We start from the raw sequence: 144179 nt of genomic DNA, 5'->3' as shown, positions 1-144179 counted from the left end.
CGGTGGTGTTAGCGCTTAGAGGCACATGCATGTACATGTAGAACACACAACAGACATATTTCCCAGAGGATGTCTGTCTGGATTCTCTAACCAGAGAGAGGGTTTGTAGATTTGCCAACTGACAGGAGTATGAGTTGCAGCTCCCTCCTCGTCGTTCTCGCTCTCTACGTATGTTACCCTGTCTGTTTTGCTTGCAGGAGTATTGAAGGGTTTGGGGGTACACTATATATACAAAAGTATGTGGACACCCCTTCAAATTAGTGGATTCGGCTGTTTCAGCCACACCCGTTGCTGACAGGTGTATAAAATCGAGCACACAGCCATGCAATCTCCATAAACAAACATTGGTAGTAGAATGGCCTTACAATGACATTCTAGACGATTCTGTGCTCCCAACTTTGTGGCAACAGTTTGGTGTAGGCCCTTTCCTGTTTCAGCATGACAATGCCCCCGTGCACAAAGCGAGGTCCATACAGAAATGGTTTGTCGAGATCGGTGTGGAAGAACTTGACTGTCCTGCACAGAGCCCTGACCTCAACCCTATGAAACACCTTTGGGATGAATTGGAACGCCGACTGCGAGCCAGGCCTAATCACCCAACATCAGTGCCCACCTCACTAATGCTCTTGTGGCTGAATGGAAGCAAGTCCTCGCAGCAATGTTCTAACATCTAGTGGAAAGCCTTCCTAGAAGAGTGGAGGCTGTTATAGCAGCAAAGGGGGGACCAACTCCATATTAATCCCCATGATTTAGGAATTAGATGTTTGACGAGCAGGTGTCCACATACCTTTGGTCATGTAGTGTATATTAGAGTTAGGCCTATATCATGTCTAGGTTGTAAGCAGGATGGGCTTGAAATGGTTGAGCGTGGAGGCAAACCATGTCCTTCCATAGGACTGTTATCCGTTAGGGATAGTGATAGATCATCATGCTAACACGACAGGATTACTCAGGCTCTACTGATGTAATCGCAAAAAGAGAGACAAACACGAGGAGCTTCAAGGGCTGCAGCGGTTTTGGTGAGAAATGTTGACTCGGGTAAAGTCAGTAGTTTCCATTCTCCATGAGGAGGGATGGGAATCAGCACTGTGGAGTTTTACTCAAACCATGAGTCCTATCTCCATCAATCCTCCTCCTCCAAAGATCCACCAAGCCTCAGCCATGAAGTCATAGAAGGATTCTACAACTACAGCAGATGGGATGTTTTATTTTATTTTGGCTAACCCTAGCCCTTTTCCTAACCTTAACCTAATTATCCAAACCTGCTACGTTAATTATCCTAACCTGCTGCTTAAGTTCTCCTAACCTGCTATGAAAAGTCAATTTTGACAAAAACTGTAGACAATCTAGTCAAAACCGAGGAGGAGCGAGAATGTCGACAATGAACAGTGGCCATTTTTGTTCACCTGGCTGCTATAGCTTCTGGTGGTTGGAGTGTAGTAACACGTTTTGTTTATTTTTTTTGTTTAGGTATCAAGAGCTGGACTTGGCAAAGACCTTGAAGGAAAACCTGAAGTTCAAACTTGTGATTGAGTACCCGTCGCTACACATCGTTCTCAAGGACCGCTGCCATGACTACCCACTGAAAGGACCAGGTAATAACAAGCACACCAACCACACCTACAGTAAGTAGGCTGCAAGTAGGCAATCCATTATCCCTTCTAGAAAGTTTGAATGTAACATTTCGCTAAGAACAACCTCACCAAGGCTGGTGTTAGAGAGGGAGCAGAACTCTGACGTGATGAGTTGGTCCATCCTTACATTAACATGACATCTCCAGTTAGTTTGTTTCATTAGTCAGCAGTTAGTTTGTTTGATATAGTCCGAAAATGTTTTGCATGTCAGCAATCAGGTTTTCAAAGATGGTTTTCCTTTAATGTCAGATCATGTCCTGCAGTCTCCTGGTGACTCCCTTTATGACAACATGCTGCCCCAGAAGAAACGTGTGTTCTGTGTAATGGCACACACTCCAACACCCCAGAAAGAGGATCCGATATGATTCACGTAGGAACTGTTACAATTATGGATGGGGGTTAGGGTTAAGGCAGGAAGGGAGAGTGGCCAGAACGTTGGTCGTCCTACTTGATCTCATATTTCAAAACAAGTCTTACAGGAGGCTACGTCATACACAGACGCCAAGTTGAGGTAGTACATGCCTGGAGATGCCAATGTCAGGGACAGCAACGAAAACAAACAGTAGGTAGGCCTAATCAAATCACCACACTTGGCCTCAGTAACGGATGGATCCTTGAGGTCATTTTAGCTCTTGAGTGTGTTGCTAAGCTGTTGCACTGTAACTCTACTTGTACTGCTACTGAGATAGTCTCCACTACATTGAGAGAACAGCCTGTAGGAAGTGATGAAGGGTAATCGGACCCTGTGGTATGCTGTCTGTTTCTGATAAGGCCATGTTGCCAAGCTGTTACTCTGTAGTGTCAATTATAGTAACATTACTACTGAGTCACCACAACACAGAGAGAGGCCTGCATGAGGTGATAGCACATCGGACCCTGTGGCTGAACATCTGTGTACCGTATTTACAGAGGAGCTATCTAAACTTGTAGTAATCAAGATCGAATTAGAGCCCGGGGGGGTGCATTAATTTAAGTTAGTCTCACTCAAATATCATATTAACTGCAAACATTTCTCACCACCCTATGGCAAAATGTGTAAAATTGCAGGAAATTAGCTTTAAAACAGCAACTGCGGCCCGTCATGAGTTCAGATTTTTTTGTTTCCCCCACCCCCATCAAAGTTGCCCGTCTGTGGTGAGTGAATGACGGTCAGTCATGGTTCCTTTGGGTTGGGTCATGCCCTATGATAAGCCCCACTTCAAAAAAGTATATGTTCCTACTAGCACTGACTTTGCTGAGAACTACTTTATTGGGGGGAAATGTACTTACTATGACTTTGATGTCAAAGACTCCAGTCACCCAAGTCATAGACTGTTCTCTCTGCTACCGCACGGCAAGCGGTACCGGAGCGCCGAGTCTAGGTCCAAAAGGCTCCTTAACAGCTTCTACCCCCAAGCCATAAGACTGCTGAACAATTAATCAAATGGCCACCCGGACTATTTACATTGACACCCCCCCGCCCCCCTTTGTTTTTACACTGCTGCTACTCGCTGTCTATTATCTATGCATAGTCATTTTATCTACCTACATGTACAAATTACCTGTACTAACCGGTGCCCCCGCACATAGACTCGGTACCGGTACCCCCTGTATATAGCCTCGTTATTGTTATTTTCTATTGTATTTTTTTCTTTATTTGGTAAATATTTTCTTAGCTCTATTTTCTTAAAACTGCATTGTTGGTTAAGTGCTTGTAAGTAAGCATTTCACGGTAAGGTCTACCTACACCTGTTGTATGTGACAAAAAAAATTTTTTTTGATGTGGTTGTCTCCCCCAGCTATCTTAAGATGAATACACTAATTGTAAGATGGGCTCCCGAGTGGCGCAGCGGTCTAAGGCACTGCATCTCAGTGCTTGAGGCGTCACTACAGACCCCCTGGTTCGATTCCAGGCTGTATCACAACCGGCCGTGATTGAGAGTCCCATAGGGCGCCGCGCAATTGGCCCAGCGTCGTCCGGGTTTGGCCGGTGTAGGCCGTCATTGTAAATAAGAATTTGTTCTTAACTGACTTGCCTAGTTAAATAAAGATTAAATAAATAAAAAGATGCTCTGTATAAGATGGCTAAATGACTAAAATGTATAACACACAAGTCATCTCAGTTTCATAAGAGACACTTTGTCTAATGAGACAAGTCATAGACCCAGCCTCGTTGTTTCATTCTGTTCACATGCATGGGTAATAATCTTGTCAAATGTTCTAATCAATCTTCCGAAAATGATTACAGTGAAATAGGAGCTTTTGGTGATGGAGTATTTCTTCACATTGATATAACACTTTTACGCCCCCTGATTCCTCACCCCCTCCTGCAACATACGTCCGCCCTACTTTATTGCATAACTAATGGGCTGGCACGCCACCACGTTCAACTAAGTCCCGCTGAGCCAAATGATGCCGTCAGCTTAGCCAGACCCTGCCTGTGCTAATGTAGAAGTGTGTTTTTGTGTGTGTTGAGCATGGTGAGACTGCAGGGTGTAGGGCAGTGTGTGCGTGTGTGTACGCAGCATGGCAACTCCCACATCCCATTAACGATTGCCCCCCACCGCCCTTTCATTTCAGCGGAGGCTGTGTCGGCCCATGGCAGTCCCATGATGGAGGGGGCATGGCGGGGTAACGGTCGGAGGGAGGAGGGGGGGACAGAGGTCTCACAGCCCCAACTGGGGCCACCCCTCCTGGGGAGCTCTCCTGAGACTGATCCACCCAAGAAGAAAAGAGCCAAGAGAGAACCAGAGGAACTTGAGGATGGGGAGATTGGAGACGGTGACGATGATGTGGAAGCTGATAAGATGGTCAAAGAGATTGTTGTTGCCCATGGTGCTGATGATAATGGGGATGATGAGATGCCAGTTGATTGTTTCCATGGTGATTGCCAAGGTGAAGACAACCCAAATGATGGTAATAACCATGTTGAAACCGATTCTGGTGGTTGTTGTATTGGCGATCCATTAATTGCTGCTACTGAAGCAGTTGATGACAAAATCAAAGAGGGGATCCAGAGAGAGGGAGGGGATGAGCCAGAACCTGCAGTCTGTTAATCTCTTGAGCCATTTCCCAGTCAATAATGATAATAATATTCATATCGATCATGATGTTAATTATAATGACACTGGGGTTGATGTCAGTAACTATGACGTTAAAGAGCAGCATGTTAAAGATGCTAGTGATGATAAAATGACTGAAGAGTTGGAAGCAGAGGGAGAGTGAATCTTGGCATATGTTTTCTTTATGTAATCAAATGTGATGCAGTTGGACCTACTTATAAAAACGTATTTTTTGCATTGTTTCCTCATACAGTAGTGGTTATTTCAACAGCCAATGGGATTTTATCTGCCAATGATGTTAATTTGTTTTTTGTCATCCTTTTTATTAGATTTTGTACATTATCGATTGAAATGCTTTCTTAAATAAATAATGTAACATGAAGTCACTTTGTTTTTATTGACTGGGATATCAGACACCTTTTTGATTGTGTGGTACAGTAGCTACGAAGTCTAATGCATTTGTGACAAGTTTTGAAATGGTCACACTTTCACAGGATTCTGTCATACAAACTTGGTTAATTATTCAGTATAGTTGGTTAGACATCCCTCAGTTGGAGTGCTAGACAGCCAGCATCTGTCATCATGCCCTGTTCAGATTCATCTGTCTCAAAGGAGCTTCTTTCTAGGTGGTTAACAAGGTTTAACCTGACTTATTCCAGCAATTTCATAGTTGGCTACATTCATCTTCTCTCTACAGAATCATCTTGCTTGTTACGTAAGCTACCAACGCAACAAACTCATGTCTGTATTTTCTGTTAGAGGTTAATGGCGATCTAAAATGTAATAACCACACTACCTACCCTGCTGTATCCATATACTGAAGTACTTTTTGCCACCTCTGGAGTGGGTCTGCTGTGTATGTCTGTGCGTATACGTGTGTTTTAATCTGTTGTGTTTTATTGGGACAGCGTCAGCCAGTAATAATACATGAAAGTGTAGCTCTCCGATGGGAATTTGTGTGTATTGTCATAACCTCTCTTAACCGCTATGACAATGGTCAGATGTTGGAAGTGTGACTCATTTTCCACACCTCACGCATGGAGTCCTCGATCTCACAGACCATCTGTCTCGCTCTCATTTACCAGCCAGCCATTAAATAGTACTGCACCAGCCTGCCAAACCTAGTGGTGGTAGCAGCCATTACATAGTACTGCACCAGCCTGCCAGACCTAGTGGTGGTAGCAGCCATTACATAGTACTGCACCAGCCTGCCAGACCTAGTGGTGGTAGCAGCCATTACATAGTACTGCACCAGCCTGCCAGACCTAGTGGTGGTAGCCGCCATTACATAGTACTGCACCAGCCTGCCAGACCTAGTGGTGGTAGCCGCCATTACATAGTACTGCACCAGCCTGCCAGACCTAGTGGTGGTAGCCGCCATTACATAGTACTGCACCAGCCTGCCAGACCTAGTGGTGGTAGCCGCCATTACATAGTACTGCACCAGCCTGCCAGACCTAGTGGTGGTAGCCGCCATTACATAGTACTGCACCAGCCTGCCAAACCTAGTGGTGGTAGCCGCCATTACATAGTACTGCACCAGCCTGCCAGACCTAGTGGTGGTAGCCGCCATTACATAGTACTGCACCAGCCTGCCAGACCTAGTGGTGGTAGCCGCCATTACATAGTACTGCACCAGCCTGCCAGACCTAGTGGTGGTAGCCGCCATTACATAGTACTGCACCAGCCTGCCAAACCTAGTGGTGGTAGCAGCCATTACATAGTACTGCACCAGCCTGCCAGACCTAGTGGCGGTAGCAGCCATTACATAGTACTGCACCAGCCTGCCAAACCTAGTGGTGGTAGCAGCCATTACATAGTACTGCACCAGCCTGCCAGACCTAGTGGTGGTAGCCGCCATTACATAGTACTGCACCAGCCTGCCAGACCTAGTGGTGGTAGCCGCCATTACATAGTACTGCACCAGCCTGCCAAACCTAGTGGTGGTAGCAGCCATTACATAGTACTGCACCAGCCTGCCAGACCTAGTGGCGGTAGCAGCCATTACATAGTACTGCACCAGCCTGCCAGACCTAGTGGTGGTAGCCGCCATTACATAGTACTGCACCAGCCTGCCAGACCTAGTGGTGGTAGCCGCCATTACATAGTACTGCACCAGCCTGCCAGACCTAGTGGTGGTAGCCGCCATTACATAGTACTGCACCAGCCTGCCAGACCTAGTGGTGGTAGCCGCCATTACATAGTACTGCACCAGCCTGCCAGACCTAGTGGTGGTAGCCGCCATTACATAGTACTGCACCAGCCTGCCAGACCTAGTGGTGGTAGCCGTTTAAGTCCAAGGGTTGTCTACTGGCTTAAGATGTGAAGTGCTAGGCCTATTTCTGAAGGGAAACAAAGACGTAAAATAAAGCTGAGAGAAGTTGCCCAACATCCAGAATGTGCCCTCCACAGTTCAGCAAGGGGCATTGTGGGTTAGATGGAGAACGTAGAGACTGGTTGGTAATGTTTGTACTACACTGCATGCTGCTGAGAGTGTTGGTTTGGAAGTTCAAATTATATTTTATGCCCTTTTATTTAAGTCAAAAATACAACAAAATATATATACAGTGTGCGCGAATGTAGTAAGTTATGAAGGTAAGGCAATAAATTGGCCATAGTGCAAAACAGTTACAATTTCGTATTAACACTGGAATGATAGATGTGCAAGAGATGATGTGCAAATAGAGATACTGGGGTGCAAATTAGCAAAATAAATAACAACATGGGGATGAGGTAGTTGGGTGGGCTAATTACAGATGGGCTGTGTACAGGTGCAGTGATCGGTAAGCTGCTCTGACAACTGATGCTTAAAGTTAGTGAGGGAGATAAGAGTCTCCAGCTTCAGAGATTTTTGCAGTTCGTTCCAGTCATTGGCAGCAGAGAACTGGAAGGAATGGCGGCCAAAGGAGGTGTTGGCTTTGGGGATGACCAGTGAGATATACCTGCTGGAGCGCAGACTACGGGTGGGTGTTGCTATGGTGACCAGTGAGCTAAGATAAGACGGGGATTTGCCTAGCAGTGATTTATAGATGACCTGGAGCCAGTGGGTTTGGCGACAAATATGTAGTGAGGGCCAGCCAACAAGAGTGTACAGGTCACAATGGTGGGTAGTATATGGGGCTTTGGTGACAAAACGGATGGCACTGTGATAGACTACATCCAATTTGCTGAGTAGAGTGTTGGAGGCTATTTTGTAAATGACATCGCCGAAGTCAAGGATCGGTAGGATAGTCAGTTTTACGAGGGCATGTTTGGCAGCATGAGTGAAGGAGGCTTTGTTGCGAAATAGGAAGCCGATTCTAGATCTAACTTTGGATTGGAGATGCTTAATGTGAGTCTGGAAGGAGAGTTTACAGTCTAACCAGACACCAAGGTATTTGTAGTTGTCCACATACTCTAGGTCAGACCCGCCGAGAGTAGTGATTCTAGTCGGGTGGGCGGGTGCAAGCAGCGTTCGGTTGAAGAGCATGCATTTAGTTTTACTAGTGTTTAAGAGCAGTTGGAGGCTACGGAAGGAGTGTTGTATGGTGTTGAAGCTCGTTTGGAGGTTTGTTAACACAGTGTCCAATGAAGGGCCAGATGTATACAAAATGGTGTCGTCCGCATAGAGGTGGATCCGAGCGTCACCAGCAGCAAGAGCGACATCATTGATATACACAGAGAATAGATTCGGCCCGAGAATTGAACCCTGTGGCACCCCCATAGAGACTGCCAGAGGTCCAGACAACAGGCCCTCCGATTTGACACAGAACAGAGGATATCAGTGTTCTAGCTAGTTTAGGTTTTCACAACAACAACAAATGTGCCTTGCTAACCCACGTAAAGCAGTTTGAGTTTTCAATAACACTTTATTTGAATGGTACCTACATAACACACAAGCTATACATAACACATTTTTCACGTTCAACTGCTATTTTCTTGTGACCTTCTAGTCTAGATAAAGATATTACGTTTATATCGTAGCACATTCTCCACCCGCATCGCAGTAGTGGGTCCCTACCAAACTGGGACAACCATTGAGAAACCTTTTTTAAACATCTGTTATTCCTGCCCTTTTTGTGTTAGCCTGTGATAAACTACCTCCCACTGTGTTATAGAAGCTGGGTCTTAATTTTCTATCTCAATAAATCCCCTCAAAGAAACCCACACAAAAGCACTGCTTTTGTTTCTGTTTGCTGTTAAAAGTAAATATGTGCCATTTTTAGTCTGTTGGGAACACGAGAGGCATTTGAAAAAATTCCTCAGATCCAATTTCACTAAATTACCCCTGATATTTATGAAGTTGGATTTTGCAATTAATTAGGCTTGATTTGGTGGTTTGCTTTTAAACGGCACTGCGTGCGTAATTGTTTGTTTATGAGAGCAGCTTGGGGACCCAGATACTCTGCTGTGGCGTGGTTCCGTTTGGGGGAATGTGTGCAGAAGCACAGTGCAGCTGCTGTGGCAGGTACGGAGGCACGCGAAGGCTCCGTGGAGGAGAAGTCTGGTTTAGCTCCAGAAGAGTGTTGCGTGGAGAGGCGTGTTGCTGCCCTGGTGTTTGTGGGAGACAGCTTGTTGTAAACAATGCCAGTAGTGTCATACCATTTTCACACTGTTATGCTGACCCAAAACATACTGTTCTATTTTCTTTTCATATTCTTATTTTCAGTATAAAAAAATGCGGTAGATGTACAACCAGGCCAGTGCAGTACAGATCTACTCAGATTGGCTCAGCTCAGTAGTCTGAAAGTGCATAAATGACTGACAGCTGTGTCTCTTTCTTCCTGGTCTGTCTTCCCTTTGTGTCCTTGTTTGGTCTGTGTGAAGCAGATGTTTGCCGCCTCCATCTTAACTTAGTGTAAACAGACACCTCACAACCAGAGCAAACACATCAGGGTTAAGTGGTTGTTGCAGTCGTCATGGTTACACATCTAAGTTACTGGCAAGGAAGTTTCCTTGTTTACTGGCAGGAAGTGATGGTTCCCATACTGTTGGGATTTGCTTGGTTCTGTCTTGTGTTACTGGGATCTTTGTCATACTGAATTTAAATACACAAGGTCTGTTTTCTGTCCGTTAGTTACCCTCTTGTCTGTCTGTCTCCACTCTACTCAGTCTCTATGGATAAGTCAGTTATTTTTAGAAGACCTTGTGTGAGCTGAAGGCCCTGTGAGAGCTGAAGGCCCTGTGAGAGCTGAAGGCCCTGTGAGAGCTGAAGGCCCTGTGAGAGCTGAAGGCCCTGTGAGAGCTGAATGTTGAACATGGTTCTTCTTCAATGGATCAGCTTTAGGAGTTCTAAGTAAGGAGGGTTGATTTGTAGTAGCATACTTTGGCACTGAGGTTCTGCCTGATTAGCTGGACTAGAGGCCTGGTCTGATATTGCCTCATGGACTAGAGGCCTGGTCTGATATTGCCTCATGGACTAGAGGCCTGGTCTGATATTGCCTCATGGACTAGAGGCCTGTGTGTGTGTAGATGCGTGAGAGTGTATGTGTGTGTGTGTGCGCGTGTTTACTGTATTGCAGTAAGTCCGCACCAGAGCTAGCTGTGAGAGCCTAGAGCCTGGATCCTGAGGTCACTGTTCCCACTCATTACCCAGCGCGGAGAGGGAATGTTTGTTATAGGCGGAACCTACGTCACCCTCATGAATTCCATCGGAATCTCTGCAGAATTCCACAGCTATATCCATGATGACTGGCGCAGTTTGGGCCCACATCCGAGAATCACCAGAATCACCTTTTTTAGAACCAATGGCATTCACAGGCACAGGAGTTTTGAAATCATGCTAAGTCGCTGACACAAATCGCTTGTTCCATCTTGGTGTCTAAAGTTTCCTTTTGTTAGATTCAGCAACTCCTGCATTTGAAAGCTGAGAGTAAGAACTTGTCTCTCTCTGTCCAATGTCGCTCAGAGACGCCTATTGAGTTTGGTCCACAGACGTCAAAGCTGACTCTCCCATCAGTGCTCTCCCATCTCAACTTGTTTGAGCAAAGAAACATTATCCAGTCCTCAGCATCCCTGTGTGGAGAGGCCCAGCTGGGCTAACAGCCCTGCTAACAGCCCAACAGCCTGGGAGTGAATTTAGTCTAATTTTCCTTAAGCCCCTCTCATCAGTTATTCTTATGTAAGTGCAGATGGGGGATCTGAAGTTGTGTGTTTTCAGAGGGACTTGCGTCATCACTGGCATCTTTTAAAAAAAACATTTTAGTCATTTAGCAGACGCTCTTATCCAGAGCGACTTACAGTTAGTAAGTCTTCAGCCTGTGTGTTTGCGTGTGTGTGTCTGTTTGCGTGTGTGTGTGTTACTGAACAGTGTGTGTGTGTTACTGAACAGTGTGTGTGTGTTACTGAACAGTGTGTGTCTTACTGAACTGTGTGTGTGTTACTGTACTGTATGTCTTTGTAATTGACCCTGGTTGTGACAGAGAGAGGGTCCCTCTCCCTCTCAGGATTTGGCACAGGGACGCCCGTGACATCACTGGCTCTACTGCTTGTTAGGGGATACTACATAGAAACTGTGAACAGGCCCTAGCCTCGTATGACTTGTTAGGGGATACTACATAGAAACTGTGAACAGGCCCTAGCCTCGTATGACTTGTTAGGGGATACTACATAGAAACTGTGAACAGGCCCTAGCCTCGTATGACTTGTTAGGGGATACTACATAGAAACTGTGAACAGGCCCTAGCCTTGTATGACTTGTTAGGGGATACTACATAGAAACTGTGAACAGGCCCTAGCCTCGTATGACTTGTTAGGGGATACTACATACAAACTGTGAACAGGCCCTAGCCTTGTATGACTTGTTAGGGGATACTACATAGAAACTGTGAACAGGCCCTAGCCTTGTATGACTTGTTAGGGGATACTACATAGAAACTGTGAACAGGCCCTAGCCTTGTATGACTTGTTAGGGGATACTACATAGAAACTGTGAACAGGCCCTAGCCTCGTATGACTTGTTAGGGGATACTACATACAAACTGTGAACAGGCCCTAGCCTTGTATGACTTGTTAGGGGATACTACATAGAAACTGTGAACAGGCCCTAGCCTCGTATGACTTGTTAGGGGATACTACATACAAACTGTGAACAGGCCCTAGCCTCATGACAGGACAGGTCATTTGGTTACTACATCTAGATTAAGCACATTTTATTGCATGATAATACGTTGAATCTCCCAGGCAGTTAGCGTCATCGTGTAATTCATAACTCATTGAATAAAGGTTATGGCAGTTATGTTTTTTAGGTAGTGATGACCCGGTGAATATTTCATTAAATATCCTTCACAAAGTCCACATTGGTCCAGTGATGTAAACTCAGCAAAAAAAGAAACGTCCTCTCACTGTCAACTGCGTTTATTTGTATGAACATAAAAAGATTCAACAACTGAGACATAAACTGAACAAGTCCCACAGACATGTGACTAACATAAATTGAATAATGTGTCCCTGAACAAAGGGGGGGGTCAAAATCAAAAGTAACAGTCAGTATCTGGTGTGGCCACCAGCTGCATTAAGTACTGCAGTGCATCTCCACCTCATGGACTGCACCAGATTTGCCAGTTCTTGCTGTGAGATGTTACCCCACTCTTCCACCAAGGCACCTGCAAGTTCCCAGACATTTCTGGGGGGAATGGCCCTAGCCCTCACCCTCCGATCCAACAGGTCCCAGACGTGCTCAATGGGATTGAGATCCGGGCTCTTCGCTGGCCATGGCAGAACACTGACATTCCTGTCTTGCAGGAAATCACGCACAGAACGAGCAGTATGGCTGGTGGCATTGTCATGCTGGAGGGTCATGTCAGGATGAGCCTGCAGGAAGGGTACCACATGAGGGAGGAGAATGTCTTCCCTGTAACGCACAGCGTTGAGATTGCCTGCAATGACAACAAGCTCAGTCCGATGATGCTGTGACACACCACCCCAGACCATGACGGACCCTCCACCTCCAAATCGATTCCGCTCCCGACTACAGGCCTCGGTGTAACGCTCATTCGTTCGACGATAAACGCAAATCCGACCATCACCCCTGGTGAGACAAAACTACGACTAGTCAGTGAAGAGCACTTTTTGCCAGTCCTGTCTGGTCCAGCGACGGTGGGTTTGTGCCCATAGGCGACGTTGTTGCCGGTGATGTCTGGTGAGGACCTGCCTTACAACAGGCCTACAAGCCCTCAGTCCAGCCTCTCTCAGCCTATTGCGGACAGTCTGAGCACTGATGGAGGGATTGTGCGTTCCTGGTGTAACTCGGGCAGTTGTTGTTGCCATCCTGTACCTGTCCCGCAGGTGTGATGTTTGGATGTACCGATCCTGTGCAGGTGTTGTTACACGTGGTCTGCCACTGCGAGGACGATCAGCTGTACGTCCTGTCTCCCTGTAGCACTGTCTTAGACGTCTCACAGTATGGACATTGCAATTTATTGCCCTGGCCACATCTGCAGTCCTCATGCCTCCTTGTAGCATGCCTAAGGCACGTTCACACAGATGAGCAGGGACCCTGGGCATCTTTCTTTTGGTGTTTTTCAGAGTCAGTCAAAAGGCCTCTTTAGTGTCCTAAGTTTTCATAACTGTGACCTTAAATGCCTACCGTCTGTAAGCTGTTAGTGTCTTAACGACCGTTCCACAGATGCATGTTCATTAATTGTTTATGGTTCATTGAACAAGCATGGGAAACAGTGTTTAAACCCTTTACAATGAAGATCTGTGAAGTTATTTGGATTTGTACTAATTATCTTTGAAAGACAGGGTCCTGAAAAAGGGACATTTATTTTTTTTGCTGAGTTTGTTTTTCATGGGGAAGCATCAAGCCTTGCGTTAACTTAATATCACTGTAGACCAGTATAATGCACCTTGTATGTATGCACTGTGGAAGTCTCACTAGTGTGTTCCTACGACATTACAAAACACTTTGGATTAAAGTTATTCTATAGGGGACATCTTCTCTAATTCAGTTTACTGTCTGGTCTGTCTCCTTATGATCTGGCGTCTACACACCAGACACATTACAGCAGCTCAATGGTCTTAAACGTACTAAACATATTGGCTAAAGCCTTTTCCCCTCTCTCTCTATCTCCCTCCCTCCCTCATCCACCCAATTCCCCCATTACTCTCTCGCTCTCTCTCTTATTTCATAGCCCTCTTTAAACGGCCCTGCTCCTCTCCATCTGGTGTGAGAACGAACGCAGGCAGCATTATCACACTCCTGTGGCCGGGATGAAACAGACTGAGGCATTTATATCACTAATAAACTTGGCAACTTGTTAGGGTGTTGTCCAACACTGCCAGGATGCAGTCAGGACCTACTGGTACACCATCTCTTTCAATGACAGCCATGTCCCTAATTGATGCAAGTCAAATCTCAGACTGACCCGTGCATACAGCATGCTGGTTATGTTCCTGCTATACTGCTACAAGCCACCAGATGGCCCTGTTCTAGAGGAAATGAGTCTGTTTCTCCATTTGGTATACTCTAAATGGCTGTTTAAAACCCTCCGTGCCTCTCGCCCTTGGGTTCCCTATAACAGTGGATATTAACCTGAGGTAGTAGACAAGGGGGCCATTAAAGAGATGACATCAGTGCCTCAGCAGCTTCCAGAATGCTGTAATGCTCTAATTGCCGAGCCTCTCTCTGTCTGTCCATTCCCCATTAGCTTCTGGGGCCGCACTGCATTACGTAGTGGTTAACGAAGCCTCCATGCTAATGTCTTAGTCATATAAACACACTTTATGTTGAAGGAGTGAGGTAGTTGGTGAGTGATTTAATTTCAGGGGCGCCTGACGTGGTGTGGTGTGTGTTTGTGTGTCTGGGTGTAGGAGCATTTTAATGTTTTTGTGCTCTTTTGGTCCCCTTTTGGTCCCTTCTCTCACAACAATGTGGTCTCTGGGTCCAGTTCCTTGACTCTGTGTTCAGATAAAGTTGACTTACATTGACTGGTGAATGGATGGATCCCCTCTGCGGTGGCCGGTTGGTGTACATTAATGAGGAATGTTATGGATGACCTAAAAGGACTGCTCACATAACATTGATGTCATTACGTAACAAGCATCTAAGCTGCATTGTGTTGATAAGTGTGATTGCACTTTACAGGGTTTGAAATTATATTATCTTAAGTTCAGAAGGAGAAGAAAACTTCTTAAAGTATTTTGAATTGAAAATCTGATTAATAGAAATGGCCAAATACATCCTTAAGGTAAATCTCAAGAGGACTTATGTAGAGCTAATATTTATGTTAAACTTTCAGCTGCGGGCACAGTGTGTTGGGAAATGCGGCCTGACCATAACCGAGGGGGATGTGCCCTGCACCCGTTCTGCACCACCTCCTATTAAATACACACTATTAAGAGTCATTTCCACCAGGCTTGCAGGAAAGTAAAGTTCTGCATAGGTGCCCTGCGATTGCGGGCTAGGTTAGATGGGTTTTCTATGCCCTGTTTTGATATGATACACCTTCTGTGGGTGTCAGTGAGCACTTAGTGTTTGTGTATTTTTAGGACTGACTGCTTCCGTAACTTAAAGTGAACATGTTGCTCCACCGTTTCCAACATCTGCCGCCCATCAGGATGTCTGTCTGCTTTCTGAGCCACCGCTGCATTCCTGAGCCGTTCCCTTCCTCTACCTGGATAAAAAAAACTCTCTGTGTGCGTGCGTGCATGTGTATGTGTGTTTGCACTTGCACGCGTGTATGTGTGTGTCCTATCCTCAAGGCATAACACTCCTATGGCTTTAGAAGTTGCCCCTAAGCACTGGTCTACTCACCCCTATCCAAACCATAGGTGTTTGGCAACATCTGCATACATCCACCCTTTCAGCAGCTGCAGAAGAGGGCCTACTTCGAGGATTCTATAACTGAAAGAAAGGACAGCTATATCTCCACTACTACTACCTGTCCTACCCCTGCTAATATTAGCCTCCACACGTTTCAACCCGATGTCTGCTTTCCTAAGGCTGGGAAGCTGTATCCCACCTGGCTTTTCCAGACTGTTTATAGCACTAACCCCCCTGCAGCAAGCCTAGTGCCAGAGGGCCAAAGTTTCTATCCAACCACTGCAAATTAGGTCCATTTTTTGGGTTGTGTATAATGTGTGTCAAATACAATCATAGTCACATAGTCCCCTTTGAATTGCTACTTCTAATCCAAGACCATCGAGACTAGTACCACTTAAGGTTCTTGGCATAGCTCTGTGCTCATTGCTATGCTGGGATTTAATCGTTTTTTTTTTGTTCGAATTAGTCAAGGGCATGGCTTAGCCTGATATAGTGAACGCAAGCTACCTTGGCTTGCAGAGTTCTACAACGGCATTCCAATGCACAAAACAGTCTCAAGGCCTGGAAACTGTCTGCAGAGCTCTGTTAAATAAGAACAGATCAGCCCAGAACGATCACTCTGTTGGAGAAATAGTATGGGATTGTCCATGGTATAACTACTGGAGTTCCTCCACTATATATGGGGACTTTGTATGACCTCCCCTCTAGATGTGATTCTACATGTATGTTGTGTACTGATGTTAATTGTTTACTAATCCCAATGAATATGTTCAGCTTTAGTCAAAACAGTGTTGTTGGTAGCCCAACTTCAGTTTGATCAAAGAAGGAAACGAAGATAGTGTTTACATTTCATAAATACATCTGTTTTATTTTGTAACATATAAAATTAAATCATTTTTACTATTTATTCCAGTATGACACATAATATCCAAATAAAGTAGCTACAATTTTTGATAAATAATATTAATAACAATAATGAAAACATTCATTCATTTGACATGTTTCGCTTTGTCTTTCTTGATCAAGTTGGGAAGTTCCTTAGCTGCCACAAAACATGAACATGTATGGAACCAAGGTAATCACGGTAACATGTGGTGTCTTGGTTCATTAGGTTACAGGATCATGTTATATTGAATTAAATTACATATCTGCATATCCAAACAACATCCATACACACATGTCTAAAGTTTGTTTGGGTCATGTCTGGTTGGTACTTATCGGTCGAAAATATACACAATGAATTGATATCAACATATTAACATACATTCTCATTTACACATGTTAATTTACATTTTGCTCCATAACGAAGCTACTATGTTGCTCCAGTAGTATGAAGCGAATCTTAATTTAGAATGCTGATTCGGTCACAGCAGACAGTGCACTTCATAAAGTCCTCATGATGCAAGCCTATAATTCCTTGGGAATCTAGTTACAACAGGAAGTTGATAGTTCATTGGCGGTTGAGTTGGACCCCTGCGTTTAGATGGACTGCCATTGGCTGTCTGTCAATGTTGTTGTTTTGGGATCTCTCAGGGGTCGGTTCTCTGCACAATCAGATTTGATTTAGTCTCTGAACTTGTGGATGTCGTTGAAGAGTCTGTAGAAGGGGTAGGAGGCTTCGTTGGCATGTGGACAGTTGAAGGTGCACTTGCAGGACTCGATCATCATGATGTTCTTGTTGAAGGTCTCTCCGTCCTCACAGCGGAACTTGACCCGGATGGTGCGGGTCTGCTGGGGGGAGCAGCAGCGGCCGTCCACGCAAGATCCACAGTACTTGGACCTGTACTTCTTCAGGCTGGAGCAGCCGGCATAGGTGAACTTCTGAGCCTGGGTAGACTTCTTGGTTCTGCTGCACTTCTTTCCTTTCTGTTGGGGGAACAAGGGGAGAGAAACAGTCAGTCAAGAGTTTCCATAAACACGCTGAGCAGTGTTGGTTGGTTTTGTTGGATAGTATGCCATGTTTCAACATAGTAGTCTTGGTGGCTTGAGCTTACCTTAAGGCTGGAGTAGGGAGACTGGGTGCATGGCCGCACTTCACAGATGCGTGTCTCTTTGACCAGCTTGCACTCGCTGTTGTTGTTGGTGACTCTGGTGGAGATTCCTGTGCCACAGGTCTTGGAGCACTGGGACCAAGGCGTGGTCTGGACAATGCACTTCTGACTCTCAAACATGTGGCTCTCAGGCTGCACTCTGAAAGCTGTAAGGAGAAAAAGCAAAAAAACATTAGAAACTGGTCTAGTATGGGCTTCAACATTTGAGGCAAAGGAAAATGTCATTGTTGAAAGCTGAAATTCGAAATGGCTGCTGCTAGATAGAGGCTGCTTACCAGGTAGAGACTTGAGTCCTTCCTTGACGATGGCGATGAGCTCGTTCCTGTTGGTGAGGTCGCTCTCTGACTCGTCAGTCATGCTGTCTTTGCCAAACAGCTTGTCAATGATGTCAGTGTCCTTTCCGTTCTCACATACCCACTCCTCGCAGCACTGGCCTGCCACCTTGACCAGCCTTGGGTTGGCACACCCCAGGTTGGGCAGGGAGAGCTCCTGAGGGCACAGGGGGACGCAGCCCACAGCCCCATCGATGCATGTGCACTGGTGCTTGCAGTTAGGCTGAAAGCTCTCTCCGTTTTGGTAAATCCTGCTGTTGTATTCACAGGGTCTGCCCTCTGACTTAGCTGTGGAGGAGAAGAGAGGGGTAAATGGCTGTTATTCCACTGTTCAGTAGGCTAGTGTCTGCTATAGACATCACAGATCACATGCTGGCTGAGGCTGTCTGAGGGAGGCTTGGTTTAAACTGTACAAATTATTCAGAAGGCTAGGGCTGCCTGAGGAGAGGAACCACTGAGGGGGGATCACTTTCTTCCAGAGCAGGATGTTTGTACTTGAGAGTTTAGACTGAGGTGCTGAGTTACATTCCTTAGAGTTGAAATCACATGGTCCTCTTATTCTCTCAAGTAAAAATACCACTAGCTTCTCTTGCAACCATATTACTTTACCAAACTAGCATTATTCTGACCTAAGATCAGTTTACAGCATAGCAGGATTGGAAAGAGACACCTACCACGGCAGATGCCACGCATAGCACCGAAGCTGGCCCCAAAGTTGCACTCGAGTCCTTTGGTGTGGTCGCAAGGCTCTGTCAGACTGCAGTCCTCGTTGAGTTGTCTTGAGCAGACTTTGCAGCACCCGCAGCCATCTGCTACGAGGCTCACACCAGGCGCGCACCTGGGCATCTCCATTGGGCACTCACATACGGAGGGGCAGGAAGAGGAGGAAAGGACCTGGGCAGATAACAGAGTACGTTAATGATAGATACTTTGTAAGCAACATCTTAAAACAGCCACATGTTCAGGTTGTATTTACATAGCTTATTTAATATTTTCAAACAGTTCATATAGAACGATGTGATTGCGACAGGTTTCCAAAACAGTATGCTACATTGTATTCCCCAGACAATAAAGCATACATTTAGTATTCGTTCGGATCTATTCAAATTCATTAAAAAAATAATCATAGACAACTTTAAATTGAAATATTATTCAGAAAAAATTACTTACCATATTGAAGGTTCCAATTAATATCACGACGATGGAGAATATGAACATCTTTGCGTTTTTCTTTGTTGCGTAGCCTATTAAAATATATATATATATATATTACTTTGCTATTCCCTTTACGATATCTTGCTATAAGTCTTTGCAAGTGTATTTTTATCCTAAGTGTAGCGGTCAGTCGTCTCGTCTGTAGCGATTTGGTTTGTTTTCTTGTCTCTTTGGAGAGTAGAGGCTTAAGAGTTGCTCTAGCTCTGGTTGCAAGTTGCAGTCTGCTGAAGCAGAGTACCTCCCGTCTTTTATACTGTAGTGAAAACTGACGTCGTTGTTGGCTGACTGCTGAACTGTTCCAAAACTATGCGAGGAATGTTTCTTGGCGCGTTTTCCATCGAAGCTAAGCACCACCCTGTAACTTTTTTCAAAAATACATTTTCCCCTTGAACTGAACACATTTTTTCCCTTCGCCGTTTCCTGTCTCTACTATCCTCCTTTATCCTTTGCTTTGCTTTATTGGTTTTCTCACAAGTTCACAACTGTTATGTTATGAGCCAAGGGTTAGGGTACACATTTTCTTGAATTTAAAAGAAGTGGGATTAATTTATTTCAAAGCAGTTTGATCTGTTTGTTTCCACTTATTTTGACATCTCATTGAGAGATAATATTAAAAAGAAAAAGAAACAATAATGTAATATTGTCTTTTACATTTCTTATTCTTCCTTGTAGGTGTTTACTGTGTTATAACATGTGTATAGATTGTTTATATTATTCATTATTTTACAACCTCTTATTGCGGTCAGTTATGCAACAGTTGCCAAAGCTATTAAAAGGTATGAAATTGTCATGCTGTCACTGCTTCACCTCGTAAATTATACTGAATTTGTTGCGAGATTCGATTCTCATGATGAGAATCATTCTGTCAGGGAATTGTCTTATTATAGCCCCTATATCAATACATTACTCCCGCTATTCTAAATGTTCTGTAACTGTTCACAGTTTAGGAGTGAGACGTCCCGGAATTCGAAGATTCTGTGCGCGTTTGAGAGGATTGGGAGAAATAAAGTTTACGGCTTCTATTTTTGGCCTGCCCTCCCCTTCATTCTAAGCATTTCCAGATGCGAACCACACTTCAGACGTAACAATGTTGCCATATTTGGTATGGCAGAAGCCTACATTATTAACATATTTCTCCCTCTAGCCAACCACAAAGCATTCCTGACAGCTTAAAGGGTTGTTAAATATGTTCTTCATGCAGGAAATACCTTAGTATTCCTTATTGGGTTAATTTACTTTTTACGCAGTCTGTCCATCACGTTTTGAAAAAATAATCAACAGTGATCCAATATTCCACATACGATGTTGGTTTGGGGAGAAAATACCCAACTAGTTCATAGTCCTATTATTTGCGTCTCAAATAAATTACATTTAATCGAAATTTGAAATTCAGAGATTAGAAATAATTGCAAACAGGATTTGACCAAGACAACGAACGTGATGCTTGAAAAACAAATGCTTGAAAGACGGGGTTATTTGCAGCCAAAATAATGTTAATTGAATAGACAGTTAACCGGAGGACAATATGACAATAATACCCTATTGATAATATCCCTAAAGTTTTTTTTTTTTTACCGGTGAGTCGGAAATCGTTTTTTGAGTAACTTTATACCATTGACTTACATGACGTGATACTTACCGAGAGAGCGCTGAACAAATAACTGATTGAGAATGGTTGTCAAGACCACGGTTAAATCTCCCTCGGGTGAGTTTGTCTGTTTTACTTTACTAATCAGTTTGGTTTAAAATGTTGTGGATACACTATTGCTTTATCACTTTGTTCTTAAAGTATGTAAATGAATTGAAGTATCTTAATTGAGCCGTTGTCACCTTTCCATCTGATGTTGGAAGTTCGACGGCTTGACAATCATTATTTGGGTACCCACTATATGGATATTGAATATGCTGTATCTTGATGCTGCTTTATTTTTATTGTCAATTGTCTACATTTTCATACTTCCAGTTTAAGACACTAGATGGTGTTATGCTGTGGTTAACTTTGTTGGCATATTGTCAACATTTTCCTCATTGTCACTGTTTTCCTCATTGTTTGAATCCTTTTGAGGTGTCTGTGGGTACATCTAGTCATTCATCAAAAAGCTTGTGAATCTTCATCTATTAAACCAGACAGACATTTAAAGCTCATGAAATGTGACACTGGCATTATGTCACCACTTCAACAAGTGTCTGTCTATTTTGAGTGTCAGACTCCCAAAGTGGCACATGTGCCCATGTGAGTTTTGCTTATTCCGGTTGTTGTTGTGTGCACACTGCACATCTAGCCCTAAGTAATACTTATGTAGTCTGATTCAAATGATAGTGATGACGCTTGTTTCCCAAACATCAATTGACCCTTAATGTCAAATGTATCCTGTGCCTTCCTTCCATTCCAATATCCATTATGACCTCATCACTTAGTCCCTCTGTGGTGAGTTTGACCCCATGAGCTCAGTGAGATGCTTCTGATTATCATTGTTCTGTCCTGCTTCTTTCCCTGTTTCCTTTATCCCTTACAAGGGAATACTATGTTATAGGAAACAGTGCTGTCATTGTGCGCCATGGAACCATGGAATAACATCCCATAATGATATTCATTCCGTAATTACCCATTCTTTAAACATCGCCAGGCAACCAGGGCTGGACATGCGTGTCCATGTGTCTAATGGCAATCATCATATTTTCCACCCACCTCTTCCCCGACCCCTTTATGAGAAAGTGGCAGTGCAATGGCTCTGCTTTTTTTTTTTAATGTTATTCACTGCATCCCAGTCTATTGTCCTAGAGACCAGTGTAAAACAGAACAGGACCCAATATGATAGGCTGTTTGCCTGTTCAAACAAAGGATAACAATAACATATTTTTTAAACATATGTGTCATAACTGCGTTATGCAGTGGGCATTGTAGAAGCTTCCTCTCTATGTCAGCTCATGGAAGGAAGCTCAGTGAATTATGGGGTGTTCTTATGTACACACGAGTTAGCTCTTCTTCCATGGTAAAGTTTTTCTATTCCTGAGCCGGTTTTACCTACAGTCGTAACGGATGCTTTTTGTGTGTTCCTGCCTGCCAAAAGAAAGACGGTAATGGCATCTTAAAGAGGTGGAACCACTAACTCTACTGTAGCCCAATCCATTATAGCATGAAGAATGGCAATGATCTTTCTATGATTGTAGTATACTCTTGCAGTCTTTTTGAGCTATTAGAGGGCAACAGCCAGCAGACCAGGGGTTTAAACCAGCAACACTTGCTTTTATGCAAGCACACCACCTGTGCCATTAAGGCCCAGACCTTTTGGCAGAGGACAAATTAAAGGTTACCATAGCACTGCCATTGGAGACTTGGTTGCTCCCAAAATACATCTGTCTTTGCATGTGGAAATGTTGTATAATGCACCTTTAACAGAAAATCATCTTCCAGTGTAAAAACCATGGAAATTAAAGTAGGCATTGGTCTGAAGCCGAAAAATAAAGGAAATTCACATGAGCACTGCAATGCCTACTCCACCCATGCTCTACTAAGGTTTTCCAGCAGACAGTTTTGACCTACTACAGTAGCTATGTTGGTCTATTGTACTTCAAACTATGTGTAGGCAGGTTGCTTAGGATTCAAACCTTCTCAAACAGCCTAATTCATACTCTTCAGATGAATAATGGACTTTACAGTGTCCTGCTATTAAACAAAATATATCTTTATTTTTACTATTTTCTACATTGTAGAATAATAGTGAAGACATCAAAACTATGAAATAACACATATGGAATCATGTAGTAACCAAAAAAGTGTTAAACAAATCAAAATACATGTTATATTTGAGATTATTCAAATAGCCACCCTTTGCCTTGATGACAGCTTTGCACACTCTTGGCATTTTCTCAACCACCTTCACCTGGAATGCTTTTCTAACAGTCTTGAAGGAGTTCCCACATATGCTGAGCACTTGTTGGCTGCTTTTCCTTCAATCTGCGGTCCGACTCATCCCAAACCATCTTTAATTTGGTTGAGGTCGGGGGATTGTGAAGACCAGGTCATCTAATACAGCACTCCATCACTCTCCTTCTTGGTAAAATAGCCCTTACACAGCCTGGAGGTTTGTTGGGTCATTGTCCTGTTGAAAAACAAATGATAGTCCCACTAAGCCCAAACCAGATGGGATGGCGTATCGCTGCAGAATGCTGTAGTAGCCATGCTGGTTAAGTGTGCCTTGAATTCTAAATAAATCACAGACAGTGTCACCAGCAAACCACCCCCACACCATAACACCACCTCCTCCATACTTTACAGTGGGAAATACACATGCGGAGATCATCCGTTCACCCACAATGCGTCTCACAAAGACACGGCACTTGGAAGCAAAAATCTCCAATTTGGACTCCAGACCAAAGGACAAATTTCCACCGGTCTAATGTCCATTGCTCGTATTTCTTGGCCCAAGCAAGTCTCGTCTTATTATTGGTGTCCTTTAGTAGTGGTTTCTTTGCAGCAATTCGACCATGAAGGCCTGATTCACACAGTCTCCTCTGAACATTATTTACATAAGTATTCAGACCCTTTGCTATGAGACACTAAATTGAGGTCAGGTGCATCCTGTTTCCATTGATCATCCTTGAGATGTTTCTACAACTTGATTGGAGTCCACCTGTGGTAAATTAAATTGATTGGACATGGTTTGGAAAGGCACACACTGATCTAGATAAGGTCCCACAGTTGACAGTGCATGTAAGAACAAAAACCAAGCCATGAGGTCGAAGGAATTGTCTGTAGAGCTCCGAGACAGAATTGTGTCTACGCACAGATCTGGGGAAGGGTACCAAAACATTTCTGCAGCATTGAAGGTCGCCAAGAAGACAGTGGCCTCCATCATTCAGTTTGAAACCACCAAGACTCTTCTTAGAGCTGGCCGTCCGGCCAAACTCAGCAATCGGGGGAGAAGGGCCTTGGTCAGGGAGGTGACCAAGAACCCGATGGTTACTCTGACAGAGCTCTAGAGTTCCTCTGTGGAGATGGGAAAACGTCCAGAAGGACAACCATCTCTGCAGCACTCCACCAATCAGGCCTTTATGGTAGAGTGGCCAGACGAAAGCCACTCCTCAGTAAAAGGCACATGACAGCCCGCTTGGAGTTTGCCAAAAGGCGTCACGTCTGTTGGAAACTTGGCACCATCCCTACGGTGAAGCATGGTGGTGGCAGCATCATGCTATGGAGATGTTTTTCAGCAGCAGGGACTGGGAGACTAGTCAGGATCGAGGCAAAGGTGAACGGAGGAAAGAACAGAGAGCTCCTTGATGAAAACCTGCTCCAGAGCACTCAGGACCTCAGACTGGGGCGAAGTTTCACCTTCCAACAGGACAAGCACACAGCCAAGACAACGCAGGAGTGGCTTCAGGACAAGTCTCTGAATGTCCTTGAGTGGACCAGCCAGAACCCGGACTTGAACCCGATCGAACATCTCTGGAGAGACCTGAAAATAGCTGTGCAGCAACGCTCCCCATCCAACCTGACAGAGCTTGAGAGGATCTGCAGAGAAGAATGGGAGAAACTCCCCAAATACAGGTGTGCCAAGCTTGTAGCATCATACCCAAGAAGACTCGAGGCTGTAATCGCTGTCAAAGGTGCTTCAGCAAAGTACTGAGTATAGGGTCTGAATACTTATGTAAATGTGATATTTCCGTTTTTTTTAGTTTTATACATTTGCTGAAATGTATAAAAAACAGTTTTTGCTTTGTCATTATGGGGTATTGTGTGTAGATTGATGAGGGGGAAAAGTCAAGGGGTCTGAATACTTTCCGAAGGCACTGTATATACAAAAGTATGTGTGGATTCGGCTATTTCAGCCACAGCTGTTGCTGACAGGTGTATAAAATCGAGCACACACCCATGCAATCTCCATAGACAAACATTGGCAGTATAATGGCTTTACTGAAGAGCTCAGTGACTTTCAACGTGGCACCGTCATTGGATGCCACCTTTTCAACAAGTCAGTTCGTAAAATGTCTGCCCGGCTAGAGCTGCCCCGGTCAACTGTAAGTGCTGTTATTGTGAAGTGGAAATGTCTAGGAGCAACAACAGCTCAGCCGCGAAATAGTAGGCCACATAAGCTCACAGAACGGGACCGCCGAGTGCTGAAGCGTGTAGCGCGTAAAAATGGTCTGCCCTCGGTTGCAACACTCTCTACCGAGTTCCAAACTGCCTTTGGAAGTAACTTCAGCACATTAACTGTTTGTCTGGAGCTTCATGAAATGGGTTTCCATGGCCGAGTAGCCGCACACAAGCCTAAGATCACCATGCGCAATGCCAAGCGTTGGCTGGAGTGGTGTAAAGCTCGCCACCATTGGACTCTGGAGCAGTGGAAACGCGTTCTCTGGAATGATGAATCACGCTTCACCATCTGGCAGTCCAATAGACAAATCTGGGTTTGGTGGATGCCAGGAGAATGGCCGAATGCATAGTGCCATCTGTAAAGTTTGGTGGAGGAGGAATAATGGTCTGGGGCTGTTTTTCATGGTTCGGGCTAGGCCCCTTAGTTCCAGTGAAGGGAAATCTTAACGCTACAGCATACAATGACCTTCTAGACAATTCTGTGCTTCCAACTTTGTGGCAACAGTTTGGGGAAGGCCCTTTCCTGTTTCAGCCCCTGTGCATAAAGCGAGGTCAATACAAAAATGATTTGTTGAGATCGGTGTCAAAGAACTTGACTGGCCTGCAGAGCCATGACCTCAACCCCATCGAACACCTTTGGAATGAATTGGAACGCTGACTGCGAGCCAGGCCTAATCACCCAAAATCAGTGCCCGACCACACTAATGCTCTTGTGCCTGAATGGAAGCAAGTCCCCACAGCAATGTTCCAACATCTAGTGGAAAGCCTTCCCAGAAGAGTGGAGGCTGTTATAGCAGCAAACAGGGGACCAACTCCATATTAATACCCATGATTTTGGAATGAGATGTTCGTCGAGCAGGTGTCCACATACTTTTGGTAATGTAGTGTATGATCCCTTATTGTGACTTGTTAAATCCACTCCAGTCAGTGTAGATGAAGGGGAGGAGGCAGGTAAATGATTTTTATGCCTTGAGACAATTGAGACATGGATTGTGTTTGTGCCATTCAGAGGGTGGGGGGAGTGCAACGCAATATTAGGAAGGTGTTCCTAATGTTTGGTACACTCAGTGTATATTAATGGGCTGTATGTATTTTTAGATATAGGCCTATTGGAAATGTGTATTATTGTAGCGTCACCATCTTTATTGCAAAAAGAAATACAAATACACACAACTTTAAGCCCCATATTCATTTGACAGAGGTAATGAACTGCCCATTGATCCGCACAGCAATTGATAAAACAGGACCAAGTGTTTCTGAACTTATGTCAGTATTACACAGGTAATGGTTACAGAAATCAGGAATGGAGATGGGCTCTATAAGCCTCTATATATGAGTGACTGTGTCCAACAAAAAAAGTGTTATTACATTTAAAATGATCTCAATTACTTAAGTATTGCTAAAACAAAGGTTTAAGTAAATACAGGCAGGCACCACATTATTACAAGACAAAACAGCTTGCTCAATCAAGCATGATGGTATTGTAAGTATAAAAGCAACGCTTGCTTTCATATAATAATAAAAACCTTGAAAAGGTAGTGGAATGGGATTAGTGTGGTGTGTGAAGAATCCAATACTTTACCTTGTATGTGGTACAAATCACATTATTGTGGAAGCACCTCCTCAAAGAGTATGGATTAGGCTGTTTGAGAAGGTTTGAATCCTAAGAAACCTGCCCACACATAGTTTTGTGTTACTATTTTTCCTTTAGTTTATTTAGGACATTTTACTTACACCTATTGTATTCGGCGCATGTGACAAATAAAAATGGATTTGATTGTAATAGACCAACATAACAACTGTAGTAGGTCAAAGCTGTGTGCTGGAAAACCTTAGTAGAGCATTGGTGGAGTAGGCATTGCAGTGCTCATGAATTTCCTTTCTTTTTCGGCTTCAGACCAATGCCTATCCCACCAAAAACATTGTTTTTAGTTTTTAATAGTATCCAGAATTGTAAAAGGCCCCCAAAACAACATTTAGGGCTCCTTGCACCAAAGTTGTCCATTGAAACCAATAGAAGCAAAACTATTTTAGGCAGTGGGTATGTGAGATATATATATATACAATGGTAGGGTAAACACTGCACTACTGTACTACTGTTGTGTAAGAAGAATGGATCATTTACATCTGATTCAGTAGAAAGACTTGGCGCCTTTGCCATAACCTTAAGGTCATGTGCCACTGAAAACTACATAGTATCCCTATGTTAGCATGACTAGAGAGAGTAAAGGTTGGTATTTTTTTTGGGTTTAAATCAACAGCAGGTGGTGTATGGGGCGTCTCTGCCTTTCACTCATTTTTATGGCAGATCTCAGAGTCTGCGTCCCAAATGGTACCTTATTCCCTTTATAGTGCATACTTTTGACCAGAACCCTATGGGCCCTGGTCAAAAGTAGTGCACTATATAAGGAATAGGGTGCCATTTGGGATGTACACAGATTCTCAGAATGTACCAGGTATGCCGACGAGGGTTTTCCTTCAGTCTAACCCAAATACTTCAGAGAGAGAGAGAGAGATTTCTAGGGCAGACCATGCCAGACAGAGTCAGACATACACAATGTGGAATAGAGAAAAAATAAATGGGGGGCTGGGGGTTTGGACGGAGCAGGGAGTCCATTGACTGGCTACCCAGACTCCTTGCTCTGGCCAAACGCTACGCCACACCTACAGATGTTAGTTTCTTCTCTGCAATGAGTCATGATCTGTGTACCTCCCTGACCCTTCATCGAATACGAACATATTCAGGGCTGCCTGATTGGTCCAGAAACCGACAGGTTGGACCAGAGCCAGAAGACAAGTGGATAAAGCGGCAGTTTGAAAATTCGTCATTGGCTTTGATACTCTGATTGGTTAGAGACTTTGTTTTGTACAACGTCCATCGTCACCACAAAATACTTCAATGATGGCAGTCTCAGACTAAATGATGAAGCGAAAGTCAGCAGCGGAATAATTTAGTGTGAGTCGTCAGGCTAGGGAGTTCAGTCAGGATAATCGAATTGATCTGGAACAAGAAAAGACAGAAGGTATGTAAGAATGTGCTATGGGAAGTCTGGAGAAACATTCCATTCAATGCCGACCCCAGAGGCTTCCTTAGATGGCACCACAGGGAATAGGAATACCTTCATTGCCTGGTCTGCACACTCAGTACAGGGCAGATATATACAATACACTCCCTCATTCACTGGCCATAAGAAGCTGAAGAACTCTCAACTCTCCTTTCCCACCAGTCTCTTATGACTTATATTAAGACGACCAATATAAGAGAAATTAAATATGTGCTTTGTTCATATTTCAGTGTGGATGTGAAATCTGTTATTCCCATTCATTGTGAAAATAATATGCTGGTGGACGCTGACATTAGAAATTATTTTGAAATATGTGTTTTGTTCACTGTGAATATATGTTATTCCATTATTGCCGTACACTGTGATATGCTGGGGGACGCTGTGGTCTCAACACCATTAGGCAGTTGTATAGGAAAGTGATGTTTTTTTCCCAATGCAGCACCAGTGTGTCACCAGTGATTATGTTAATGTAAGCTCTAGTGTTATTTTTTGGTAACTTTGTTTCTGTATAGCTAGGGCTGACACTGAGGACTTGTGAAGAGTAGAATCAACAACCTCTGCATCATCAAGACAGTTCTTTGTGAGAAGGTGTTAATGGTGGAAGGTGTTAACCCATGTTTTAACAACTGAAAAGTACCAGTGGCTCCATGTCGGCCATGGCCCATTGAGTCTAAGCCTTTTGGGTAAAACACTGGGGTAAGGCCTTAGTGGAAATACACCATGGCTTGGAATAGCTTGTCAAAGAAGCACACTTTGTTCTGAGCAGTGGTGGAGGAGGAAGGGTTATTGTCACCCAGGGATAGGAAATTACTGTCATTAGTAGAGAGCTCAATGGTTTCATAACACCCATATAAATTCCTCTTACATGGAAAAATCACTGGAAAACGCAGTTTTCCAGCCTCTTTCTTTTGTTTTGCTTTGGCATTGACACCTGCTAAACTGGCAGGTAGGCCTATTGCAATAATATGCCAGAGATGACAGTGACCATAATATTTTATATCAACTTTGCAAAATATGGTTATGAAATGTACACATTCATATAGATTTGCTATTTGAATGAAACGACTGCGAAACACCCACGTGGCTGTAGCCTACATTTTAGTAACGGTTTGATTAATGATTATGCACTAGCCTTAACTGACATTATTTTACGTCTAGACATTGTAGTGATTTTGTAACCCGTTTGTTCGTCGATGATAAACGTTGTTAAAAAGTCACTTAGGGCCAGTCAGTGCGTCTCAACCTGCTTGTGCTGTTTACGAGCCACGTTGTCTGTCACATGTCCGGCTGTGCTGTGGCTTCACCAGGAATCGATACTGTAGCGGTTACATTCGTTCACCTCATGGTTTGTTAGTGCGCGTCATCAAACCGTTGTCTCTTGCTTGTTGCTTATTTGAGTTGAGATGTCAGTTTAGTAAATAAAAAAAGAACCAAAAGAAAAACAAACGAACAAAGCTTAATCAACAGAAAGACAACCACAACATTCGCTCTCTCATACATTTAGAATAGCCTACTGTTCGAGCTATTTGTTTGAGCAATTTGAGGGTAAAAACAATCAACGGAACATGGCTGGTGTGATGGCAGGTTTTGGTAACTTCACTCACGCCGTTGTTCGAGCTATCCCCTCATCCCTTGCCAAAGAGGCACTGAGGATGAACGTTTCGGACGTGGACCTGGAGAAAGCTCAGCGAGAACATGAGGTATACGTCGGGGTTCTGAAGCAGAAACTCGGGCTGGAGGTGATCGAACTCCCCGCCGACGAGTCGCTCCCGGACTGTGTGTTCGTGGAGGATGCTGCCGTGGTTTGCGGTGACACGGCTCTGATCACCAGACCCGGGGCAGAGAGCAGAAGGAAAGAGGTAAATAAAGTATCTATTTATTTTAGAAAAACATGTCTCTGTTGACCATGTGCTTATTTGGAGTATGGATCTATACGTATATGGTCTACTGTTGTCATCTTTGGTTCATAATGCATGGTATATGTATCACTGTCAGAGCGCCATTTCGAGATTGTATAGCTACAATGTAACGGTAGCCTACTATACAAAGAAAGGGATATGTGATTAGCCATCATCAGAACGGCAACGCCCTTGGAAAGACGACCAGATATGGTCACACAGTCACAGGAGGACCACTGTCCAACTGAAGTTTTAATTTATGTCTTGATTCCTGGCAGAACTCGATATTTGTCTGTTATAACAATATAGTACATGATGAGCATAGTTCACTAGCTACATGATGTATGTTGGAAAATGCGATTCTTAACAAAAAACTGTTTTCTAACATAACCTTTGATATGGGTAATACTGACAGCTGTCTAGTCAGATGTGAGCTGTCAACAGATATTAGGTTGTAGTCTGTGATTTCCTGTTTGCACACAGTACTAGAGCACATTCAGTAATGAGGAGGCATGTCATCATCTGATCTGTGAAAATAGATGCATTCATTGAAACAGTCATAATTCCTAGGCAGAGAACTCTTGCGTGCAGATTAGTGCAATGCATGTCAGTCCATTGAAAGCAAAAAGCCCTTTTTGCTCTTTTCCCCATAATAGTAGTATGCTATATGAGTATGTCCATATGATAAACTACATACTCTCACACCAATAAGTTATGCATGTACAAACAGCAGGCTATGGACAGGGAGGTTTTACTGCCTGTTTTACTGCCTGTTTACTTAATCGTGTACCCTAATAAAGAAGACTGTGTGAATATAAACAGACTAAATTTATTCACAGTATTTATGGGCTGCAGACTGACTGTGCGGTTCCATTTAGTCTGTGTGGTGGCAGCGTGTTTGACGGTCGGACGGGCTCTGTGAAAGCCCATGTCGTATCGCATCAGAGTCACCTCTGCTGGGCTCAGGGGCTGCTAATGGGCCCCGGCCACACCAGTGGGAGAGGTTATTGATCTGTAAACCTCCTGGTGATCATAATGGCTCTTGACATACAGGACATGTATTGGTCAAAGGTTTGGTCAGCAGGACTATTTTGGGTCTGACTAGTGTCTCCATGTAATGTGGTGTATTGCTGCATCAAATGGAAAAGGTATGGTTTACTTGGAGTTGTGATGATGTAACATTTACCATTCATGAAGTCTTTATGACCATGACATAAAGAGTCGTAATGCCCTACCAAGTCTAAGTATTACAGTTGGGCAGAAGACCTGGAATCGATACACGGTTGGTCACATTGGTGCCGTGACTTGGATCACACAGCTGCTGGGGGTTACTGAGGTTGTGAAGTCTAGCAGAGGTGGATCAGTGAACTATCCTCGTGTTAATAGAACTGAAGACTGGTGTTAGAGCCCAGGATTTAGTTCTGTGAGCTACAGTAATGTGCTTTTTAGTCGCACGGACAGCCCGGGTTGGATACGCGTGTGAAAAAGCTGTCCGATGCCTCGCACAAAAAAGGTGGTACTAATAAGACTGGATGGATTACAGTTACATTTATAAGGGTATAGTTAAACTTCAAATGCCATCCTCTCTAACCTGAGTTCGAAGAATCTATCGTTATCACACAACACATTTACTGTTTAAACCACAGGGTTATTTAACATGCCTCTACGGTCTTTCATGTGGATTCTCTTCCTGTCTTTCTAATGCCAAACAAACAGGCTGTTTTCTCTCTAATTGGCCCAGCCACTGTCTTCTGATCCCAGAATCCCAGAGGTAAATGAGTCCACCAGCAGCATCAGTAAGAAGCTTATATTATAGCCTATCGGTGTATGTGTGTGTGTGTGTCAACGTGGGCGCAGCATTCACTGGTTTAACCAAGCTTTATTGGCTGGGCCATGGGGAAGAAAGTACAGTCTTCTGATCCTTCTCTGTATCCCAGATCCTAGCCCTCTCAGCAAGTAATTTGTGACTGCCACTGCCAATATACTGTTTAGATGTACTTGACTTCCTATAGACTTTCGGTTTCTACCAGTTTCATCAGTAATAGGGATTTGGTCTAAAATTTGTTTGATAGATTAGTGCTCTGATGAGAAGACTGTAGAGATGGAGAGAGAATCTGACTGCTTGTTGCGTAAGCAATCCTTAAATGACCTAAGAAGAGAACTTACTGTTTGTTTTAGAAACAGACTGATGAGGACAAAGACCAGGGTTCCTCCAGTTCAGTCCAGAAAGATAATATCAGAATAAATCCTGGCCTCATGTAACCCAATGGTGGAATAAAGCCTGGCCTCATGTAACCCAATGGTGGAATAAATCCTGGCCTCATGTAACCCAATGGTGGAATAAATCCTGGCCTCATGTAACCCAATGGTGGAATAAATCCTGGCCTCATGTAACCCAATGGTGGAAGCTATTTCTACTGTATGCTCTTCACTTCAGAGGTTTAGATTAGCTTTACCAAGATTAAACCAGTGGACAATTGACAGAATGTATGATCTGGCTTATCCTTGTGAAGTCCAGAGACTTCTTCAACAAAGATAATTGAATTGTAAAATGGGTATATAAAACCCATTATGGTAGTCAATGTGAGATTAATAATCCAAATGTAATCCACTCAAAATAAGGATTAATGGTACCTTTATTCAGGTGTGAAGGTAGATTTAATTTCTTACCGGTACGGACTCCCTGTGTGCGCATGGTGATGCATGCAAACATGTTTTTATAGCCAATCATAGAATTACATATAGAATCCCTATTAATGTCATATGATCTCTGTGTATCTTAGTAGGCCTAGTAAAGATTAGTCTGATAACTTTTAACATGTATTACCTTTTAATGTAACACAAACACAACCAGTCATGATGTTTTTATCTGTTTGTTAAACAATCACATCAAAAAAGTGCTCCTGTATGCTACCCGCATACTTTTGTCCACTCACAAAATAATTTCAGCATCCAAACATTGCACATCTGTTGCAAAACACCTAAATGTGTATTGTTATGACATCCTGTTATTTTCATTAGGCCTACACTTGTAGCCTGAATTGTTGCATCCATTGCTCTCCACGGTGTCTCTGTATCAGCCACTCATCTCCACTTTAAGAAAATGTAAGAGCGTGTACCACACATTTTTCATGCGGCTGACATGCGGTAATGTTAAATAATGGTGTAATAGTCTATACTGTAGTTTCCTTGGCATTTTGTGTTAATTATTGTGATTTACCGGTACGGTGTAACCCCACTATTTATTTTGCCGGGACGCCGTACCGTACCACCTTACTTTCACCCCTGCCTTTAGTATATAAAGAAGTCACCTCCAAAAGGAAGATACGGTGTTTGTTTGGCAGAGTTCAGGATTTCTGATAACAGAAATTGACCTTTGGTTCCTAGCTGTTAATTCTGGTTAGTTATGAACTGGGTGGGTTCACTCAAGATTTATCATTTGGAACAAACCACGGGACATTCAGGTGGTACATTAAGTTACCAATACCAGGCCTGGGTCAAATGCATAGTAATCAAATCTGATTATTGAGATTAGCTTGGAGTTTGTACTTTTTGGGCTAGTACAATAGTTCCATTGCCAACTACATCAAGTGCAGCTCAAATATTTTGAAAGTGATTGACAGATACATTTGTCCAAGCAGGTAAAGGTATGCTGCAGGCAAAGTTTCCTCTCCCCATACAGCAATTATCACACTATCTTATCTGGTGCTCGTGCATAACTGTGGGGTTTACCCTTCAGTTGGTTTTGGCTATTGGTTACGCAATGGGAGTTGTGTTTGATATGGATTCCCACTGACTCTTCTCTCACGGGGTTGTTTGTCCTTGTGTGCCTGTCTGTGGGTAATAGAGCTGACGTGTGTGTATGACAGGCCAAGGGTTGTGTTGGTTTAATGTAGTCCCCTCTAACAAAGGGTTTCCCTTGTTCTGTGTTCCATGTGTTCTCAGCAACAGAAACGAAACATCACAAGCGTGACAGCGATTCCCTTTTAAAGCCTGTTTCATAAGTAAAGTTTGTTATGATTACTATGATGATGTCTGAAGAGCATAGCCTTCTATTAACAACTAAGTCAAGTTAGACTGCGTTTTTACTGTTTTTCAACCCATTCATTAAAACTTCAACGTTTGCACGCCAGAAGTTGTCACTGTGAACGTACTATAATCTCCTCACAAGTGTACCCATCCTGAATCTGATGGAGTAGAAAAAGTGCACAGCTCAAGGCCTCTGTGAGTTTGCAATATATTTCATATCAACTGTGAAGCACTATTCAGATGATATGTAGGGTCTGCAAGGCTGGGCCCTGACCAAACCCAGCCTAATTAAGAAGTCCTGTCTGAACCATTAGCTTTGGCAGCAGCAGCAGACATTGAGATAGATTTCTTGGTCGGGGGCCTTATCGATCGATATTGATGGATACTCTCAGTTAAGAGTGCATTAGGATTGTATTACTCATGTGGCTTTCAGACCTCAAGGAATAGTGTGAGTGTGCATGTGTACACTTGTGTGTGTGTGCGACCGAGCAAGAATGCTTGTGTCATGTGTGATTGTATATGTTTGTGTGTGTAGTTGAAACCTTCCATGTTGACATCAATGGCCTCATTAAAGGAGACGTCTTCCTTGGCTCTTATTGACTCTAGCATATTTAATATACATATTAGTACAAAAAACTGAAGTGACAGTTGAAGGTCAGGGAGGCAACAATTGCTAGAGAGAGCAGACATTAGCTATCAGCAAAACTGATCTACTCTTAATCAAACTCCAATCCCTTATCACTATAATAGGCCATGCCAAAAATATTACTAAATGAATAGTGTGTGATGCGGCTGTTGGCAGAATATCATTCAGAGAAGCTCTTATCTAGAGTAACACAGAGAACTTCTCAATTTCCTGTTTTAATGAGCTTATTAACTCAGTTTAGGAGAATAAAGACGAAAAAAGATTGAGGCTCAATTATCCAAACCTGGGATAGTTTAGGCTGAGCAGAGTTGTTTGGGTTTAGTGTTTTTGTACCTATAGCTCACTTTATCCTTTACCACATTGTCTTGTTCTTTCTTTCGTTCTTTTGTTCTTTCTTTCTTTCTTTCGTTCGTTCTTTCTTTCTTTCTTTCTTTCTTTCTTTCTTTCTTTCTTTCTTTCTTTCTTTCTTTCTTTCTTTCTTTCTTTCTTTCTTTCTTTCTTTCTTTCTTTCTTTCTTTCTTTCTTTCTTTCTTTCTTTCTTTCTTTCTTTCTTTCTTTCTTTCTTTCTTTCTTTCTTTCTTTCTTTCTTTCTCTCTCTCGTTCTTTCTCTCTCTGTCTAGCTCTCTTTCTTTCTTTCTCGCTCTCCATTCAGCTATAACTATGTCAGGTAAATAGTCCCCCCTCCCTCCAGGCTTCTTAAAGTGTTTATCTGCTCCCCTGATGCGGTCTGATGAGCCTGAGTCATCAATCACCTACTCTGCCCCAGCCAGAATACTGCACTCTGATGGTTATTGTTGCTGTCGCTCTGACAGTGAGGCTACGGCTCCTCACGTTTAAGGAGACAGAGAGGAGTCCACCCTCCCCTCCCCTAGCCCAACCCCCACCTCTTCAATCTTTATCTGCCATTATTCTCACTGGAGCGATCAGAGTTAATTTCAAAGCCTGTAAACACACTTCAGAGATGCTGCTTTCTGCTCTGCGATAGCTCCTTATGTGATGGCTGCCTGACCTGGCCTGCTTCACTGGTGAAGTTGCTCCATCCATGATTCTGTGTTTACCTTTCCTTAAAGGGATACTTAATGATTTTGGTATCTACTTCCCCAGAGTCCGATGAACTCGTGGATACCATTTTTATGTCTCTGCGTCCAGTATTAAGGAAGTTAGAGGTTGTTTTGTGTGCTAATGCTAACTAGCTTTAGCGCCATGACTGAAGTCATCGCGCGCTAGCAGATACCGAAGACTTCCAGTCATTGTGCTAACACTAGTTAGCAATTGTGCTAGCGCTAATTAGCAACTTCCTTCAAACTGCACGCAGAGACATAAAAATGGTATCCATGAGTTCATCTGCCTCATTGCCAAAATCTTGAAGTATCCCTTTAATACAGCTCATAACAAATAACTTAATAAGGCTAACCATGTGTGATTACTCACTCTGATAAGATTCATGGGATAGTTGTTATGGTGGATTTTCATCCTGTGATTTGTAACATATTGGGGCGATGTTACATGCTGTTGTTTATATAGCTGTTTATATAGCTTTGCTTCATATTCACCTAGTTCATAAATAGACACACATGTAGCCAGAGCCAGACAGTGACCTTTTAATAGCAGGTTAGTACCCATTTAATATTCAACTGAAAAGACCACAACAACCTCAGTCATAACACAGTCATAATACCACTGAGGTTGTACTTCAGGAAGAGGATGGATAGAGGAAGTCTGCCTGTTCTCCACACACACAATATCTAAGCCCACTTCTCCAGACCTAATATTTAGGCTCAGGAGCTCTTTATAGTTTATTTATCCCCACCCTGTCCTGCTTTCTTCCCCGGTCATCCCTCACAGCACCATTTACCCCGAGCCAGCCCCAGCTCCAGACAGCACAGAGGCCCTGTTTTGACTAGACAGGCTGCAGATGCGGATCTCCCGCTGCTCTCCAGTTTTATAAGACATCCTGTACGGAATCGACCTGGTTTCCTTCTGGGGGCCTTGACAACCGTGTCTGAAGGAGGGGGGACAGGAGGGGAAGGGGTAGGGCTGGCACAATTACTGTATAACCGTGTAACTGACGGTTATTAATGAAGAGGGGGGGCATTCGTCCGGGCAAATGGAACGTCCGGGCATTCGTGCGGTTGAGTCCGTTTCTGCGGTAACTAGAACTCTTAACAACGTGATGAAACTTTGGTGTTGTATTATGCAATCATTGACTTGAATGGGGATGCCTGTTCTATTCATTCTATTTCTATGGCAGCACATGCAGTCAGGAGCTGAGGAGAGGAGAAAATGTCTTAAAAATCATATCAAATCAAATTGTATTTGCCACATGCGCCGAATATAACAGGTAACCTTACAGTGAAATGTTTACTTACAAGCCCTTAACCAACAATGCAGTTTTAAGAAAAATAAGTAAAAAATAGATAAATATATATTTTTTAAATTAAATAAAAAATAATTAAAGAGCAGCAGTAAAATAATTAGCGAGGCTATATACAGGGGGTACCGGTACAGAGTCAATGTGCGGAGGCACAAATGGTTATTACGGTGACTACGGTTATTTGGCTGACCAATTACTGTCATCCAAAATTTCATGTCCATCACAGAGCTAGTGAGGGGGAGTGTCTTGAACCCAGCAGCTACAGTACATATGGGACAGGCAGGGTCAAGTTTTTCCCCAACTTACTGAAACATTCCTAATCCTACCAGTTTAACCTGCTGGGGTCTACACGGGTTTGGGTTGGAGAAGGTCTCTATTTTTTGTTTATCCATCTTTATTTCTGTCTTTCTCTGGCACATTGTCTTACTATCTCATATCTATCATCTATCTGTTCTCTCTCTCTCTCTGCCCTCTCTCTCTCTCTCTCAAACATTCACTCACTCACTCACTCACTCACTCACTCTCTCTCTCTCTCTCTCTCTCTCTCTCACTCTCTCTCTCTCTCTCTCTCTCTCTCTCTCTCTCTCTCTCTCTCTCTCTCTCTCTCTCTCTCTCTCTCTCTCTCTCTCTCTCTCTCTCTCTCTCTCTCTCTCTCTCTCTCTCTCTCTCTCTCTCTCTCTCTCTCTCTCTCTCTCTCTCTCTCTCTCTCCCTCTCTCCCTCTCTCCCTCACCGTTCCTACTGTCTTTTTTTAAGACAGACATACAACACAGGGCCCTCTGCCGGTCGTGTGTCTTTCAGGGTTGTGTAAGGAGTGCCATGTGAACAGACCAATCTCTCTCTTTCTCTCCACCACCACCCCTGACCATAGACCCACTCTGCCCTTCTCTCGCCCCCCAGCTCCCCTCTCCCCTCCCCTCCCTGGGCTGGTAGACAGCTGCGGGACACTTGCGAACAGGAATCCCTCTCAGCTCTAGGGCAACGAGGTCATGGTCAACTGTCACCGGGGGTGTGCGAACATCTGGTCTGGCATGTCGGCCTGAGGAGAGACATAGGGGGCGGGCAGGGTTGGGTTGGGAAAACTGCCTTCAGGTCACAGAGGGCCAGAGAGAGTTAGAGTGTGTGTGTGTGACAGACAGAAGCCAGAGAGGAACCCAGACAGGAAGAGGAAGGAATCCTCTGTTTGTACTAAGTAACAGCAGCAGGTCACCTGGAGGGACAGACAGAGCAGGGGAAATAGTTTACCTAGACAGTAGACATGAAAGTAGACTCTTCCTTCAAGTGTGTCTATTGTAAGGTCTAAGAGACACTTCCCTTCCCTTGGCTTTAATTTCATGACCTGAATAAACTGCAGACCAACACTAAGGGTTATAATGGTTGGTTTTAGTATAGTTTAATTTCAGTAGCGGTGCGTGGGTAAAATCACCGGAAAGGCTAAGCCAGGGGGAAAAAAGCCATATTACAACCTTCTGTATGTGATAATTGCGTTGATTGCTCTATAACTTGTTAGTTCATATGCCTTGCCACTGTGATATATACAGTGGCTTGCGAAAGTATTCACCCCCCTTGGCATTTTTCCTATTTTGTTGCCTTACAACCTGGAATTAAAATTGATTTTTTGGGGGGTTTGTATCATTTGATTTACACAACATGCCCACCACTTTGAAGATGCAAAATATTTTTTTTTGTGAAACATACAAGAAATAGGACAAAAAAACAGAAAACTTGAGCGTGCATAACTATTCATCCCCCCAAAGTCAATACTTTGTAGATCCACCTTTTGCAGCAATTACAGCTGCAAGTCTCTTGGGGTATGTCTCTATAAGCTTGGCACATCTAGCCACTGGGATTTCTGCCCATTCTTCAAGGCAAAACTGCTCCAGCTCCTTTAAGTTGGATGGGTTCCACTGGTGTACAGCAATCTTTAAGTCATACAACAGATTCTCAATTGGATTGAGGTCTGGGCTTTGACTAAGCCATTCCAAGACATTTAAATGTTTCCCCTTAAACCACTCGAGTGTTGCTTTAGCAGAATCCTTAGGGTCATTGTCCTGCTGGAAGGTGAACCTCTGTCCCAGTCTCAAATCTCTGGAAGACTGAAACAGGTTTCCCTCAAGAATTTCCCTGTATTTAGCGCCATCCATCATTCCTTCAATTCTGACCACAGCATGATGCTGCCACCACCATGCTTCACTGTGGGGATGGTGTTCTCAGGGTGATGAGAGGTGTTGGGTTTGCGCCAGACATAGTGTTTTCTTTCATGGCCAAAAAGCTCAATTTTAGTCTCATCTGACGAAAGTACCTTCTTCCATATGTTTGGGGAGTCTCCCACATGCCTTTTGGTGAACACCAAACGTGTTTGCTTATTTTTTTCTTTAAGCAATGGCTTTTTTCTGGCCACTCTTCTGTAAAGTCCAGCTCTGTGGAGTGTACGGCTTAAAGTGGTCCTATGGACATATACTCCAATCTCCGCTATGGATCTTTGCAGCTCCTTCAGGGTTATCTTTGGTCTCTTTATTGCCTCTCTGATTAATGCCCTCCTTGCCTGGTCTGTGAGTTTTGGTGGGCGGCCCTCTCTTGGCAGGTTTGTTGTGGTGCCATATTCTTTCCATTTTTTAAATAATGGATTTAATGGTGCTCCGTGGGATGTTAAAAGTTTCTGATATTTTTTTATAACCCAACCCTGATCTGTACTTCTCCACAACTTTGTCCCTGACCTGTTTGGAGAGCTCCTTGCTCTTCATGGTGCCGCTTGCTTGGTGGTGCCCCTTGCTTAGTGGTGTTGCAGACTCTGGGGCCTTTCAGAACAGGTGTATATATACTGAGATCATGTGACAGATCATGTGACACTTAGAATGCACACAGGTGGACTTTATTTAACTAATTATGTGACTTCTGAAGGTAATTGGTTGCATCAGATCTTATTTAGGGGCTTCATAGCAAAGGGGGTGAATACATATGCACGCACCACTTTTCCGTTATTTATTTTCTTCATTTCACTTCACCAATTTGGACTATTTTGTGTATGTCCATTACATGAAATCCAAATAAAAATCTATTTAAATTACAGGTTGTAATACAACAAAATAGGAAAACCGCCAAGGGGGATGAATACTTTTGCAAGGCACTGTAGGCCTAAGGCCGAGACAATAAGAAGACACAGCGGCAGAATAAATTCATTACAAAACCGGAGAGCAACATCTGAATTTATGGTTGGATCAGAAATACCATTATAGCTCACTCAGTTTAGCTCAACGCTGATTGGCTATTATTTTTATTTATTTTTATCAAGGGAGGCCAAATGCTCGCTGGCTTCCCTTGTATTCAATGCTTTTTTTTGACTAGACATCATAGATGGGCTACACATACAGAGACATAGGGGCGCTGTTTTGTTCGCTTTGATACTTTCTCTGGTGAGATACATTCAGCCTTTTGCGAATTGAAGGACATTTATGAAACACAGAGAGACTAAAGATAAATTATTTGATATGTATTTTTTTGTTCATTTTTTGTTGGTAATTTTTTAGGGGAAGCCTGGCTTCCCTTGGCATCCACGAATACACGCCACTGTTTAATTTATTACATGATGGCATCTGTGGTTTCCTTCTGTGCTATTTCTAACAATACATACATACATATACAGTGGGGAGAACAAGTATTTGATACACTGCCGATTCTGCAGGTTTTCCTACTTACAAAGCATGTAGAGGTCTGTAATTTTTATCATAGATACACTTCAACTGCGAGAGACGGAATCTAAAACAAAATTCCAGAAAATCACATTGTATGATTTTTAAGTAATTAATTTGCATTTTATTGCAGACATAAGTATTTGATACATCAGAAAAGCAGAACTTAATATTTGGTACAGAAACCTTTGTTTGCAAATACAGAGATCATACGTTTCCTGTAGGTCTTGACCAGGTTTGCACACACTGCAGCAGGGATTTTGGCCCACTCCTCCATACAGACCTTCTCCAGATCCTTCAGGTTTCGGGGCTGTTGCTGGGCAATACGGACTTTCAGCTCCCTCCAAAGATTTTCTATTGGGTTCAGGTCTGGAGACTGGCTAGGCCACTCCAGGACCTTGAGATGCTTCTTACAGAGCCACTCCTTAGTTGCCCTGGCTGTGTGTTTCGGGTCGTTGTCATGCTGGAAGACCCAGCCACGACCCATCTTCAATGCTCTTACTGAGGGAAGGAGGTTGTTGGCCAAGATCTTGCAATACATGGCCCCATCCATCCTCCCCTCAATACGGTGCAGTCGTATTCATCCCCAAAGAATGATGTTTCCACGGTTGGGATGGTGTTCTTGGGGTTGTACTCATCCTTCTTCTTCCTCCAAACACGGCGAGTGGAGTTTAGACCAAAAAGCTCTATTTTTGTCTCATCAGACCACATGACCTTCTCCCATTCCTCCTCTGGATCATCCAGATGGTCATTGGCAAACTTCAGACGGGCCTGGACATGCGCTGGCTTGAGCAGGGGGACCTTGCGTGCGCTGCAGGATTTTAATCCATGACGGCGTAGTGTGTTACTAATGGTTTTCTTTGAGACTGTGGTCCCAGCTCTCTTCAGGTCATTGACCAGGTCCTGCCGTGTAGTTCTGGGCTGATCCCTCACCTTCCTCATGATCATTGATGCCCCACGAGGTGAGATCTTGCATGGAGCCCCAGACCGAGGGTGATTGACCGTCATCTTGAACTTCTTCCATTTTCTAATAATTGCGCCAACAGTTGTTGCCTTCTTACCAAGCTGCTTGCCTATTGTCCTGTAGCCCATCCCAGCCTTGTGCAGGTCTACAATTTTATCCCTGATGTCCTTACACAGCTCTCTGGTCTTGGCCATTGTGGAGAGGTTGGAGTCTGTTTGATTGAGTGTGTGGACAGGTGTCTTTTATACAGGTAATGAGTTCAAACAGGTGCAGTTAATACAGGTAATGAGTGGAGAACAGGAGGGCTTCTTAAAGAAAAACTAACAGGTCTGTGAGAGCCGGAATTCTTACTGGTTGGTAGGTGATCAAATACTTATGTCATGCAATAAAATGCAAATTAATTACTTAAAAATCATACAATGTGATTTTCTGGATTTTTTATTTAGATTCCGTCTCTCACAGTTGAAGTGTACCTATGATAAAAAGTACAGACCTCTACATGCTTTGTAAGTAGGAAAACCTGCAAAATCGGCAGTGTATCAAATACCCACTGTATGTCGGAGGTTTACATACAGGTTATATACATTTAAACTCAGTTTTTCACAATTCCTGACATTTAATCCTAGTAAAAATGTCTTAGGTCAGATAGGATCACCACTTTATTTTAAGAATGTGAAATGTCAGAATAATAGTAGAGAGTGATTTATTTCAGCTTTTATTTATTTCATCCCACATTCCCAGTGGGTCAGAAGTTTACATACACTCAATTAGTATTTGGTAGCATTGCCTTTAAATTGTTTAACTTGGGTCAAACGTTTCGGGTAGCCTTCCACAAGCTTCCCACAATAAGTTGGGTGAATTTTGGCCCATTCCTCCTGACAGAGCTGGTGTAACTGAGTCAGGTTTGTAGGCCTCCTTGCTCGCACACGCTTTTTCAGTTCTGCCCACATATTTTCTATAGGATTGAGGTCAGGGCTTTGTGATGGCCACTCCAATACCTTGACTTTGTTGTCCTTAAGCCATTTTGCCACAACTTTGGAAGTATGCTTGGGGTCAATGTCCATTTGGAAGACCCATTTGCGACCAAGCTTTAACTTCCTGACTAATGTCTTGAGATGTTGCTTCAATATATCCACATAATGTTCCTTCCTCATGATGCCATCTATTTTGTGAAGTGCACCAGTCCCTCCTGCAGCAATGCACCCCCACAGCACGATGCTGCCACCCCTGTGCTTCACGGTTGGGATGGTGTTCTTCGGCTTACATGCAACCCCCTTTTTCCTCCAAACATAACGATGGTCACTATGGCCAAACAGTTCTATTTTTGTTTCATCAGACCAGAGGACATTTCTACAAAAAGTATGATCTTTGTCCCCATGTGCAGTTGCAAACCGTAGTCTGGCTTTTTAATGGCGGTTTTGGAGCAGTGGCTTCTTCCTTGCTGAGCGGCCTTTCAGGTTATGTCGATATAGGACTCAAGTTTTACTGTGGATATAGATACTTTTGTACCTGTTTCCTCCAGTATCTTCACAAGGTCCTTTGCTGTTGTTCTGGGATTGATTTGCACTTTTCGCACCAAAGTACGTTCATCTCTAGGAGACAGAACGCGTCTCCTTCCTGAGCGGTATGACGGCTGCGTGATCCCATGGTGTTTATACTTGCGTACTATTGTTTGTACAGATGAACGTGGTACCTTCAGGCATTTGGAAATTGCTCCTAAGGATGAACCAGACTTGAGGAGGTCTACAATTTTTTTTCTGAGGTCTTGGCTGATTTCTTTGGATTTTCCCATGATGTCAAGCAAAGAGGCACTGAGTTTGAAGGTAGGCCTTGAAATACATCCACAGGTACACCTCCAATTGACTCAAATTATGTCAATTAGCCTATCAGAAGCTTCTAAAGCCATGACATCATTTTCTGGAAGTATCCAAGCTGTTTAAAGGCACAGTGAACTTAGTGTATGTAAACTTCTGACCCACTGGAATTGTGATACACTGAATTATAAGAGAAATAATCTGTCTGTAAACAATTGTTGGAAAAATTACTTGTCATGCGCAAAGTAGATGTCCTAACCGACTTGCCAAAACTATAGTTTGTTAACAAGAAATTTGTGGAGTGGTTGAAAAACAGGTTTTATTGACTCCAACCTATGTGTATGTAAACTTTCCAACTTCAACTGTATATATATATATTTCTATATACAGTACCAGTCAAAAGTTTGGACACACCTACTCATTCCAGGGTTTTTCTTTATTTGTACTATTTCCTACATTGTAGAATGATAGTGAAGACATCAAAACTATGAAGTAACAGAAATGGAATCATGTAGTAACCAGAAAAGTGTTAAACAAATCAAAATATATTTTATATTTGAGATTCTTCAAATAGCCACTATTTGCCTTGATGACAGCTTTGCACACTCTTGGCATTCTCTCAACCAGCTTCATGAGGTAGTCACCTGGAATGCATTTAAATTAACAGGTGTGCCTTCTTAAAAGTTAATTTGTGGAATTTATTTCCTTCTTAATGCATTTGCGCCAATCAGTTGTGTTGTGTCAAGGTAGGTGTGGTATACAGAAGATAGCCCTATTTGGTAAAATACCAAGTCCATATTATGTCACGAACAGCTCAAATAAGCAAAGAGAAACGACAGTTCATCATTACTTTAAGACATGAAGGTCAGTCAATACGGAAAATTTCAAGAACTTTGAAGGTTTCTTCAAGTGCAGTCGCAACAACCATCAAGCGCTATGATGAAACTGGCTCTCACGAGGACCATCACAGGAATGGAAGACCCAGAGTTACCTCTGCTGCAGAGGATAAGTTCAGAGTTACCAGCCTTAGAAATTGCAGCCAAAATAAATACTTCACAGAGCTCAAGTCACAGACACATCTCAACATCAACTCTTCAGATGGAACTGTGTGAGTCAGTCCTTCATGGTCGAATTGCTGCAAAGCAAAAATACATGTAATCCGTATGCACTCGAATAGCGAATGGAGGCCGCGTGCTTTCCCACCGTTTTTCAGTGATGCCGGCTACTTCAGTTTTATAACAGAGCTGTGGTTAATAAATCAGACTCAGAGCAGCTGAGAAATAAATATAAGAACACTTATTTCACTCCTCTCCTCAACCACTGTTTGAGGAGCATGCTCTCGCTGCGCGACAGGTGATATTCCGCCCAAACTGTATGCCATGGGCTCGCCAACCGTGTTCCTGCAGCTACCCAGTGCTTAATTTGAGAAACCAAGTGTAATCTGTAATCTGACATCTGAACCAACAGCATTGCCTAGGGCCATATGTTCTCTCTCAGACTCGTGGATATACATTTTGGAGCGTAGCATATGGAAACCAGTCCATCCAGTATGCATAATAATACAGTCCACACTCAAAGGCCATTACTCAAATGTGTTTAATTTTATAGGCTAGACCAATTACATAAGCGTATGCATAAGTTCTAATATGCGTGTTTTGAATTAATCATCACCTTAGAAAGCTCTGTCCATTTCTTTGTGTTAGGCTTTGAAACAACATCCACAATGACCATGTTTTCCACTCAGTTTCAACCTGCTGTTGAACTTTCTTTATTCAAATTGATCATCACAGTGAGGTGAGTTTTAAAAGCATGATACTGTTTTGATGATAAGTGTTTGATGTGATTTTTGATACATTTGCATTGATGTCAGTGGTTATCAAGTTGGGTACCACCAAAGCATGTCCAGAGTGCAAAAGAGGAGATTACCGTGAATCAACGGTCAAGTGGAATTTTACTGCGGTCATATTACCATGTAGTTTACATTTACATTTTTTTACATGACTCATGACTGGTGGTAATACGGTCACCGCAACAGCCCTAGTCATACCTTCCTGTGTCCCATATACAACAGGAGTTCCCTGATCCTGGTGCAGAATACACAGTGTTTCTCCCTCCCCATATTGACTGATACCATTCAATTCAATAATAAAAAAGACAATACAAGTAAAAGTTGTGTCTAGTGAAATGTTAATGCCGAGTGCCAGGTCTCTCTCTATTCAGAGACATCAGTATCAAGCCCGTTTGTCAATCGGACTTCATAACATCATCTTGCAAGTCTCCATGTGCTGGCTCCATACATGTTTCTGTGAACACATACACACATAGTCACTGTTCTATTACCAATGGCAGTTAGGATAGGTAATATCTGACACACAAACAGGTACTATGGTGAAGTTTGAACAGCTCAGATAAAACCTACTCAATGATGGTCTCACCATCAAACGACTGATGCTGCCGTCTGGCGAAAGCATCTCCAGACCATCTGTAGAAATAGGCAGAGTTGAGGCAGAGTTCATCAGTGACACATGGAATGAAAAGGGTGTTGCTATTACTGGACATTAGTGCTGTACTGTAATATTAGTAATCATCTCATTGTGGATGTGTTGAGTGCCAGTTCTCTCTGCATCTCATGCATTTGTGAACACATGCACACACACATTCACTGTTCTATTACCAATGGCAGTTAGGGATAACTGACACACAAACATATACTATGTTGAAGTTTGAACAGGTCAGACTAAACCTACCTAATTCTATTCTCCCCATCGACGACCATTCACCTTTCTATTTCACTTCAGATATCACAAAATGTGAAGTGGAATAGAATGGTGAACACAGCGATCAGGCTAGTTCCACCAGGCTAGGTTATGCCCTGGACATTATATGCATCTAAGAAGTAGAAAATAAACAACAAATAATGTCAGTTTACATAAATTATGTTTCACAATTGGGTTATCAAATGCATCAAAGTAATGAAGTGGGTTACCTTCTGAATTTGTACAAATGATGAGCCTGTGAAAGCTGTTGCCGCTGACAGGTGGAGGTTGCTGGCCTGACACTTGTCAACATGTGACTGACTGTTGGATTCATAGGAATGCTCACAGCGAGGGCATGTCTGCATTATGCTGATGAGGGCCCCCTTGCTGGTCTTCTCTATGCTTCATGTTCAGCTGCAAACTGGACATCTGCAGCAGGCAATCTTATGAGGTGGTGTTGACTGGGAGGGCCTGTGACAGGGTGATATATTAGACAGCCAAGTGGTAAATAGCATTTTGTTCCAAAGAAAGGACAAAGCTTTTTGCAAATGCACTTTACAACCAAAATGACTCTACTAGTTGTATCTACTTGGCTGGGGAATTAGCCTACTAGTTTTTCAAGCCGGGTATATTTTTAATACAACTTTTCATATAACGCACATTACCTGTCGTTGTTGATGAAGCCGTCTGTGTCATCAGGGCAGAAACTCGGGTCACTATCTGAGGCTTCATTAGGTCGCTAAACCATTGAAATCACATTGCTGGACATGTTATGATATCCACCTTTGCTCCTTCTGGTAGGTCCCGGCATCCGTTCATGACCAGGGGGTCAGTCTGGCACCCAACTGTGCACTTTGTCTAATAGAAAAACAGGATCAACAATTGTCATCCTCCCTAAATTATAAACATAGCTCGAGAAATAACGTAATCTCGTTTGGAAGCTAATTCTATGCTTTACAGATGTAGACTGACTGGCTCTAGATTGGATTAGATTCAGACCGGTGACGCCGTTACACTATGCAACCAACTGTGACATGTTTTTCTATGACCCTGGGTTGTTTTGAGTTTGTTGCTGCTAGTTAGTACACTGTTGTAGTCAGACATAAGTTAGCTAGTACCATCATAGCTGCATCCAATATGTATTTGTGCCCTAGACATGGGTTGCACCTCAGAGGCTAATGTGAAGGTGTCGCCTAAATTACACTAACTTAGAGTGGCATGGAAATACAATGACAATGTTAAAGTAGGCAAATGTGTGAACAAAAGCCAGCGTGAACAAGACCCCTGAGGTTAACCCTCCTGTGGATCCCAGCACAGCACCTCCAATCCAACATCCGCTTCAACACAGATCAGGGCTATGAATAGACCTGTAGGCCTGACTGGGCCTCTAACTAAGCCCCCTGTACTGTGCTCAACCATGCCAGTCAGTATCACAGCAGAAAGATGTGTGTCTGATTTAACCCTGTGCAAGGAATTTGAACACTCATTTTCGAGGATTAGCATGTACACACCTATGTACGCACACACACATACACACACTAGGTCTGGGTAATATGGCCAAAATAGCGTATCACTGTATTTTCTTTTTTTGGGGGACGGTATTTTATGTTTTTGAATAATAAAAGTTCTAAATTTGCTTTATGAGTAGGGCGTGACCCTAGGGTCGCAACACATACATTCTAAGTGATTTCAATGGGTCTTTCTCCATTCCGATTGTTTTATACTGTTCAATTCAACCAAAAATAATTTTCAGCATTTTCATCCATTTCTGAATAATTTCTGAATTTCCCTCACTCATTTGAGATAATTTCCACACTGCCACGTAGGGCTGCACGATATGGGCAAGCAATCTAGGCCTTATTTTTAACCAAATGTTGCAATTGGACTTGCTATTTAGACGAAAACACTTAGGTGAACTGTTGGAATCATGGAAATAGAATGATTATTCTAATTCTATAATAGTGGACACTTTGAATACAGTGTTTGACATGACAATGAATGAAATTGCCAGGAGGAGTTGTGACATTGTAGGAACCAAAGTGTTAAAAAGTGTTTCCTAGCTGACCCTATAATCTTTGTATAATGGAGACGCAGGGAGTCAGGAAGCAGGTGCAGTTGGTGAGTTTAATATAAACGAACATGGAGTGATACAAGAGAAGCGTCTGACATGAAAACAGAACCAATGCTGCCTGATGAGTGACAACAACGGAGTGCTAGATAAAGGGGGAGTAATCAGGGAGGTGATGAAGTCCAGGTGTGCCTAATGATGAGGCGCAGGTGTGCGTAATGAAAGTTGCCAGGTGTGTGTAATGAAAGTTGCCAGGTGTGCGTAATGATGGGTTGCCAGGACTGGTGGTTAGTAGACCGGCGACGTCTAGCGCCGGAGGGAGGGAGTGGGAGTAGACATGACACTTTGGCTACATTTAATGTTTTTTTCTTAGCTACTTCATGTAGCTAACATATTCATGCTTTACGTATTTCTCTTTGTTTTGCAGAGGGGTCAAATACTAATTTCCCTCATTAAAATGCAAATCAATTTATAACATTTTTGACATGCGTTTTTCTGGATTTTGTTGTTGTTATTCTGTCTCTCACTGTTCAAATAAACCTACCATTAAAATTATAGACTGATAATTTCTTTGTCAGTGGGCAAACGTACAAAATCAGCAGGGGATCAAATACTTTTTTCCCTCACTGTATGATCCTACGTTTTTTGATTCTCTGAACAGCATATTGTTAGAATTAACTGAATTCCATCTGTTTATTGGGACAAACATGAATGCCATTTTGGACATCTCTAATAAGACCAACTACAATCCACACGCAACCAAGGCTCTCCAGCATATACTCTCTGGTTACAACCTCATTGATGCCTGGCGTGCATATAATCCTAAAGCAAAAGAGTACACTTTCTACTCAAACAGGCATAAAACATTCTCACGAATCGATTTCATACTATTATTTTCACTTCTATTTTCTTTCATCAACAAAATAGAAATTTTACATAAGAGCTTGTCTGACGACCACGCTTACTACTACCAACTTCAAATCTTAGAATCTACTAAAAGAGCCACAAGATGGCGTTTCAACGTTTCATTACTACAAAATCATACATTCTGTGATCAATTTGAAATTGAACTAAATGAATTCATAATGATCAATACAAATCCAGTCGATGACCCCTGGATTCTGTGGGATGCCACCAAAGGTTTTATTTAAAAAAATAATGCAACTACATTTGCATCTGGGTTGAATGAATCATAATTAAAGAAAATGTTGTTTACTGCATTAGACTCTTTTCAGACCAGGTAGCTATTACTCTTTCCAAAGTTAAGACAGAACTTAATTTATTGATAAGACAGAGTGCAGAATTTGTCATCCATCGAGTAAGACTCAACCATTACTTCCATGGGAATCGTCCCAGTCGTTTACTGGCCAACAAGCTACGCAGTAATTATCAATTAGCTGATATAGCAATTATTGACTCTGAAACGGGAACTACTATCAGAACCCAAATTAATCAATCAAAGATTCTCCCGCTTCTACAAAGAACTGTACACCTCTGATTGTAAATCCACACCAAGCCAAACTAAGTCATTTCTAAAATAATTAAGAACTTCTCTTCTCTCAACAGAAGAAACCACCTTGCTGGGAGCCCAAATCTCTCTCAATGAACTCAAAAGGCCATTAGGTCAACTATTGCTCAAAATGATTAACACAGACGTTCACAAAGGTTAATTTGAGAGAGATGTGAATACCGCACTAAATTCACTAACGCCCCCTATCTTTGATGAACACAGATATTAAGCTGTTTTCCTAAATGTTGTCTTCCGGTCTCGAGACTTACTTACCAAAGCGGGTTTGTTAACAAACTGTTTATCCTTGGATAACCTCCGTCGACTATTACATATCTTAGATGCTTCATCAGAAACTACAGCTCATTGGGCTGTATTATCTCTCCATGCAGACGATATTTTACTATATCTGGACAATGTATCTCTATCGCTCCCAAACGCATTGAAGATCATAGATAAATTCAGTTTCATCTGAAGTTATAAAATTAATCTAACCAAATCAGCCCTACTGCCTCTCAAGACCCGATGGAGGACTCCATCTCTACTCCCAATCGTTTCCTATTTTAAAGACTTGGGAGTAGATACACTGCCTTCAGAAAGTATTCACACCCCTTGACTTTTTCCACATTTTGTTGTATTACAGCCGAAATTTAAAATGGATTAAATTTAGATTTTGTGTCATCGGCCTACACACAATACCTTAATGTCAAAGTGGAATTATGTTTTTATTCCTTTTTACAAATTAATACAAAAATGAAAAGCTGAATTGTCTTGAGTCAATACATATTTAATCCCTTTTTATGGCAAGCCTAACTAAGTTCAGGAGTAAACATTTGCTGAACAAGACACATAATAAGTTGCATTGACTCACTCTGTGTGCAATAATAGTGTTTAACATGATTTTTGAATGACTACCTCATCTCTGTACCCCACACATACAATTATCTGTGAGGTCCCTCAGTCAAGGAGTGAATTTCAAACACAGATTCAACCACAAAGACCAGGGAGGTTTTCCAATGCCTCGCAAAGAAGGGCACCTATTGGTAGATGGGTAAAAAATTAAATAAAGCAGACATTGAATGTACATTTGAGCATGGTGAAGTTATTAATTGGCTGGATGTATCAATACACCCAGTCACTACAAAGATTCAGGTGTCCTTCCCAACTCAGTTGCCGGAGAAGATGGAAACTGCTCAGGGATTTCACCATGAGGCCAATGGTGACTTTAAAACAGTTACAGAGTTTAATGGCTGTGATAGGAGAAAACTGAGGATGGATCAACAACATTGTAGTTACTCCACAATACTAACTTAAATGACAGAGTGAAAGGAAGGAAGCCTGTATAGAATAAAAATATTCCAAAACATGCATCCTGTTAGTAACAAGGCACTAAAGTAATACTGCCAAAAAAATGTGGCAAAGCAATTGACTTTTTTCCTGAATACAAAGTGTTATGTTTGTGATAAATCCAATACAACTCATAACTGAGGACCACTCCCCATATTTTCAAGCATAGTGGTGGCTGCATCGTGTTATGGGTATGCATGTAATCCTTAAGGACTGCAGAGTTTTTCAGGATAAAAAAGAAACGGAATGGAGGTAAGCACAGGCAAAATCCTAGAGGAAAACCTGGTTCAGTCTGCTTTCTACCAGATACTGGGAGATGAATTCACCTTTCAGCAGGACAATAACCTAAAACACAAGGCCACATCTACACTGGAGTTGCTTACCAAGAAGACAATGAATCTTCCTGAGTGGCCGAGTTACAGTTTTGACTTAAATCTGCTTGAACATTACTGCAACTCGCTGTTGGCTGGGCTCCCTGCCTGTGCCATTAAACCCCTACAACTTATCCAGAACGCTGCGGCCCGTCTGGTGTTCAACCTTCCCAAGTTCTCTCATGTCACCCCGCTCCTCCGCATACTCCACTGGCTTCCAGTTGAAGCTCGCATCTACTACAAAACCATGGTGCTTGCCTATGGAGCTGTGAGGGGAACGGCACCTCCTTACCTTCAGGCTCTGATCAGACCCTACATCCAAACGAGGGCACTACGCTCATCCACCTCTGGCCTGCTAGCCCCCCTACCTCTATGGAAGCACAGTTCCCGCTCAGCCCAGTCAAAGCTATTCGCTGCTTTGGCACCCCAATGGTGGAACAAGCTCCCCCATGACAGCGGAGTCACTGGCCACCATCCGGAGACACTTGAAACCCTACCTCTTTAAGGAATACCTGGAATAGTATAACAGTAAACATTCTACCCCCCACCCCCCCATAAATCTTTTTTTTTTTTTAAGTGGTTGTCCCACTGGCTATCCTAAGTTGAATGTACCAATTTGTAAGTCGCTCTGGATAAGAGCGTCTGCTAAATGACTTAAATGTAAATGTAGATGTAATGGGCACTTCTTACATACCATACGGTCAAGCTGCTCCCACAACAGCTCAATAGGGTTGAGATCCGGTGACTGTGCTGGCCACTCCATTATATACAGAATGCCAGCTGACTGCTTCTTCCCTAAATACTTCTTGCATAGTTTGGAGCTGTGCTTTGGGTCATTGTCCTGTTGTAGAAGGAAATTGGCTCCAATCAAGCGCGGTCCACAGGGTATGGCATGGCGTTGCTAAATGGAGTGATAGCCTTCCTTCTTCAATATCCCTTTTACCCTGTACAAATCTCCCACTTTACCACCACCAAAGCACCCCCAGACCATCACATTGCCTCCACCATGCTTGACAGATGGCATCAAGCACTCCTCCAGCATCTTTTCATTTGGTCTGCGTCTCACAAATGTTCTTCTTTGTGATCCGAACACCTCAAAATTTGATTTGTCTGTCCATAACACTTTTTTCCAATCTTCCTCTGTCCATGGTCTGTGTTCTTTTGCCCATCTTTTATTTTTATTGGCCAGTCTGAGATATGGCTTTTTCTTTGCAACTCTGCCAAGAAGGTCAGCATCCCGGAGTCACATCTTCACTGTTGACGTTGAGACTGGTGTTTTGCGGGTACTATATAATGAAGCTGCCAGTTGAGGACCTGTGTGGCGTCTGTTTCTCAAACTAGACACTCTAATGTATTTGTCCTCTTGCTCAGTTGTGCACCGGGGCCTCCCACTCCTCTTTCTATTCTGGTTAGAGACAGTTTGCGCTGTTCTGTGAAGGGAGTAGTACACAGCATCTTCAGTTTCTTGGCAATTTCTCGCATGGAATAGCCTTCATTTCTCAGAACAAGAATAGACTGACGAGTTTCAGAAGAAAGTTATTTGTTTCTGGCCATTTTGATTCTGTAATCGAACCCACAATTGCTGATGCTCCAGATACTTAACTAGTCTCAAGAAGGCCAGTTTTATTGCTTCTTTAATCAACACAACAGTTTTAAGCTGTGCTAACATAATTGCAAAAGGGTTTTCTAATGATCAGTTAGCCTTTTAAAATTATAAACTTGGATTAGCAAACACAACGTGCTATTGGAACACAGGACTGATGGTTGCTGATAATGGGCCTCTGAACGCTTATGTAGATATTCCATTAAAAACCAGCAGTTTCCAGCGACAATAGCCATTTACAACATTAACAATGTCCACACTGTTATTTTAATGGGCAAAAAAATTGCTTTTCTTTCGAAAACAAGGACATTTCTAAGTGACCCCAAACGTTTGAACAGTAGTGTATGTAAATGAGATATTTCTGTATTTCATTTTCAATCAATTTGCAAAAATGTCTAAAAACATGTTTTCACTTTGTCATTATGGGGGTATTGTGTGTGATATATATATATTTTTTTTAATCATCAATTTAGATTTCAGGCTGTAACACAACAAAATGTGGAATAACTCAAGGGGTATGAATACTTTCTGAAGGCAGTGTATATTTCCTTCCTTAAACATAAAACCATTACCAGAAACTTTAACAGAAAGCTCAAATCAATTCAGTACGACCTCATTAATATCCCAGTTGCTTCAATCGGCAAAATATCTATTGTCAAAATAAATTAAATGCCATGGCTGAATTTCTGTAGTTCAATGCTTCCCATGGCTCCCCCTTCTGGTTATTGGGATACAATTCAGGGTGCGATTGAAAAATGTATATGGAAAGGTAAACGATCCCGGAATGTATTATTACTTAAACTCTGTATGTATTTCATACAGTTAGTTTTTCCTTTTGAGTGGCAGCCTACGGGTACATGTTTTATAAATGTACAAATGTAAATGCATCATGTAACTGTAACCCCCCCCCCAACATAAAACCTAGTCAAAAACATCAGACAGGAACACAGAGTGAATGGGCTCAATGGTCTGAGATGCCGCCTCCCTCAAGTGCCTCACCATCAAGTACTTCATCATTATAGTGTTACACACCTTGACCAAACCATCGTGCGCATGTTGATTTTGTCTATCCCTACCAGATGCGTTCATGACACGCAGGTTAAAATACCAAAACCAACTGTGAACAAACTATATTAATTTGGGGACAGGTCGAAACACACATGAAACATTCATGGACATTTAGCTAACTAGCTTGCTAATTTGTCCTGGGAGATAAACATTGTGTTGTTGGTCCTTTTTTTAGCTAGATTTTCTTGTAGAATTTCAAACCATTTGAGTCGTACAAAATCGTGTGTTCTCTACTCCGACAATTAATCCACAGATAAAAGGGGAAACCTAGTTAGTTTTTAAATTCGTTTTCTTTGATTAATCTATCCTCGTTCGTCTTTCTTCTTCTTCTTCTGTGGAATTTATATGGCGGTTGGCAACCAACTTTAAGGTGCATTACTGCCACCACCTGGACTGGAGTGTAGACTTCGTTCATCTTTTAATCACCCACGTGGGTTAGTATGCTCATAAAAACCAATGAGTAGATGGGAGAGGCGGGACTTGCAGTGCATCAAGCATCTAAAATAGAACCAAGTTCTATTGATGCGCGTGAGCGGTTTGGATGAAATGATTGAATAACATGTATGTGGACGTTTATTTTGCAACGCTCGCGCACGCAACGCAGCCGGTTTAGTCAGAGTGTTAGGAGATTTACAGTCTAACCTGAAGCTAAACGGTACTGCAGTACAATCTCTCACATTTGCCTTGACACATAGCCTACAATTCCAAAAAGGCTGACACGTATACCAGTGTTAAAATGTTATTTTGAGCTTGCATTCAGAATGCCTACTCTCAATGTTGGTATATTTATCATTATGGGCAGAGTGTTATTAAGCAGGCAGCTTACCCTACAGTAGTTCTGTCATTTGAAATCTACAAACTGCTTTTAGTACCAGATTTATGTGATAGTTTTCTTCCTGGACCTAGTATGTTTCCTTGCATTGTAAGATTCAGGAATACATAGATTGTAGCTCGCTGTTCTGTCCACCTGGTGAACCGTCATGGGAAGGTGGTAGACAATAGAGACTGTCAAAACTGTCAATGACTTCATAGGCCTCCTTGTAGCTCAGTTGGTAGAGCATGGCGCTTGCAACGCCAGGGTTGTGGGTTCGATTCCCACGGGGGGCCAGTATGAAAATGTATGCACTCACTAACTGTAAGTCGCTCTGGATAAGAGCGTCTGCTAAAATGAAAATGTTGTTTTTTAATGTTGTTGTTGCTCCTTGTTACGTCGTTGTTGTTGAATCCTTCATTAACAAGGAAGGAGTTTTTCTGTTATTGTATGCATTTTTGTGTGTCTGGGTGTAGGTCAGATTGCATGCATGGACTTCCTTGTGCGTTTTCATGGGCGTGTGTTTTTGCTGTGTCTGAGTCAGACACAGATGTCTGTATTCTCTGCAGGTTGGAGGATGAGGGAATATGTCTCAGCCAGGTGCCAGGATCTGTCCTAGGAGAGGTGCACATGGGCAGTGGGCCGGGTTGTAGGGGGACAGTAGCCTACCTGACACATAGGCTACATGAACACACATGCAGACACGTGCTCCCAAACAGGGGCACTAGGATGGGTTGTAGGGGGCCGGCCAGGAAGGCATGTGTGGATGGATCTGGGTCAGTATATACACACTGAGGTGTGTCTCAGTTCCAGGTATTTGACTAGGCTCCTCCCCTAATCCTCCAAGATAAGATGTTAGTTCAGATGGTAGGAGTTATGCTGTTAAGCCACATGCTACATAGCAGGGGTGCGATGGGTGTGTGTGTGGGTGGATGGGTGTGGGTGTGGCTGGATGTGTTTGTGTGTGTGTGTGTGGTGTTTGTATGTGCGTGTGCGTGTGTAGGTATGCATGTGATGGGGTGTCGGGGCCAGGGGATAGAGAGTAGGCTTGTGCGGTATACCGTATACTGGGGTATTTGGAAATAGCCACTGGATGTTTTTTTAATATCGTCAATACCGTGTAAACTATTTATTTGAAGTTTTTCAATAAATGTGAATATTTTTAGCTACTTTTTTAGTAAATACCTGCAGTCAACTTGTGCAATACGTTAGGAGATGAAGCAGATTGCGTTCTTCATTTCACCTGTCACATTATTTTACATTATGAAGCTTACCGTAGTTCCCCAAAACAGTTGAGCCAGTCAGGTGTTTATTTGTAAATAGCACAACTGGAGAAAGCAGGAGCTGGTGATTCCAGCTGTGTATTGACAGGGGTTGTGTTTTATATTGAAAGTCAACAGTGTTTTTTTGCTTCAATAGAGTGATCAGGGGCATGCAACTATAGTTTCCCTTCACAGAAAATACATTAGTGCAACACATTCAGCAGAAAATAGCTTCATTTTGATCAGATGACAACAGAAGTGCAACGCTATTTGGCTGGCAGCCACAAATGAGCTTACAATTAAAAAGCAAGGTCTTTTTTTGCAAAAACTATGCATGGCCATCATATTTCTGTTTATCATAGAAAGAATGTAGCCAGCTACATTTCCTAATGTTTTTCTTAAAGCTAATCTTGCGTTTTAGAAAAGTAGGCTGGCTACACCAAGAAAAGTACCGGAGAAAAGTAGCTCCACATCAGTCAGAGAGCTGTGTGCTGATAGAATGCCCTTTCATGAATTGCAACGGAAGCACAAAATGAGTCTGATGCCGAGCAGAAATTACAATAAGAAGCATTTTAGATTTTAGTTTACAAAACGCAGCAAGATATTTCTTATGCGTTTAATCTTTTTTTCCTGCTTAAAAAACGAATAATTCTGCATTAACACAACCCCTAAGATTAACTTGCTAGTTATCTAAGTGGCTGAATTAATAAGGTGACGTGTTTGAGAAGTCAAAGCCCTTTGGATGAGTTATCTGTACAGCTGTCACTGCTATCTTTTCATTTTCTTATGTTTTTCTCCTCTCTGTTATCGTCCTGTCTGCTCCTCCCCCATCTTCTCCAGGCAGAGCAGGCTGGCCTTAGCGACTCCAGACTCCACACATGCTGCTCCAGAGCCAGTACTGTTCATTTGCGCAATGTCTCTTGTTCACATTCACTTGTAAATATCCAAACTCACCAAAAATGACATTTGGTAGCGCCTACCTATATATGTATAACTTCATGAGCTGGACTGCCTGTCTTTGCAATTATTATTTTTTCGTTTGCGCTCGTTAGCATATTTAGCTAGCAGCTTCCTTTGAAATTCACTATTACTTATGCTAATTTTGTTAGCATTCTGGTAATAGACGCCCAATGGGCTTTTTAGCATTTTTTGGTGCCCCCTTGTGTACTAAGCCGGTAATACCGTAAATCCCGGGATAAGAGAAGGACGGCAGGATGATATAAAAATCTGGATACCGCCCAACCCTACTAGAGAGGGGCTGTGTTGATATAAATTTGAGATTTGGGATATAGCACGGCATGGCTGCCGACTCTTATGTAACGTAGGAGCTTGAGATTTGCATTGTGTAACTATTTATTTAGTTTTCCAGGGAATAGTTTAGTAAAGAGGTAAAACGCAGCAAGAGAGAGGTGTTTGGGGGCGGCAGGTAGCTTAGTGGTTAAGAGTGTTGTGCCAGTAACCGAAAGGTCGCTGGTTCTATTCCCCGAGCCGACTAGGTGAAAAATCTGTCGATGTGCCCTTGAGCAAGGCACTTAACCCTAACTGCTCCTGTAAGTTGCTCTGGATAAGAGCGTCTGCTAAATGACTAAAATGTAAAAAAAATATATCAAAGAGGGGGATACTCTGGCCTCTAAGGTGCTTCAGATGAAGTGTTATGTTGGCAGTTGGCAGAACGCTTGGAAAAAGTTGGGAAAGGTTTTTGGGAGTGTGGGGGGCGATGGATTTTTGGGGAGGTTGTGTTATCTACCAGATAGGGCACTCTATTTACTCAATCCTGCCGGTTTTGTTTGGTTCTCCTTAGTAGAAAAGCTTAATGCATTTCACTCCTGTTTCACGCCATCGCTGATCTGTATCTCTGTTTGATCCCGTTCTGCCAGAACTAGGAAATAAAGCATCTCTGGACCATCCATTGTTCCTTTGGCTATGTACCTTAGGTATCTGACATCTTTCATTTTAGATCAGATGAATAAGGATCAGGAGTCAACTGCAGGCAGCCGCTTTGTTGTTGATACTGGCAGACAGACAGCGTTACTGGTGTCTCTTCCATCCGTCCTCAGAGTCAGAGTAGTCATCATCTTGGGGCCTCCCGAGTGGTGCAGCGGTCTAAGGCACTGCATCACAATGCTTGAGGCGTCACTACAGGCCCGGGTTCAATCCCAGGCTGTGTCACAACCGGCCGTGACCGGGAGTCACATAGGGCGGCGCACAATTGGCCCAGCGTCGTCCGAGTTAGGGGAGGGTTTGGCCGTTGGGGGCTTTACTTGACTCATCGCGCTCTAGCGACTCCTTATGGCAGGCCGGGCGCCTGCAGGCTGACTCTGGTTGTCAGTTGAATGGTGTTTCCTCTGACACATTGGTGCAGCTGTCTTCCGGGTTAAGCGGGCGGGTGTTAAGGAACGCGGTTTGGTGGGTCATGTTTCGGAGGACACATGACTCGACCTTCGCCTCTCCTGAGCCCGTTGGGGAGTTGCAGCGATGAGACAAGATCGTAATTGAAATTGGGGGTAAAATATCCCATTTTTCTTTTAACAAACAAATGCACTACTTTTAATGGGCTCTGGTCAAAAGGAGTGCACTATATAGGGAATAGGGTGCCATTTGGGACACAGTCTCTGGAGGTGATTGGGGGCCCTCCACCCGCTTGTGGTGTCTGAGGTGGCCGGTGATGTGCCTGACCGGAAAGCATGAAGCAACGTGAGGCTCCTGTCTCCCTCTCGCTTCATCTGGCTCTGGTAAGAACTGACAGTACCTTGCAGACCTGGGTCCAAATACAATTTCAAATAATTTCAAATACTCTATCTGTGCTTGATTGAGCTTGCCTGGCACAATTGAACCAATAGAAAATCTCCAAAAGTGCAAACCCCATCCATCTGGCACTATAGGCAGGCTAGAGAAAACGCTAAAAGCATGTGAAAGATCTCAAATATTATTTAAATCCAGGTCCGGTTAACGACGCTGCCAGTAACGTGGCCCCTGTCTGTCAGGAGGGCCGGGCCCCAGGGAGGCAGCCCTGAGGAGTCAGGCTGTGGAGCCATGGGGAAATGGGCCCTGACAGGATGACAAGCTCCTCCGAAGCGCTCTGTATAAACAAATCTAATTGCTCTGTGGCTGAGACCCACAATAAGAACGCATCCGTACCAGGACTGTTGCCGGGGCTCCAAGCAGCAGGAGACACATGCAGACTTCCGGAAGGGTTTGGATAAGAGTCATCGCCACGGCGGCAGTGCAGTGTACAGACACACTGTCACAGACACAGAGAGACACACACACACACTCTTACTGTAAATTACATAACCCACCACACATCTTTCACCACACACATTTCCTCCTAGCAGGTGGTTGATAGTGTAGCGCTGAAGAGTGATGATTCTCTGCTATTAGAGCAGGAACAGGACAACCAGACTGTGTAGAGGGGGAAATCACCCTCCCTTGGCCAGTCTCTCACCCTGGACCCTATTACAGCAGACTAGGCAGGGCATCAGAGGAGAGGGGGTTGGTGTGCAGTGTGTGTGTCGGTGTGTGTGTATGTGTGTGTGTACGAGCACAGGATGTGTGAGAGCGCAGGGTGTGTGAGTGTGCTTGTGTGCGTGCATGTGCCAGAGTGTGTGTGGTTGTGTGTCTCTGTGTGTGTTTCTATCTGTGTGTTTATGCGCGTGCAGAGTGTGTTGCTCGAGGAGTGTGTGTGATTGCTCAGGCATAATTCCTCCTCTTGCCCTTGTGCATGGCCCTGCCAGTCAGTGGCAGAGCAGTGGTTTATATCCCACTACGCTGGCTCATCGCATTAGCGCTCTAGCGTGTTAACCAGGGCCGTAGCTACAGTTGAAGTCGGAAGTTTACATACACCTTAACCAAACTTGGTTGTGCATCAGTAGTTTCCCTCTTGTTATACGCTGAGTGTACAAAACATTAGTCGCTTAGGTCACTCGTTTTGGAACAGTAACCGAATGCCTCGATGCTTGTCTGCCTGCTTTATATAGCGAGCCACAGTACACCATTTTCTTGACCATGGTGGTGTACCTAATAAACTGGCCACTGTGTACAAAACATTAGGAAGACCTGCTCTTTCCATGACATAGACTGACCAGGTGAATCCAGGTGAAAGCTATGATCCTAATGTTTTGTACACTCAATTTATGTCACTCACTAACAGTCACTCAATAAGCCCATGTAAGTTAAAACATTTTCAGATTGGTAAATGAGTCTAGTTAGTCTAGCCAGCTATCTAAACTTGTAGTAATAATGGCCGAATTACCGAACGGGCACGCAGGGCACGTGCCCAGGGACCCTGACCTCAAGGTGGGGCCCCCATTGTTTACCTTTTGTTAATAAAATACTGTTTCTGCTAACAGATCCCTCTGTTTGTATTAAATCATAGTTTTTAATCCCGGTGCTGAGTTGATGTGTAGCGGCTAATTGTATAGCTAATAGGCTATGTGTTTGGAGATCGACTGAGGAGAATGAAGCTACAGCAACCAATGTGATAATGGCTGGGGTCATTTTTGCTTGTTTTTGCTGTTCTCTAAATAGCATTTTATTGTATAGAAATGCACTAAAACTCAGACCCTGGCTAGGGCCCTGGTGTATATCCATTACTCCTCAGAGAGACTCAGTCGTATATCACTGAACTGTACTCTATGTCCTCTGAGCCTCTGAGCCAGAACAGATCTACATTACTAAACTGTGACTGAGCACTTCTGGAGACACCAGGGAGTCAGCTCACTGTGATGTGGATACCTGAGCCTGATGATCACTAGCTCAGATAGAGAGATGCATTTAATGAGAACCTGTTCAAGGCTACATTAGACTGCCATTAACTGTGATTAGACTGGCATAAGACATTATAAGTAGTTAATGAGAACCTGTTTCCCTACACAGCACTACTTATGACTGTCACAAACCCTACATTTGACTGCCATAAAGCCTACATTTGACTCCCATAAAGCCTACATTTGACTCCCATAAAGCCTACATTTGACTCCCATAAAGCCTACATTTGACTCCCATAAAGCCTACATTTGACTCCCATAAAGCCTACATTTGACTCCCATAAAGCCTACATTTGACTGCAATAAAGTTTATATTTGACTACCATAAAGCCTACATTTGACTGCCATAAAGTTTACATTTGACTACCATAAAGCCTGCATTTGACTGCCATAAAGTTTACATTTGACTGCAGTAAAGTTTATATTTGACTACCATAAAGCCTACATTTGACTGCCATAAAGTTTACATTTGACTACCATAAAGCCTGCATTTGACTGCCATAAAGTTTACATTTGACTACCATAAAGCCTACATTTGACTGCCATAAAGTCTACATTTGACTGCCATAAAGTCTACATTTGACTGCCATAAAGCTGACTACCATGAAGCCTACATTTGACTGCCATAAAGCCTACATTTGACTGCCATAAGTCTGTGTGGGTCAGTGGGTAAGAGCATGGCTCTACCCATGCCAAGGTTGTGGATTCCATTTCCACAGGGATCACATACACATACTAAAATAATACACACTCACTGCACTGTAAATCTCTTAGGATAAAATCGTCTGCTAAGTGGCATAGCTATGTTATTATGTTATGTAAGAGCTAAGCCTAGCTGAAGACGTGATAAGTTGTTCTGACAGATGTTATGTCATGGGGTGTCTTGGAAAGTGGAAGGCTGACTATTCACCTCAGAACAGAAGTCAGAATATTGAAATACAGAATTTATCTGCACATGGAGACACACATGCTCCTCATCCTCACCATTAAATGTGCTTAAATATACATGAAAATAACATCTGAGGCCTCCCAAGTGGCGCAGCGGTCTGAGGCACTGCATTGCAGTGTTGCCGCGTCACTACAGCCGATCCCAGGCTGTGTCACAACCGGCCATGACCGGTAGTCCCATAGGGCGGCGCACAATTGGCCCAGCGTCGTCCGGGTTAGGGGAGGGTTTGGCCGGGGGGGCTTTACTTGGGTCATCACGCTCTAGCGACTCCTTGTGGTGGGCCGGGCGCCTGCAGGCTGACTTCGGTCGTCAGTTAAACAGTGTTTCCTCCGACACATTGGTTCAGCTGGCTTCCGGGTTAAGCGAGCAGGTGTTAAGAAGCGCTGCTTGGTGGGTCATGTTTCGGAGGACGCATGACTTGACCTTCACCTCTCCCGAGCCCGTTGGGGAGTAGCAGCGATCAGACAAGATCGTAATTGGATCGCAAATGGACATCACGAAATTGGGGAGAAAAAGGGAGTCAAAATTACAACAACAACAAAAAAAATATTGTAAATTTACTTTTACATCGGAATGAATGGAGCGAACCAACAGCAGGTCACGTTTCTGCTCCGTTCTTCTGGTAGACCACAGAGAATGTGGACTCACTCAGCAGTCTCTGCACTAGCAGTACTATAACTCAGAATACACTCATCCAAACCACCCCGTGATGCTCCTACCGTTTGTATCCATGCCCTGGCTGAGGTTGAGGACCGGGGACTGGGGAGGAGTGTGTGAACAGCATGTGTGGAGCACACTGGGCCTCTTCCTCACTTGTTGGATGATAGGACTGGCCCTGCCTCAGCACTGCCTCTGTTTTCCTTCGCTCTAACCCCTTTTATTACACACAGATACAGTCAGGGAGGAACAAACACACACACACAGTCTTGCGTAAACAAAACCAATCATTCACATACTCTTTGCCTCAGTCATTGACATACACATAGACACAAACACACACAAACAAATACATGCACACACACACACACACACACAAACATTCTCTCATAGACACACACACGGTCCTGTCCAGGCACATGCAGTAATGAGCAGAACTTAATGTGTGCTTCCTGTTGGCCCAGACCAGGGCAGGCAGAGGACGGGACAGTGTGGCGCGGGACAGGGAGACGAGGCGGCCGTGGGCCAATCATAGCAGTTCCCAGAGAGCCTGCCATGCTGTCACACTCACAGACACAGACACCTACAGTCACACACACACACAAACACGCACACGCATGCGTACACACACACACACTCACACACACAACCAGACACCTACAGTCACACACACACACAAACACGCACACACACACGCACGCACAACCAGATACCTACAGTCACACTCACACTCACACACACACACACCCAGACACAGACACCTACAGTCACACACACAAACACACTCACACACACACACAGCTCCTGAATGTTATGTCCCTTGAGCTGTCCGAGGCGTTTAGAGCTGCTCCCTAGTGCTTCATTAATCTGCCTAATTACCTCTGGGGGCTGAATCTGAGACACCGCCACACAGAGAGAGACCCGGTCACACACACACACACACACACACACACAGCCAATTCCACACAGACAGACACCACGAGGACAGCAGAAGGACAGATAATTGTGTGTTTGTGTCTGTCTATACTCTTGAGTCCATATTCATGTCATAATAAGGAATTCTCATCGACCATGCCCACAAATTGGGTAAAACATTATTTCCTATTGACCCCCATTGTAAAAGAGACAACTTCGTCGTACATTTTTTGTTATACAGAAATAACAAAACATGCCGAAAAGTTGCTGTGTTGTTCAATGTACATGTAACAAGGTCAAAAATCCCGACCTATGGATCGCAATGCTCCCACGTAGGGAAATAGAGCCTGCGAGAAGAGCCCTGTGGCTTCAGGCTATTCGGAGTGGGAAATGTGGGGACCTGGTGTCCAAGTATGCTACACGTAGCTATGTGTGTGGAAAACATTTAATCACAGATAAGACATTTAACTTGTCTAGTATAGTCCATTTGTAACTCCACTCACTACTTGTAGCTGTGTAGTTTATTTGTTTGTGTTGTTAGTCTTGGCTAGCTTAATGTTCCGGTTGGTGGCTGCACCGTCATGAAAAGGGGCATGAGGGAAGCCCTACAATATTATGTTTTTCTAAGTAGTGAGAACGCTCGGTAGCAGGCAATGTTGAAAAGTAATCTTTAGACATGTTGTACTTTTCTTACATGTACACTGAACAAAAATATAAACGCAATATGTAAAGTGTTTGGTCCCATGTTTCATGAGCTGAAATAAAAGATCCCAGACATTCTCCATACGCACAAAAAGCTTATTTCTCTCAAATTTTGTGCACAAATTTGTTTACATCCCTGTTAGTGAGCATTTCTCCTTTGCCAAGATAATCCATCCACTGTCCGAAAGTATCTGTCTAGTATCTGTGTCTCAGTCTGTCCGACAGTATCTGTCTAGTATCTGTGTCTGAGTCTGTCCGACAGTATCTGTCTAGTATCTGTGTCTGTCTGTCCGACAGTATCTGTCTAGTATCTGTGTCTGAGTCTGTCCGACAGTACCTGTCTAGTATCTTGTCTGAGTCTGTCCGACAGTATCTGTCTAGTATCTGTGTCTGAGGCTGTCCGACAGTATCTGTCTAGTATCTTGTCTGAGTCTGTCCGACAGTATCTGTCTAGTATCTGTGTCTGAGGCTGTCCGACAGTATCTGTCTAGTATCTTGTCTGAGTCTGTCCGACAGTATCTGTCTAGTATCTGTGTCTGAGGCTGTCCGACAGTATCTGTCTAGTATCTTGTCTGAGTCTGTCCGACAGTATCTGTCTAGTATCTGTGTCTGAGTCTGTCCAACAGTATCTGTCTAGTATCTGTGTCTGAGTCTGTCCAACAGTATCTGTCTAGTATCTGTGTCTGAGTCTGTCCGACAGTATCTGTCTAGTATCTGTGTCTGAGTCTGTCCGACAGTATCTGTCTAGTATCTGTGTCTGAGTCTGTCCGACAGTATCTGTCTAGTATCTTGTCTGAGTCTGTCCAACAGTATCTGTCTAGTATCTGTGTCTGAGTCTGTCCAACAGTATCTGTCTAGTATCTGTGTCTGAGTCTGTCGAACAGTATCTGTCTAGTATCTGTGTCTCAGTCTGTCCGACAGTATCTGTCTAGTATCTGTGTCTGAGTCTGTCCGACAGTATCTGTCTAGTATCTTGTCTGAGTCTGTCCAACAGTATCTGTCTAGTATCTGTGTCTGAGTCTGTCCAACAGTATCTGTCTAGTATCTGTGTCTGAGTCTGTCGAACAGTATCTGTCTAGTATCTGTGTCTCAGTCTGTCCGACAGTATCTGTCTAGTATCTGTGTCTGAGTCTGTCCAACAGTATCTGTCTAGTATCTGTGTCTGAGTCTGTCCAACAGTATCTGTCTAGTATCTGTGTCTGAGTCTGTCGAACAGTATCTGTCTAGTATCTGTGTCTCAGTCTGTCCGACAGTATCTGTCTAGTATCTGTGTCTGAGTCTGTCCAACAGTATCTGTCTAGTATCTGTGTCTGAGTCTGTCGAACAGTATCTGTCTAGTATCTGTGTCTCAGTCTGTCCGACAGTATCTGTCTAGTATCTGTGTCTGAGTCTGTCCGACAGTATCTGTTTAGTATCTGTGTCTGAGTCTGTCCGACAGTATCTGTCTAGTATCTTGTCTGAGTCTGTCCGACAGTATCTGTCTAGTATCTTGTCTGAGTCTGTCCGACAGTATCTGTCTAGTATCTTGTCTGAGTCTGTCCAACAGTATCTGTCTAGTATCTGTGTCTGAGTCTGTCCGACAGTATCTGTCTAGTATCTGTGTCTGAGTCTGTCCGACAGTATCTGTCTAGTATCTGTGTCTGAGTCTGTCCAACAGTATCTGTCTAGTATCTGTGTCTGAGTCTGTCCGACAGTATCTCTCTAGTATCTTGTCTGAGGCTGTCCAACAGTATCTGTCTAGTATCTGTGTCTGAGTCTGTCCGACAGTATCTGTCTAGTATCTTGTCTGAGTCTGTCCAACAGTATCTGTCTAGTATCTGTGTCTGAGTCTGTCCAACAGTATCTGTCTAGTATCTGTGTCTGAGTCTGTCCGACAGTATCTGTCTAGTATCTGTGTCTCAGTCTGTCCGACAGTATCTGTCTAGTATCTGTGTCTTAGTCTGTCCGACAGTATCTGTCTAGTATCTGTGTCTGAGTCTGTCCAACAGTATCTGTCTAGTATCTGTGTCTGAGTCTGTCCGACAGTATCTGTCTAGTATCTGTGTCTGAGTCTGTCCAACAGTATCTGTCTAGTATCTGTGTCTGAGTCTGTCCGACAGTATCTGTCTAGTATCTTGTCTGAGTCTGTCCGACAGTATCTGTCTAGTATCTGTGTCTGAGTCTGTCCGACAGTATCTGTCTAGTATCTGTGTCTGTCTGTCCGACAGTATCTGTCTAGTATCTGTGTCTGAGTCTGTCCGACAGTACCTGTCTAGTATCTTGTCTGAGTCTGTCCGACAGTATCTGTCTAGTATCTGTGTCTGAGGCTGTCCGACAGTATCTGTCTAGTATCTTGTCTGAGTCTGTCCGACAGTATCTGTCTAGTATCTGTGTCTGAGGCTGTCCGACAGTATCTGTCTAGTATCTTGTCTGAGTCTGTCCGACAGTATCTGTCTAGTATCTGTGTCTGAGGCTGTCCGACAGTATCTGTCTAGTATCTTGTCTGAGTCTGTCCGACAGTATCTGTCTAGTATCTGTGTCTGAGTCTGTCCAACAGTATCTGTCTAGTATCTGTGTCTGAGTCTGTCCAACAGTATCTGTCTAGTATCTGTGTCTGAGTCTGTCCGACAGTATCTGTCTAGTATCTGTGTCTGAGTCTGTCCAACAGTATCTGTCTAGTATCTGTGTCTGAGTCTGTCCGACAGTATCTGTCTAGTATCTTGTCTGAGTCTGTCCAACAGTATCTGTCTAGTATCTGTGTCTGAGTCTGTCCGACAGTATCTGTCTAGTATCTGTGTCTGAGTCTGTCCGACAGTATCTGTCTAGTATCTGTGTCTGAGTCTGTCCGACAGTATCTGTCTAGTATCTGTGTCTGAGTCTGTCCAACAGTATCTGTCTAGTATCTGTGTCTGAGTCTGTCCGACAGTATCTGTCTAGTATCTGTGTCTTAGTCTGTCGACAGTATCTGTCTAGTATCTGTGTCTTAGTCTGTCCGACAGTATCTGTCTAGTATCTGTGTCTGAGTCTGTCCAACAGTATCTGTCTAGTATCTGTGTCTGAGTCTGTCCGACAGTATCTGTCTAGTATCTGTGTCTTAGTCTGTCCGACAGTATCTGTCTAGTATCTGTGTCTGAGTCTGTCCGACAGTATCTGTCTAGTATCTGTGTCTTAGTCTGTCCGACAGTATCTGTCTAGTATCTGTGTCTGAGTCTGTCCAACAGTATCTGTCTAGTATCTGTGTCTGAGTCTGTCCGACAGTATCTCTCTAGTATCTGTGTCTGAGTCTGTCCGACAGTATATGTCTAGTATCTGTGTCTGAGTCTGTCCAACAGTATCTGTCTAGTATCTGTGTCTTAGTCTGTCGACAGTATCTGTCTAGTATCTGTGTCTGAGTCTGTCCGACAGTATCTGTCTAGTATCTGTGTCTGAGTCTGTCCGACAGTATCTGTCTAGTATCTTGTCTGAGTCTGTCCGACAGTATCTGTCTAGTATCTGTGTCTGAGTCTGTCCAACAGTATCTGTCTAGTATCTGTGTCTTAGTCTGTCGACAGTATCTGTCTAGTATCTTGTCTGAGTCTGTCCGACAGTACCTGTCTAGTATCTGTGTCTGAGTCTGTCCGACAGTATCTGTCTAGTATCTTGTCTGAGTCTGTCCAACAGTATCTGTCTAGTATCTGTGTCTGAGTCTGTCCGACAGTATCTGTCTAGTATCTGTGTCTGAGTCTGTCCAACAGTATCTGTCTAGTATCTTGTCTGAGTCTGTCCGACAGTATCTGTCTAGTATCTTGTCTGAGTCTGTCCGACAGTATCTGTCTAGTATCTGTGTCTGAGTCTGTCCAACAGTATCTGTCTAGTATCTGTGTCTGAGTCTGTCCGACAGTATCTGTCTAGTATCTGTGTCTTAGTCTGTTGACAGTATCTGTCTAGTATCTGTGTCTGAGTCTGTCCGACAGTATCTGTCTAGTATCTGTGTCTGAGTCTGTCCGACAGTATCTGTCTAGTATCTTGTCTGAGTCTGTCCGACAGTACCTGTCTAGTATCTGTGTCTGAGTCTGTCCGACAGTATCTGTCTAGTATCTTGTCTGAGTCTGTCCAACAGTATCTGTCTAGTATCTGTGTCTGAGTCTGTCCGACAGTATCTGTCTAGTATCTGTGTCTGAGTCTGTCCAACAGTATCTGTCTAGTATCTTGTCTGAGTCTGTCCAACAGTATCTGTCTAGTATCTGTGTCTGAGTCTGTCCGACAGTATCTGTCTAGTATCTGTGTCTTAGTCTGTCGACAGTATCTGTCTAGTATCTGTGTCTTAGTCTGTCCGACAGTATCTGTCTAGTATCTTGTCTGAGTCTGTCCGACAGTATCTGTGTCTGAGTCTGTCCGACAGTATCTGTCTAGTATCTTGTCTGAGGCTGTCCAACAGTATCTGTCTAGTATCTGTGTCTGAGTCTGTCCGACAGTATCTGTCTAGTATCTGTGTCTCAGTCTGTCCGACAGTATCTGTCTAGTATCTGTGTCTGAGTCTGTCCAACAGTATCTGTCTAGTATCTGTGTCTGAGTCTGTCCAACAGTATCTGTCTAGTATCTGTGTCTGAGTCTGTCCAACAGTATCTGTCTAGTATCTTGTCTGAGTCTGTCCGACAGTATCTGTCTAGTATCTGTGTCTTAGTCTGTCGACAGTATCTGTCTAGTATCTGTGTCTTAGTCTGTCCGACAGTATCTGTCTAGTATCTGTGTCTGAGTCTGTCCAACAGTATCTGTCTAGTATCTGTGTCTGAGTCTGTCCAACAGTATCTGTCTAGTATCTGTGTCTGAGTCTGTCCGACAGTATCTGTCTAGTATCTGTGTCTCAGTCTGTCCGACAGTATCTGTCTAGTATTTGTGTCTGAGTCTGTCCAACAGTATCTGTCTAGTATCTGTGTCTTAGTCTGTCCGACAGTATCTGTCTAGTATCTTGTCTGAGTCTGTCCGACAGTATCTGTGTCTGAGTCTGTCCGACAGTATCTGTCTAGTATCTGTGTCTGAGTCTGTCCAAAAGTATCTGTCTAGTATCTGTGTCTGAGTCTGTCCAACAGTATCTGTCTAGTATCTGTGTCTGAGTCTGTCCAACAGTATCTGTCTAGTATCTTGTCTGAGTCTGTCCGACAGTATCTGTCTAGTATCTGTGTCTTAGTCTGTCGACAGTATCTGTCTAGTATCTGTGTCTTAGTCTGTCCGACAGTATCTGTCTAGTATCTGTGTCTGAGTCTGTCCAACAGTATCTGTCTAGTATCTGTGTCTGAGTCTGTCCAACAGTATCTGTCTAGTATCTGTGTCTGAGTCTGTCCAACAGTATCTGTCTAGTATCTGTGTCTTAGTCTGTCGACAGTATCTGTCTAGTATCTTGTCTGAGTCTGTCCGACAGTACCTGTCTAGTATCTTGTCTGAGTCTGTCCGACAGTACCTGTCTAGTATCTGTGTCTGAGTCTGTCCGACAGTATCTGTCTAGTATCTTGTCTGAGTCTGTCCAACAGTATCTGTCAAGTATCTGTGTCTGAGTCTGTCCGACAGTATCTGTCTAGTATCTGTGTCTGAGTCTGTCCGACAGTATCTGTCTAGTATCTTGTCTGAGTCTGTCCGACAGTACCTGTCTAGTATCTGTGTCTGAGTCTGTCCGACAGTATCTGTCTAGTATCTTGTCTGAGTCTGTCCAACAGTATCTGTCTAGTATCTGTGTCTGAGTCTGTCCGACAGTATCTGTCTAGTATCTGTGTCTGAGTCTGTCCAACAGTATCTGTCTAGTATCTTGTCTGAGTCTGTCCAACAGTATCTGTCTAGTATCTGTGTCTGAGTCTGTCCGACAGTATCTGTCTAGTATCTGTGTCTTAGTCTGTCGACAGTATCTGTCTAGTATCTGTGTCTTAGTCTGTCCGACAGTATCTGTCTAGTATCTTGTCTGAGTCTGTCCGACAGTATCTGTGTCTGAGTCTGTCCGACAGTATCTGTCTAGTATCTTGTCTGAGGCTGTCCAACAGTATCTGTCTAGTATCTGTGTCTGAGTCTGTCCGACAGTATCTGTCTAGTATCTGTGTCTGAGTCTGTCCGACAGTATCTGTCTAGTATCTGTGTCTTAGTCTGTCCAACAGTATCTGTCTAGTATCTGTGTCTGAGTCTGTCCAACAGTATCTGTCTAGTATCTGTGTCTGAGTCTGTCCAACAGTATCTGTCTAGTATCTGTGTCTGAGTCTGTCCAACAGTATCTGTCTAGTATCTGTGTCTGAGTCTGTCCGACAGTATCTGTCTAGTATCTGTGTCTGAGTCTGTCCGACAGTATCTCTCTAGTATCTGTGTCTGAGTCTGTCCGACAGTATCTGTCTAGTATCTGTGTCTGAGTCTGTCCGACAGTATCTGTCTAGTATCTGTGTCTGAGTCTGTCCGACAGTATCTGTCTAGTATCTTGTCTGAGTCTATCCGACAGTATCTGTCTAGTATCTGTGTCTGAGTCTGTCCGACAGTATCTGTCTAGTATCTTGTCTGAGTCTGTCCGACAGTATCTGTCTAGTATCTGTGTCTGAGTCTGTCCGACAGTATCTGTCTAGTATCTTGTCTGAGTCTGTCCGACAGTATCTGTCTAGTATCTTGTCTTAGTCTGTCCGACAGTATCTGTCTAGTATCTTGTCTGAGTCTGCCCGACAGTATCTGTCTAGTATCTGTGTCTGAGTCTGTCCGACAGTATCTGTCTAGTATCTGTGTCTCAGTCTGTCCGACAGTATCTGTCTAGTATCTGTGTCTGAGTCTGTCCGACAGTATCTGTCTAGTATCTGTGTCTGAGTCTGTCCGACAGTATCTGTCTAGTATCTGTGTCTGAGTCTGTCCGACAGTATCTGTCTAGTATCTGTGTCTGAGTCTGTCCGACAGTATCTGACTAGTATCTGTGTCTGAGTCTGTCCGACAGTATCTGTCTATTATCTGTGTCTGAGTCTGTCCAACAGTATCTGTCTAGTATCTGTGTCTGAGTCTGTCCGACAGTATCTGTGTCTGAGTCTGTCCGACAGTATCTGTCTAGTATCTGTGTCTGAGTCTGTCCGACAGTATCTGTCTAGTATCTTGTCTGAGTCTGTCCAACAGTATCTGTCTAGTATCTTGTCTGAGTCTGTCCAACAGTATCTGTCTAGTATCTGTGTCTGAGTCTGTCCGACAGTATCTGTCTAGTATCTGTGTCTGAGTCTGTCCAACAGTATCTGTCTAGTATCTGTGTCTGAGTCTGTCCAACAGTATCTGTCTAGTATCTGTGTCTTAGTCTGTCCGACAGTACCTGTCTAGTATCTTGTCTGAGTCTGTCCAACAGTATCTGTCTAGTATCTGTGTCTGAGTCTGTCCAACAGTATCTGTCTAGTATCTTGTCTGAGTCTGTCCAACAGTATCTGTCTAGTATCTGTGTCTGAGTCTGTCCAACAGTATCTGTCTAGTATCTGTGTCTGAGTCTGTCCGACAGTATCTGTCTAGTATCTTGTCTGAGTCTGTCCGACAGTATCTGCCTAGTATCTTGTCTGAGTCTGTCTATTATCTTGTTTGAGTCCGTGTCTGTATATGTTTTTTGTCTTGGTTTGTCTCTGTTTGAATATTTCATTGTCCGGGACAGAACCACAGATGGTCACCAGGAGGACAGACTTTTGTGTGTGTCTCTGTCTACCAACAGTATCTGTCTGAGTCTGCGTATGTTTATCTATGTCTGAGTCTGTGTATGTTTATCTATGTCTGAGTCTGTGTATGTTTATCTATGTCTGAGTCTGTGTATGTTTATCTATGTCTGTGTATGTTTATCTATGTCTGAGTCTGTGTATGTTTATCTATGTCTGAGTCTGTGTATGTTTATCTATGTCTTAGTCTGTGTATGTTTATCTATGTCTGAGTCTGTGTATGTGTATCTATGTCTGAGTCTGTGTATGTGTATCTATGTCTGAGTCTGTGTATGTGTATCTATGTCTGAGTCTGTGTATGTGTATCTATGTCTGAGTCTGTGTATGTTTATCTATGTCTTAGTCTGTGTATGTTTATCTATGTCTGAGTCTGTGTATGTTTATCTATGTCTAAATCTTGTGTTTCAAGTGTGGTGTGTGTCATTACCTGTTTGGCGGAGCTATATCCTATCTAGTCTAAACTCTGTTTGGCAGGGTGTGTGGGGTGTTTTTTTTTATTTTATTTTTTATTTATCCTTTTTTATTATTATTATATATATATATTTTTAGTCATTTAGCAGACGCTCTTATCCAGAGCGACTTACAGTTAGTGAGTGCATACATTTTTCCTACTGGCCCCCCGTGGGAATCGAACCCACAACCCTGCCGTTGCAAGCGCCATGCTCTACCAACTGACCTACAGGAGGGCCTAGTTCCACTTCAAACAGAATAAAAGTCTGGATTACCTTAATCACTGTTTGCGCCCTCAATTATTTATTCATATTTTTAGGAAGGATTAATAACGCTTTTAGAAAAAGTCTTCCTCTCTTCTTTACGCTCTGAGGAACAGACAGCATCACTAGAGCCTGTCACACCTGACTCACCTTCTGAGTGCAAACTGAGGTTTAAAAATAACCTTTACTAGAATAGATGTGTCACTTAAAAGACTCCAAGCCGCCTTGTTATCCCAAAGTCACAACTCGTTATAATCTCAACATCAAACCCGCTCAGCTCCAGGCCACTGAGAAATGTTCTGTCACTGTGTCAGGTTCCATTTAATCTACACAAATACTTTCATTATTAAAACCATTATGTGGCTTTTTTCAAAAGGCATTTGTTATTCCACTTATTCCCCATCATTTTGTTAATTTAAGATGGATGGCGTGTGTGTGTGTGTGTGTGTGTGTGTGTGTGTGTGTGTGTGAGCGCCGATTTACGGACTTGTATTCATGAATACATAATTAACCTTAGACGGTTGTAGCACTCTGAGATTGTAAATTATCTTCTTATTTACCCAGGCCCTAATGGTTTAGAGAGAGAGAGAGAGAGAGAGAGAGCATATCATAATGGCAACAGGACAGGAAATGGCGGGCACTTGGATGGGTTGCCCTTTCAGAGCTGTTACAGAGAAAGGCTTTACTTTGTTGTCATAAGGCTAGGTCGTGGTGGTTAAGACGATGTTAATGTGCTTTGGGAATATGAGAATATGGACATAAGGCGGTAGTAAACATTGTAGAAACAAAGAGTGTGTGAACCCTTTGAGATATGACATGGGAGTTGACCTGACCACTGCTGTACTGTAATAGGGAGTCAGCATTCTAGCAGTGAGTCAGTCATTATTGAGGTACTCTAACATCGCCTGGCTGCTAAGAACTCTGAGAAACACTTTGTAGTATCTGCCTGGCTGTGCATACTGGGCTGGGATTGGTGGGATAGCTGGGCGCTCACGTTACAGAAACACTTATACAATGCTGACCTTCTGTGTGAACTTAGATTGGACCTGTTGCACACACAAACACACATAAACAGTACACACACACACACACACACACATACAGTGGGGGAAAAAAGTATTTAGTCAGCCACCAATTGTGCAAGTTCTCCCACTTAAAAAGATGAGAGAGGCCTGTAATTTTCATCATAGGTACACGTCAACTATGACAGACAAAATGAGGGAAAAAAATCCAGAAAATCACATTGTAGGATTTTTTATGAATTTATTTGCAAATTATGGTGGAAAATAAGTATTTGGTCAATAACAAAAGTTTCTCAATACATTTACATTTACATTTACGTCATTTAGCAGACGCTCTTATCCAGAGCGACTTACAAATAGGTGCATTCACCTTATAGCCAGTGGGATAACCACTTTACAATGTTTTTTTTTTTGAAGATGAATACTTTGTTATATACCCTTTGTTGGCAATGACACAAGTCAAACGTTTTCTGTAAGTCTTCACAAGGTTTTCACACACTGTTGCTGGTATTTAGGCCCATTCCTCCATGCAGATCTCCTCTAGAGCAGTGATGTTTTGGGGCTGTCGCTGGGCAACACAGACTTTCAACTCCCTCCAAAGATTTTCTATGGGGTTGAGATCTGGAGACTGGCTAGGCCACTCCAGGACCTTGAAATGCTTCTTACGAAGCCACTCCTTCGTTGCCCGGGCGGTGTGTTTGGGATCATTGTCATGCTGAAAGACCCAGCCACGTTTCATCTTCAATGCCCTTGTTGATGGAAGGAGGTTTTCACTCAAAATCTCACGATACATGGCCCAATTCATTCTTTCCTTTACACGGATCAGTCGTCCTGGTCCCTTTGCAGAAAAACAGCCCCAAAGCATGATGTTTCCACCCCCATGCTTCACAGTAGGTATGGTGTTCTTTGGATGCAACTCAGCATTCTTTGTCCTCCAAACACGACGAGTTGAGTTTTTACCAAAAAAGTTCTATTTTGGTTTCATCTGACCATATGACATTCTTCCAATCCTCTTCTGGATCATCCAAATGCACTCTAGCAAACTTCAGACGGGCCTGGACATGTACTGGCTTAAGCAGGGGGACACGTCTGGCACTGCAGGATTTGAGTCCCTGGCGGCGTAGTGTGTTACTGATGGTAGGCTTTGTTACTTTGGTCCCAGCTCTCTGCAGGTCATTCACTAGGTCCCCCCGTGTGGTTCTGGGATTTTTGCTCACCGTTCTTGTGATCATTTTGACCCCACGGGGTGAGATCTTGCGTGGAGCCCCAGATCGAGGGAGATTATCAGTGGTCTTGTATGTCTTCCATTTCCTAATAATTGCTCCCACAGTTGATTTCTTCAAACCAAGCTGCTTACCTATTGCAGATTCAGTCTTCCCAGCCTGGTGCAGGTCTACAATTTTGTTTCTGGTGTCCTTTGACAGCTCTTTGGTCTTGGCCATAGTGGAGTTTGGAGTGTGACTGTTTGAGGTTGTGGACAGGTGTCTTTTATACTGATAACAAGTTCAAACAGGTTCCATTAATACAGGTAACGAGTGGAGGACAGAGGAGCCTCTTAAAGAAGAAGTTACAGGTCTGTGAGAGCCAGAAATTTTGCTTGTTTGTAGGTGACCAAATACTTATTTTTCCACCATAATCTGCAAATAAATTCATTAAAAATCCTACAATGTGATTTTCTGGATTTTTTTTTCTCTATTTGTCTGTCATAGTTGACGTGTACCTATGATGAAAATTACAGGCTTCTCTCATCTTTTTAAGTGGGAGAACTTGCACAATTGGTGGCTGACTAAATACTTTTTTTCCCCACTGTACATACACACACATATACACAAACACACATACATACACACATACACTCACACACACACACACACATACACATATACACACACTCACTCACACACACATACATTCACACACACAAACACACACATACACACATACATACACACACTCACACACACATACACTCACACACACACACACAAACACATACAGTACACACACATACAGTACACACACACATACACATACACACATATACACACACTCAAACACACACACATCAAGTACACACACACACACACACATACACACTCACACACGCACACACACACACACACACACACACACACACACACACACACGGCCTGTGTATGGCGTCATACACTGTAAATGGTGCAACTCATGTTCCTCCTGGCATGTGTGTGTGTATGGGAGGGAGAAGTCAAGCCTGTCCAGCCTTTCCACACACCATCAGGTAACGTCAGTCTTTCCCCTCTGATCTGACCGTATCTCCCCTCCCCTCCTCCCCCAAACTCTCCCCATAGACCTCCCACCCTGTCTGTGAGAAAGGCATGGAGATGATATCATTGCATGAAAGCCTGAAGCCTATTGGCTTCTCTGCTTCCCCTGTCTACCTGCCTCCGCCATAACTCCCTCCGTCAGACAAAAAGACAGCCAAGACTGGAAGACGTGGCTGAATGGAAGACAGAGAGACAGTAAGAGAAAGAGAGCTAGAGAGGCAGACAGACACAGGTATTTAGTCAGAGATCGAGTGGGCGAAGAGACCTAGCTAGACAGACAGACATAGCTGAACGCTGGTCAGGAGAGAGAATAAGTTCAGAAGCTCCAGAGAGCCCTCTCTCTGGCAGCGATGCAGCCCCAGTCAGAGCACCTGATTTCCCCATCAGCCCTCCTCCGTGGTCCCCTCGGTGTGGAGCGATCTCTGCTCGCTGTTCCACGGCCCACTGACTTCAAACATGAGCTACTTCAGGAATGATAATGACAGAAACACGCCTGGAAAAATATATTTATCTTCCAAAATACTCTGTCCTTACTCTCTCTGTCTCTTTTACTTTTTCTTGCAACTGTTTTTCAGATAGCATTGTGATTTATGACTGTTCTCTCCTACCTGTTTACCACCGTACCAATCTGATTGGCTGGGTTTGGTGGGCACGGGGAGGAGGTGTTAAATGGCTTGGTGGTGATTGGCAGGGAATGTTCCATCCCGTCCCATCCTGAGCAGAGCAGCACACCTGTCTGATGCCAAAGAGGAGTAGAGAGCAGTTCACCGGGAGCCCAGCCCGCCAGCCTTTCCCACAGTGCTCCACTCAACTCTTACATTCCTGTCCTGTGACAGCATGTCTGCTTTTATATGCTCCTCAGACTTTTTACTGAAAATACTCAGTGTCAGAAAGTCTAACTCATATTCATCTGATGTAGTATTTCATGTCCCAATATTTCCCTCTAATTAGTATTTTCAGAATGGTTTATGTGTTCAATACCCTTGCACAGTTTTTCAGTGGGCCTCAGTAGGTAGTAGCTACACATCCCTTTAAGACATCAACAGTACATCATCACTAACTACACATCCCCTTTAAGAAACTTCTGGCATTGATATTTTCATTTGTGTTATAGCGCAATGTATACTGAGAAAAAATATAAATACAACATGCAACAATTTCAAAGATTTTACTGAGTTAATCAGGAAATCAGTCAATTGAAATAAATTCATTAGGCCCTAATCTATGGATTTCACATAACTGGGAATACAGATATGCATCTGTTGGTCACAGATACCTTAATGGGCCTCAGGATCTCGCCATGGTATGTTTGTGCATTCAAATTGCTATCGATAAAATACAATTGTGTTCGTTGTCCGTAGCTTATGCCTGCCCATACCATAACCCCACCGCCAGCACTCTGTTCACAATGTTAACATCAGCAAACCGCTCACCTACATGACGCCATACACATGGTCTGCGGTTGTGAGGCTGGTTGGATGTACTGCCAAATTCTCTAAAATGACATTGGAGGCGGCTTATGGTAGAGAAATAAACATTAAATTCTCTGGCAACAGCTCTGGTGGAAATTCCTGCAGTCAGCATGCCAATTGCATGCTCCCTCAAAACTTGAGACATATGTGGTATTGTATTGTGTGACAAAACTGCACATTTTAGAGTGGCCTTTTATTGTCCCCAGCACAAGGTGCACCTGTGTAGTGATAATGCTGTTTAATCAGCTTCTTGGTATGCCACACCTGTCAGGTGGATGGATTATCTTGACAAAGGAGAAATGTTCACTAACAGGGATGTAAAGAGATTTGTGCACAACATTTGAGAGAAATAAGCTTTTTGTGCATATGGACAATTTCTGGGATCTTTTATTTAATCTCATGAAACATGGGACCAACACTTTACATGTTCCGTTTATATTTTTGTTAAATGTAGTTTGATCATGATTGTTTAGCCACACAGTCAGGACGCTCTAGTTTATTGGTGTTAAAACATCCCAAGGTGCCTCACGGCCTCTGTCAGGTGACCAGCAGGATGACATCAGTCCATTCCATTCCAGGTCTTAAATCATCTTGATAGATGTGCTGCGGCACACTCCAGAAAGAGACCCACAAAAAGTCGGAATGCCATGCACTTCCGAGCCGGAATATTGCCGGCATCCAGTTCTCCGCAGGAATGTCCCCCAGATCCCTTAGCCACCAGTATCGCCTGCTTGGTCCCAGCTTGGGACATGACTCAACCCTCTATCTTCATAATCCCCGTGGGGCACCCCCTTCTAACTAACGTCCACTAGATTGATTGACCATGTGGAATGGCTGACCAGGGTACGGAGTACAGTAACCACCAGAAGGTCTCCATAACTGAAGGATAAGGTCATGCGGTGTAGATGACTGCTCAGATGGTTATTTACTAGTGACCACATAACTAAACTAGATGGATTTACCGTGGTGAATAGGTGATAAGGGTGACCCTAGTACAGGTCCGTTTAAGAGAGGAGTGCCACCAAGTCTCCATCCCTGGGAGATGATGTGTGGACGACTGCTCAGATGGTTATTTACTAGTGACCACAGAACCACAACTGGGGTCAACCACAGAAAGGCAAAACAAGTATCTTTGTAATGCTGCCCTTAGTTATGATACCTGATATGGTGCCCTCTGCCATGTTGCCATGTCTGACCATCAGTGGCATATTATTCACCATTTGTTATAATAGTTTGTTCACAATGTTGCTTCGTAAAAGCTTCATTCCCAACTACATAGTCAGGTTTGATTGTTTCCTCACTTTGGTTAGAGTGTGCGTGTGTGTGTGCGTGTGTGTGATAAGTCTTTGTTTGTTTGAGTTGTCCTTGGTAATGAAAGTGCTATTTTCTTCCTCTGCAATTTCAATTCCCACTCAAGGACAATGGGAATTGGAACATAAAATATTCAACGTCTTGAGATTGTTTCTGAATAGAGACAGGCATTCTGCATGCCACTCACTCCTCTATCCTCCCTCTCAATTCAATCATTAAAATGTTTTTCTAAAGCCCTTTTTACCTCAGCAGTTATCACAAGTGCTTATACAGAAAAACAGGCTACAACCCCAAAGAGCAAGCAATGCAGATGTAGAAGCACGGTGGCTAGGAAAAACTCCCAAGAAATGCAGTAACCTAGGAAGAAACCTAGAGAGGAACCAGGCTCTGAGGGGTGGCCAGTCCTCTTCTGGCTCTGCCGGGTGGAGATTATAAGAGTACATAAGATGTTCAAATGTTCATAGATGACCAGCAGGGTCAAATAATAATCACAGTGGTTGTAGAGGGTGCAACATTTCAGCACCTCAGGAGTAAATGTCAGTTGGCTTTTCATAGCCGAGCATTCAGAGGTCGAGAAGGAGAGGGGGTCAAAACAGCAGGTCCAGGACAAGGTAGCACGTCCAGTGAACAGGTCAGGGTTCAATAGCCACAGATAGAACAGCAGAAACTGGATCAGCAGCACGACCAGGTGAACTCGGGATGCCTCCGAGAGGGGAGAAAGATAAACATTTTAATCTATAGTTGACTTCTGAAAAACTCAAATGGGGGTAAAAACAAGTGGAGAGGGGAACTGCTTACAGGGGATCCACCAAAAGGGCAACACAGAGTTTAGGAACGGGAGCGAGAGCGGCTATGGCGAGGAGAGTAGCGAGGAGATCCTCTGCCACCACGGAGAGAGAGAGAGAGAGAGAGAGGATAATTAGAGGGAGCATACTTAAGATCACACAGGACACCAGATAAGACAGGAGAATTACACCAGATAGGACAGACTAACCCTAGCCCCCCGGCACATAGACTATTGCAGGGGGGTCGGGGGACACTGGCACCGTCCAAAGTTACCCCCGGACAGGGCCAACCAGGCAGGATATACAGTGCCTTGCAAAAGTATTCATCCCCCTTGGCATTTTTCCTATTTTGTTGCATTACAACCTGTAATTAAAATGGATTTCATGTAATGGACATACACAAAATAGTCCAAATTGGTGAAGTGAAATGAAAAAAATTACTTGTTTCAAAACATTCTAAAAAATAATTCACGGAAAAGTGGTGCGTGCATATGTATTCACCCCCTTTGCTATGAAGCCCCTAAATAAGATCTGGTGCAACCAATTACCTTCAGAAGTCACATAATTAGTTAAATAAAGTCCACCTGTGTGCAATCTAAGTGTCACATGATCTCAGTATATATACACCTGTTCTGAAAGGCCCAAGAGTCTGCAACACCACTAAGCAAGGGGCACCACCAAGCAAGCGGCACCATGAAGACCAAGGAGCTCTCCAAATAGGTCAGGGACAAAGTTGTAGAGAAGCACAGATCAGGGTTGGGTTATAAAAAAAATAACAGAAACTTTTAACATCCTACGGAGCACCATTTAAAATTATTATAAAACATTTGAAAGAATATGGCACCACAACAAACCTGCCAAGAGAGGGCCGCCCACAAAAACTCACGGACCAGGCAAGGAGAGCATTAATCAGAGAGGCAACAAAGAGACCAAAGATAACCCCGAAGGAGCTGCAAAGCTCCACAGCGGAGATTGGAGTATCTGTCCATAGGACCACTTTAAGCCGTACACTCCACAGAGCTGGGCTTTACGGAAGAGTGGCCAGAAAAAAGCCATTGCTTTAAGAAAGAAATAAGCAAACACGTTTGGTGTTCGCCAAAAGGCATGTGGGAGACGCCCCAAACATATGGAAGAAGGTACTCTGGTCAGATGAGACTAAAATTGAGCTTTTTGGCCATCAAGGAACACTATGTCTGGCGTAAACCCAACACCTCTCATCACCCCTCATCACCCCGAGAATGGCAGCATCATGCTGTGGGGATGTTTTTAATCGGCAGGGACTGGGAAACTGGTCAGAATTGAAGGAATGATGGATGGCGCTAAATACAGGGAAATTCTTGAGGGAAACCTGTTTCAGTCTTCCAGAGATTTGCATATTCAAAGTGGTAGGCATGTTGTGTAATTCAAATGATACAAACCCCCCAAAAATCTATTTTAATTCCAGGTTGTAAGGCAACAAAATAGGAAAAATGAAAAGGGGGGTGAATACTTTCGCAAGCCACTGTAACCCCACCCACTTTGCCAAATCACAGGCCCCCACACCACCAAAGGGATATCAACAGACCACTAACTTACTACCCTGAGACAAGGCCGAGTATAGCCCACGAAGATCTCCCCCACCGCAAGAGCCCGAGGCAGTGCAAATCTGGACAGGAAGATCACGTCAGTGACTCAACCCAATCAAATCGAGTAAAAAGCCTGGCATGACGTGATGCACCTCTCCTAGGGACAACATGGGAGAGCGTGAGCAAGCCAGTAACTCAGCCCATGTAATAGAGTCAGCGGTAGAGAACCGCAGTGGAGAGAGGGGAGCCGGCCAGGCAGAGACAGCAAGGGCGGTTCATCACTCCAGTGCCTTGCCGTTCACCTTTGTACCCCTGGGCCAGAGTACACTCAATCATAGGACCCACTGAAGAGACGAGTCTTCAGAAAAGACTTAAAGGTTGAGACCGAGTCTGCGTCTCTCACATGGAACGGCAGACCATTCCATAAAATGTAGCTCTATAGGAGAAAGCTCTGCCTCCAGCTGTTTGCTTAGAAATTCTAGGAACAATAAGGAGGCCTGCGTCTTGTGACCGTAGCATACATGTAGGTATGTACGGCAGGACCAAATCGAAATCCATGTAATGCTTTGTAGGTTAACAGTAAACCCTTGAAATCAGCCCTAGCCTTAACCATTCAAACCAGTTATTTCTACAGTCATTTCCTACGTCCCCTGAAAAGGAAATGTTTTCGATTATAGCTATACATTCGCAAATCGTGACACTCGGGAAAGACTTTTGTAATGGGATTTTTCATTTATTTTATATTTGGAGAAGGTTTGAATAGGAGGAAGAGTTAAATCATTACAGACTCATTTCTGGTCATTCTTCGCTCATCTCTGGCAGAGAAATCCACATTTTCCTTCAACTAATGTTCCGCTCAGCTCAGTGTTCCTTCCATGAGGGGAGTCCTCCAATCGTGTTCCTATGACATCATTGGGTGATAACAGGGAAAATTCCTGAATCAAATCAGCCAAAACTCATAACAAAGTTTAAGGGGGATTAGAAATAGTTTTGCCTTGATGTGTAAACTGAGGAAGGAGAACGATGCTGTCAGAGCTTCTCTCCACTCTGTGGCCAGTGAGTGTATCTACTTAGTTGTTAGAGCTGGTCATGCTCTCTTGGCACAGTAACTCACATCAGATCTGTGTCCCAAATAGCACCTTATTCCCATAAGGCTCTGGTCAAAAGTAGTGCACTATATGGAATAGGGTGCCATTTGGGACACAACCCAGAAGTTCATGTAGGGTCCTTTGTGAATGAAGAACAGTTTGTCTCCAGCCCTCCAGCCCTCCTCACCCCCCCAGTCTCCCTCCTCTCAACCCAACTAGATGGTACTGTAACTAAAACCAGGAGGAGCGTGGTTAAATACATTCCTCCTTCACTTGTAATCACCACTGAATACTGAGTTAAATTTGTTATGAATTTCACTGCATTAGAATGCTTAAATAACCATGTTTATGTCATGTGATTCTGTTTCCACAGTTCTTTTTTTGCATTTCACAAGTTTATTATAAAGCCGTTCTGTGTAGATGGACTCGTTCTTTATTGGTTGGTTTTTGGCATCATGGTATCACTGATCGAGATGCTGATTGGATGATGTCATATTAGCAAGCTGCTGCAGTGCGGTCACAGCCTCCAAGGATGGAGTGGTTGAGAGTGGTCGATGGCAGCTGGTCCATGTCTACATCATGATGGTTTATGACCACAAGCCCTTAGCATGTGAGCTAAGAATAGTCTTACAGAGACCAGACCCTGACCATTGTCATGTGATCTGATCTGTGTGCCTGTGCTGTGACCTTTGTTTGGCATACGAGACATTGGCTAGTGGTGACATCACACGAGACATTGGCTAGTGGTGACATCACACGAGACATTGGCTAGTGGTGACATCACACAATACATTGGCAAGGGGTGTGTGTGTCTAGGGGTGACAGAGTGCAACAGCAGTGTAACTGAAGTGGGAGGCCTTACTCTTATCAAAGACGTTAACCACAGACCTCGTCTACCGTATGTGTAGATTAAATGGCCGTGAGCCTCTTTAGGATGTGCTGTATGGAGAGAGCATCTCTTATCTCTGCCTTTTGTATGTGTGTTGTGTGTGTGTGTGTGACCTTGTGTGTGTCTGTTTCTGTGTCTGTGTATGTGTGGGTGTGTGTTGCGTGTTATTGCGTGTGTCCATATGACATATCAGTAACAGAAGTTGACTGCTCCACAGTAGATGGCTGCCTCACCCCTACATGGTAAAGAATTTAGACAATTCAGAGCAAAACAAATGCCTGCCCTTCCTATTCGAATAGTAAGCAGCTGATTAATGTGTCAGTGTGTGTATATTAGTACAGGATCTCCACTTCAACCATGCCACTGCACTGACCTGACCTGCGTTCCAGCACAGGTGCTCAGAGTTTCAGTTTGCTATCATGAAGGTGCACAGAGATCACATCACTGGCTTTTCTATAGACTCATAATGATTGTGTGTGTGTGTGTGTGTGTGTGTGTGTGTGTGTGTGTGTGTGTGTGTGTGTGTGTGTGGAGGGAGGGCAGGAGGGGGGGGGGGGGGACTCTGAAAAGCATGTCGCAAAACACGCAATTACAAGAATATTACTTTCACAGATTATATAAAATTGGGTGTCCATTGAAAGCTAAGAGTTTATCTTTTTGGGAAATGAAGTTATATTTTCTAATTTCTCTCCCTCTTGAGGAGGGAGGATAGTGAAAGTTCACAGAAGTTACAAGTAATGGTAGACCTACCAATTAGTTATAGTGATTTTACTGATATCAATTTTGTTTATGAATTATTAAGTGATTCAAATTCGGAATTACCAAAAAATCTGTATTGGAATTACTTCAACTGAATTGGCTACAATGGGAAATCATAATAGTCACAAACCACAGTTGGGTCACCTGCTACTGTCCTCTCGTCCACTGGCATAGTGTTATGTTCAGCTCATAACTGTTTCTTTGTCTTTCTGTTGTCTGGTGGTCAAACCAAGAGTGTTAAAACAGTCTGAGTCTGGACAACCCCCCTCTCTCTCTCTCTTTCTCTCTCTCTCTCTCTCTCTCTCTCTCGCTCTCTCTCTCTTTCTCTCTCTCTCTCTCTCTCGCTCGCTCGCTCTCGCTCTCTCTCTCGCTCTCTTTCTCTCTCTCTCTCTCGCTCGCTCGCTCTCTCTCGCTCTCTCTCTCTCTCTCTCACTCTCTCTCTCTCTCTCTCTCTCTCTCTCTCACTCACTCACTCACTCACTCACTCACTCACTCACTCACTCACTCACTCACTCACTCACTCACTCACTCACTCACTCACTCACTCACTCTCTCTCTCTAGTTAATGTCACCTCTCCCAGCTCTTACTGACACCTACCCATGAGCCCCATCTCTTTCCATTTACTGTAACCAGCATCCTCACCCACTGAGCACCGACCGACACCGAATGTTCATGGACTTTGAAAATGTTGTCAGTCCACCCTGTCCTTGATGTTAACGTCCACAGACGGACCAGACTGGACCAAATCTGAACCTATCACAGATGTATGTTTCACAAGTTTGGATAGCACAGTACAGGACAGTACTGAGTACTGTACAGTGAGTAGAGCACATTAGAGTACAGTACAATACAGTAAAGAAAAGTAGAGTATAGTACAGTAAAGTAGAGTACAGTATATTGTACTGTACTGTACTGAACTGTACTGTACTGTACTGAACTCTACTTTACGGTACTGTACTCGACTGCACTGCACTGTCCTGAACTCTACTCTGCTCTGCTGTGCTGCGCTGTGATGTCCAAACTTGTGAAACATGACGAGAATGACATTCACATCCATAATTATGCATTTCTGTGTAGTACAGATCAGGGACGCATGATGTAATTCCGTTACCGTAATTCCATTACCGAGTGTAAATCCACTTTGCTTACTGTTGATCAATAACCAAAGTAGATTTTTTCAAACTAAAGGTGCCATGTCATAGCTGAAACCTAATTCTTTCTGCTGACATCTTTGAATCTTAATTCGGAGCAGATATTTAACTTTATTTATTTTGGAAAACGTGGTCGCATAAAAACCTGAGGGAGATTTTCCACAATTCCATTACCAAAGTTTGCATCTGCACAATTCTTCCACATAATTAATTTTTGTAAATGTTTCAGTGGAAATTGTTGAAAGTAGTCCCGTGTAGCTCAGTTGGTAGACCATGGCGCTTGCAACGCCAGGGTTGTGGGTTCGATTCCCACGGGGGACCAGTATAAAAATGTATGCACTCACTAACTGTAAGTCACTCTGGATAAGAGCGTCTGCTAAATGACTAAAATGTAAATGCCATTGTGCATAGAGTTGTATGGTTTGTTAAACTTTGAAATCAATGTACTTTTTTGGGCATATACAGTATTTGAAAGTGAAAAATAAGTGAGTCAAAGCATAATTCTGTTACCGTGGCAGCATGCAGATCATCTGTCTTCCTGACGTTTATTTCCTTTTCTCTGTAATTGAGATTCATTAGGCCGTCACTTTGAGAAGGACTCAAAGCACAGCGCCCAAATACTTTCTTCCTCCCACGAAAGAACTGGAGCTGTTCCTACCTTCCTCTTCTTTTTCTCTTTCTCAGCTGTAGAAAATAAAATGATTTATCTCCTCCTCCTTTCCTCCTCTTTCCTCAGCATCACTTAACATGCTGAGCCAGCCAGAGAACATGGCTTAACATGCTGAGCCAGCCAGAGAACATGGCTTAACATGCTGAGCCAGCCAGAGAACATGGCTTAACATGCTGAGCCAGCCAGAGAACATGGCTTAACATGCTGAGCCAGCCAGAGAACATAGCTTAACATGCTGAGCCAGCCAGAGAACATGGCTTAACATGCTGAGCCAGCCAGAGAACATAGCTTAACATGCTGAGCCAGCCAGAGAACATGGCTTAACATGCTGAGCCAGCCGGAGAACATGGCTTAACATGCTGAGCCAGCCAGAGAACATGGCTTAACATGCTGAGCCAGCCGGAGAACATGGCTTAACATGCTGAGCCAGCCGGAGAACATGGCTTAACATGCTGAGCCAGCCAGAGAACATGGCTTAACATGCTGAGCCAGCCAGAGAACATGGCTTCTGAGATGTTGGAACTTGGAATGGTTGAGGAGATTCTAGAACACAAGAGACAAACAACATCAGATCTCCCAGAGAAAGAGAGAGAGATGGCCCTGCAGGGGGGAGTCAGTCTAATGTGTTTAAGACCTTCAGCAACCAGCTGCTCTCTAAGCCACATAGAGAGGAGAGGGTTTAGACCACTACTTTAGAATTCCAGCAATGTTCCAGAACCCACCAGGAGATACATTTTCCCTTCTCTGTATGTGGCTGATGGAATGGGAGGAGGGATGCTGCCTGGAATTAGATGCTGGGATGTCTACTTTCTAAACCAGTGGCGATTAGAGAGGTACCATTCCTGGAAGATAAAACAGCTTCATCAGCTGGTAGAGGTATGCTGCCCTATGTCCACCCAGGTTCACCCCCTGAACATCCTCTCAGCCCTTATAAGGTCAAATCACAGGTCGGCCGAGAGCGAAAGTGAATCTGTTTTGCAGCATTGAGACGAACTGAGGTATTCGTGGCTGGGAAAAGCATCAAGTATGTAGAAGACATCCTCCAGTGTTTGTTTTCTCTAATTCCCTGTATGCATCCTGGAATTCTGAACTGGTCGCTGGCGTTGCGTAAAAATACAGACTTGGGGCTATATTGTTTTTCCAGCTCAGTCTTTGGTAAATACATCAGGAAAGCCTGACAAAATTTGTGTTTTCAGTTTTCAGTTATAAGCATAAACAACCCTCCATTTCTTTTGGCCCTCCTCCTGAAATATGTGCCGATCCTTCCAAGGTTTTGCTATATCTGTGGGTGTTCTGGGCTTCTTCATTTTGTAATATCTATTTTTGTCCAGTGTTTGTGTTCTCTTATGCACCATTTGTGTGTTGTGTTCAATGTGTTCCAGAACTTCTGGCCCTGGCCTGTGTGTGTGTGTGTTCTGTTCTGTGTGTTCCAGAACTTCTGGCCCTGGCCTGTGTGTGTGTGTTCTGTTCTGTGTGTTCCAAAACTTCTGGCCCTGGCTTGTGTGTGTGTGTTCTGTTCTGTGTGTTCCAGAACTTCTGGCCCTGGCCTGTGTGTGTGTGTTCTGTTCTGTGTGTTCCAGAATTTCTGGCACTGGCCTGTGTGTGTGTGTTCTGTTCTGTGTGTTCCAGAACTTCTGGCCCTGGCCTGTGTGTGTGTGTTGTGTTCTGTGTGTTCCAGAACTTCTGGCCCTGGCCTGTGTGTGTGTGTTGTGTTCTGTGTGTTCCAGAACTTCTGGCCCTGGCCTGTGTGTGTGTGTTGTGTTCTGTGTGTTCCAGAACTTCTGGCCCTGGCCTGTGTGTGTGTGTTCTGTTCTGTGTGTTCCAAAACTTCTGGCCCTGGCTTGTGTGTGTGTGTTGTGTTCTGTGTGTTCCAGAACTTCTGGCCCTGGCTTGTGTGTGTGTGTGTTCTGTTCTGTGTGTTCCAGAACTTCTGGCCCTGGCCTGTGTGTGTGTGTTCTGTTCTGTGTGTTCCAAAACTTCTGGCCCTGGCTTGTGTGTTCTGTTCTGTGTGTTCCAGAACTTCTGGCCCTGGCCTGTGTGTGTGTGTTCTGTTCTGTGTGTTCCAGAATTTCTGGCACTGGCCTGTGTGTGTGTGTTCTGTTCTGTGTGTTCCAGAACTTCTGGCCCTGGCCTGTGTGTGTGTGTTGTGTTCTGTGTGTTCCAGAACTTCTGGCCCTGGCCTGTGTGTGTGTGTGTTCTGTTCTGTGTGTGGCAGTGTGTGTGTGGCAGGGTTTCCGTTAGCCGGTAATAGCCGGATTTTGGCCGATTTTTTTGTTGTTGAAAAGCCGATAAATAAAATTGGTACCGGCCAATTGTCCAGGAGAAGAAGAAAAAATCCCATTGTGAAATGATGCTTTTTAGCCTCTTCATTGATGAAAAATACCAGGCTGAGGAAAAGTAAATGTGGACTGTTATTCTAACATCTTCAATGTGCTCATCAGAATTCTGTAAGAAGGACTGCACATCCTTGCATCCTCGACTTGCATGTTCTGTTAATATGAATTACCATAATCAAAATGTGATTTCTGTCATTCTGAGCACTGTGAGTAGACGCCCTAATCAGGTTGCGCACCCAATGCATATGGGTCCGGTAAATTTCTCAAATGTCCGGTAAATTGAAATGCTGCCTGTCAAATGCCCGGTGCCACATTTTCCTAATGGAAACCTTGGTGTGTGTGTGTGTGTGTGTGGCAGTGCATACCTCAGGTCCCTGCTGTGTAGTTAATTATGTCCAGTCATTCAATTAGCCCCTGGAGGAGACATAGCCGCCCGCTGCCCACACCCCCACTGTTCTCTCTCTCTCTCTCTCTCTCTCTCGCTCTCGCTCTCTCGCTCTCTCGCTCTCTCGCTCTCTCTCTCTCTCTCTCTGCTTTTTTTATCATCAGCCAGTAATTATCCAATAAGTGGAATGCAAGTCCTCAGTCTCTGAGACACACAGAGTGGTTGATTACAGAGCCTAATGAATTCCCTTTCCTGTATTCCAGGAACATTGCATAATGCAGATGCCATATAATTGCTTTCTGCAGTATTGCAGGCATTGTGAAAAGCAATGTTCCCCACGCTCTCATCCATACCTCCTTTCTCATTCTCTCCTTCCATAACGCAAATCATTCTCAGATGTCAATTAAGCCTCTGTGTTCTAGCTTTAACTCAACTAAGTTGTACATCTCCCTCAGAATGACTCAGCAGACTGACTCAGCAATGTTGGGACTACTAGGCTAGTATGACTCCACTGTGGACTGTTAGCTTTGTCTCTGTACTCTGACATGACCTGTCCTGTCACTATCAGTCCCAGGCTAAATCCTGACCTGTCCTGTCACTATCAGTCCCAGGCTAAATCCTGACCTGTCCTGTCACTATCAGTCCCAGGCTAAATCCTGACCTGTCCTGTCACTATCAGTCCCAGGCTAAATCCTGACCTGTCCTGTCACTATCAGTCCCAGGCTAAATCCTGACCTGTCCTGTCACTATCAGTCCCAGGCTAAATCCTGACCTGTCCTGTCACTGTCAGCCCCAGGCTAAATCCTGACCTGTCCTGTCACTGTCAGCCCCAGGCTAAATCCTGACCTGTCCTGTCACTGTCAGCCCCAGGCTAAATCCACAGCAGCGCCCTGAAAGTTGCAGAAAAGCAACTGTATGTGTTTGTGCGTGTGTGTGTTTGGGGCCATGCATCCACACACACACTGGGATGCTAACAGCCCATATGGATTCTTATATGTTCTAACTGGAACTTGTAAGTAATGCAAATGGCAGCAAATACACTTACAAGATTCATAGAATATTCTTGTAATATATGACTTACATGGGTGGTTAACATTTAGACATAACAGAAATGTTGCATGTATTATATAAAAAACATACAAGAGACATGTAAACTAAACCTTGTAAGGTCTCACATACAGTGCATTCGGAAAGCATTCAGACCCCTTGACTTTTTCCACATTTTGTTACGTTACAGCCTTATTCTAAAATGGATTAAATCGTTTTTTCCCCTCATCAATCTACACACAATACCCCATAATGACAAGGCAAAAACAGGTAAAAAAAAACAAAAACAAAAAACATGTATGAAATATCACATTTACATAAGTATTCAGACCCTTTACTCAGTACTTTGTTGAAGCACCTTTGGCAGCGATTACAGCGATTACAGTCTTGAGTCTTCTTGGGTATGACGCTACAAGCTTGGCACACCTGTATTTGGGGAGTTCCTCCCATTCTTCTCTGCAGATCCTCTCAAGCTCTGTCAGGTTGATTGGGGAGCGTCGCTATGTCTCCTCGCGTCGATTGGATTCAAGTCTGGGCTCTGGCTGGGCCACTCAAGGACATTCAGAGACTTGTCCCAAGGCTGTCTTGGCTGTGTGCTTAGGGTCCGTGTCCTGTTGGAAGGTGAACCTTCGCCCCAGTCTGAGGTCCCTCGATCCTGACTAGTCTCCCAGTCCCTACCGGCTGAAAAACATCCCCACAGCATGATGCTGCCACCATCATGCTTCACTGTAGGAATGGTGTCAGGTTTCCTCCAGACGTGACGCTTGGCATTCAGGCCAAAGAGTTAAATCTTGGTTTCATCAGACCAGAGAATCTTGTTTCTCATTGTCTGAGAGTCCTTTTGGTGCCTTTTGGCAAAGTCCAAGCGGGCTGTCGTGCCTTTTACTGAGGAGTGGCTTACGTCTGGCCACTCTACCATAAAGGCCTGATTGGTGGAGTGGTGCAGAGATGGTTGTCCTTCTGGAAGGTTCTTCCATCTCCACAGAGGAACTCTGGAGCTCTGTCAGAGTGACCATCGGGTTCTTGGTCACCTCCCTGACCAGGGCCTTCTCCCCCGATTGCTCAGGTTGACCGGCCGGCCAGCTCTATGAAGAGTCTTGGTGGTTCCGAACTTCTTCCATTTTAGAATGATGGAGGCCACTGTGTTCTTGGGGACAATCCTGTCTCAGAGACCTCATGGCTTGGTTTTTGTTCTGAAATGGACTTTCAACTGTGGGACCTTATATAGACAGGTGTGTGCATTTCCAAATAATGTCCAATCAATTGAATTTACCACAGGTGGACTCCAATCAAGTTGTAGAAACATCTCAAGGATGATCAATGGAAACAGGATGCACCTGAGCTCAATGTCGAATCTCAAATCAAATCAAATCAAATTGTATTTGTCACATACACGTGTTTAGCAGATGTTATAGCGGGTGTAGCGAAATGCTTGTGCTTCTCATAGCAAAGGGTCTGAATACTTATGTAAATAAGGTATTTCTGTTTTTTATTTTTAATACAAAAATGTCTAAAAACCTGTTTTCGCATTGTCATTATGGGGTATTGTGTGTAGATTGATGAGAAAAATGTTTTATTTAATCAATTTTAGAATAAGGCTGTAACGTAACAAAATGTGGAAAAAGTGAAGGGGAACGAAAACTTTCCGAATGCACTGTACATGGGACATACACATTTCAAAACACTTGCATACCACTGTCTGACATCATTGATGCATGCAATGTGACACTTACTGAAAAAAGAAGCAAAGTCTGCCGTGAGGAGGATTAGGAGGAGCAGGTGGACCAGGATGAGAGAGGGGGAAAGCAGAAGGAGGAGAAGAGGAGGAGGAGGAGAAGAGGAGAGGAGAGAGGAGGGGCAGGAGGAGCAGGTGGAGGAAGGGGAGAAAGCAGATGGATGGGGGAGAGGAGGAAGAGAGGAGAGGAGAGGAGGAGGACAGGAGGAGGGGTATGGGGAGGAGGAGGAGCAGGGAGGAGTGGAGGGGGAGGAGGAGAGAAGAGGAGGAAGAGGAGAGAAGGAGGACAGGAAGAGGAGGAGGGGTATGGAGAGGAGGAGAGAGGAGGGGGAGGACAGGAGGAGGGGTATGGGGAGAGAGGAGGATAGGAGGAGGAACAGAGAAGGGGGAGGAGGAAGAGGAGAAAAGAGAAGAGGAGGAGGACAGAAGGGGGGGGGGAGAAGGAATGACTTTGATAGCAGCAGTGAATCTATTTAGTTATTAAGTGGTGATCTTTCAACAATCGTTTTCACAATAGCACATTCAAATCGAATCAAATCAAATGTATTTGTCACATGTGCCGACTACAACAGGTGTATACCTTACTGTGAAGTGCTTACTCACAAGCACTTAACCAACAATGCAGTTAAAAAAAAAAGAAATACATTTTAGTCATTTAGCAAATAGAGTTAAGAAAATATTTACTAATTAAACTAAAAAGTAACACAATAAAATTACATGACAATAAGGAGGCTATATACAGGGGGTACCGGTACCGAGTCAATGTTAGTCGAGGTTATTTGTACATGTAAGTGACTATGCATAGATAATAAACAGCTGTAGATAAATCAACTGTCCAGTAGGAGGTGCTGCCCAGCCTTAACCATGGAAACTTATACATGAACATTTATATAAAAATATAGTATTTTTTTTATAGTAATTGTCATGGTTTTTCATATGTTGACTTATAAAAATACTGTGTGAAACCTATAAGGAATTTCTTTGTAGAGGTTACATTCTCAGAACATACACTTTTCTTATAATATTCATTGATGACTCATATAATTCATATATTTTGTCTCAAATATGTCATACCATATCTTTGTATGAAATGCACCACAATCATGTATTAAATTGTGTATGTCATATAAGGCATATAAGTTAAAACGTATACAAATATCGCACTGACATATAAGAAAAAATATACAAAATCTTACCAGATCCTTATTAGATTTATTTTTTTATTTTTTTGCCATACAAGATTCTTATTTGATGTTCATAATTCTTTTCCATATGGGAGATGCGCTCAAACACAACACAGATATGCACAATCGCCCATACACACAAACAATGATGTATGCAGACATACAGTGGCTTGCGAAAGTATTCACCCCCCTTGGCATTTTTCCTTACAACCTGGAATTAAAATTGATTTTTTGGGGGGGTTGTATCATTTGATTTACACAACATGCCTACCACTTTGAAGATGCAAAATATTTTTTATTGTGAAACAAACAATAAATAAGACAAAAAACAGAAAACATGAGCGTGCATAACTATTCACCCCTCCAAAGTCAATACTTTGTAGAGCCACCTTTTGCAGCAATTACAGCTGCAAGTCTCTTGGAGTATGTCTCTATAAGCTTGGCACATCTAGCCACTGGGACTTTTGCCCATTCTTCAAGGCAAAACTGCTCCAGCTCCTTCAAGTTAGATGGGTTCTGCTGGTGTACAGAAATCTTTAAGTCATTCCACAGATTCTCAATTGGATTGAGGTCTGGGCTTTGACTAGGCCATTCCAAGACATTTAAATGTTTCCCCTTAAACCACTCAAGTGTTGCTTTAGCAGTATGCTTAGGGTAATTGTCCTGCTGGAAGGTGAACCTCTGATTAATGCCCTCCTTGCCTGGTCTGTGAGTTTTGGTGGGCGGCCCTCTCTTGGCAGGTTTGTTGTGGTGCCATATTCTTTCCATTTTTTATAATGGATTTAATGGTGCTCCGTGGGATGTTCAAAGTTTCTGATATTTTTTTATAACCCAACCATGATCTGAACTTCTCCACAACTTTGTCCCTGACCTGTTTGGAGAGCTCCTTGGTCTTCATGGTGCCGCTTGCTTGGTGGTGCCCCATGCTTAGTGGTGTTGCAGACTCTGGGGCCTTTCAGAACAGATGTATAGAGTGAGGGGAAAAAGTATTTATCCCCTGCTGATTTTGTACGTTTGCCCACTGACAAAGACATGATCAGTCCATAATTTTAATGGTAGGTTTATTTGAACAGTGAGAGAAAGAATAACAACAAAAAAATCCAGAAAAACGCATGTCAAAAATGTTATAAATTGATTTGCATTTTAATGAGAGAAATAAGTATTTGACCCCTCTGCAAAACATGACTTAGTACTTGGTGGCAAAACCCTTGTTGACAATCACAGAGGTCAGACGTTTCTTGTAGTTGGCCAACAGGTTTGCACACATCTCAGGAGGGATTTTGTCCAACTCCTCTTTGCAGATCTTCTCCAAGTCATTAAGGTTTCGAGGCTGACGTTTGGCAACTCAAACCATCAGCTCCCTCCACAGATTTTCTATGGGATTAAGGTCTGAAGACTGGCTAGGCCACTCCAGGACCTTAATGTGTTTCTTCTTGAGCCACTCCTTTGTTGCCTTGGCCGTGTGTTTTGGGTCATTGTCATGCTGGAATACCCATCCACGACCCATTTTCAATGCCCTGTCTGAGGGAAGGAGGCCCCGTCCATCGTCCCTTTGATGCGGTGAAGTTGTCCTGTCCCCTTAGCAGAAAAACACCCCCAAAGCATAATGTTTCCACCTCCATGTTTGACGGTGGGGATGGTGTTCTTGGGGTTTTAGGCAGCATTCCTCCTCCTCCAAACACGGCGAGTTGAGTTGATGCCAAAGAGCTCGATTTTGGTCTCATCTGACCACAACACTTTCACCCAGTTGAATCATTCACCTCTGAATCATTCAGATGTTCATTGGCAAACTTCAGACAGGCCTGTATATGTGCTTTCTTGAGCAGGGGGACCTTGCGGGCACTGCAGGATTTCAGTCCTTCACGGCGTAGTGTGTTACCAATTGTTTTCTTGGTGACTATGGTCCCAGCTGCCTTGAGATCATTGACAAGATCCTCCCGTGTAGTTCTGGGCTGATTCCTCACCGTTCTCATGATCATTGCAACTCCACGAGGTGAGATCTTGCATGGAGCCCGATTGACAGTTATTTTGTGTTTCTTCCATTTGCGAATAATCGCACCAACTGTTGTCACCTTCTCACCAAGCTGCTTGGCGATGGTCTTGTAGCCCATTCCAGCCTTGTGTAGGTCTACAATCTTGTCCCAGACATCCTTGGAGAGCTCTTTGGTCTTGGCCATGGTGGAGAGTTTGGAATCTGATTGATTGATTGCTTCTGTGGACAGGTGTCTTTTATACAGGTAACAAGCTGAGATTAGGGGCACTCCCTTTAAGAGTGTGCTCCTAATCTCAGCTCGTTACCTGTATAAAAGACACCTGGGAGCCAGAAATCTTTCTGATTGAGAGGGGGTCAAATATGTATTTCCCTCATTAAAATGCAAATCAATTTATAACATTTTTGACATGCGTTTTTCTGGATTTTGTTGTTGTTATTCTGTCTCTCACTGTTCAAATAAACCTACCATTAAAATTATAGACTGATCATTTCTTTGTCAGTGGGCAAACGTACAAAATCAGCAGGGGATCAAATACTTTTTTCCCTCACTGTATATACTGAGATCATGTGACAGATGATGTGACACTTAGATTGCACACATGTGGACTTTATTTAACTAATTATGTGACTTCTGAAGGTAATTGGTTGCACCAGATCTTATTTAGGGGCTTCATAGCAAAGGGGGTGAATACATATGCACGTACCACTTTTCCGTTATTTATTTTTTGAATTTTTTGAAACAAGTTATTTTTTTCATTTCACTTCACCCATTTGGACTATTTTGTGTATGTCCATTACATGAAATCCAAATAAAAATCAATTTAAATTACAGATTGTAATGCAACAAAATAGGAAAAACGCCATGGGGGATGAATACTTTTGCAAGGCACTGTACACTATGTGCACACAACTGCACGTAGACACATGGAATGCACACAGTCACATAGCAAAACATATGCTTACACAAAAGCACATGCTTGCATAGCATGAGAAAGTTTCCATGTTGAAGCATAAGCCCTAGGCTATTTTCCTATTCCTTATCCAATGAAGTCAAACCTTTCAGAATTCTGAGAATCCCAGGAATGGGTTATTTTAAGAGCTTCTGAACAACTCTGTGTGTTATCAGATTAAGAAGCAGTTTAAGGAGAGGGGTGGGAGGGAGTTCAAAATCTGATCCACTTTCATAACCGTTAAATGAAGGGAGAGAGCGACGCTCTCCGTCACCATAAACACTGAGTATACAAAACATTAAGAACACCTTCCTAATATTGAATTGGACAGCCTCAATTCATCGAAAAGCGTTCCACAGGGTTGTTGGTCCATGTTGACTCCAATGCTTCTCACAGTTGTGTCAAGTTCGCTGGATGTCCTTTAGGTGGTTGACCATTCTTGATACACATGAGAAACTGTTGCGTGTGAAAAACCCAGCAGCGTTGCAGTTCTAGACACAAACTGGTGTGCCTGGCACCTACTACCATACCCCATTCAAAGGCACTTAAATCTTTTGTCTTTCCCATTTACCCTCTGAATGGCACACATACACAATCCATGTCTCAATTGTCTCAAGGTTTAAAAATCCATCTTTAACCAGTCTGCTCCCCTTAATCTACACTGATTGAAGTAGATTTAACAAGTGACGTCAATAAGGGATCATAACTTTCACCTGGATTCACCTGGTCAGTCTATGTCATGGAAAGAGCAGGTGTTCTTAATGTTTTGTATACTCGGTGTATAAACAACTTTTGGAAAGCTCATATTCTGAGCTAGCAATTCAAAAAGCATAGTCCACAGATCTAATTGAATCTGAACAACCCTTTACCTGGAACAGAATATTGAAAAATATGACCTTGGCATACGTAATCCAAACCATTAATTTATGCATTTTAGGTTTGTTCACAGACTGTATTTATACCAAGGAAACGTTTTACGATAAAATTGTCCCCAACTCCCAACTGTTCACTGTGTCCCCTAAATCGTATGCACATTCCTTCATATGATGTCGGAGTGCCCTGCAGTTAAATGCTTCTGGGGCAAAGCTACAAACAAAAATCCTGAAGTGCATGAATATTCAATTCTTTGCATATATTATGTTACTTAACCCCGTGAATCTCTCAATCAATCAGAGAAGTTTGCTGCTGGCAGGCAGCACTGGTGCTGAAAAAATCTTGTCTCTAAGATGGCAACCACCACGCTCTCTGCATGGTTTCCGCGTGGGGACGGAGGATGCGGGCGGGTGGATGGGGACTGAGGGTGGGAATTGGTTGGGGTTATCTTTGTGTGCATTTCTTTGATTGCTTTTTTGTTCCTGTAACCCCCCCTGAAAAAAAAAAGGACAAAGCGAAATAGAGCTGCTGTTGTGCCTTCTTCACGATGCTGCCGTGTGAAGAAACCATTACAGGTCCTCAGTGATGTGCACGTAGACGAACTTGAAGCTTTTAACCCTCTCCACATTAACAGTTGGTCCTGAGAGGACAGTTGTATGGTCAGTTACTCATTTAAAACAGATTTGTTTTGTTCTCCCGTTTCCCTTCACAGACGTCACAGCAGCAAATGTCTGTAGGAGTGGAAACTATCAGTCACTTAAAGCTACTGGCTATCTGAGTCAGTCCCCCTCGCCAAGCACACAGAATTAGAGTACGGCACAGTCAGTCCCCCTCGCCAAGCACACAGAATTAGAGTAAGGCACAGTCAGTCCCCCTCGCCAAGCACACAGAATTAGAGTACAGCATCGTCAGTCCCCCTCGCCAAGCACACAGAATTAGAGTAAGGCACAGTCAGTCCCCCTGACGCTGTTTTCCCCCTCTTCTTTCTTTCTTCTCTCCCTCTCTTTTATCTGTTCTAAATCATCGGCATGACTCGAGGCTCTATTATCTGTAATGTATGCTAATCATTCAAACATTCAAGGAGATGGGCCGTTTTACGGAGGGGGGGGCTGAGAAGTGGGGAACAGCAAGGCAGAGGAGTGGGGACTGTGTTTTTGGGGATGGGGCTCAGGGTAGGGATGCTTGCTATTCCCTTAAGTGTCTGGAAAGTGTGTGTTTCCATTACGCCATCTCGTTTCGCTGCAGTGCATGGCGTTGGTTGTTTTTGCACTGAGGCCAGGGGGGTAGACAGTAGAGGCAGGCCTGAGGTCCTTTGTGGCCAGGCCCAGGGCAGGCAGCCCCTGGTATGGTGTGGTGTGGCCAGGCTCCCCTCCGACGGTGGGCACACATCTGCTGGAAGGGTTGGCTCTTCTGCTGCCTGGCAGGCTGCTATCACAAAGAGAGGATAAATCAGAAGCAGTCTGTGGGGGATTGGTTTGAGGCTAGCTGGCTGTTTAGCTGTTTGGCTGCTGGCTGGCTCACTGGCTGGGCTGGCTGTCTGGAGAGATGGCTGACTGGAGAGATGGCTGACTGGAGAGATGGCTGACTGGAGATATGGCTGGCTGGAGAGATGGCTGGCTGGAGAGATGGCTGACTGGAGAGATGGCTGACTGGAGAGATGGCTGGCTGGAGATATGGCTGGCTGGAGAGATGGCTGACTGGAGATATGGCTGGCTGGAGAGATGGCTGGCTGGAGAGATGGCTGACTGGAGAGATGGCTGACTGGAGAGATGGCTGACTGGAGAGATGGCTGACTGGAGAGATGGCTGACTGGAGATATGGCTGGCTGGAGAGATGGCTGACTGGAGAGATGGCTGACTGGTGAGGTGCCTGGTGTGTGTCCTTCTGAGTCAGTCTGGGATGGTTTGTTTTGAGCAGACTGTGGATAAGTAAGTGACTTTTTCAAGTGTTTACAGTATGGTTATGTAAGGTCTTCCTGATTATGTCTTCACAGCAATAACTCATTTAACATACATTTCCTGAGGATTCATTGTAGAGGCATTTTAGCATAGCTGCTTCAGCCAAAATAATAATGCACAATTGTGATGAACACCAAAAGACCTGTAACCCTGAGGGGAAACTAAAAACATTGTTCCATTTCTCTTCAACTTTTTCTGTAAACACTGATCTGCCCTGACATTAGCCCTGAGCCAGAAGATGATGACCGTTATGACCCTGTTTTAATGGGCTGAGACTGGAGAGTCATGCATTGAGCAAAACATTTTATATTTAGTCATTTAGCAGACGCTCTTATCCAGAGCGACTTACAGTTAGTGAGTGCATACATTATTATAAAAAAATTTAAAATCATACTGGCCCCCCGTGGGAATCGAACCCACAACCCTGGCGTTGCAAACGCCATGCTCTACCAACTGAGCTACATCCCTGCCGGCCATTCCCTCCCCTACCCTGGACGACTTGTGCGCCGCCCCATGGGTCTCCCGGTCGTGGCCGGCTATGACAGAGCCTGGATTCGAACCAGGATCTCTAGTGGCACAGCTAGCACTGCATCCTTAGACCACTGCGCCACTCGGGAGAGAAAAAAACACCCACCCAATCAAGGGAAAGAACCTGGGAGGCGGCTGGTGAGAAGCCAGTCACACACACACACACACACACATATTGGCTTATCTAGTAGGAAATCCTACAGCAGTCTTCACTCTCTATCTATAAACACAGAAGGCTCACCTCATGCTCCGGCTTTTCAATACATAGAATTAATCTAACGGCTATAGCCACATAAATGTAACAAAATAATGGGACTGGTTTTACCCCATTTCGACCTAAAGAAAAAGTCCTAAATCCTTATTGGTAATGTGAGAGAGTTTTATGAGGACAAAGAGTGTCCATGAACTGAGAGAGTATTTGAAAGGAACTGATTTACGAGGAAGAATGCAGTGATTATAGTGTCTGTACACTGTAAAGGGATTTAGTTTGAGAAACCGGGGAACTCACGCTCAACTTTAAAGTTGTTCCTTGCTCCTTGCAGAGGACTTATGCTTATCCTGTTGATGAGAAGACACTGTGTGCTTCCGAAGTGGCACCCAATTGGCTAGCGCAATATTTTTGACCATAATCCTATGCGACCTTATAGTAGTGCACTATATAGGGAATAACGTGTCATTTCAGACACAACCACTTTCATTCTATGGGGGTTCCAGTGTGAACTAGCTGTCCCTAGTAAAGCCTTAAGACCTATTTATAGCCCAGTCCCTTCTATTGTACTTCCACTCCTCTCTGCCTCCTTTAGGTGGACCCCTGGTCCCTGGCTCCCTGGTCCCTACTGGTCTACATCAGCGTCTGTCTGACCCCTTGTTTCATACTGCAGGAAAAAAAGAAACTCCTTCTTCTGGAAAAGCCCTTCATTATCATTTATGGGAAACCTCATGGCCCACTCTCGCTTTTTTCCTTTTCCCGCTCCCATTAAAATAATAAAAAAAGAACATACTTTCCTTGTTTCCTTATGTTTCTATCCATACTCCCATAGTCTGTGTATACATGACTGCTGTGTTGGGAAATCTCCCCATAATAGGTCGTTAGTTTGTACTATGGCTGGTTGGCAGAAAACTCCCCTTTTTCCCTCTGGGAACACATCCATCACATTCTTTGGAAAGTCTGGGTGTTGCCGTATGGTATGGTATTCTCTTACTGCAAAAGCACGGCTGTGTGCGTGTGCGTGTGTGTGCGAGCTCGTGTGTGTGTTTTCAAAACCATTTAATTGTTCTGGAGCAGAGCAGAGAACAAATCGCTGGGAACACCTACAAAATGTAATTAAATGGAAAAATAAGGATTATACAGTCAAAGGGTAACTTTAGTGAGTGTATGGATTATGGACCCATGTTATTTGATGTTGAATTGATGATTTTCGGTACTTCTGAACAGGACCGTGTGTGCCACTTACCACTGGTGTAAGGTGACTGCCAATATGACTACAATGTCTTGTTATTTGGTCGCCTTCTTCAAACTTCAAGCTCAACAAAACAGCAAACATCCCACTGTGCAAAAACTGGTTGAATAAACTTTGTTTCCATGTAATTTCAACCCAAAACATCTGTGATGACGTTGAATCAAGGTGGAAACTGATTAGATTTGCAAAAATCATCAACGTATTTTTTTCACCCAACTCTCAACCTAAATCCAATGACGTGATTTGTATTTTTACCAAATGTAAATCAAAACTAGACCTTGAACTGTGGCATGAGTCTTTAACCTGAAGCCAGCGTTTTCCTTCTCTGTTTTATGTTTTTTATAAAGCGTCACACCTACAGTAGGGTTGACATTTCCTCTGAATGACTCACAGTCAGTATCCTCTGAAGCCTGGTGGTTCCTCTGACCTCCATGGAGGGGGTTCCTCTCTCCCTCAGAGGCCCAGAGCAGGGTAACCCTGCGTGGGCTGAGCTCCCCCACCTTCAGCCTCCCTCTTCCAGGCTTGGGAGGATGAGAGAGGAGAGGGGGATTCCTTTAGCGATAGCATTAGTATCACCCTTCTCCTCACCCGTGACTCATCTCTCTCTCTTCCCCCTCTCCCCCTCTCTCTCGCTCTCTCTCTTCCCCCTCTCCCCCTCTCTCTCTCTCTCTCTCTCTCTCTCTCTTCCCCCTCTCTTCTACCCCCTCTCTCTTCCCCCTCTCACCCCCCCTCTCTCTTTTCCCCCTTTCCCCATCTCCAGCTCTCTCTCTCTCTCTCTCTCTTCCCCCCTCCCCCTCTCTCTCTCTGCCTAGTTTAACTACCAGTCTCCTTTTCTTCTCCCGTCTCAAAGCATCAAAACAGATTTGTTTATTTCCCTCTCTGGAAGGGTCATCTGGGGTCACGCTCTGGGAGACATAAGTTCAGGAGAAGTGTTTGTTTGGACATTCCTTGCATTCACCGCACGCCTTCTCGCATGAGACGGCCGGGAGCTCTATGATTCAAATCAAATCAAATCTAATCTAATTTTATTGGCCACATGTGCCGAATACAACAGGTGCAGACATTACAGTGAAATGCTTACTTACAGCCCTTAACCAACAGTGCATTTATTTTTTATAAAAAAGTAAAATAAAACAACAACAAAAAAGTGTTGAGAAAAAAGAGCAGAAGTAAAATAAAATAACAGTAGGGAGGCTATATATACAGGGGGGTACCGGTGCAGAGTCAATGTGCGGGGGCACCGGCTAGTTGAGGTAGTTGAAGTAATATGTACATGTGGGTAGAGTTAAAGTGACTATGCATAAATAATTAACAGAGTAGCAGCAGCGTAAAAAGATGGGGTGGGGGGGCAGTGCAAATAGTCTGGGTAGCCATGATTAGCTGTTCAGGAGTCTTATGGCTTGGGGGTAGAAGCTGTTGAGAAGTCTTTTGGACCTAGACTTTGTGTGTGTGTGTGTGTGTGTGTGTGTGTGTGTGTGTGTGTGTGTGTGTGTGTATGCCTACATTTTACGTATGGGTGGTCCCAGGAATCAAACCCATTATCCTGGCATTGCTAGTGCCATGCTCTACCAACTGAGCTACAAGGACCATAGTGTTGAGTGTTTGGTATGGTGGAGCCAGTTAGGTCAGTGTTAAGTCATTCACTGCTCCACTACAGATGTGGGTGGTCCTGTGTACCTGCCCAGGTAGGCCAAAGGTGGGCTTGGTGTAGAGTTTCCCTCCACTTTAGCTAGAGAAAGGAAAAGTAACCATACAGCAGCTATAAGCGAGAGACTGAGTGGGACCACCTCTCGTTAAGTGCCTAGTAGGGCTGTGACGGTCATGGAATTTTGGATGACGGTTATTGGCCAGCAAAATGACCGCGTCTCCTTAACAACCTTTCGAATGGCAAAATATATACACTGAATAAAAATATAAACGCAACATGTAAAGAGTTGGTCCCATGTTTCAGGAGGTGAAATAAAAAATCTCTGAAATGTTCCATATGCACAAAAAGCTTATTTCTCTCAAATTGTGTCCACAAATTTGTTTACATCCCTGTAAAAAAATTGTTTTAAACATTTTGGTCATTTATTTTGGTCAGTATGATAATGTATGCACTCACTAACTGTAAGTCGCTCTGGATAAGAGTGTCTGCTAAATGACTAAAATGTAAAAGAGTTGAAGAGGTAGGGTTTCAGATGTTTTCGGAAGATGGGCAGGGACTCTGCTGTCCTAGCTTCAGGGGGAAGCTGGTTCCACCATTGGGGTGAGGACTGGGCTGAGTGGGAGCTGCCCTCCCGTAGGGGTGGGAGGACCAAGAGACCTGAGGTGGCAGAACGGAGTGCTCGGTTTGGGGTATGGGGTTTGAGCATAGCCTGAAGGTAGGGAGAGGCAGTTCCTCTTGTTGTTCCGTAGGTAAGCACCATGGTCTTGTAGTGGATGCGAGCTTCAACTGGAAGCCAGTGGAGTGTGCGGAGGAGCGGGGTGACATGAGAGAACTTGGGAAGGTTGAAAACCAGGTGGGCTGCTGCATTCTGGATAAGTTGCAGGGGTTTGATGGCGGGGAGCCCAGCCAACAGCGAGTTGCAGTAGTCCAGACGGGAGAGGACAAGTGCCTGGATTAGGACCTGCGCCGCTTCCTGTATGAGGTAGGGCCGTACTCTACGGATTTTGTAGAGCATGAACCTGCAGGAGAGGGTCACTGCTTTGATGTTTGCAGAGAACGACAGGGTGTTGTCCAGGTTCACGCCAAGGTTCTTTGCACTCTGGGAGGGTGACACTGTGGAATTGTCAACCGTGATGGAGAGGTCATTGAGTGAGCATTTCTCCTTTGCCAAGATAATCAAGAAGCTGATTAAACAGCATGATCATTACACAGGTGCACCTTGTGCTGGGGACAATAAAAGGCACTTGTGTAGTTTTGTCACACAACACAATGCCACAGATGTCTCAAGTTGAGGGAGCGTGCAATTGGTATGCTGACTGCAGGAATGTCCACCAGAGCTGTTGCCAGAAAATGTAATGTTCATTTCTCTACCATAAGCTGCCTGTCGTTTTAGAGAATTTGGCAGTACATCCAACCGGCCTCACAACCGCAGACCACGTGTAACCCCGCCAGCCCAGGACCTCCACATCCGGCTTCTTCACCTGCGGGATCATCTGAGGTGGGGTTTGGGGGGGTGCTGAGGAGTATTTATGTCTGTAATGAAGCCCTTTTGTGGGGAAAAACTCATTCTGATTGGCTGGGCCTGGCTCCCCACTGGGTGGGCCTAGCTTCCAAGTGGAGGGCCTATGATCATAGGCCAAAATGAATTTATTTAAATTGACTGATTTCCTTATATGAACTGTAACTCAGTCAAATCTTTGAAATTGTTGCGTTTATATTTTTTGTTCAGTATATATATATATATGTTGTTGTTTTTTACACAAATGTTTTCCTCTCCTCCACTCCTGACTGCATGTGCTACCATATATTGTATTTCTGTGTGCTGCTGCTGCACTTTGCCTGCACCTTTCTATGTGTGCTCTTTTGCTAGAATGCCTTGCTTGTTTCAGCAAGGATTAACAAAGTTTCATCACATTTTTTTTATTTTTTGGTCATTTAGCAGACGCTCTTAACCAGAGCGACTTACAGGAGCAATTAGGGTTAAGTGCCTTGCTCAAGGGCACATCGACAGATTTTTCACCTAGTCAGCTCGGGGATTAGAACCAGCGACCTTTCGGTTACTGGCACAACGCTCTTAACCACTAAGCTACCTGCCGCCCCATAAAATATACTTTGATTTGTTTAACACTTTTTTGGTTACTACATGATTCCATATGTGTTATTTCATAGTTTTGATGTCTTCACTATTATTCTACAATGTAAAAAATTGTAAAAATAAAGAAAAACCCTTGAATGAGTAGGTGTGTCCAAACTTTTTGACTGGTAGTATACAGTTGAAGTCAGAAGCTTACATACACTTAGGTTGGAGTCATTAAAACTCGTTTTTCAACCACTCCACAAATTTCTTTTTAACAAACTATAGTTTTGGCAAGTCAGTTAGGACATCTACTTTGTGCATGACACAAGTATTTTTCCAACAATTGTTTACAGACAGATTATTTCACTTATAATTCACTGTATCACAATAACAGTGGGTCAGAAGTTTACATACACTAAGTTGACTGTGCCTTTAAACAGCTTGGAAAATTCCAGAAAATGATGTCATGGCTTTAGAAGCTTCTGATAGGCTAATTGACATCATTTGAGTAAATTGAAGGTGTACCTGTGGATGTATTTCAAGGCCTACCTTCAAACTCAGTGCCTCTTTGCTTGACATCATAGGAAAATCTAAAGAAATCAGCCAAGACCTCAGTCTGGTTCATCCTTGGGAGCAATTTCCAAACGCCTGAAGGTACCACGTTCATCTGTACAAACAATAGTATGCATGTATAAACACCATGGGACCACGCAGCCGTCATACCGCTCAAGAAGGAGAGGCGTTCTGTCTCCTAGAGATGAACGTACTTTAGTGCGAAAAGTGCAAATCAATCCCAGAACAACAGCAAAGGACCTTGTGAAGATGCTGGAGGAAACAGGTACAAAACTATCTATATCCACAGTAAAACGAGTCCTATATCGACATAACCTGAAAGGCCGCCCAGCAAGGAAGAAGCCACTGGTGTAACTGAGTCAGGTTTGTAGGCCTTCTTGCTCGCACACACTTTTTCAGTTCTGCCCACAGATGTTCTATAGGATTGAGGTCAGGGCTTTGTGATGGCCACTCCAATACCTTGACTTTGTTGTCCTTAAGCCATTTTGCCACAACGGCCAGGTAGGCGTCCACTGTAATCCTCCGTGGGGGGGTTTATTGCTTCAGCCCTAGAGGGGCAAAGGGGTGTAGGAGGGGTAGAGGGGTGTAGGAGGGGTAGAGAGGTGTAGGAGGAGTGTAGGAGAGGTAGAGGGGTGTATGAGGGGTAGAGGGGTGTATGAGGAGTGTAGGGGTACAGTCCCTGGTGGTCAAGGCAAAACAGGAAGGAATCCAACAGACTAAAACGTCTTTGTTCCGTCTGAGTTGGAGTAGAGTTACAGAAAGACAACCCATACCCCCTCCCACACACACACACACACCTTCAACAAACCCTGTTGCCATCCGGCTCTACTCTCTATATTTGTGGAGCCGTCAGAGCACAGTAGAAGTAGGGATCAGACACATTCTTCACACACACACAGCTACTACAACACCATACACAGGTATGTCTGCCTGGCTCTGCTGCTGATATAAGGAGGGAGATTTGAGGATTGGTAGGAGAAGCTTTATTTTCCCTGGGACTGGAACTGGGCCTTACCTTGGCAGGGTCGGCTATGCTGTCACCTGTGTTTGTTGTTGTAGTAGAGCTGTGTGTGTGTGTGGCTTGGGCGGTATACCGTAAATACCGGATAGCACGGACCTTGCCCTCTGGCCTCTAGCTAGGCTACATAAGAGAGTAGAGTAGAGAGTAGGTGTGTTTACTACAGTGCTAGGTCTATACAGCACTAACGCTCCCATCCTACGAGGCTTCCCTTGTGAGTTTACTGTATACTGAAACACGCCTATAAGAATAAGACGCTACTGCTTAAGATGCTATTGCACAGCTACTGTGCCGACGTTTCTTTAAACTCATCTTTAAAATGGATAGTGATAGAGTGCTTATTACTATAAGTAGTTACTAGTTTGTTAGAAATACTCAATTGGGACTCGTTCCCAGTGTGGAAGGGTAGTTGACTCGTTCCCAGTGTGGGAGGGTAGTTGACTCGTTCCCAGTGTGGGAGGGTAGTTGACTCGTTCCCAGTGTGGGAGGGTAGTTGACTCGTTCCCAGTGTGGAAGGGTAGTTGACTCGTTCCCAGTGTGGGAGGGTAGTTGACTCGTTCCCAGTGTGGAAGGGTAGTTGACTCGTTCCCAGTGTGGAAGGGTAGTTGACTCGTTCCCAGTGTGGGAGGGTAGTTGACTCGTTCCCAGTGTGGGAGGGTAGTTGACTCGTTCCCAGTGTGGGAGGGTAGTTGACTCGTTCCCAGTGTGGGAGGGTAGTTGACTCGTTCCCAGTGTGGGAGGGTAGTTGACTCGTTCCCAGTGTGGGAGGGTAGTTGACTCGTTCCCAGTGTGGGAGGGTAGTTGACTCGTTCCCAGTGTGGGAGGGTAGTTGACTCGTCCCCAAGAGGGAGGGGTAGCGAGGGAGGGTGTGATTGAATCACTTTGAAAGAAAACAAACTGAAAGTGAACGTCCTTATTGTGGAGTCCTTAACAAAGCCAGTTTTCAACATGACACGGTGTATCTAATGATAGTGACAGAAAAACAGCCTTTCTCTCTCAACGCTCTGAATGCCAGGGCAGATGCCTGAGCTGGTATAGCAGCTGCCTTGATACAGCTGAAAACAAACTCTGTTTGACTAACAAGAGATATAATGGTCCCCTTCTTGCCTAACACCCCAGGGGGTTGGAGGGTTTAGGGCACGGTAACACCAAGGGGATGGGACTGTAATGTACCCCCAGCAGGGTGAGAGGGGTGGGGGTGGGAGGGGGAGGGGGGCTACCTGGCTGTTCACTCTGGCTCGCTTGGGTAACAGGGCGGAGGGTGGAACATAACAGAATAGAAGAGAACATAGTGTGGCACAGAGAACCCTACCTTGCCAAGTCTCTCTCTCTCGCTCTCTCTCTCTCTCTGAGGGTTTTCTATGTGAGGTTCATCAGACCTAAATTCAGTGTCCAGCACAACAATCCACACTCAGACCATAATGTACCCTGCCGCACCCTCCATAATACCCTGACCTTACATCTCCCCTCTATAGTGAAGCCATAAATGTGTCTGGCAGCGGTTGGCTCTAGTCTGCCTCCTAAATGGCACCCTTTTCCCTTTGTACTGCACTACTTTTGACCAAAGCCCTGCACTCTGCACTATATAGGAAAATTGAATGCTATTTTGGACAAAGCCTCAGTCTGGCAGTGGTTGGATCTAGGTCTCTGGCTCTAGCTTCCTCTCCTTTCCTCTGCTGTTGAGACAGGCGGCCAGATCTCCTGTGGATGTTGCTCTGCTCTGCTGTGAGGTTCTAGATGAAAATACTGTAACTGCTTTACTTTGACCTACTTCTCAAAGATTGATGTAATCCCTAAGCAGATGGTTGTGTGTTATGCGAGAGAACGAGAGAGAGAGAAGTAGGGAGAGAAAAGAGAGAATGAATGTCTTGGTTAACTTAGCCGCAGGTATCTTTCCAATGTATTCCCCTGGGATTTGTATGGATACCGCCTGCCTGGTCTGGATGAGGCTTTGAGAGGTTATTTTCATTAGACTGTTGCACAACTGAGTTGTTGTTTTTTCATCGTTCCTCTGTTAACTGGTCGTGTGCTGTAACCCAGTTCACTGCAGGAATGGGACATTTGACTATAGTTACAGAAGCAGGGCATATAGTATGCTATTTATGCAACAGAAAGCAGGGCATAAAGAATGCTATGTATGCAACACAAAGATAATTGACACAGTACTGTGTGTGTGCATGTGGCGTGCGTGAGTGACCAAGCGTGTGCGCATGTATTTCGGTTTGTGTGAGAGAAAGTGAGATAGAGAGCATAATCTCTATCTCGGCAGCTGTGTTGGTTTACTGGAGAGTTAGATGTTAGAGGAGACTGTTCAGAGCTGTGTTGGTTTACTGGAGAGTTAGATGTTAGAGGGGACTGTTCAGAGCTGTGTTGGTGTAATGGAGAGTTAGATGTTAGACGAGACTGTTCAGAGCTGTGTTGGTGTAATAGAGAGTTAGATGTTAGAGGAGACTGTTCAAAGCTGTGTTGGTGTAATGGAGAGTTAGATTGGCATCAAGGTAACAATAGCCCTGCCAGGGTCCTATTAGCCCTCACAAACACACTCTCCCAAGCTGCTGCTGCTGCGTGTATGCGTTCGTGCGCGAGTGTGTTATCCTCAAGGCCAGGTATGCAAATCCCGAGGGAATCACTCAGTGAGAATCATCGACCATAGCAAACCTCTGGACAAACGGTGATTGAGTCCTTAAAGAGTGACTGCCTTTAAAAAGCAACGGATCCCTTTGAAAACAGTCTATGTGGCATCGATATGAGTCAGAAACAGTTGTTCTAGTGTCAAAATTGACTACAAAGTGTAAATAGGATCATTTTGGTCATAAAGTCAGTCTTGTCTAATATGGAGTTTGGAACATCTGTGCGTCACAACGGGTAAATAAAGGTTGGGTTTTGATTTGATGATGTCCATTTGCCCACTAACATCGGATGAACAGCTGCAGTGATTTCTCTCTATCCAAAGGCATAGACAGTGAGAAAGACCTGCCCAGTAGCTCCGACTTTGTTTACATAAGACAACACGTCACACATTTTTTTACTTGAGAAATACTGCACCAAACACATTAGTTAGATGTAAAATTGCACAACTAAAACATCCTCTGCAAAAAAGTAAAAATTAATGACAGATTTCTTGAGTTATCTTAGATTCATTCTGGGAATTTTGAGGAAGTAGAAGACTTCAGCGTCTCATGAGGGACAAACATCATTAACCAAATGCAGAATGGTCAGGAAACACACCTCCAAGACTGAAATCATTTTTTTTTAATGAGCAACAGAGAAACACTTGCCAATTGGCGTGTTCAGTGGGCTCTTTAAGGCTCTCAGTTACTCCTATCATCACTGAACAGAGTCCAGTCGTCTCTCTGGTTCTTCCATGACGTCAAAGATACACTAAAAAGATCTGATAACGTTATCCTGATGGATGTTTTACGTTTATTCACATTCCTTCTCTGGGGTAGATAGCTTTGAAAGGTAGCTTTGTCATTAGCGTTTTCCTACTCCGATCGGCATTCCCATTCCATTCTTTGAACTTCCTTCTTTGCATTAGTCCTATATGTTCATCCTCATCTGTGCTCTGGGATGGAGAAGGATGCAATTGCTGCCAGCAATTTGGGGCGTTCCTGCCTGTGGGCAGTCCTGCATCTGCAGGAACCCCTCTTTATCCTTCTATTGGTCCGTTTTTAAGCGAGTCCAGGCGGGAGGTGGGGACGCTCCAGTACAGTAGGTGGTGGTAATGCACCATAATGTTGGGGGGAATGCCCACATGCAGGAGCGCCCCAAATTGCAGGCCACAATCACACACTATTGCTGGGATGTCCAGCAAAAGCTCCAGTGACCATTGATGACACATGAACTTGACTTTTCCCAACTCATATTGCCCAATGGCCGTGGAATATAAGTGACGCTATTTTATTCTCTATACATGTTCCGACTATTAATAGCCTGGTCCCACATCTGTTTGTGATGTCTTGCATGACAGTGACCATAGGAGTTGTCAAGGCAGCACAAACAGATCTGGGACCAAACTACTTAGGGCCTCAACCCAAAATACCATGCTGTTAATACTAGCTGTCATACTAGCTGTCAAGCCAATCACAGAGTACAATCTCAGTGACCTCATGCGTACAGTACATACATATATGAGTCCAGTTAAAGACAGCCCAAGAATGTCATAATAAGTAGCCGTTGTAACCACCCCCCTTTTCTTCTCTCTCTGAGACACTCCAAGCAGTGACTTGGGGAATCCTGTCATTGACCCATCTACCAACACTGTTGAGTAAAGTGTAACTTACTTGCAGGAGTAAACTTCATTACATGAGACTGTGTGGAGTGTTTTGTTGGCCCCATGGAGCGTGGGACACTGTTACTGGGGGTAGAATGGGTTAGGATGACTGGGGGAAGAGGGGCTCTGGAATACCGGCCAAGGCTCTGGAATGTCATTGTGTTCTTCGTTCCTATTCGGAATGTTCCAAGTTCTATCTGGCTGATGGTTCTTTTTAGCAATTAGATGCGATATCACTGCTGGGTCCAGATTGTTCCAGGCAAGCAGGACAAGAGCGGGGTCTATACAAGCCCAGAGAAAAGGCTCTACTGTCCTTTCTGCGCTGCCCAGGAACGGGAGGAATGTGGGCAGGCGGGGCCCAGAACAGAACAGCTAAAACCCCCTCATGAATTTTTAAAGGCCTTTCTCATTCAAAGCAGGGTCTGGCTCTCAGCGTGTGGCCCTGGGCAGGGCGGGCCGGGAGGTGTAGCAGAAGAGTGGGTAGCGGCCGGTTGGAGAGCGGAGCTGGCACCCTCTTTACATAACAGCCAGGGTGGGGGGGGATATTGGGTATCCCGGGTCTGGGAGATAATGGCCACTCACTCCGTCCGTGCGGCTAGACTATCCAGGTGCATTCTTGGCGCTGCCGTGCGTGTCTGGAGAGAATGGGGGGAACAAGAGAGAGGGAGAAAAAGAGAGACGGTACATTATAGAAGACGGTTCCATTAGTTAGGCCAACAGTTGACCTTGTGCAGTTTCATGGGACTTATGAATGAACAAACAAATAACCTAGTCATATACAGGTATACAGTTTAAATAACCCACTCATTTCTTTATTTTTGTTATTTTTTTATTTAACCTTTATTTAACTAGGCAAGTCAGTTAAGAACTCATTCTTATTTACAATGACAGCCTACCAAAAGGCAAAAGGCCTCCTGCGGGGACGGGGGCTGGGATTAAAAATAAAAATATAGGACAAAACACACATGACAAGAGAGACACCACAACACTACATAAAGAGAGACCTAAGACAACAACATAGCATGGCAGCAACACATGACAACACAGCATGGTAGCAACACCACATGACAACAACATGGTAGCAACACAACATGGCAGCAGCACAACATGGTAGCAGAACAAAACATGGTACAAACATTATTGGGCACAGACAACAGCACAAAGGCAAGAAGGTAGAGACAACAATACATCACGCGAAGCAGCCACAACTGTCAGTAAGAGTGTCCATGATTGAGTCTTTGAATGAAGAGATGGAGATAAAACTGTCCAGTTTGAGTATTTTTTGCAGCTCTTTCCAGTCGCTAGCTGCAGCGAACTGAAAAGAGGAGCGACCCAGGGATGTGTGTGCTTTCGGTAGCCTCTTTAATTCAGCCAGAGCGTTATTGTGAATGCATCAGGGTGTACGAGCTGGGAAGAGAAGTGGTCTATTGGAACAGAGCAGAGGCATTGTTAGCCTCAAGGTTGATTTATTCTAATTAGCACCATGTCTGTTGAGCCTTGCAGAGGCCTAGTGGAGGCTTAGCAACATGCTAATTGTTTTAGGCCCTGTACCAAATAGCACCCTATTCCCTATGTAGTGCACTGCTTTTGACAAGGGCCCATAGGGAATAGGGTGCCATTTGGGACGCATCCTTAGCCCCGTCTGCATGCTGATAGGCGCGCTACATCAATCACCATTAGTTACAGCACCAACAGGTCTGTCTGCTGGAACGCCCATAGATAACTATGACACACTGTGTGTGTGTGTGTGTGTCAAAACAAGTAATTCTGCTCCAGGCCTTCTGCTATCTGCCAGAGAAACAGCATCCATTTAGCAGAATGAATGACTATACGTCAATCATTTCTCTGATTTGTTGCCGTGTTATAAGGATTTGAGATGCATTCCGAGCTGAGGCCTAGTTAGAGAGGTGGGTGGATGCTCAAGGCTCACACAATGGAGGTGTTTCCAGCTTTCCTGGCAAGAGGAGACCAAGGAAAGACTTAATAGAATCTACTTTTATTAACACTCATTTAACGATTATCTCATGAATTATTTGCAACTATTGCTAGGTTTCCATCCAATTGGTGACTGATTTTCATGCGAATATTCTACAATCTGCATATAGAAAATATGCACATTTTCCCACCAGTGGTGTGTTTCCACCAAACTGACTTGTTGCGGATAAAAATCAGTGTGTGATGACGTAGTGCTCACAAAATGTACTTTTTCACTTAAGTTTTCATGTACCGAATAAAAATCTGTTGCGTTAAACAGCAAATGTGCCTACTCTGGTCTTGACAGGTGCGCTCAACAGCTCGTAGGTACAGTGCGGGTATGTGCGGGAAGTCTAGTCTACATTATGAGATTATTAGGGATAAGACAATAATTGTATTTATCAAATGGCAGTCAAGCATCTATCATCATGTCAGCAGAATAAGACCATCGATATTTATTGGAAAGGAGCAAAAAGGTCACAGTGCACTTTCCCCACCCTGTAAAGTTCATCATAAGTTATTTCATCTGTAGCCTAATAAACTGCCTGGTTTCCCGAGTCGTAGTGGGAGGACCACACACCATATCATCGTGTGACTAAGTTTACTTCCATATCAATATTTGCGCATAAAGGAGTTTCCACCTCCATTTCTCGCATAATACATTTTACTGACACAAAAAGAACCATGTCGAATGAACAAGTGATCTGTCGGCAGTTATAAAATTGTACCAAAACTTCCTGTTTCCATCACAGCTGTCGTGATTTTTTTTAAATATACGGTATGACTTTACTCGCATAAAAACTGTGGATGGAAATGTGGTTATAGTCAGTAGCATTAGTCCAATAGGAACTGCTATTAAAGGGATACTTCATTCTGGGAACTCGTGGATACCATTTTTATGTCTCTGTGTTCAGTATGAAGTAAGTTAGAGGTATTCACGAGCCAATGCTAACTAGCGTTAGCACAATGACTGGAAGTCTACAGGTACAGGAGCATACGCTAGTGTACCTGTAGACTTCCAGTCATTGCGCTAACTTTAGTTAGCATTGGCTCTAGGAACTATGTCTAACTTCCTTCATACTGCACACAGGGACATAAAAAGGGTATCCATGAGTTCATCTGACTCTGGGTAAGTAGAAAAACTTAATTGCCAGAATCTTGCAGTATCCCTTGAAGCATATTAAGTACATTTTAGACAATAGCCTTTCTGTGAGCCATTCAAAATGATGAGGAGATTGTTATGTTTAATAGATTCCAAGAAACACAAACTGTGTACACTGTGCAGTCTTAGTTATCCATGCTGCATTATGGGTAAAGGACATACTGTACAGTCTTACGTTATCCATGCTGCATTATGGGTAAAGGACATACTGTACAGTCTTACGTTATCCATGCTGCATTATGGGTAAAGGACATACTGTACAGTCTTACGTTATCCATGCTGCATTATGGGTAAAGGACATACTGTACAGTCTTACGTTATCCAGGCTGCATTATGGGTAAAGGACATACTGTACAGTCTTACGTTATCCATGCTGCATTATGGGTAAAGGACATACTGTACAGTCTTACGTTATCCATGCTGCATTATGGGTAAAGGACATACTGTGCAGTCTTACGTTATCCATGCTGCATTATGGGTAAAGGACATACTGTGCAGTCTTACGTTATCCATGCTGCATTATGGGTAAAGGACATACTGTGCAGTCTTACGTTATCCATGCTGCATTATGGGTAAAGGACATACTGTGCAGTCTTACGTTATCCATGCTGCATTATGGGTAAAGGACATACTGTGCAGTCTTATTTACATTTACGTAATTTAGCAGACGCTCTTATCCAGAGTGACTTAAAAATTGGTGCATTCACCTTATGATAGCCAGTGGGACAACCACTTTACGGCAACACTTTGCCGAATGGTGGAGTAGCTGGTCAGCTGTGGGGGAATGGTGGAGTAGGTTGGTCAACTTTGGGGGAATGGTGGAGTAGGCTGGTCAGCTGTGGGGGAATGGTGGAGTAGGTTGGTCAGCTGTGGGGGAATGGTGGAGTAGGTTGGGGAACTGTGGGGGAATGGTGGAGTAGGTTGGTCAGCTGTTGGGGAATGGTGGAGTAGGTTGGTCAGCTGTTGGGGAATGGTGGAGTAGGTTGGTCAGCTGTTGGGGAATGGAGGAGTAGGTTGGTCAACTGTGGGGGAATGGTGGAGTAGGTTGGTCAGCTGTGGGGGAATGGTGGAGTAGGCCAGGGTGGGTAACTGGCTTTTTTTTTTGTCATTTAGCAGACGCTCTTATCCAGAGCAATTAGGGTTAAGTGTCTTGCTCAAGGACACATTGACAGATATTTCACCTAGTCGGCTCGGGGATTAGAACCAGCGACCTTTCGGTTACTGGCCCAACGCACAACGCTCTTAACCACTAAGCTACCTGCCGGGTAGCTTTGCAGGGTGACTAAGGGGTGGGCACTCATTATGAAGTTGAATCTTAACCCCTTGTTGCGCTTTCTCCATCCTTAAACCGCAATGAAGGGAAGAGCAGTGAGAAGTATAGAGAAATGGAGATGAAACTGAATAAAGGGAAATGTTGACTTGATTTTGCTCCCTATACAATATAAGGCCACAGAGAGGGAAAGCAGATCTAAAATATATTGTGCCTCATTCAATACAACTTTATTTGTCCCTTTAGGGCAATTACTATTCATCTCAATTGGAGTGCTGAAGGTGTTGCCACTGATAACAATGTCTGGTCCAATTCCAATAGCTATTTTCCTTGCTGATCATTAAGAATTTACTTCATAGTATCTACCTATAGGGAGGTACAAGGGATGTGTGTGTGTGTGTGTGTGTGTGTGTGTGTGTGTGTGTGTGTGTGTGTGAGTAAGAAACTGTAAGTGTGTGTGTTATCTGTGCCGTGACCTGCATGGCAGTCTACCTGGATGACCTCATGGCTTGGCCCAGGTGACTGGTGTGAGGAGAAGCAGAAGCCTTCGATCAGCGAACAGCTAGGCTGAGGTCATGGTGAGATAGGGGCCTGTGGAAAAACTGATGCTACACTAACATCTCATCGGTCCCGGGCCCCACAGCAGTCATAGCTCCCTGGGGAAACCCAAAAACGTGGGAGTAAAAAACAGACTGGGTGGTCAGAGCCCTCACGGCCAGACGATACTGACCCAGTCCACCCCCACCAAACAACTGGTCTTCTTCTACGGAGACACACATACACACACACACAGACATACAGGTACAGCTGACCCAGAGAATGGCCCAGGAACATTTAGACTTAGATGGATCGTTTTTGAATCTTCCAACCCTTTTTAGGTTAATGTTGGTCTCCTCTCCCTGTACCCCTCTTTCCAGAGCCGCGGCCTCGTAAAAACTTTAACATACTTCCTCTGTTATGACCTTGTGGATCGCTAAGATGATGTCATGATGATCTCTTGGACAGTCTGTTTTGGTTTTATTGTCGTGCTTCATAGCTAGAACCTGGCTCTGCTGTCTGATCATCTGCCTTTTAACGCTGGTGTTTTGCAGTGATGATATCATCAGAATTTAATTACATTTTTATTTCACCTTTATTTAACCAGATAAGCCAGTTGAGAACAATTTCTCATTTACAACTGCGACCTGGCCAAGATAAAGCAAAGCAGTGCGATTTAAAAACAACAACAACACAGAGTTACACATGGGATGAAACAAAACATACAGTCAATAACACAATATAAAATCTATATACAGTGTGTGCAAATGTAGTAAATGATGGAGGTAAGGCAATAAATAGGCCATAGTGCAAAATAATTACAATTTAGTATTAACACTGGAGTGATAGATGTGCAGAAGAAGATGTGCAAATAGAGATACTGGGGTGCAAATTAGCAAAATAAATAACAATGTGGGGATGAGGTAGTTGGGTGGGCTAATTACAGATGGGCTGTGCACAGGTGCAGTGATCGGTAAGCTGCTCTGACAACTGATGCTTAAAGTTAGTGAGGGAGATAAGAGTCTCCAGCTTCAGAGATTTTTGCAGTTCGTTCCAGTCATTAGCAGCAGAGAACTGGAAGGAATGGCGGCCAAAGGAGGTGTTGGCTTTGGGGATGACCAGTGAGATATACCTGCTGGAGTGCATGCTACGGGTGGGTGTTGCTATGGTGACCAATGAGCTAAGATAAGGCGGGGATTTGCCTAGCAGTGATTTATAGATGACCTGGAGCCGGTGGGTTTGGCGACGAATATGTAGTGAGGGCCAGCCAACGAGAGCGTACAGGTCACAATGGTGGGTAGTATATGGGGCTTTGGTGACAAAACGGATGGCACTGTGATAGACTACATCCCATTTGCTGAGTAGAGTGTTGGAGGCTATTTTGTAAATGACATCGCCGAAGTCAAGGATCGGTATAATAGTCAGTTTTACGAGGGCATGTTTGGCAGCATGAGTGAAGGAGGCTTTGTTGCGAAATAGGAAGCCGATTCTAGATTTAACTTTGGATTGGAGATGCTTAATGTGAGTCTAGAAGGAGAGTTTACGGTCTAACCAGACACCTAGGTATTTGTAGTTGTCAACATATTCTAAGTCAGACCCGCCGAAAGTAGTGATTCTAGTCGGGCAGGCGGGTGCAAGCAGTGTTCGATTGATGAGCATGCATTTAGTTTTACTAGCGTTTAAGAGCAGTTGGAGGCTACGGAAGGAGTGTTGTATGGCATTGAAGCTCGTTTGTAGGTTTGTTAACACAGTGTCCCATGAAGGGCCAGATGTATACAAAATGGTGTCGTCTGCGTATAGGTGGATCTGAGAGTCACCGGCAGCAAGAGCGACATGATATGATATACACAGAGATGGTGGCTGGGGTAGGGGTAGCCAGGTGGAAAGCATGGCCAGCCGTAGCAAAATGCTTATTGAAATTCTCGATTATCGTACATTTATCGGTGGTGACAGTGTTTCCTAGCCTCAGTGCAGTGGGCAGCTGGGAGGAGGTGCTCTTATTCTCCATGGACACATCGACAGTACAGTGTCCCAAAACATTTTGGAGTTAGTGCTACAGGATGCACATTTCTGTTTGATAAAGCTAGCCTTTGCTTTCCTAACTGATTGTGTATATTGGTTCCTGACTTCCCTGAAAAGTTGCATATCGCGGGGGCTGTTTGATGCTAATGCAGTACGCCACAGGATGTTTTTGTGCTGGTCAAGGGCAGTCAAGTCTGGGGTGAACCAGGGGCTATATCTGTTCTTAGTTCTGAATTTTTTTGAATGGGGCATGCTTATTTAAGATGGAGAGGAAAGCACTTTTAAAGAACAACCAGGCATCCTCTACTGACGGAATGAGGTCGATATCCATCCAGGATACCCGGGCCAGGTAATTAGAAAGGCCTGCTTGTTGAAGTGTTTTAGGGAGCGTTTGACAGTGATGAGGGGTGGTCGTTTGACCGCGGACCCATTACGGACGCAGGCAATGAGGCAGTGATCGCTGAGATCCTGGTTGAAGACAGCGGAGGTGTATTTAGAGGGTAAATTAGTCAGGATGATATCTATGAGGGTGCCCATGTTTACGGATTTAGGGTTGTACCTGGTAGGTTCCTTGATAATTTGTGTGAGATTGAGGGCATCTAGTTTAGATTGTAGGACGGCCGGGGTGTTAAGCATATCCCAGTTTAGGTCACCAAGCAGTACGAACTCTGAGGATAGATGGGGGGCAATCAATTCACATATGGTGTCCAGGGCACAGCTGGGGGCTAAGTGGGGGTCTGTAGCAAGCGGCAACAGTGATAGACTTATTTCTGGAGAGGTGGATTTTTAGAAGTAGAACTGTTTGGGCACAGACCTGGATAGTATGATAGAGCTCTGCAGGCTATCTCTACAGTAGATTGCAACTCCGTCCCCCCGTGTACCTGTGTCTTAACCATGTCTCTCTGTGTCTTAACCATATGTCTCTCTGTGTCTTAACCGTATGTCTCTCTGTGTCTTAACCATGTCTCTCTGTGTCTTAACCATATGTCTCTCTGTGTCTTAACCGTATGTCTCTCTGTGTCTTAACCGTATGTCTCTCTGTGTCTTAACCATATGTCTCTCTGTTTCTGAACCATATGTCTCTCTGTGTCTTAACCATATGTCTCTCTGTGTCTTAACCGTATGTCTCTCTGTGTCTTAACCGTATGTCTCTCTGTGTCTTAACCGTATGTCTCTCTGTGTCTTAACCATATGTCTCTCTGTGTCTTAACCGTATGTCTCTCTGTGTCTTAACCGTATGTCTCTCTGTGTCTTAACCGTATGTCTCTCTGTGTCTTAACTGTATGTCTCTCTGTGTCTTAACCGTATGTCTCTATGTGTCTTAACCGTATGTCTCTCTGTGTCTTAACCGTATGTCTCTCTGTGTCTTAACCGTATGTCTCTCTGTGTCTTAACCGTATGTCTCTCTGTGTCTTAACCGTATGTCTCTCTGTCTCTTAACCGTATGTCTCTCTGTCTCTTAACCGTATGTCTCTCTGTCTCTTAACTGTATGTATATGTGTCTTAACCGTATGTATCTGTGTATTAACCATATGTTTAATATAATAATATTAATTAATATTAATATTTAATAATATAATATAATCTTAACCATATGTCTCTCTGTGTCTTAACTATATGTCTCTGTGTCTTAACCATATGTCTCTGTGTCTTAACCATATGTCTCTCTGTCTTAACCATATGTCTCTCTGTTTCTTTGTGTTTTCTAGACGGAGGCCATGCGGTGGGCCCTGAAGGAGCTGGGCCTGAACATCGTTGAGATGTCTGATGAGAACGCCACTCTGGACGGAGGGGACGTCCTCTTTACAGGTACACCACAACATCCCTCCAACCACATGTCAGTACACACACATCCCACCAATCACATGTGACATGCCCTTATCACAGGTACACCACAACATCCCTCCAACCACATGTCAGTACACACACATCCCACCAATCACGTGACATGCCCTTATCACAGGTACACCACCACATCCCACCAATCACATGTCGGTACACACACATCCCACCAATCACATGTGACATGCCCTTATCACAGGTACACCACCACATCCCACCAATCACATGTCGGTACACACACATCCCACCAATCACATGTGACATGCCCTTATCACAGGTACACCACCACATCCCACCAATCACATGTCGGTACACACACATCCCACCAATCACATGTGACATGCCCTTATCACAGGTACACCACCACATCCCACCAATCACATGTCGGTACACACACATCCCACCAATCACATGTGACATGCCCTTATCACAGGTACACCACCACATCCCACCAATCACATGTCGGTACACACACATCCCACCAATCACATGTGACATGCCCTTATCACAGGTACACCACCACATCCCACCAATCAAACACCATTATCACCATTACCTGCCAAGGCCACTGCCACCACCATCATTGATCACTATGGAAACTGCTATATTCAGTGAACTAAACTGTTATATCATGCAAATGATATGACCTATCACCACAGGGGTGTGAGTAAACATTGTTCAGAATAATTGTAACTCTGAATAGTCAAGTAGTTGATTTGACCTGAACTAAAATGGCAAATTACAAACTGACTGACTGCTGGTATCATTTCTATGCATGATTGAAAATGATTTGCTCAAATGGAAACGTAACCTCCCCCCACACAAACACAAACACGCACATGCACAAACACACCACCTCATTTCATCAGCTGCCTTGTTCCACATCAGGCATCTCACAATAAACCTGATGGGAGCAGAGGTAGAGAAATCGAGTCGAGGTCTTTATTATGTTCCCTCTCTGTTCATTCTGTACGCTGTGCAGGGCTTGGAAAAAGCCCTAGAACACTTAATTGAGTTTCTAGACGTTGGCTCTCTCTCCGTGGTGTGTTCCTCCCATCTCATCCAGCTGAAATGGGTTTCACATGGCAGGCAGGGCTAGAAACATTTCCTCTTGGCAACGTCGTCGCTAATGGCTAATTTGTAAAAGCTCAGCAGCTACGCCCATTCGCTCTGCTCTGGAGCGGTGAGCAAAACGTTCAGGCCACTCTCTGTTTCTATCTTTCTATTTATCTCCCTCTGTCTATGCCTCTCTTCTCTCTCTCCATCTCTCTCTCCATACTGACCACAGTTTGTCGTCTGTTTCTCCTCAGGTAGAGAATTCTTTGTGGGCCTTTCCAAACGGACCAATCAGAGAGGAGCTGAGATCCTGGCGGACGCGTTCAAGGTGAGTGAGAGCAGACTAGAGCAGTGCACCCTGGGAATATTCAGACTGACTTCCTGTGTCATCAAGCCACCATTAGTGAGGTAATCCTGGTCTCATTCAGGGGTCTCAAGGGCTACAGTGCATTCTAATCAGCTATTGATTAGGACATTGATTAGTTGGCAAACCTGGTGTATCTGGAATCTATGGCCAGTTAATGAGATTAATTGATTGAATTAGTACCAAAGAGAAACCAGAGAAAGCCTGCACATACTGTACTGAGATGATAGAGGACTGGAAGATGGCCTTGGCTTTCAGATCAGTGCATATACTGTAGGTAGATAGAGCTCTGGAGAAGAGGGTCATTCCAGAGGTCTTGGATTCAACCCCAGTCACCTTAACACTTACACACACGCACACACAGTCAGAAGGCCTTTTCTGACTTGTAAGGTCATGGGGTCCTGGAGAGTTCAACCCCCAACAATAATCTGACCGTTTCTCACTGCTCCTGTCTGTGACTAATTTAAATTCCACCATCGTATCTCTCTCAGCCTCTCACTTTTCTTCGTTATCCTTGCTAAGTCGGGTCTTGATGATGCAGCTTTTTCCCCTCCTACTGTTTTTCCCTCCTTCCTTTATCAAATGTAGGACCATTGTACAGCCTGTTGTGGTCAGACCAGGATTAACCACAGATGTGAGTGAGGGGTTGGATGTGGAAAAGGAAATACTCTGATGTGATTGAGGGGTTGGATGTGGAAAAGGAAATTATCTTCTCCTTTATGATCCTTGTTGAGTGGGGGAAACGGAGGGAAGGGAGGAGGTCAAAGTGCAGGGGAGACGTCTGTACCAGGCTATTGTCTCACATTCAGGGTCACAACACTGTACAGCTTGTCAGACACCATAAAGAAAACTTCCCCTGTAAATTAAGGAACATACAGAACAATCAGGATAGCGGAACTTCTCACTCAAAACTTATATCAAAGCTGAACACATCTCTGGGATTCCCCACAATATGATAAGTTGTTATCATGTCTCTCACAATAAGCTCAGGGGAAGGCATTTGCCTGCTGCTATCCCTTTGAATCACTGTTTGGGCTAAACTGTCTTTCCACTGATAAGGAATGACGACAGTTTGATTAAGTGGCCCACTTTGCTTTGATTCATTCAAAGGAACTCTGAGGGTTGAGTTAAGAGAGCAGGAAAGACTTTGGTGATGAGGGGAAGAGAACAATTTCACACATGATAAACTGTCAGGAAATGCCGTTCCTTGTTCCAGTCAGAGAGGAGATTTGCTTTGATCTAGGCCGACTCTTAAGCAAAAGTAAGTTAAATTAAGTAACATTTAGCAAGTAAGTTAAATTAACTTTTCCCTTAATATGGACCAGGCCAGAGAAACAGGGGCAGGAATTATGTTTCAGATATGGGTCAGCTATGACAGAGGAGAGTGAATTGACACTCCAAATAACATGTCCATTCCTGCCACAGTGGACCTGGGAATCGAACCCAGTGGACCTGGGAATCGAACCCATGTCACAAGAAGACAACGTACTCCAGAAGCTCACCACTAGCCCACCAAAACCATGGAACAGGGGACAATGTACTGCAACCATGGGGTAGTTTTGGTATGACAGAGCAGAGCAAGATGCCACTCCACATCATCAGTCTCTGTCTGAGCAGCAGCCAGGAAGCCATATAGGAGTGTCTGGCACGTGAGGCCAGAGGAACAGGTAGCTAGCTCCCAGTAAGAACGGTCCTAAAACCACCGCTGTAATTACAGACAGAGGGGAGGGGCTAGTGGCCTGGGGCTCTGGTGACCTCACCTCTCAGACCCTCAACTAAATCAGTGGCCTAGGGCTTTGGTGAACTCATCTGTCAAACTCTCAACCAATGCCGGTTAGGTTACCTTTCCCACTGGGGCCTGTTTAGTCCAATAACATTAGTGTGTGTAATGCAGTAGGGTTATTGTGTGTCTGCAGGACTATGTCCAGGGTCCCTGTAATGCAGTAGGGTTATTGTGTGTCTGCAGGACTATGTCCAGGGTCCCTGTAATGCAGTAGGGTTAATGTGTGTCTGCAGGACTTTGTCCAGGGTCCCTGTAATGCAGTAGGGTTATTGTGTGTCTGCAGGACTATGTCCAGGGTCCCTGTAATGCAGTAGGGTTATTGTGTGTTTGCAGGACTACGCTGTGTCCACCGTTCCCGTCACTGATGGTCTACATCTGAAGAGCTTCTGCAGCATGGGAGGACCAGGCCTCATCGTGATTGGCTCCAGCGAACCGGCCCAGAAAGCCCTGAAGGTATGGGTCACCAATGAGTGTATGGGTCATGCAAGATAGGACTATGTTCTTACTTTCCTTTGCGGCATCTCTTGTTAATTACGTTTAGTTTAATAGTGTTTGCAGAAAACATAACTGAAATATACTTTCCCATCCCATCCTCATTTATTTTTAAGCACGACCAATAGATATTCTTTCCATTCTTATACAAGCACAAAATGATGAAAACATTACAGTGCTTACTATCTTTCTCCTTTCAGGAGCTGTTGCAATTTACCCATCATCATGGCTCGACATTTGCCCAATCATTTTGTGCTTGTGTTACAATTTACATTTCAATAAAATATAAATGGAACACATAAACAGCTCTTAATGCACAGTTAAGTTTGCAAACCTAAACTTTTGATATATTTTCTTCAAGTTCTTAGTGGTAAAATGAGGTCTTTGTATTGAGGGATCATTTCGCCCTTGGCCATCATGTTGAGATTATCTCGGAGATCATATTGCCCGATCTCACCTCAACTCTGATTCATATAGAACAAACAAGTGAGGTAAGCACACTGCATTGAGAAGATGGCTTCTTCAGTGAAAAGCAACAGTATAGTTGACAGTTGACTGGGCAATGCATGGTTCACTTCTAGGTCACTTTTCATTTTGGAGGAGCTTCCATAAATCCAAAGCCCCGAAGCATTACATTAGCCTGAAGCACCAGAGAGTGACCTAGGAGAGGAATGATTGGATCTTTGGGGGATTTGGAATGTTGTCATTGCCTTTCCCCAGGTACTCCCAAATTTAACTTTGACTGGGACTGTAGTCATGTAAACCTATCAAGTTTAAAGAGTATTTATTTTACATTGACGCAGGTTTTTTCTGTTAATATTTTGGTTTTTGGCTCTGTCTCTAGATACTGTAACTGTACCACACTGTGCTCCTTCCTTCCTTCCTTCCTTCCTTCCTTCCTTCCTTCCTTCCTTCCTTCCTTCCTTCCCCCTCTGTCAGGTATTCACCGTGCTGCGTAACACAGCAAGACAGGACATCACACGTGTTGACTCAGTACCCCCCACCACCACCTCACACACACCTCCAGATCACGGAGGCATGTTGTTACCTCCTGCCTTTCATGGAGGCATGTTGCTACCTCCTGCCTTTCACGGAGGCTGTTGCTACCTCCTGCCTTTCATGGAGGCTGTTGCAATAAATCTCTGCCTGTTCTTTTCTGATGGACAGATACACAGAATTCCCTGTCACCAAGGCAGAAGACTGACATGCACACACCAAACCACACTACAGACAGTAGTGGTGTACACACGCCTGGCACGCAGCTCTGTGTCAATACACAGTACACGGTACAGACACGCAGCTCTGTGTCAATACACAGTACACGGTACAGACACGCAGCTCTGTGTCAATACACAGTACACGGTACAGACACGCAGCTCTGTGTCAATACACAGTACACGGTACAGACACGCAGCTCTGTGTCAATACACAGTACACGGTACAGACACGCAGCTCTGTGTCAATACACAGTACACGGTACAGACACGCAGCTCTGTGTCAATACACAGTACACGGTACAGACACGCAGCTCTGTGTCAATACACAGTACACGGTACAAACACGCAGCTCTGTGTCAATACACAGTACACGGTACAGCCACGCAGCTCTGTGTCAATACACAGTACACGGTACAGCCACGCAGCTCTGTGTCAATACACAGTACACGGTACAGACACGCAGCTCTGTGTCAATACACAGTACACGGTACAGACATGCAGATCTGTGTCAATACACAGTACACGGTACAGACACGCAACAGAATGTTACACATTTGAAACCTCACAGACAAGACAACTCACACACCTGAGACACACACACACACACCCGAGACACACACACACCCGAGACACACACACACCCGAGACACACACACCCGAGACACACACACCCGAGACACACACACACACCTGAGAGTTAACAGCCAGGCGTTCTCAGTCGTAGGGTTCCTCCTCATCTGCCTCTTCAGGGAGACGTCGCCCCCTACTGGCCCAGGGCTGCAGAGGGTTGTAACACTGTCAGTAGGTTGAGAGGAACCATCTACACACTTCAACCACAGACAGACAGACACAATCCAAGTACACATCTCTTTATGTGGATCCCCATTAGCAGCTACAATTGCATCAGCTACTCTTCCTGTGGTCCACAAGTATCCTTATCAGTGAGATGTGTAAAGACTGCATAGATTTGTCCCCTATGTTATCCTCATTTAACACACTAAGGCAAACATATCCACATACTAGTTAAATACACTGCTAATTAATTATTAGGTCATGGTGATAGCTAACTAATACAACACACTTTTATTTGATACACACTGGAGCCCCATTAAGATGTCATACTATTAGCAAGCCTGTTAATTAGCTACTGGAGAGAAAGAGAGAGAAGGCCATTAGCATGAGTTAATGACAGAGTGTCTCACAGCATTGTAATTACAGATTACATCACCCCCTCTCCAACATGCAATTACCTGTGGTTATAAAATACTTTAATGAATGTCTGAGATCACATTTCCAATTAGGTAATGTTCTGCTCAGGGTGAAAGTGACTGGGGTCTTGTGAATGTAGCTGTAATGAACGTAAAGGGGTGGTTGTGAATGCTATTCTAACGAATGCAAATGGGTTGCTGTTGTTGTGAATATACACTACCGGTCAAAAGTTTTAGAACACCTACTCATTCAGGGGTTTTTCTTTATTTTTACTATTTTCTACATTGTAGAATAATAGTGAAGACATCAAAACTATGAAATAACACATATGGAATCATGTAGTAACCAAAAAAGTATTAAAGAAAATATATTTTATATTTGAGATTCTTCAAATAACCACCCTTTGCCTTGATGACAGCTTTGCACACTCTTGGCATTCTCTCAACCAGCTTCATGAGGAAGTCACCTGGAATGCATTTCAATTAACAGGTGTGCCTTGTTAAAAGTTAATTTGTGCAATGTCTTTCCTTCTTAATGTGTTTGAGTCAATCAGTTGTGTTGTGACAAGGTAGGGGACATGGGGCGGCAGGTAGCTTAGTGGGTAAGAGCGTTGTGCCAGTAACCGAAAGGTCACTGGTTCTAATCCCCGAGCCGACTAGGTGAAAAATCTGTCGATGTGCCCTTAAGCAAGGCACTTAACCCTAATTGCTCCTGTAAGTCGCTCTGGATAAGAGCGTCTGCTAAATGGCGTAAATGTAAATGTAGGGGGGTATACTGAAGATAGCCCTATTTGGTAAAAGACCAAGTCCATATTATGGCAAGAACAGCTCAAATAAGCAAAGAGAAACGACAGTCCATCATTACTTTAAGACATGAAGGTCAGTCAATACGGAACATTTCAAGAACTTTGAACGTTTTTTCAAGTGCAGTCGCAAAAACCATCAAGCGCTATGATGAAACTGGCTCTCCTGAGGACCATCGCAGGAATGGAAGACCCAGAGTTACCTCTGCTGCAGATGATAAGTTCATTAGAGTTACCAGCCTCAAAAATTGCAGCCCAAATAAATATTTTACAGAGTTCAAGTAGCAGACACATCAACTGTTCAGAGGAGACTGTGTGAATCAGGCCTTCATTGTCGAATTGCTGCAAAGAAACCACTACTAAAGGACAACAATAAGAAGAAGATACTTGCTTGGGCCAAGAAACACGAGCAATGGACATTATGTGTCCTTTGATCTGGAGTCCAAATTGGAGATTTTTGGTTCCAACCGCCGTGTCTTTGTGAGACACGGTGTGGGTGAACGGATGATCTCCGCATCAAATCAAATCCAATTGTATTTGCCACATGTGCCGAATACAACAGGTGTAGACATTACAGTGAAATGCTTACTTACAAGCCCTTAACCAACAATGCATTTTTTTTTTAAATACAAAAAAAAAAAAGTGTTAAGTAAAACAATTAAAGCAAATAACTAAAGAGCAGCAGTAAAATAAAATAACAGTATGGAGGATATATATAGGGGGGTACCGGTACAGAGTCAATGTGCGGGGGCACCAGCTAGTCGAGGTAATTGAGGTAATATGTACATGTGGGTAGAGTTAAAGTGACTATGCATGAATAATAAACAGAGTAGCAGCAGCGTAAAAGAGGGGGATGGGGTGGGGTGGGATGGGGGGGCAGTGCAAATAGTCCGGGTAGCCATGATTAGCTGTTCAGGAGTCTTATGGCTTGGGGGTAGAAGCTGTTGAGAAGCCTTTTGGACCTAGACTTGGCGCTCCGGTACCGCTTGCCGTGCGGTAGCAGAGAGAACAGTCTATGACTAGGGTGGCTGGAGTCTTTGACAATTTTTAGGGCCTTCCTCTGACACCGCCTGGTATAGAGGTCCTGGATGGCAGAAAGCTTGGCCCCAGTGATGTACTGGGCCGTACGCACTACCCTCTGTAGTGCCTTGCGGTCGGAGGCCGAGCAGTTGCCATACCAGGCAGTGATGCAACCAGTCAGGATGCTCTCGATGGTGCAGCTGTATAACTTTTTGAGGATCTGAGGACCCAAGCTAAATCTTTTCAGTCTCCTGGGGGGGAATAGGCTTTGTCGTGCCCTCTTCACGACTGTCTTGGTGTGTTTGGACCATGATAGTTTGTTGGTGATGTGGACACCAAGGAACTTGAAGCTCTCAACCTGTTCCACTACAGCCCCGTCGATGAGAATGGGGGCGTGCTCAGTCCTCTTTTTTTTTTCCTGTAGTCCACAATCATCTCCTTTGTCTTGATCACGTTGAGGGAGAGTTTGTTAACCTGGCACCACACGGCCAGGTCTCTGACCTCCTCCCTATAGGCTGTCTCATCGTTGTCGGTGATCAGGTCTACCACTGTTGTGTCGTCGGCAAACTTAATGATGGTGTTGATGGGCCCCCGTGTTGAGGATCAGCGTGGCAGATGTGTTGTTACCTACCCTTACTACCTGGGGGCGGCCCTTCAGGAAGTCCAGGATCCAGTTGCAGAGGGAGGTGTTTAGTCCCAGGGTCCTTAGCGTAGTGATGAGCTTTGAGGGCACTATGGTGCTGAGCTGTAGTCAATGAATAGCATTCTCAAGTAGGTGTTCCTCTTGTCCAGGTGGGAAAGGGCAGTGTGGCGTGCATTAGAGATTGCATCATCTGTGGATCTGTTGGGGCGGTATGCAAATTGGAGTGGGTCTAGGGTTTCTGGGATAATGGTGTTGATGTGAGCCATGACCAGCCTTTCAAAGCACTTCATGGCTACAGACGTGAGTGCTACGGGTCAGTAGTCATTTAGGCAGGTTATCTTAGTGTCCTTAGGCACAAGTACTTTGGTGGTGTGCTTGAAACATGTTGGTATTACAGACTCAGTCAGGGACATGTTGAATATGTCAGTGAAGACACTTGCCAGCTGGTCAGCGCATGCTCGGAGTACACATCCTGGTAATCCGTCTGGCCCTGCGGGCTTGTGAATGTTGACCTGCTTAAAAGTCTTACTCACATCGGCTATGGAGAGCGTGATCACATAGTCATCCGGAACAGCTGATGCTCTCATGCATGCTTCAATGTTGCTTGCCTCGAAGCGAGCATAGAAGTGATTTAGCTCGTCTGGTAGGCTTGTGCCACTGGGCAGCTCGCGGCTGTGCTTCCCTTTGTAGTCTGTAATAGTTTTCAAGCCCTGCCACATCCGACAAGCATCAGAGCCGGTGTAGTACGATTCAATCTTAGTCCTGTATTGACTCTTTGCCTGTTTGATTGTTCGTCGGAGGGCATAGCGGGATTTCTTATAAGCGTCCGGGTTAGAGTCCCACTCCTTGAAAGCGGCAGCTCTACCCTTTAGCTCAGAGCGGATGTTGCCTGTAATCCATGGCTTCTGGTTAGGGTATGTACGTACGGTCACTGTGGGGACGACGTCATCGATGCACTTATTGATGAAGCCAGTGACTGATGTGGTGTACTCCTCAATGCTATCGGAAGAATCCCGGAACATATTCCAGTCTGTGCTAGCAAAACAGTCCTGCAGCTTAGCATCTGCGTCATCTGACCACTTTTTTATTAACCGAGTCACTAGTGCTTCCTGCTTTAGTTTTTGCTTATAAGCAGGAATCAGGAGGATAGAGTTATGGTCAGATTTGCCAAATGTAGGGCGAGGGAGAGCTTTGTATGCGTCTCTGTGTGTGGAGTAAAGGTGGTCTAGAGTTTTTTTTCCTCTGGTTGCACATTACGTAGAATGGATTTAAGTTTCCCTGCATTAAAGTCCCCGGCCGCTAGGAGCGCTGCCTCTGGATGAGTGTTTTCCTGTTTACTTATGGCCTTATACAGCTCATTGAGTGCAATCTTAGTGCCAGCATCGGTTTGTGGTGGTAGATAGACAGCTACGTAAAATATAGATGAAAACTCTCTTGGTAAATAGTGCGGTCTACAGCTTATCATGAGATACTCTACCTCCGGCGAGCAAAACCTTGAGACTTCCGTAGTATTAGATTTTATGCACCAGCTGTTGTTTACAAATATACACAGACCGCCACCCCTTGTCTTACCGGAGTCAGCCATTCTATCCTGCCGATGTAGCGTATATCCCGACAGCTGTATGTTATCCATGTCGTTGTTCAGCCACGACTCGGTGAAACATAAGATATTACAGTTTTTAATGTCCCGTTGGTAGGATAACCTTAATCTTAGGTCGTCCAATTTTTTTTCAAATGATTGAACATTGGCTAATAGGATTGATGGAAGAGGCAGTTTACTCGCTCACCGTCGGATCCTTACAAGGCACCCTGACCTACGTCCACGATATCTCTTTCTCATGCGAATGACGGGGATTTGGGCCTAGTCAGGTGTCTGTAGGATATCCTTTGCGTCCGACTCATTGAAGAAAAAATCTTTGTCCAATACGAGGTGAGTAATCGCTGTCCTGATATCCAGAAGCTCTTTTTGGTCATAAGAGACAGTGGCAGAAACATTATGTACAGAATAAATTACAAATAATGCGAAAAAACACACATAATAGTACAATTGGTTAGAGGGCTGTATATTTCCCACCGTAAAGCATGGAGGAGGAGGTGTTATGGGGTGGGGTAGCTTTGCTGGTGACACTGTCTGTGATTTATTTAGAATTCAAGGCACACTTAACCAGCATGGCTACCACAGCATTCTGCAGCGATACACCATCCCATCTGGTTTGGGCTTAGTGGGACTATAATTTGTTTTTCAACAGGACAATGACCCAACACACCTCCAGGCTGTGTAAGGGCTATTTTACCAAGAAGGAGAGTGATGGAGTGCTGCATCAGATGAGCTGGCCTCCACAATCCCCCGATCTCAACCCAATTGAGATGGTTTGGGATGAGTCGGACAGCAGAGTGAAGGAAAAGCAGCCAACAAGTGCTCAGCATATGTGGAAAAGCATTCTGTTGGAAAAGCATTCCAGGTGAAGCTGGTTGAGAGAATGCCAAGAGTGTGCAAAGCTGTCATCAATGCAAAGGGTGGCTATTTTAAGAATCTCAAATATAAAATATATTTTCAAATCAAATCAAATTGTATTGGCCACATGCGCCAAATACAACAGGTGCAGACATTACAGTGAAATGCTTACTTACAGCCCTTAACCAACAGTGAATTTATTTTTAATAAAAAAAGTAGAATAAAACAAAAAAGTGTTGAGAAAAAAAGAGCAGAAGTAAAATAAAATAACAGTAGGGAGGCTATATATACAGGGGGGTACCGGTGCAGAGTCAATGTGCGGGGGCACCGGCTAGTTGAGGTATTTTGATTTGTTGAACACTTTTTAGGTTACTACATACAGTTGAAGTCAGAAGTTTATATGCACTTAGGTTGGAGTCATTAAAACTCGTTTTTCAACCACATTTCTTGTTAACAAACTATAGTTTTGGCAAGTCGGTTAAGACATCTACTTTTTGCATGACACAAGTAATTTTTCCAACAATTGTTTACAGACAGATTATTTCACTTATAATTCACTGTATCACAATTACAGTGGGTCAGAAGTTTACATACACTAAGTTGACTGTGCCTTTAAACAGCTTGGAAAATTCCAGAAAATGATGTCATTGCTTTAGAAGCTTCTGATAGGCTAATTGACATCATTTGAGTCAATTGGAGGTGTACCTGTGGATGTATTTCAAGACCTACCTTCAAACTCAGTGCCTCTTTGCTTGACATCATGGGAAAATCCAAAGAAATCAGCCAAGACCTCAGAATTTTTTTTTTAGACCTCCACAAGTCTGTTTCATCCTTGGGAGCAATTTCCAAATGCCTGAAGGTACCACGTTCATCTGTACAAACAATAGTACGCAAGTATAAACACCATGGGACCACGCAGCCATCATACCACTCAGGAAGGAGACGCGTTATGTCTCCTAGAGATGAACGTACTTTGGTGTGAAAAGTGCAAATCAATTCCAGAACAACAGCAAAGGACCTTGTGAAGATGCTGGAGGAAACCGGTACAAAAGTATCTATATCCACAGTAAAACGAGTCCTATATCGACATAACTTGAAAGGCAGCTTAACAAGGAAGAAGCCACTGCTCCAAAACTGCAATAAATAAGCCAGACTACGGTTTGCAACTGCACATGGGGACAAAGATTGTACTTTTTTGAGAAATGTCCTCTGGTCTGATGAAAACAAAAATAGAACTGTTTGGCCATAATGTCCATCTTTATGTTTGGAGGAAAAAGAGGGTAACTTGCAAGCCGAAGAACACCATCCCAACCGTGAAGCATAGGGGTGGCAGCATCATGCTGTGGGGGTGCTTTGCTGCAGGAGGGACTGGTGTACTTCACAAAATAGATGGCATAATGAGGAAGGAAAATGATGTGGATATATTGAAGCAACATCTCAAGACATCAGTCAGGAAGTTAAAGCTTGGTTGCAAATGGGTCTTCCAAATGGACAATGACCCCAAGCATACTTCCAAAGTTGTGGCAAATGGCTTAAGGACAACAAAGTCAAGGTATTGGAGTGGCCATCACAAAGCCCTGACCTCAATCCTATAGAACATTTGTGGGCAGAACTGAAAAAGCGTGTGCGAGCAAGGAGGCCTACAAACCTGACTCAGTTACACCAGCTCTGTCAGGAGGAAAAAATTCACCCGACTTATTGTGGGAAGCTTGTGGAAGGCTACCCGAAACGTTTGACCCAAGTTAAACAATTTAACGGCAATGCTACCAAATACTAATTGAGTGTATGTAAACTTCTGATGTGATGAGGTGGTGATGAAGGAGTCAGGCACAGGAGGGTAAATCACAGAATAACAGGCTTTAATCCGCAAAATACAGGTTTACACAGAAATGCGTCAAACACACTCCAGGGCACAAACCAGGCGCACTGGAAAATACAGGGCACACGGGAAAAATACTTCCGTCGATACACATTACACGAGCTCCACCGAGCTTCACTAACCTCCACAAACACAAACAATCACCCACACAGACAAGGAAGCAGAGGGAACACTTATACCATGACTAATGAGGGAATAAGGACCATGTGTTTGTGATTGAAGACAAGACAAGTGGAGTGATGATAAATGGATCGGCAGTAGCTAGTAAGCCGGTGACGCCGAACGCCGAAACCTGCCCGAACAAGGAGGGGAGGCAGCCTCGGCGGAAGTCGTGACATCTGACCCCCTGGCAATGTGATGAAAGAAATAAAAGCTGAAATAAATCATTCTCTCTACTATTATTCTGACATTTCACATTCTTAAAATAAAGTGGTGATCCTAACTGACCTAAGACAGGGAATTTTTACTAGGATTAAATGTCAGGAATTGTGAAAAACTGAGTTTAAATGTATTTGGCTAAGGTGTATGTAAACATCTGACTTCAAATGTATGTGTTATTTCATAGTTTTGATGTCTTCACTATTATTCTACAATGTAGAAAATAGTAAAAATAAAGAAAAACCCTTGAATGAGTAGGTGTTCTAAAACTGTAGCTGTAATGAACGTAAATGTGTTGTTGTTGTGAATGTAGCTCTAATCTAATGATATTACATGCCTGCTGGCTGGATTCCCTTGGGGTGAGCTTTTGTGAATGCACCCCTAATCTTAATAGTGAAGTAGTGGGGATGAGATGAGCAGGGATAAGGTTGGTATGTTGTGTTGTGTTGTCAACAGACCAAACTGGGACTTTATTATTAGAGCAGGCTATGACTATATTGTCATGTCACCATGTCTGGCCTGATACTGAGTCATGGTTTGGATACGGTATGTTGACGGCACCCGAATGTGGCAGCCAGTGTGTGTTTGTGCGTGTTTGCATGCGTGAGTGTGTGTGTGTCTGTGTGCGAGTGTCTGTGTGTGTGCCTTGCATAGTCTGCAGTCATATAATGATCAGCCCTCCCAAGCTGAGGACTGAGGACGTGGACCGGATGAATTCCATCATCTGAACGCACTCACAACAATCGTGGCTCTCCACTGCTATCACTGCCAATCCTCAGCCGTGAAGTCATCTCCCGCAAATACTCCCTCTCTTACTTATACTGAAATGCTCCTTCTCTCTCACCACATTCTGCCTTTCCAGCAGGCTAGGGCTCCTGGTCGACTCACGCTTCCAGGACTCCCTGACTGACTGGCCCACCACTGACCCCCCTAGGCCCCAGCCCTATACCCCAGACCTATACCTCAGGCCCAATACCCCAGCACTTTACCAAGCCTCAGGTCCAGCCCCAGTCTCAGGTCCAGCCCCAGTCTCAGGTCTAGCCCCAGCCTCAGGTCTAGCCCCAGCCTTAGGTCCAGCCTCATGTCTAGCCCCAGCCTCAGGTCCAGCCTCATGTCTAGCCCCAGCATCAGGTCCAGCCTCATGTCTAGCCCCAGCCTCAGGTCCAGCCTCATGTCTAGCCCCAGCCTCAGGTCCAGCCTCATGTCTAGCCCCAGCCTCAGGTCCAGCCTCATGTCTAGCCCCAGCCTCAGGTCCAGCCTCATGTCTAGCCCCAGCCTCAGGTCCAGCCTCATGTCTAGCCCCAGCCTCAGGTCCAGCCTCATGTCTAGCCCCAGCCTCAGGTCCAGCCTCATGTCTAGCCCCAGCCTCAGGTCCAGCCTCATGTCCAGCCCCAACCTCAGGTCTAGCCCCAGCCTCAGGTCCAGCCTCATGTCTAGCCCCAGCCTCAGGTCCAGCCCCAGCCTCAGGTCTACCCCAACCTCAGGTCCAGCCCCAGCCTCAGGACCAGCCCCAGTCTCAGGTCTAGCCCCAGCCTCAGGTCCAGCCCCAGCCTCAGGTCCAGCCCCAGCCTCATGTCTAGCCCCAGGCCTAAACAGATCATGAGGAGCAGCAGAACCCTGAACACACACACACCACCACTTGTGCCCCCGCATTCAGCTTCCTGATTAGACGCCGGCCTAAGGGGACAGGAATAAACACGGAACATTAGCCAATAAGTCTGTTGTCTGGGAAGAAATGTGTGTCAAGGACCAATCAAAAATAATGACATCAACAGGAAACTATTACAGTCTAATAACCATTCCCCTGATCCCTGGTCCATTAGGATTTGGAAGCCTTTTGGATAGGAACTGTTTTATTTGTGTGTTTTTGAAAACAGCCAATTTAACAACTTCCCTCTCTCCCTTATCAGTGTCCGATATGGATTTGAGAGAAGAGAAAATTACTATTTTAAAACTGATTGAGTGAAGGCTGATCAGTATGGTGTGATAGTGTGATAGTCTCTCTCTCTGTCTGTCTCTCCCTCCAGACAGACAGCTAATCCTCCTGTGTGTGAAGGAGAGCGTTCGCGGTCACGCACATGGACAGTGTTTTCATTTAGGACCACACATACTCACACACACATGCTCTCTCTCTCTCTCTCTCACACACACACACACACACAGCAGTCAAACCCAGGGTAGAGTGGAATGTGTGAACAGGCCGAGCCACAAAGCTCATTGTTCACATTATAAAGCACAGAGACACATGGAGCACTGTGAGGGGTTGAGAGATTTATCATCATGGATCAACACCACAAACACTCACAACCACACATCTAACCCTAACCCTCCTCACACACACACACACACACACACACACACACACACACACACACACACACACCCTTCTAACCCTAACTCTCCTCAAGCACACACACACCAGCTCAACCTTTCTCCCTCTGCATGATTTAAAAAGGAGAGCAGAGCAGAAGGGGTGAGAGGAGGGGGAAGAGGAGTGAGAAGAGGAGGGGGAAGAGGAGGGGGGGAAGAGGAGTGAGAAGACAAGGAGGGAGAAGACAAGGAGGGAGAAGACGAGGGATAAGAGGAGGGGGAAGAGGAGGGAGAAGAGGGAGAAGAGGAGGGGGAAGAGGAGGGAGAAGAGGAGGGGGAAGACGAGGGGGAAGACGAGGGGGAAGACGAGGGGGAAGACGAGGGAGAAGACGAGGGGGAAGAGGAGGGAGAAGAGGAGGGGGAAGAGGAGGGGGAAGAGGAGGGAGAAGAGGAGGGAGAAGAGGAGGGGGAAGACGAGGGGGAAGACGAGGGAGAAGACGAGGGTGAAGAGGAGGGGGAAGAGCAGGGAGAAGACGAGGGATAAGACGAGGGGGAAGAGGAGGGAGAAGAGGAGGGGGAAGAGGAGGGAGAAGAGGAGAAGAGATGACAGGATGGACAAAAAAGTAGAGTGGAAAGGAGAGGATGACAGGAGGAGGATCTGACCCAGGCTAAATCAACAGTCCTTATCCTGGGGGAGATCTCATGCTCCACTTGTGAAAATACCTTTTTAATGTTGTTTGGTTTACTTTCATTCTCCTTCCTCCTTCTCCTCTAAGGCATCTACAGATGTTCAGGTCGTAAACATTTTGGAGACACACACACCTGCTCTGCATTCAGGTCATAACATCCTCATTGCTTCTCGTCCCCCCAGCCTCAGCCCGACTCGGCAGATTACATACATTACATGACATCTGCTGTGAAAGAATGTCAGTCAGTCTGTCTGCCCCTGTCTGTGTTCTCCATTAAGGCCCAGCCGCCCAAATAGAGGTTTGGAGGTTAGGACTTGAGCAGGCAGCAACAGCAGGGTCTGGTTCTTTTTTGCCCGGCACCAATATGCTCCCTACCCCTCCTCCTTGGACCTTACCCTTCAATGTTTGCCTGGAAAGGTATAGCAGTGTAGTAGTGAAGCTCCCACCATATTCCTTACACCTTACAGATCTACAAACACCAGAGGGTTTTGGCCAATGTCCAAGGAGTTTAGGAGGGAATTTGAACCGTGGTGCTGTGTGTCCCTCACAGCTTACCATTCATCTGTCTGTCTGTCTTCCTTTGTGTCTATAGATCATGCAGCAGATGAGTGACCATCGTTATGACAAGCTGACGGTGCCTGATGACATTGCAGCCAACACCATCTATATGAACCTCCCTGGCAAAGGCCATGTACTGTTACATTGCACCCCAGAGGAGTTCCCAGAGAGTGCCAAGGTGAGCACACACACACACACACACACACATTATACACGCATATTCACATGCAGACATACACTAACACACACACCCTGTGACTCTTAGATGTCAGCTCGTATGGGAGCAGTGAATGACATGTTATTGTCTCTGAAGCGGTTAGGCATGGCATGTCATTTAGATTCCTCAGTGTCACTACACATCACAGTATCTTACTATGGGCCCCTGGGTACCACATCACCAACACCCTGCAATCTGCACAGACAGCCCCAAGACCTCAAATGTACTCTGTGGTTAAAACCCAAACTTGAACATTTATTTTTAGTACAAAGCATTTATTGAAATATGTCTCTTTGGATTTGGAACTGTTGTCCAATTTCCAAAGGGTTACTATTATATTTTCCTTGAGGATTGGCTGAAAGGGAATTCAACCCAAACATTATAAAATCAGAGTGACTGCCTCTCTTTCCTGTATCAGACCACTGTGGTGACGTGTGTATTCATATGGGACCTGGATGGAAGCTTGGGACACTTTCTGCCTCTGAGCACCAGCTGTGTGATGAAGAATCATTCATGTAGAGGTGTTGGAATCCCAATCATCAGGGATGTCAGACCATAGGGATACATCTCTATGTGTCAGACACAGTTCCATGTAAACACACACACACACATACAAATACACACACTCACTCTCTCTCTCTCTTTCTCTCTATATTTCAAAAGCAGCATGATTGAACCTTACATCTATATAACAGTAATCACGACAGAAAGACAGACAGACAGAGAGACAGTGGTTGGTTCTTGGTTGTGTGAAGTTTTTCCTCTGAGAGCTGCAACCATGCAGTCCCCTGATCCCATTTTCAGATGGGGAGAGAGAGAGAGAGAGAGAGAGAGAGAGAGGAAGAGGAGAGAGAGATTTATCAACACACTCACTCTGCCTGCAAAGCCGCTCTACTGCTCTGTTTTCTAATACTATAAACACTAAAACATTCTTGTCCCAAAAACTCTGGCTCAGCTATTTTTAGCAACGTTACATAACAAAGGCAGAAGGTCATGGGAGAGGGTGGGGGGTCGACGGGGGGGCAAAGGAGGGCGACTTTAGGGTCTGGAGTGGTGACTGCCACAGAAGCTGAGCAGAGAGATAAAGTAGTCAACTAGAAAAATGTTTCAGTGAAATATAGCCAGCCCCCACAGTGAAGTTCTCCTGGCCTGACATAATACATTTCAACCACAGTAATAAGAACCCAGCTGGAAAGCACAGATTCACTGCCATAAAAACAGAAACACTTGAGAGAGAACAAATGTAGAAAAGGGAACCGATTTAGTGATGTTGTGGAGGAGTTTGGCTAAAGTGCTTTGCCCCTCTGACCTCATGACCCCCCTCCCATGGTTGATGGGCTTTTATCCCTGTTCTACGTAGACCTGTTGCATCATGGCTGGAGAATCTGATAGCCAGAGTTGGGTGGGTTGCTTGTGGCCCCCTATGGTAGAGCAAGCCCAGGCTTTTAGTATGGCAGAGAGAAGGGGGGGAAATATTTTGAAACTTTTGTTTCCTATTGTTAACTGTTAATGTCTGATTGTTATTTTGTTTTGTTTTCATTTGCTTTGGCAATGTTAACATATGTTTTCCCATGCCAGAAAATCCCCTTTGAATTAGAGAGAGAGAGAGAGAGAGAGAGAGAGAGAGAGAGAGAGAGAGAGAGAGAGAGAGAGAGAGAGAGAGAGAGAGAGAGAGAGAGAGAGAGAGAGAGAGAGAGAGAGAGAGAGAGAGAGAGAGAGAGAGAGAGAGGAGAGAGAGGAGAGAGAGAGAGAGAGAGAGAGAGAGAGAGAGAGAGAGAGAGAGGAGAGAGATGAGAGAGAGAGAGAGAGAAGAGGAGAGAGAGAGAGAGAGAGAGAGAGAGAGAGAGAGAGAGAGAGAGAGAGAGAGAGAGAGAGAGAGAGAGAGAGAGAGGAGAGACGAGAGAGAGAGAGAGAGAGAGAGAGATGAGAGAGATGAGAGAGAGAGAGAGAGAGACTGGCTTGGAAGGCTCTTAGGGAAAACAGTGGTTTTCTTCTGGAGGGGCTCCACAGGGTGACACATTGCTTTATGAGGGTTTTTGGAGATTACGTAATATTTCTCACTCTGTTTTTGAGAACTCTTCTCTACCTAAATGTTCATTCTTAATGCCTTAGATTTCTATCCCTCGTAAGTGCTCCCAAATCATTGTAAAATAAACAAAGCCTGTAAACTAAAGTTACGTAAGGTGAAGTCTCCTACCTTCTCTAGTGGGTAGTGTTGTTCAAACTATTGTCTGAGGAGGGACCATCATTTGTTATTGTCCTGGAGAGGCTGAGCTGAGGTGTATATCAATATTCTCTTCTCTCTCTCCTCTCTCACAGGTGTTTGAGAAGCTGAAGGATCACATGTTGATCCCAGTGTCCAACATGGAGAAGGTGAAGGTGGACGGAGCCCTCACCTGTCTGCTGCCGTTCTCATCAACATGAAAGCCAAAGTCTGATCTGAGCATGCTCCGTTAGGGGGTCTCTCAGACAGACCTGGCTTCAAATACTACTTGAAATCTTTGACATACTTTGATGTGCCAGGTTTGCCGTTTTTGGACTATACTATTGGGCAATTATTAAGCCAGGCAAGCTCAATCAAGCACAGACACAAAGTATTTGACATGATTTCGAATAGTATTTTAACCCAGGTCTGCTCTCAGGGGCAGGGTCGGCCCACTGCTGCCACATTGCCCTGTTGAGAAGCTCAACTACCTAGCCTGGGTGCAAGTCTGTTCTGGCCAGTCTGTTTCTGCTGTCTTGCCCCTGAAAACAAACTGGTATCCAGGTTACCAACCCCCCCTCCCCTTCTGAAAGTGCTCATGTGTCAATCAATCCCTCTGCTTACTGGTCAATGTTTACAACCCTTTTAAAAACAACCCCTTATAATACCACTGGAGAGGCAAAAAGGACAGTCTGTTTGATAGAATAGTTTTAAGGAGGAGCTATATAATGTTGCGGTATAGTTAGGACAGGATATGCATGGTGCAGTAGCCAGTTTATAAAGAATATAAAACGCTAATATATTTACAATCAACTGCTGATTACTCTCTATACATATTTGTAATGATTTATTTTTAGATTCAATTCATCATGATTCATGCCACATAACAAGTAGAAGTTCTTATTGAGGGGGAGAAAGGAATTAAATCAAATCCACCTAGTTATGGGCAATTCCATGGTAACGGAATGACGCTGAGACTCAGATTTTTCACTTTAAAATGTATATCAAACAAAAACCATTGATTTAAAAGTTTAACAAACCACATAACTCTATACACAAGGACTACTTTAAAAAATTTCCACAGACTATTTTACAAAAACACATTTACAGGTAAAACTGTGCAGATACAAAGTTTAGTAACAGAATAAAACTGAGGGAGATTTTACCGTAATTCTGTCCAAACGTTGCATTTTTTTTTTTTTACTAAATTGTTCAAAGTAGTCATTGTGCATAGAGTTCTATGGTTTGTTAAACTTTGAAATCAATGGTTTTTGTTTGGCATACATTTTAAAGTGAAAAATCGGAGTCTCAGCGTAATTCCGTAACCGTGGAATTGCCCTTATCTTAATAATCTAGAAATGGTCATAGTGAGCTTGTCCTCTCTGTTTGCCATGGAGACCTGAGTTCTCTTACTTTACATAATTGTTGATAAAAAATGAATTATTATTGATTATTGGACATGAATGTTGATGATCCCTAGCAGTGAGGGTGGTGCTAGTTATTCCATCCGGCTGATCAAGGGGTTAATTCCTCTTATTATTAAACTGTGATTCTGAAGTCTAAACCCAGGGTAGGAAATTAACTACAAAATTCCCCTGAAAATAAAATGTCAAAGGATGCTAAATAAAAGTTAATTTCCTACCCTGTCTTAAACTAAGCTGTGCCCACTTTATAAAGGACTGAGCACACTTCCATGCCCTGTGCTGTGTGACGTATGTTTAAGTATGACCAATGCTTGTCGTTACTCATGATATACTCTCATAACTTTTAACATGTCTCAGTGTGCTGTGTGCCTCCATCGAAAACCAAGTGGCTTAAATAACTACTGCTGTATACTCTAGTCAAGAAGCCATTATAGCAGCTTTCAATGGGTTTTTTAAGCCCATTATTGTCTCTGTGTTGACTACTGTACTGATACTGGCCCTGGTACTTCCTTCCTGTTATGCTCTTTTTGTATGAGAGCATGCTGGGAAATCCAAATTGGACCACCAACTGTTCCTCCAGCTGGAAGATGATGGTACACACTTAGTAGGGACTCGCCACTAACCACCTCTAATCTATCCTGCTGTGTTTACATTGCATAGATAGCATTTAATAAGATCTTTGAAGTCTGTTGACGACATAGAAATACATGTATAACTACTAAAACGTGATCTCCCATTCAAGTCAATGGACCGTGATCGTTGGACTGGCGGACATATGGAGTCTACATATGAGGGTGCAGTCTGAGGGGCTTTTCCCCCATTCTAGTAATTCTATTTCTATGGTTAAGGAGCTCTTCCCAACGGCCTTATCTCTGTCATCAGATATGAGTACATACATCTCCAGCGGAGGTTAATGTACATACAGATGGCTACCAGCGTCTACCACCAAGGCCTATTGCAGAGTGGGGCAGATAATGCTGAGCAAGAACCTGAAAAAGTTTGCTTTCGTTTGACTCCATTTCTTTCACTCTTTTTCTTTCTTAATAAGCTGATGCAGATGAAACCTATTTAATCAAAGGAAGTGACGTCTTGCAGTAAGGAGCACAGCTAAAGACTCGTAGCTTGACCTCCAGTGCTCTGGCCTAGAGTGACGTGTAGCCTACTCTGTGGCCGTTTGGGAATGGGCGAGCAGAATCATTGTGATGAAACATGGAAAGAATTCCTTTTGGAAGAGAGGCTTGTAAGCCAGTAAATACTCACTCTCTCTTAAAACTTTCTCTCTATAATTCTCACCCTCTCTTTCTCTCTCTTCTCTATATACTGTATCTATATATATATATATATATATATATATATATTATATATATATATATATATATCCCTCCCTTTCCCTGCTATTGCCTCATACACATTTCTGGGGTAATTTATGACAATGATATCATACAGTCTGGCAAAAGGGCGCAATGACCTGCAGTTAAAAAACATAATTTGTGACACTAGCAGTATATTTTACAGGAGGCCCTTGGCAGGTCCACTGATGATACCATAGTTGCTGTGTATCCAGCGCAGACCAGAGCTGACGCAGTCAGTGGCTGTTTACATCCCAAATTGCACCCTATTCCCTGCATAGTGCACTGCTTTAGACCAGAGCCCTATGTTACCTTGTCAAAAGTAGTGCACTATATAGGGAATAGGGTGCCATTTGGTATGTATAGTGCATGGAGGTTTATGGAGGCCAAATCGCCTGCTGCAGTTGTAGCCTAATGCTGAAAGTTAGAATAATCACATCATCCCACTGGCTTTTGCTTGTGAAAATCTGAATTTTAAATCAGGTCCCCAAAAGACAAATCCATTCAATCTTACTTCAATTTTTGATAATTGTTTTCTTGATCTATTGTTTTTTTCTATTGGTGATGACAACTTTCATTGCTGATAAATGTACTGCCCCCCACTGCCAGCAGAATGATGTGCTGTTCCACATGACAAAGTGTTACACTAGTAGCCTAGATTGAATTCCTCATGAACTACAATAACATTTTAAGATTGACCTTTTGAGTGACCCTGTGAATCCCATAGAAGTGCTGTGAATTGTCCATGTTTTGTCTCAGGTTTCTTGGTTTTAGTGTATTGTGGATGTTTAGGTATGTGCCAGAGTGGTAGCCTAGCTCAGCCATTTAACAGTCTTTTTACACATTTTAGCTTTTCATCCACTTTGTACAATAAACGTAATTCTAACATCAAATTGAACGGTTGACTTATTGTGCATTATGTGGTGGTTTATATTGCAGACTAACCAGGTTTCAAATGTATGCACACATGACTAAGTCGCTTTGGATAAAAGCGTCTGCTAAATGGCATATTATTATTATTATTATGTTTACATCCAACCATTTCATGCGGATGAATTACCTGACGACCGGTCTGATGGAAACAAACAGGATATGTTGGTACAATTGTATAAATAGACAATTTGCTCGTTCGGCATGGTGGGATCTTTTTGTTAATTATGCGAGAAATGGTGGTGGAAACGCCTTTATGCGCAAATATTGATGTGATAACCAACCATCATATCGAAGTAAATTTGGAGTTCACGCGATGATCTGTTGTGTGGTCCTCCCACTATGAATCGGGAAAGCATGCTGTTTATTAGGCTACGTAAATTATGATGAACTTCACATGGTGGTCTTCTGTAGCTCAGCTGGTAGAGCACGGCGCTTGTAACGCCAAGGTAGTGGGTTCGATCCCCGGGACCACCCATACACAAAAAATTTATGCACGCATGACTGTAAGTCGCTTTGGATAAACGCGTCTGCTAAATGGCATATTATATATTATTTATGAGCTTAATGCACATTTCCAATAAATATCGCGAGGGTCTTATACTGGTGACATGATGATTGATGCTTGGCTGCTGTTTGATAAATACAAATATTATCGCTCTTCTCCATAATAATCTCATAATGTAGGTAGCCTTCCCGCACTGTATCTGCTAGCTGTTGGCTGGAGCGCATGTGTCAAAACCAGAGTGGGCACATTTACTATATAGCCTAACCAACAGTTTTTGTGAAAAAAAAACTATTGTACCGAATGTATTTTTCATTCTGTACATGGGAATTTATCGGCAAAAGTAATTTCTATGTCCAGTATGTCATCACACACAGACTTTTATTCTCAAAAAGTCTGTTTGATGGAAACACATCTCTGGTGGGGAAATGTGCATATTGTTTTATGCAAATTGAATGGAAACCTAGCTAGTGATTGGGCTGTCCTACTAGTCACTCGCCTAAGCTCCCGAGTGGCGCAGCGGTCTAAGGCACTGTATTTCAGCGCTTGAGGCGTCACTACAGACCCCCTGGTTCGATTCCAGGCTGTATCACAACCGGCCGTGATTGGGAGTCCCATAGGGTGTCGCGCAATTGGCCCAGCGTCGTCCGGTGTAGGCCGTCATTGTAAATAAGAATTTGTTCTTAACTGACTTCCCTAGTTAAATAAATAAGTCACACATTCAAAATGAAGTGTTATATCGCCTCATTGTGGTCGTATATGGGATAATTAAAAGCCTTATTCAACTAAGGGTTGCAAAGAGAAACATGAGCACACATTTTATAGAAAAACGTTTAGGTTTTATTTATATAAAAAACATGTTGAGTATGATAACTAAATCATCAAGGACTTCAGCGACCTGAGCACCGGCCTGTTCACCCCACTACCATCTAGAAGGAGGAGACAGTACAGATGCATCAAAGCTGGGAGCAAGAGACTGATAAACAGCTTCTATCACCAGGCCATCAGACTTTCAACCCTAAAGTCTAAGCCTGAATTGTTTTAAGATGGTAATACCAAGGATCGTTTAGCTATTTGATTTTGAATTTTAGGACCCCTTTAGGCATAAAAATATATACTGAACAAAAATATAAAATGCAACATGCAGCAATTTCATAGATTTTACTGAGTTACAGTTCATATAAGGAAATCAGTCAATTGAAATAAATAAATTAGGTCCTACTCTATGGATTTCACATGACTGGGAATACAGATATGCATCTGTTGGTCACAGATACCTTTAAACAAAAAATGGGCCTCACAATGGGCCTCAGGATCTCGTCACAGTATTTTTGTGCATTCAAATTGCCATCGATAAAATGCAATTGTGTTCGTTGTCCGTAGCTTATGCCTGCCCATACCATAACCCCACCGCCACCATGGGTCACTCTGTTCACAACGTTGACATCAGCAAACCGCTCGCCCACACGACGTCATACACATGGTCTGCGGTTGTGAGGCCGGTTGGACGTAGTGCCAAATTCTCTAAAACGACGTTGGAAGTTGGTTTTGAAGTGTCTCTATATCTGAGAGATATAAAAAAAGTAAATAAATAAAATAAAATGTTGGGCACAAATTGAACCCCTTTTTTTTTTTAGGTACTAAACTACTTCCATATATACTTCGATTCATTTTTTAAACTGGTAATGGGATACCTTCAGATGAGTCTTGTGCGGCTTGTGGGCGTCCTCAGTTGCAACCTTGGCATCCTAGAGCAAAACAACTGACATGTACGTGTTTGTGAGAGTCACCTTTCCATAGGTGTGTAGCCCAAACTGTTCGGACGCTACAGACAGAAGTTGGCAGATAGGCAGTACCGACTTCAGACGAGTCCCATGAAGCTTGTGGGGGTCATGGAGCAAAACGGAAAACCCCATTGTGTTCGTGAGAGTCTCATCTTTCCATAGAGGGGTTTGTCAGCCAAACCGTTCGGAAGCTACAGACGTTGTCGTGAGAAGAAAGATTTTTGGGATGTCTCATGGTCTGACAAACACCGCTGTAGCTCTGCCACCTTTCACCGCAGATGTGGTCCTCTGTAGCTCAATTGGTAGAGCATGG

The 144179-nt window shown here is 44.0% G+C and overlaps 3 protein-coding genes across 3 annotated transcripts in view; 2 read left to right on the top strand and 1 right to left on the bottom strand.

The window, feature by feature from the left end:
• The window catches only part of znhit6 (zinc finger HIT-type containing 6), a 32856-nt gene extending 27799 nt beyond the window's left edge, over window positions 1-5057 (top strand). Inside the window, exons 9-10 of the mRNA XM_084164126.1 lie at window positions 1471-1595; window positions 4194-5057. Coding sequence (XP_084020252.1) covers window positions 1471-1595; window positions 4194-4669 — 601 coding nt within the window. The 3' untranslated portion in view covers window positions 4670-5057. The remainder of the gene's footprint in view (window positions 1-1470; window positions 1596-4193) is intronic.
• Window positions 5058-16266: 11209 nt separating this feature from the next.
• Window positions 16267-19223, bottom strand: ccn1 (cellular communication network factor 1). Its single transcript, XM_084164128.1, has 5 exons — window positions 18973-19223; window positions 18477-18696; window positions 17746-18090; window positions 17414-17616; window positions 16267-17285 (listed from the first exon to the last, which is right to left on the bottom strand). The coding sequence occupies exons 1-5, from the start codon at window positions 19018-19020 to the stop codon at window positions 16983-16985; spliced, it is 1119 nt and encodes a 372-aa protein (XP_084020254.1). The 5' UTR covers window positions 19021-19223; the 3' UTR covers window positions 16267-16982.
• Window positions 19224-29489: 10266 nt separating this feature from the next.
• ddah1 (dimethylarginine dimethylaminohydrolase 1) lies at window positions 29490-140640 on the top strand. The gene is given in 7 exon segments (XM_084164129.1): window positions 29490-30035; window positions 118467-118566; window positions 119910-119983; window positions 122136-122255; window positions 135489-135632; window positions 137991-138071; window positions 138074-140640. Coding segments are annotated over 7 exon segments (849 nt in total). The 5' UTR covers window positions 29490-29741; the 3' UTR covers window positions 138110-140640.
• The last annotated feature ends 3539 nt before the right edge of the window (window positions 140641-144179 follow it).

This window comes from Coregonus lavaretus, assembly GCF_964263955.1.
Source record: "Coregonus lavaretus genome assembly, chromosome: 6".
Lineage (NCBI taxonomy): Eukaryota > Metazoa > Chordata > Actinopteri > Salmoniformes > Salmonidae > Coregonus > Coregonus lavaretus.
This window is presented reverse-complemented; position numbering and strand designations above follow the sequence as displayed.

Coding starts and splice junctions, on each gene's coding strand:
- ccn1 (XM_084164128.1), bottom strand. CDS start 19,020: ATGTTCATATTCTCCATCGTCGTGATATTAATTGGAACCTTCAATATG. Junction 18,697..18,972: donor TAATTGGAACCTTCAATATG/GTAAGTAATTTT, acceptor TTATCTGCCCAG/GTCCTTTCCTCCTCTTCCTG. Junction 18,091..18,476: donor TATGCGTGGCATCTGCCGTG/GTAGGTGTCTCT, acceptor TCTCCTCCACAG/CTAAGTCAGAGGGCAGACCC.